The 144,179-nt window shown below is 41.8% G+C and overlaps 6 protein-coding genes, 3 long non-coding RNA genes and 2 pseudogenes across 9 annotated transcripts in view; 5 read left to right on the top strand and 6 right to left on the bottom strand.

Moving 5' to 3' along the window:
* Window positions 1–1,109: 1,109 nt before the first annotated feature.
* On the bottom strand, window positions 1,110–5,722 carry LOC113017951 (E3 ubiquitin-protein ligase TRIM21-like). The gene is made up of 2 exons (XM_026161039.1): window positions 5,161–5,722; window positions 1,110–3,038 (listed from the first exon to the last, which is right to left on the bottom strand). The coding sequence occupies exon 2, from the start codon at window positions 3,027–3,029 to the stop codon at window positions 1,371–1,373; it is 1,659 nt and encodes a 552-aa protein (XP_026016824.1). The 5' UTR covers window positions 3,030–3,038; window positions 5,161–5,722; the 3' UTR covers window positions 1,110–1,370.
* A 10,461-nt stretch (window positions 5,723–16,183) lies between these two features.
* Window positions 16,184–19,460, bottom strand: LOC113017956 (uncharacterized). The gene is made up of 7 exons (XM_026161042.1): window positions 19,430–19,460; window positions 18,104–18,145; window positions 17,758–18,024; window positions 17,420–17,677; window positions 17,167–17,354; window positions 16,478–16,592; window positions 16,184–16,212 (listed from the first exon to the last, which is right to left on the bottom strand). The coding sequence occupies exons 1-7, from the start codon at window positions 19,458–19,460 to the stop codon at window positions 16,208–16,210; spliced, it is 906 nt and encodes a 301-aa protein (XP_026016827.1). The 3' UTR covers window positions 16,184–16,207.
* An 8,555-nt stretch (window positions 19,461–28,015) lies between these two features.
* LOC113017936 (uncharacterized) lies at window positions 28,016–30,661 on the bottom strand. The gene is made up of 5 exons (XM_026161030.1): window positions 30,561–30,661; window positions 28,995–29,036; window positions 28,649–28,915; window positions 28,326–28,565; window positions 28,016–28,236 (listed from the first exon to the last, which is right to left on the bottom strand). Exons 1-5 carry the CDS (start codon window positions 30,589–30,591, stop codon window positions 28,016–28,018), a joined length of 801 nt encoding a protein of 266 aa, XP_026016815.1. The 5' UTR covers window positions 30,592–30,661.
* Window positions 30,662–33,204: 2,543 nt separating this feature from the next.
* LOC113017934 (CST complex subunit CTC1-like) lies at window positions 33,205–35,309 on the top strand. The gene is made up of 7 exons (XM_026161029.1): window positions 33,205–33,358; window positions 33,588–33,656; window positions 33,730–33,892; window positions 34,093–34,148; window positions 34,255–34,411; window positions 35,111–35,231; window positions 35,269–35,309. The coding sequence occupies exons 3-7, from the start codon at window positions 33,761–33,763 to the stop codon at window positions 35,307–35,309; spliced, it is 507 nt and encodes a 168-aa protein (XP_026016814.1). The 5' UTR covers window positions 33,205–33,358; window positions 33,588–33,656; window positions 33,730–33,760.
* Window positions 35,310–39,214: 3,905 nt separating this feature from the next.
* On the bottom strand, window positions 39,215–42,743 carry LOC113017952 (E3 ubiquitin-protein ligase TRIM21-like). Its single transcript, XM_026161040.1, has 2 exons — window positions 42,720–42,743; window positions 39,215–41,143 (listed from the first exon to the last, which is right to left on the bottom strand). The coding sequence occupies exon 2, from the start codon at window positions 41,132–41,134 to the stop codon at window positions 39,476–39,478; it is 1,659 nt and encodes a 552-aa protein (XP_026016825.1). The 5' UTR covers window positions 41,135–41,143; window positions 42,720–42,743; the 3' UTR covers window positions 39,215–39,475.
* An 11,087-nt stretch (window positions 42,744–53,830) lies between these two features.
* Window positions 53,831–87,944, top strand: LOC113017943 (NACHT, LRR and PYD domains-containing protein 12-like; annotated as a pseudogene).
* Window positions 75,936–79,353, top strand: LOC113017959 (uncharacterized). Its single transcript, XR_003271629.1, has 4 exons — window positions 75,936–76,933; window positions 77,834–77,894; window positions 78,006–78,054; window positions 79,317–79,353. It is a non-coding gene; the product is annotated as an uncharacterized LOC113017959 (long non-coding RNA).
* A 16,654-nt stretch (window positions 87,945–104,598) lies between the features above and the next one.
* On the bottom strand, window positions 104,599–123,115 carry LOC113017933 (NLR family CARD domain-containing protein 3-like; annotated as a pseudogene).
* Window positions 123,116–127,508: 4,393 nt separating this feature from the next.
* On the top strand, window positions 127,509–128,408 carry LOC113017985 (uncharacterized). The gene is made up of 2 exons (XR_003271640.1): window positions 127,509–127,661; window positions 127,942–128,408. It is a non-coding gene; the product is annotated as an uncharacterized LOC113017985 (long non-coding RNA).
* Window positions 128,409–139,144: 10,736 nt separating this feature from the next.
* Window positions 139,145–143,787, top strand: LOC113017987 (uncharacterized). The gene is made up of 3 exons (XR_003271642.1): window positions 139,145–140,329; window positions 140,434–140,816; window positions 143,333–143,787. It is a non-coding gene; the product is annotated as an uncharacterized LOC113017987 (long non-coding RNA).
* A 246-nt stretch (window positions 143,788–144,033) lies between these two features.
* LOC113017966 (E3 ubiquitin-protein ligase TRIM21-like) overlaps window positions 144,034–144,179 on the bottom strand; it is a 4,601-nt gene continuing 4,455 nt past the window's right edge. Inside the window, exon 2 of the mRNA XM_026161047.1 lies at window positions 144,034–144,179. This exon is cut by the window's right edge and continues 1,783 nt beyond it. The gene's annotated coding sequence lies outside the window, so the exon portion shown is untranslated.

Here is a 144,179-nt window from a genome sequence, read left to right as displayed (position 1 = left end):
GAGAGTTGGAATTACAAGTTGGTAAGAAGCTTTTTAACAAAGGTTTGATTTAAGCTTTAAGTTCAAAGGTGAAAGAAATTTCACGTTTGATGAAGGAAGATCAAGGCTAACAAGGACATAGGTCAAAGGTCAAAATAAGGTAAGGTGAGAAAATATAATAGATATATATAATCAATCAATAAGGTGAAAATATCAGATAAAAGGGTTTTTTTGGTTATAAGGAATAAAGAGGTCAAAGGTCAAAACAAGAGTACTGTTAAGTTAAAATTAAAGGGTCAAAGGTCAGATTAAACAGGTTACACAGAAAGGATCGGCAAAACTTAAACAAGGATAAAGAAATAATACATTAAACAAGGAAATAAATTAAAAGTCTGAGTTAATGAGAAATTAAACGTTTAAATCAGGTTAAGAGTTAAATTTTAAGCTTTTCTTAGTTAAACTAAATAAAATAATCAGAATAAACGATTGGAGGAAAAAAGCAAAGATGTTGTGATCAAATAGTTTGTACGGCAGAAAGAAAAACATGTTTCAGTAGATTGTATGTTGGAAACCACAGTAGACACAGTAGACTCAAATCATTGTTACTGAGGAATTCTGCCTTAAACAGTAAAGTGTTCTTTAACAGTGTGTGTGTGTGTCTGCAGCTGTTCTTTGTGTTGTTGCTGCATCGTTGCCTCAGGGGGAAAGTTGTGTGTGTGTTATGCAGACTAGCAGAGACTGCAGCTGTCAGCAGCCACACACACTTTCTATTCTTCAAATCAAATCACAGTGAAACATGTTCACTGACAGCTCAGCTTCAGCATCGTCTTCATGCTGTGACTGCAGCCGTTCAACTCTGTTTGTCTTTAACCCAAATCATCACAACATGCAAATATAATCATCAAAATGATGTGACTGGAAGGATGCAGCAGTCTGTGCTCCACCTTTCTCCTCCACACCTGCAGGTGGAGAACATGGATGCATGAATCTCTACAGAGTTCTTTGAATATTATCCGTCTCATCAGTTTTCAGTGAACAAAACTCCTCACAGAGCCAAAATAAGCAGTTTGTATCCAACATAACTCAGCTGGACTCTGATGCTCCGTATAACAGCCACACATGAGTCTGGATTCACTCAAAGCATTGAACAAACTTTATTGGAAATGAAGCTTTTGGACATTTGTTCTCTGATATTTGCTCTTCAGCTCGAGTCTCCATCAGTGGGAACATTTCCTGATTCAACTTTTCTTCTGTTCAAATCAAACTCCATGAGAATCAAAGTGTGAATCAGAGTCCTGATGATCAGATTCTATAGAAACATGGAGACTGTAGAGGATTTACACTCAATATGTTCATTTGTTCCCTTCAAGAAAAATCAATCATTCATCCAATTAAATCAGTCGTTGATCAGTTTGATTGACAGGACAGATGATCAGAGGTGCAGAGTTTTTACCTCCATCATTCATACAGGGATTGAAGAATGGGTGGAGTTTGTGAGTGAAGGAGCAGCCAGTAAAGGAGTAGATCAGAGCTGCAGCACCTACATCATAAAAGGAGACCAGACCCTCCTCATAATCCACAAACACCCCCACCTTCTCAGGACCAGGATGAAGACAGAGGGGGACTGGAGGACCAGCAAGAGCTTTGTACTCATTTCCATTTCTCAGCCACACAGTCCAGAAACCATCCTGAGGTCTCAGTGTGATGTGTCCCTTCCTGTTGATCGACTCTGTGGCCACTCCTAAATCCCACTCAGTCTTTCCTTTAACCTGAACCTCAAAGTAAAATCTGCCTGAAGAGAAACTCTGCTCTCCTAAAACATCACCACACTTAGAAAATCTCTCTGGGTTGTCTGGAAGTTTCTTCTCCACATCACGATGATAAACTTGTTTTCCATCATCAGACAGGATGAGGTCAGGATGAGCTGTATCAGGATCCAGAGTCACATCCACCTCATGCTGCTGCACCCTCTGCAGCTCAGCCTCAAACAGCTTCTTCTTCATGGGTTTCCAGACTGTCTCCTCCAGCTGAGCCACAGCTCTCCCCACAGTCTCCTCATATGATGGTGGATGAACTCTGACCTCTGTCCAGTCCTTGCTGGGTGGAGCAGCTTTCAGGGAGGAGAAGCTTTGCAGGAGGTGGAGGTGGTCTTCAGAGCGTGAGAGCTGCTCCACCTCAGAGCTTCTCTCCATCAGCTCAGAGATTTCCTGTTCCAGATCTTTGATGAGACCTTCAGCCTGTTTCTCTGTAGCTTCCTGTTTGTCTTCGATCTCCTTCATGAGCTCCTTCAGGCGTCTCTCAACAGACTCCATCAGAGCCGTGAGGACCTGAACACCTTCTGCTTTCTGTCTGTCTGCAGCATCTTTACTCATCTTCACCGACTCTGTGATCTCCTGAATCTTCAGTCGTCTCTTCTGGATCATCTGCTGAATCTCAGCCTCTGTCTTCTCCAGCTCTGCCTTCTTTCCTTCATATTCTTCTCTCAGAGGAACAAACTCGTGGTTCTTGTGGTCTAAAACAGAGCAGAGCACGCAGACACATGTCTGGTCGGTCTTACAGAACAGCTCCAGGAGTTTATCGTGCTTCGTGCACATCCTGCCTTCCAGGTTCTCCACAGCATCAACCAGCTGATGTTTTTTCAGGCCTTTCAGTATCAGATGAGGCTCCAGGTGAGTCTGACAGTAGGAGGTCTGACACACCAGGCAGGACTTCAGGGCCTTCAGTCTGGTTGCAGTGCAGACGTCACAGGGAACTTCTCCTGGTTTGGCAGCTTGTTGCTCTGAGCTGCTGCTGCTGGCTTTCTGCTGAGCGTCACGTCTGAACTGAGCAACCATCTCAGAGAACAAAGTGTTGATGTCTAGTTCAGGTCGTCTTTTGAACACTCTGTTACACATAGGACACTTCTTTCTGTCATTAGTGTCCCAGTGCTGACTGATGCAGGTTTTGCAGAAGTTGTGTCCACATGGTGTAGAGACTGGATCAGTGAACACATCCAGACAGATGGAGCACAGAAACTGATCTTCAGATCGCAGATTGCTGGCAGCAGACATGTCTGCACTCTGAGGGAGAAAGAAAAGAAACATTTGATTCAAAATTCACTTTAAATTTCATTTTACAAAGAGAGAAACAAGCGTCAGTAGTCTGAGGAGCTTGGAGAGAAAAGCGTCTGGACTTCTTTAAGTTTCTTTTCATCACAGAAGCTTCTTCACCTCATCCTCAACACGGACCAAGGAATGAATACTGCACTTTTGGAAGAACTCCCTCCCCTGCAGCCTCTTATCGTCAAAGGGACCGAGGTGGAGAGGGCAAACAGCCACAGATTCCTGGGACTGCAGGTTACATCAGACCTGAGCTGGACTCTCAACACTACAGCAACTGTGAAAAAAGCCCAGCAAAGGCTTTATTTCATTCGGCTGCTCAGGAAAGCTGGCATGAACCACCACCCTCTCACCCAGGCCTGCAGAGGACTGATAGACAGCATCCTCACCGCAGGCATCACTGTCTGGTATGGAAACACTACACAGACAGAGAGGAAGGCTCTGCAGAGTCATAAAGTCTGCAGAGAGGATTATGGGAACAACACTTGCATCCATGGACCTGCACATACAAAGCTGCACATACAATCTCAGACACAACAGAGCGGACAGCAGCATCACACACAGAACACGATTCTTCAACAGCTTCTTCCCCACAACTGTCAGACTGACGGCAAACAAAAACACACTGAACACTTAAAATAACACAGCACTACTTAACCTCATTTTGAATGTATCATCGGTTCACTGACCATCGGGCAACACACTCACAACAGACTTGTGAAACAGATCTGTGGAACAAATGTGCAACACTGTGAGTGCGATAAGAGGTAGAGAACTACACACTCTCTGTACATTTTCTTCTTTTTCTTTGTATATAGAAAATAGTACGACTACCCTACTCCGGACTTCATTTCTATCCTTCTGCTTTTTCTGTCTTTATATTGTTAAAGTGTGATTTGACTTGGAAAGCTCTGCACAAGTATTCCACTGTGCATGGACTGTTGGTCCTGTGTGCAAATGTCAAAATAAAAATCTTGAACCTTCAGTTGTCAGAGTAACTGGTGGAGACCCAGCAACACACTCAGACACAAACTGGTTCATCTCAAACACAAACTGAACAACGTCGTGTCTGCTGTACAGTGCAGCGTCCAGATGAACAGGATCAACAGGATGAACATCTTTTTAACAGTCGTTACAAAGATGTGAAGTTGTTTGGCTGACACAGACAAACAGTATCCCACATTCTTGATTTTTAGCTCACAAACACGTCTTATAAGGACTTATTGATCCTGAAATGTTGGAGGTTTTAGCTCTTTAAACAGTAAAGTTACAGGAGGATACAGATAATTATCAGGAAAATGTCCTCGGTTTGTTAAAATGATCCCGTCCGATAACACACGAGAACAATAAATGTATAATTTTCTGTTGTAACCCACAAACTGAACGGTCACACTCATCTTTCATGTTGTCACTAAAACATCACTCCTTCCACGTCTAGTTGGTCGTGATGGAGGCGGAGTGCGTTGGGTCCGCTTTCCCTGCCCAGCCGATGTTCCTGACGCAGGGAAACAGATCCTGTTGGGGATCCCTACCTTGGCACAACACCTGCCATGGTCTTTGCACACTCACCACAGTAAATGCATCATGTTGTCAGCTTTACAGTATCATAGTCAGAGAAACCGGTCAGGCCGCTCTCTCTCCACAGAGCTTTTCTTCAAATTCTTTATTTCTCTCTCGCTTTTGCAACTTTGTACTTTTGTGTTACTCGCAGCAACAACTCCACCTCATTGTTAGTCCATTTTAAAACTCGGTGCTTTTCCTCCACCTCTGCTGCGACGTTTCAAACAGCTGGAAAGTGAATAAGCGGCAGACAGAAATGAGACCGGTCGAATCGTCTTGCGTTTCACGCATGCGCAGGACTGGAACGTAAGCGTTTTCAGCCGTCTTAATGTGGACGCACAACTCTGTGAAAACGACTGAAAACACTAGTGTGGACGCGGAGCGCTGTTTTCAAATCTATCCGGGCGAGTGTGGACGTAGCCTAAGTGGCACCATGGAGAAATGAGGTGGCGCTCTAGACCCTGATGAAGTGAACAGAGTGAAGATTTGTGTAGAAGCAGGAAGTGTGATCAGCTGCACTCACCACTGTTGCTGAGAGGAACCTGATGGACTCCAGTGAATCTTCTTTTAGAGACAAACAGGACTCGACTGCAGCTCTGCTGCTGCTCTCTCACACTTTCACTTCTGCAAAATGACGTTGAGCTTCTTGTTTTTCAGGTGTTGCTCCGCCTCTTCCTGCCTCTCCCTTTACAGGAATCAGCCGGTCTGTACTCAGTGACTGTGTGCAGCGGGTGGGAGGAGTGAGGAGTGGTGTGTGGGTTCACACAGTAATGACGGCCTCAGGTGATCAGGAGAAACTCACCTGGATTTCCTTTTTCCACAGCAGACTGAGAGCTTCAGGTGGACCCTGAAGGAGGTCTCAGACACAGGTGGTAAAAGTACACACAGTGTGTACTGAAGTAGAAGTACTACTGTTAAAAATACTCCAAGTACTGTTTCAACTTCTTTACTCAAGTAAAAGTAAAAAGTACTGGCTGTGAAATGAGAGTAAAAAGAGCTGATTGAAGAACATTTCTAACACGTGTTTATACAAAGCTAACTGAACCATGTGCTGCATCAACGTGATAATAAAATAATATTATTCACTTTGTTTCTGTCTAAATTTGAATTCTAATAAATATTTTAGCTTGAAATAAGTGAAAAAAATCTGCCAATGGAACAAGTTAAAACTCTCTATTTTTTCTCTGGTTTCAAGATTCACTGTCTTGAAAAAAGTTCATATCCGGTGGCGGACTCCCTCAGACGTCAGTGCGTTGTTGGTTCTTTGTGTCTGGGGATGGGCGTCCAGCTACACACCGGCTCACTCCTTGGTGGGTGCTTATCGGGGCCTGGAGCCTGGGGCTCGCTCGGGCCTCTCAGCCTGGGGCTCGGTCACTCAGGCACAGCTGGCTGCCGGCGGAGCTCACGGGCGCGTCACTGCAACTCCCCCTGGCTTCTGCTCCGCGGCTGCTGAGTGAGCCCTCATCTGGGACTCTCCTCAGCTCTTTCTTTTTTTTTTTTTTTATCTCCTCCATACCTGCTTCATGCCCTGAAGGACGGGGCTGTGGCCCCCCCCCACACCCTCTAGCAGATCATTACATGAAGGAACCTTTTAAAAACAAGCGCGTCCATGCTCACAGGTGTACACACGGGTGATCACACCCACAAACTACACCCTTTTTGGCTCCTACCTCAAAGCACACTGTGTTCTGTTGATCTTATGTGCTGCACAATAATGTTTAATATTTAGTATTTACTGTTATATTCCCATATATCATTGTGATGTTGTTTATTCTATTGCTCTTGTTCTCTGGATTCAAATATTTGGGATGGAAAATGGTCTATTTTTCCTTTTAATTTTTTTTTAGGTAGAAATTCTCAAATTACACGAACCTGCTCTCAACTCAGGCATTTTAGACTAAACCAACTTCAGAATTCTCAAAAGAACCTCAAACCTATTTTCAGCTCTGGAGACCAGAGTCACTGAATAGGAGACTTGGATTTGCACCCTTTAAAAATGTGTAGCTAGTGTTAGTGTGTTTATTTAGGAATCACAAGCCAAAACACTTTATTTATGACTATTGTTTTTTAATGCATTGGATGATTAAAAAATCGGCGTGTACATGGATCTCTTCCATTCAGAAATCCACATGGCTGCAGCCAACTTCCCAGGAGAGAGTAACCTGTCCTAGCAGTTTTATATCAGGACCAGTTAAAACTGCTGGGGTTGACCTGCTTGTTTTGCAGGCCCTAATTCTTTTGTATTGATACGTCTGCAGGTTTCTAAGTAGTTGTTCAGTAAGTAAAAAACTACGGATTCTACTAATCACAACATTAAACCCAACATTAGCAGGTTCCCATAGCCAGTGCTGGCGAAGGTAGGTTAGGCCCAATCAGCTCTTACTGGCTAAGTAAAACAGAGACATTTAAAAAGCAATCAGAGTTAATGAACCATCAAACCACCGAGATCACTGGATTAAAGTTAGGCGACTTTGGCAATATCAGCTGCTGAGTGAGCGACCTGAAAAATCTGTTTAGTAAACATTACAGTCGTTTGAGTCCCGCTCGTCTAAATCGCCATCAGAAAATTAACAAAGCGTACAGAAAATGAGGAAAATCCGACGTTAATTCTGGAAAACCAACTATCTTCAGTCATTTAGTTAGACTCAGTCAATCTGGTCTGAACAGAGGAAGTGATGATTACAACAGGCAGATAAGGAGAACATGTGGTACATGCAGCTAGGAGCCGTGGTTTCCTGAGTAAAGGCTAATGTTTGATGAAAACAGGTCACTTTCCTCTCTTACAGACACGACATGAAGCTTCAGCTCTGTGAGTCAGTCCAGATTACAGGACAGAGAAACGCAGAGTTAAACTTCTAAATTTTAAAGAGTTTATGGAATTGAAACCGTTTTCTGTCATTTGCTGTATCTTCATACACTCGAGTTAAATATGAGGTGCTTACAGGAAATACACCACTTGATTTGTGTCCAAACACACAAACAAATATCAGATGCAACCAGCCTTAGATAAACAAAAGAAGTAGTGATCACTTCTTCTCACTAAGGAAAACAAAACCAACAGATCTGAACAGATTTCATGTGAGAGAAACTATCAGCGAGAGCTTCCAGCTGCTGAAAATAGGCTCTTTACCTTTGACCTTTAGTGTGTGTTGGAGCTGTGATAAAGAATTGAAGAAGGGAGGGTTTGACTCACCGAGGAGCAGAGCGACAGATGAAGTCCGCATGTTGTCATGTTGGAGACCGACAGCAGAGTGATACCTTCAGCTTCACCACTTCCCTGTTAACATCATCAGCTCGTCACGCTGCTGCTTCTCCACAAGGACGAGCTGTTTCTAATACACTCGTCTTCATCAGAATCAGAGAAACTTTATTGATCTCAGAGGGAAACTGAGTTATCATAGCAGCAAATATACAAGAAACAACATATAAAATCAGTGTAGAAACAGAGATATGATAACAGAACTATTAAGATAAACAGATGAATACAGAGACATGGGACTAAATATAAATATACATATGAACGTGAAAAGACAAGCATAGAGTCCTGAGTGGACATAAATTATATGTGCAGTTTGCTAATACTGCAGTTTATGCAGTCTATGAACAGCTCAATGCTCCTTCTGAGAACAGGAAATAACAAAGAGAATACAACTTTATTTATACAGCACATTTAAAACCAGCAGTACCCCAAAGTGTTTTACAGTAATACGATCATTTATAGGAGGGAAACATTAAAAGCCAATAAATACACCAACAGGTGGAGCGCACTAATTTGCTGCAGTGCAGTGAAAATATGTAAAAGAAAATACAAACACAACTCGACTAGGAGATTATTCAACAATAAAATAAAATAATTAAAAATACATAAAAGAACATTTACAGGATACAGACAATAACTGGGGAAGGCTAGATTGAGTAAATCTTTTTATTAAATTATGACCCCTGTGACTTTACCTGTAAGCTTCTCACTGGGAAGCTGCAGTTTCAGATCGCTATGAAAGTCCCGTGACTGACTGTCACTGCAAGGCTGCTGAGCTTGAACAACTGCCTTTACAAACCCAGTTACACAAGATCTGGGGGCCTTCGTAAAATGTAAATAACAACAGAAAGAACTGTTTCGCAAATCTCAGATTTCATTTTTTATTCACAATAGTATGCAGAAGTCATTTAGAAAAAGACTGAGGTTGTGATCAGGAAGATTTTTCATTTCATGAAGTTTCTGCATCTATAACCAGAAATAGTGGAATTATGTAAAAACATACAGAAAAATGTGTCAGTGCTTCTTTAATTACCTTATTAAGCAGAGAAGACATCAGATCATCTTTTTTTAATGGAGTGTTTGCCCAGGGTGCCAAACAGGCTAGCCTCTGCCTATTACTAAAAACATACAATAAAAACATTTAAGTTTGTGGTTTTAAGGTGAAAAAATGTGTAAATTTTCAAAGGGTATGAAGACTTTTTCAAGCCGTCCTAATCCCACAGATGATCTTCTGTAAGGGAAGTGAGTCTGGAATCAATGAGGCAATTAAACACCTGGTTGGTGGCAGAGCCTGTAGTGTGGATGGGATTCACTTTGAGTTCCTGAAGGCTCTCGATGTTGTAGGGCTCACTTGGTTGACAGGCTTTTGCAACGTTGCATATCTGGGGCCCTTGACTCTCTGACTCAGGTAGTTGTCCCCATATTTAAATATTGGGGAGTGAAGGGTGTGCTCAGACTGTAAGGGGATCACACAACCTCAAAGTACAAATTTTGACCGAATTTTTCTTCCTTTAAGCTGATTGGTTAACGTCATGTCAATCACAATCCAATGAGAGAACAGATAGGTTTGGCTGTTGGAGGGGTGCTTTACTGAGCTTCAGGTCCTGGAGGTAGTTCATTCTTATGGTTCTTATGGGCTAAAATTGTTGGTTCTTCAGCCTAATTATTATTAGGCTGGTAACAATAATAATTATTGTTATTATTAGTTTTCTTTTCTTTCTTTTAAAAACAAACAAACAAAAAAACCCAAATCTTTTTTGCACACACACAAATTTGCATCTATAGATGCACAAACACAAATGTTTTAGATATTTTGGTTTACAAGGTTACAAAACTCAGTTCACAACTAGTCGGTCAGATTTATAAGTACAAAATATTTATGACCACAATTTGAGCCCATAGATGTGTGTGGAGAATCAGTTTGTGTTGAACATGTTTCACCTTCACGAATCCTCACAGTCAAGGGAGGAGGAGACAGGGAGGCATGACCCAATGAGAGACAAGGAGGAAACTGAAAAGAAGAAAATAAAGAAGAGTGAAATAAATGAGACAAGGAGAGAGTAGGCAACGAAGGAGGAGTGAAGGATGAAGGAAACTTTGAGACAAGAAGATAGAGGCAACATAGGAGGAGGCAGGAGATGAAGTGAAAGAAGAGAAGGGTAAAAAGAGTAAAGAAGCGATGAAGGAGACATACATAGAGGAGGAAGGAACAATGAGACTGGAGAAGTAAGAATGTGAGAGTGGGGAAGACATGGTGGAAGGAGGGAGGAGACAAGAAGGGAAGATGAAAGGAGACACATAAAGGGAACAGAAATAAAGAAAGTTAATTTTGGACAATTTATGCCTTTATTTTCAATCATGTGACTCCGACGCCCTCTGCTGGTCAGTGCTAACGTCACACAGCTCACAGAAGAAACATTTCCCTTTGTTTGCACTCAGGTTTACTTCTGCTGCTGATGTCATCACTCATCTCTGTGTGTGATAGAAGAGACAGGTTACTGTTAATGTTTGTCTGACTGACACAATAAAGCCTAAACATTTAATCTTTACTGACTTTAGTCACATTGAATCAATAACCAGGATCCATTTACCTGACTTTACCTGTTTAAACTCATTTGTGCCTTTAATGCTACATGGAATATACAAAGGAGCACGAGGAAGATGAGGAGAGGACTGAACTGCGCTTGCCTTGCCTGAAGATCATTACCTCTCCTCACCAGCAAGTCTGCAGCTCTGACCTCAGTTTCCATCATTCATTTTCCATTTGATCTTCTTCTTTTGTGGTGTCTGTAGGCCCCAAAGACCTGGGCCTTCGCATGATGTGCCCAGTCACGCCACCCAGGTCTCACTGTCATTGTCCACATGAGCTCTAAAGTCTCCAAAGATTCACTGGATGAAGAACCCTTGAGTACCCCACCCAGTTACCCCCAACAGACTGGCTGCTCTCAACTGTTGTTTGGTGCATAAATACAAACCACAGTCAGGATTTGTTCACTTTCTAAAGATGAATTCATTTGTTCATGATTCTCTGGACCTCTGTGGTTAGTCCACATACAGGTACGCCCAGCCTACCTTCGTTCTCACCTGTGTGGCGACGTCAGTGTTGTTGTGTATGAGTGAGTGAAGGACTGAGTTTGAGTTTCTGTCTGTTGAACTGAACTCAGATTATTTGTAATTTTTTTTACTGAGAATGTTTAGAGACAGTCTGAATGTCTGAGAACAAAATGCTTTTGTTCATTTGTCCATTTTTGAAATTGAGGTGCTGCGATAGTCCAAAGCCGAGACCCTAACATTGAAAGAAATGTGTTGGTGGGATTTCAGAGAGCTGTGCATAACGTACATAAACGTCAGTGAGCTGAAGCAGCACTGTGAAGAAGATCACGTTTTTCAGTAGTCTTGAGATCAATGTCTCATGGAGGCTTCACCTGTTCACCTGTAATGACCTACGCCTGTATTCACACCTCTGCTCGTGTGATGACTCACATGATCAATATTCAGTCAATGACCTTCAGGACAGAGGTTAGTGTCACAGTTTCAATGTAGAAACAGACACAGTTACTCTTAATGACCTCTTTGCAGATATAAATATTTAGTTCTCTTCCTCTGGTTCTGTTTTTATCTCACATTTACATCACCTGTCAGAAAACAGGTAAACGTGTACTTGTTAAACAGCTTCTAGTTGGCCGCCTTAGATTGTCTCAGGTGTAATCAGCTAAATCAGCTGCTTCACCCAGAAGAACTGGTGTAGTGTCTGATAGACTTCATACTTCTGTGTTTCTTTCATAGAAGTTGAACCAAAACCAGAACGGCCAGAAAAACCACAGCAGCCATGACTGTGATGATGAAGGAGGAGGAAGAAGAAAGAGCTGGAGGAGGAGAATAGGTGGTGTGAGTGTTTGTTGTTGTAACGGAGGCTGTGGTTGGAGGACCTGCAGGAGACATGATAAAGCTAAGTTCAGTCAGTTTATGATCAGTTCAGCAGATTGTCTTTATACAGGAAGTGATGTCAGTGTTATGACCTTTGACCCTCAGAAAACTCTGAGGAGATGATCCAAATTCATCTGTAGAGACCTTCATCAGACTGCTGCACATTAATCATGATGCTCTGTTTTGGTTAGTTGTCCATTAAAGTAGAAATAAGCAGTGACTATGCCACCAGTTTTGTCTTTGCAGCGTAGAGTGACATCACTTCCTGTCTTTTCAGGAAGTGTCAGGATGTCAGGATCCTTTCTTTATATAAAAATTAAAACAGCGTGCTGTTATTCTGATGATTAAATGAACGTGTCATGAGGGCCAGAACTGAGCAGAACCCTGGAGGAGAAGCAGGGTTTAACAACATTTATTGGTCTAGCACAGGTTAACACTTGGCAGTAGCAGAAAACAGCCACACAGAATGTAACAGTGACTTGGCATGAGAAACCTGGTAACGTGGTTGTGGACCAAAAGCGGAAATTGGGCTGGAAGGGTAACTGGAGCGTGACAGCTTAGGTCTAGCTGTCAGGAGAACGGAGTTAGAAGAAGGGGAAACACTGGAGAGGGTAAGTTTAGCTGTATTTATAGCTCACTGGGAGTTGGAGTGAAAAACGCTTTGAGGGAGGGGCAGTGTGAGTCCAGGTGAGTTGGATGGTGTGAGCTGGCTGATCTACGTTCCACAGGTTTGGATGGAGCGGGATGGCAGGCCGGTGAGGCACGGAGAGATTTCCAGAGTGAAGGTAAGTTGTTCGAGGTCCAAGGGATGAGCTTAAGGTAGAGTAAGAGACGTGGAAAACTAAGGCACACGAGAACAAGGGACATAAAAGCCAGCTCCAACATGGAGTAGCTGACTAACTGGTGGAGAAGGAACGTCAGTGTGAGGCTTAAATATCTCCAGCCTGATTGCCAAAAATCAGCTCCAGGTGAGTGGAGCAGATGAAGAGATTATGGGCCTGCTTGGGGCGGATATGAAAGAGGTTCAAGAACCTGGTGGAAATTTGCAGCCACTCACCTCGATTGTAACGGAATGACACACCAGTAAACTCCACTGATTTGTTGTTTGTTTGAGTTGATGCTCCCCACTCAGGCTCTCAGCAGCTTTGGGTAAGTGGACAGTAAAGGTACTGCAGGCAGGTCTTGCAAAATAAAAAAGCACATTCTTGAAGGTTAGATGTTTATTCCACCTCAGCTGTGGGATGAACAGTGTGAAAAAGCTGTTTCATGGATTCTATTTGCAGGTTTACGTCCTGTTTGAGTCTCACTTTGCTCATATTTGAAGCTCATCATCAGAAAGTAACAAAGCATACAAACTCTGAGAGAAATTAAATTTGACTCAGTTGACATGATGGAAAATTTGTAAACAGAAGAGGAAGTGAAGACTATACAACAAAGGCCGGTCAGACAAACATTTAGTACATGCAGCTAGCAGCTGTGGTTTCCTGAGTGAAAGCTGATATCTGATGATTGTTGGCTGATATCTATACAAACCATCATGTTACAGAAACTGAAAACATCTCTACTTGATTTCCTCTTCACAACATGACAAACAAATATCAAATAAAACCAAAACACAAAAGAAGATGAGTGAACTCTTCCTGTCGCCTAAACAACACATGAAACTGTGGACAGACCTGAACAGATTTGATTTGAGAGTCAGTCAGTGAGAGCTCACACTCTGTTAGTGTGTCTATCTGTGACAGATGAGTGAAGCACTTCAGTGTTTACACTCAGTGTTTGTCCTGGACCATGGTTCACTTCATCAACTCACCTGCAGTGCAGACAGCAGCAGCACACACACACCTGCAACAGGAGGTCAGAGGTCACTGAAGGTCCGAGGTCACTGAAGGTCAAAGGTCATTTAAAGACACTGTTAATTTAATGTTACAGTCACATAGTCTTTGGCTGTTGCCAAATTCAGAGGCCGCATTTGTAGGCCGAATACGTCACAGTGAGGCGATGAAGGTTGTTCATATTTGAAGGCTCCTCCAAATGTGGCCCACAAATGCGTCCTCTGTCTCCCCAGATTTGAAGGATGGGTCTCGCGAATCCTTCATGGACAGCCATAAATGCAGCAGCAAGGCGCATTAAGATCAAATGAATATCGTGGAGGGGAAATCAACAGAGGACAGGAAATCTCTACCTTATCCCACTGGGATTCAGCATTCTGAACAAGCTGAAGATGAGAGAGCAGAGCCTGGCTGATACCAAAATAAAGACTATCACAGTAATCAAGCCTGGATTAAATAAATGCATGAATAACTTTCTAAAGTCAGCCGATTACAAAATGTTCTTATTTTTTGCCCTGAGCTGGAAGAAGTTGGCTTTTACAACAGAATTGATTTGTTTCACAAATGAAAAACTGCCATGAAAGAAATCACTTGCAAATTTTTTAATCAGGAAGTTCTGGAGTTTTCCAAAGGGCTAAGGTCACCCTAAAGATAATAACGGGACTCAAATCGTAAAATCTATGTTCTTTGATCATTTACATGCAAAATATTTAATGTCAACCATGATTTTAAATCATTGGGTTAATCTAGCAAAACTGCACCAGCTGTTTGTGGTCAAACAGCCGCTAAAAAGAGCTTAGTAATAGTAATAACGAGATAATAATAATAGTAAGGACATCTTGGAGATTGAGAGACCAGTGACGGACATCTAGAGCAACTGTAAAATTGGCATGCAGTTTTTGCACTAAAGGAAAATCACTACCATCTCATGCGCCTACCACATTGGCGCCAGCTGTGGCCTCAAGGCTGGAGCTGGACAACAAGACCTTTCTCCATGATAACAGACTGTGTTTAGAATCTTCGTTCCCATCCTTTGCACCCCAAACACCTCTGCATGCTTATCTCCAAGGCCGAGGTCAGGGGGCAGATCTGGGCCCAGCGCATGCTACAGGACCAGATGTGCTGTCTACACCGGCTTACCCCCACCCCTGTTGCTTGTGCTTCTATGGTGTACTAAGATTCGTTGAGCGCTTAGAACAGGTACTGCTGAAGGGATTGGCTGAACAGCTGTCCCAATCCAAGGAATGGGTACGAGTGCAAGGATAGGTTGTGTCTTGGCCACTGTCACCCTACGAGTAGGGACAGGCATGGGAAGTAGTTGGACACCAGCCAGGGTGCAAAGGTGGACTGGGCCTTGGATGTCCTCACGCTGGGAGCAGGTGACAGCTGGACACTAGCTGTTGCTACCTGAGGAACTGATATGGTTGCAGGGACAAGCGGAGCCCTAGCTGCTCTAGGCAACTGGGACTGACTGGACCACAGCGACCACCATTCAGGGAACTGGAAAGGGTGCAGGGGAAGGCAGGGTACAAGCCTCTCTGTGAGCAGGAACAGGCAGAGAGACAGGCTCTAGGATGGTCATGGGAGGGCAGAAACAACCAGAAAGAAAGAAAGCAGGGAAACTATAACTGATATGGGAAAATTCGACTGAACCACACGGCGTTGTTGAGGTGGAACTGCTGAGTGAAACAAAGCTGACCTTGAGGAGACAGGCATTTGAGGAGGGAGTTTGTGGGTCGTCTTCTTCCTTCTACTCATCATCATCATTCGTAGTTAGACGTTCATACTAACCTGAACTGCCTCACACTATGTACCAATCGCATTCTTCCAGTGCAGCGATCTGTTGAAGCTGCAGGATCAGTGCCACGGCTGTCTGACACTGTCACTGTCACATTTTTCAAACAGTGACTCGACCACAGAGACCACAGTAAAGGTTTAGTGGAAACCAGTGACAACGTTAACTGTAAAACAGGAAACTAGCGACAGAGCTGCAGACCTGCTGTGGATCCTGGGTTCCTGTCCCACTTTCAAAACTTTTGATATATTTGAGGTAAAAATATTTTTTCCATGACCACATGTTACGACCTCAAAGTAGTGATGCTGTTTAAAACAAATAAAAACAGAATCTAATGATTTTCAAGTCTCATATTCTCTCAAAGACAGAAAACCAAACACATGTCAGAAGTGTAATTTTGTAATGCTCCTGTACAGCCTCGCCTTTTAACATCATTCTGGAAATGTCTGTGAACTGAGGACAGCAGCTTTTGGACTTTTTGGGAGTGGGATGTTGCTCCATCCGTGTCTGATGGAGGGTTTTAGCCGCCCAGCAGTCCTGGCTCTTCTTTGTCCTGCTTCTGGTTTCATGATGCTCCAGATGTTTTCATTGATGAAAGATCAGGACTGCAGGCAGGCCAGTTCAGCACCTGACTCTCCTACTATGAAGCTGCGCTCCTTGAATAGGTGGTGTGGTGAACTGTGTTCATTGGCAGTCATTTCTGGAAGTGTTCCTCCTCCAGCTGTTGGTCTTTGCTACCACTTGGTTTTCTCTTCTTTTAACCTGGTTTTGGTATTGTATTGTTAATAAAATATAAGATTTACAAATCTTTGTATTCTTTGTTTATTTACACATTTTTTAAATTTAAAATTTTTAGAAAATGGGTTTACATTTAAATTTGTCCAGAACAAGAAACTTTCAGAATAATTTAGAGACACAGGTCAAATACACATGGCAGCATGAAGAGGGGAAAAAAAGTCTCATCTTCTTCAACTCTCAATTTCTCTTGCTTTTATCGCTCATTTATGTCACCTGCTAGAATGTGTACCTGTAGTGTTTATGCTCAGGCTGGAGTAAATCACTTCTGGTTGGATGACTGACATCTTATTGGCTGACTCTCTAATGGTGACCTCGGCATATGTGACATCATTTGTAGAGGCTGGCTGGTGTCTCCCTGCAGAAATGATGTGATGTGAATGAACGTTGGTGATCACTTCACTGCTGTAGGATGTTTAGAAGACTTTCATAGACAGTCTGATGTTACAGGTACAGGATTCAGGAGCAAAGACTCGTTGATTATGGATTAAGCAGAGCCATGATGGCAGCATCAGAGTGATGAGACCACAGAACACTGTTCCTGTATCATACCACCTTAACAAGTGACAGCCAATCGGGAAAAACAACCCAAACTGGTGTTTGTGTCTGTGGGGTTTTAGTCTGAATCTAATTTCTAGGGAGCGATCCTACAATTGAAACCCTGATGGAAGCTGTCTGGACGTGACTTTGAATGAGAGATAAGCCAAGTTTATATCAGTAATACTTTTCATTTTTATGGACACACTTCCAGAACTTTTAAAACTTTTCAATTGGGCCATGGGAACGCATCAGTCTAAAGATGTTGGGATCCAGTGCTCTACAAAATAAATGCAGACAGGAAAGTCCCTCAGATTTTCTCAAGTGAAATTTCAAAATATTTTAATTTGCTGCTTGAACCAAAAGAGCCCAGGTGGGTCAGACAGATATCATACCTGTGTGTTTCTTCCAAAGAAGCTGAACTAGAACCAAAACCAGAACCACAAGGACCAGAGAACCTAAAGTAACTATGACTGGGATGATGAAGGAGGGATTAGGAAGAGGAGGAGGAGAACAGGAGATATGGATGTTTGCTGATGTTTTTGTTGTTGGTGGTGTTGGTGTTGTAGGATCTGCAGGAAAGATATGAAGCTGGGTCATTCAGTTTGTTATCAGCTCAACAGGTTTAAGCTTTAACAGGAAACAGTGATCTGACCTCTGACCCTCAGAAAGCTCTGAGGAGATGATCCAAACTCATCAGTAGAACACCAGTAGAGACCTTCATCAGACTGCTGCACGTTAATGGTGATGTTTTTCTCTGATTTAGGTCCAACAGGACGTCCATTAAAGTAGAAATAAGCTGCGGCTGTGCCACCAATTTTCTTTTTACAGCGTAGAGTGACATCACTTCCTGTCCTCACAGGAAGTGCAGGGATCTCCAGGATCACTTCTTTATCTGAGGAAAAGACCCACAGAGTGAGTTAGAGGTGGTATAACAGTCTGCTGTTAGTCTGATGAAATGAATGACTTCATTACCTGATACAGTGATGTTGACTTCTTCACTCTTCTCTCCAGCTTCACCTTCACACCAGTAAACTCCACTGACTGGGCTGAACTCATCAAAAACACAGGATGGACCATTTATCTTCCCAAAGCCCCGCCCCCCTGCTCCACATGACTCAGTCCCACTTCCTGTGTCCCTCTTCACCGTCCATCCATCAGAGCCCAGCTGACCGTCACATGTCAGAGACACTGAGGCTGCTGTGAAGAACTGCTGAAGGTTTGGACTGACGCTCAGAGAGACTGGAGGACAGACGGACAGTTTCTATCAGTGTTTACACTCAGTGTGTGTCCTGGACCATGGTGCACTTCATCTACTCACCTGCACAAACAGTCAGTGCAGACAGCAGCAGCACACACACACCTGCAACAGGTCAGAGGTCACTGAAGGTCAGAGGGCAGGAACCTGTTTCAATCTGGTCTTGTTCCAAAAACATCACATTAAAGGGGGGAGACCTTTAATTCACTTTTAAGGTTCCTTTTAGGCTTTAAAAGTACATTTAGACTTATAAACATCACACAAAGCGCCAGCTCAGTTTTAACACATGCTGACGAAACTATGTTGGTACACTTGGTCTGAATGAGGTGGGCGTCATATCTGTTTTGACAATCTAACACCCTGCACCTAAACATTTCCCAAACTAAGCAGATTTTGAGGAATTGTTGATTATTGGAAGCAGAAGAGAAACTGCTCCCCACTCAGGCTTCATGAAGACTCAGCAGTTTGGGGTGGATGGGCAATGGGGAATAAAAGAGTAAGGGGTACAGCAGGCAAGAAAAGCATTCTCAGGATTAAACAGTCAGAACTTATAAACCAAAGCCATGGGATAAGGGTTAGTTGTTTATTCAGCATCAGCTGATGAATAAAAACCTGGAGAAGCTGCTTCATTGATCTTTATTCACAGGTTTGAGTCCCAGTTTGCTTCTGTTTGAAGCTCATCATGAGAAAACAAAATACACAAAAGTAAGGTAAATGACAAAAAACAGTCTCCAGTCCTTTCATTAGAGTCCACATAAAGGAAAGTTTGCTCTCTATAGTGGAAGTGAAGACTACATAACAGACCAGAGGAGCATGTGGTACCTGCAGCTAGCAGCTGTGGTTTCCTGAGTGAAAGTTGATCTTCGATAAAAAAAAAGAGGTTGCCTGACTTCTCTACAAGTCAACATGTTACAGACAACAAACTGGATATGAAGGTCCAACTCTCTGAGTCCAGAACACACGATGGATCTGAACTTTGAGATGAAAATAGGTTCTGAGCAGCAAAACATACAAACTGTTGATGAGACAACATCAAGTCACGTACAAACACACTTTCATTGTCCTTCTTTCACCTGTCAGGAACAAATTTCTCTTCATTTGGTGCCTCTGAGTTAAAAGTGTGAACTGCCGTAAAAAACAAACACATTTTACTTGATTTCTGTCAAACTTGACGAACAAATATCAAATAAAACAACAAAAAACGCTAAAGAACGCTAAGAAGAAGAGTGAACTCTTCTTCTCGCATAAACGTAACTTCAGACTTTGGACAGACCTGAAGAGATTTCCTTTTAGAGTCAGTCAGTGAGAGCATCCAGCACACACTCTGTTACTGTGTTATAAGATAAATGAACGCTATGAGTGAGTGAAGGATTTCAGCGTTTGACTCACCGAGGAGCAGAGACACAGACGAAGTCTTCATGTTGTCGGGACGACGACTGGCAGCAGAGTGACACCTTCAGCTTCACCACTTCCCTGTCAAGATCATCACGCTGCTGCTTCTGGACAGCGAGGACGAGGAAGAGCTGGTGATGCGCAGTTAGCTGATTTGGATCAAAGCTGGCTCCTTATTTGGTACAGAGGAGGGAAGTAGAGGGCGGAGGTGGCTGTGAGCTGGGGTTTAAGAAGCTGCTGTACATCCAATCATCCAATCAACACTTAGGAACTCTTTCAAACCAGCAATCAGCAGCATCCACCTGCCTCAACAGTCAACACACACATATCCATACTCACATCTCAGAGAAAGCAGAGAAAGATGCACACCATCCCGTGGGAGGAGCCAAACGTCTAAAAATATTTGACCATGTGATCATGTATCATGAAATTTATCCCCACCCCAAAATCAAACATTTCTCCCCTAAAAGAAATGGACTTGGGGTTCAGAGTGTGTTTGGGGAGTGTGGGTTCATCTTGTCTCCACACTGGGTGAGTGCTGATTATTTGTATATGTGTGTATGAGGGTGGTGTATGTTTGTGTCTGTGTGTGCATGTTTGTCTATGTCTATGTGTCAAGTCAGGTCTCACATACTGGCTCACTCCCGGCGGCTGCTTGCCAGGGCCTGGCATCCGTGACTCCGTCAGGCCCCTTTGGGGGGTGGAGGACCCTCAAACCTCGGGCCGCTCTGGTGCAGCTGGCTGCCGGCCCTCTCTGACTTCTGCACTGTGGCTGCTCGGTGACATCCCATATAGGCATCTCCTCAGCTCTTTCAAGGTGGGTGGAGCATCTGCCCATCTGGTGGTCCTGGGGGGGGCTGAATCTATGGCTCCCCACACCCACTATCAGATTGTTACACGGAAAAACCTTTTGAATATAAGTGCACACAGGTGTGCGTCAAGATGAACCGAATCAACCTTTTGGGACTGCAGGGAGGGCACTGGCTGCCTCGAGAGCGAAATGCCGTGACCTGTTATTGGAGATACAACATCAGGAAATCTTTATATGGTGTTAACCTGCTGTGCCCAGAAAATGGCACAGCTCATGGTGTGTTTGAAAAGCTGGGAAATCTAATATTGGATGCACTTAAGCTGCAACTGGGAACCAGCAAAGTAACACATTCACATTTAATGAAGTTTGGTGTGAGTGAGCAAGTATTTCACTGAGGCAATTCAGTTCAGGGGGATGTGTAGGCTGGGATATCATCCACGTAGGCTTCTAGTTGAACAGCGTTGACCAGCCTCATCAGGAATGTTGCTCGTTCACGTCTGCTAAATTTTTAAATCCAAAACTTCAATTATATTGTACGAAATGGTCAGGTGTGACAAAAGCATGTATGCATGATTACAGTTTTTACTGCCACGAGGACTGGACCGGATTCTGGACCGGAGTTTTCCCATTTTGTGGATAAGCTGTCGGTCCACCGTTTACCTCAGCTGTCAATGCTGGAGCTGAGAAATGTCCACTTTTATTTACTCTCAAACAGGGTGTAAAACTTTGTGCAAGTTAATAAAGCTCACTGCTGACCGAGGACAGCCATGCTGAGGTGAGCTGTCGACGATATGCTAAACTGTTGGTTAGCGTTGGTATTAGCCTCTGTTAGCCTCTGCTAGCTGCAAACAGCAGCTAACAGAGGCTTTTCCACTTTCCTTGAAGTGGATCCTTCATCATTTGTTTGTATTCATGTGTTTTTGGCAGTTCTAGTAAATTGTAAACTCAGTCAAGAAAATCTGGATAAATGACAGATTTGTGTATGAAATGTTTTTAAGTATAGTTTTTAAAGTACTTCATCTGCAAACAGACTGTTTTTCAATGAGGCCTAATACTTTTCTTATGTTGAAAGCTGATAGAGGACAGGGTTTGATGAATATCTGTGAGAGATTAGAGATTCAGAACAGAAACGCTAAGGCTGCTAGTGTTTGTCTTCATACCATTTTTCTTGTATCCACTGATATTAGCTAATAAATGTACGGTCTGTACATTTCTTCTGTGTGTGATGATGATTTATTTGTATAAAGAAAAAACTAGCTCTCACAACACAAATCAGTCAAATGTATGATGTTCTACATATGTATATGTTTTACAGTGCTGCATTTCTGTCCTGACCTTTGACCCCATGCTCAGACTAAAGCTTCACACAGGCTGGTGTGTAAAAACAGCTAACAATGCATTTCTGTGTAAAGCATCATTTGTAGTAAACATTTAATGCCTGTTTCAGTTTTACACAACCTGATGGAAAAGAGAAGGAGAGCAAAGGTCAGTGAAGGGAACGACTGTAGTGCAAATACAGGTGATGTCAGTGAGGATGTGACCCTGCTGCCCTCTCCTAAACAGAGGAGACATTGTTACCCCAATACTGTCAGGCCAACATCAGCAATAAAACAGGGAAGATGTGGGGTTAATGCGCACTAATGTGAAAGAAGATTGTGTCACAGGGTTTTAGAGAAGCATTACATGTTAACTACAGTAGCTCCATAATGAATGAGTAACACGGGAAAAAGCTGTCCTGTAAAATTCAAACAAATCAAACAGTTGGAGCTGTTTAGTAAAGGAGCCGCCGACTAATATCATGTAAAAATGTGTAAGAATTCAAGAAAATTGTTTCACTTTCTTGTACACAAACCAAAGAAACTTCCAGACATTTCACCAGAAAAAGATGAATCTGTTGATCTCACAGTTTTCCATGCTTTCATCTCCTCCAGTCTCCTCACGTAGTGCAGACTTTACTCAGTCAAGAGTCCAGCTCGTTCAAAACTCTGCTGCCACACTTTCAGCATATTTCAAAAACAGCGCTACACTGGCTACCTGTGATTTTACCATATTAATGGCTACTTTTAAAGCGTTCCTTGAGCTTGTTGAGACCCACATTACAAATGATGTTACATCCTCAGATCAGAGCCCCAAATAAATCTTATTGTTATTCATGTTTTTATTATTGGCTCCAATGGAGAGGTTGTTGTTCAGTTCCACCTGCAAACACAGATCCCGTTTGAGTTGCCTCAGGAAGCTCATCTAGTGCAAAACTGCCAAATCAAACATGCTGAGCTACCGGCTCCACCTGTTTATTATTTATTAATAATAAATTATAGAATGTGTTACTGTTTATCTGCAAGACCTCCATTAGGAACCTGGAATTTTTAATCATTATGCTATTATTATCATTTCAAAATGCCAGTCACTGGCTGTCACTACAGGTCTGTGCTGGACTTTCAGTAACAGTCACTTCCATGCAACAACTGCCTGAAACATAGTACACTAAAAACTCATTCTTTACAAATCCCTTTGCAGCCCTGGCAAAAGCCTGCTTTTAGTAAATGGTAGAAGGACTGGTTCTTATGTAGCACTTATATAGCGCTACTCTGACGCCACAGCCAGGGTTCAGTTTATCAGCAAGAGATTTTTATTTAAACAAAGGAATAAACTGAAGGCTTATTTTTGGCCAAGACAAACATCAAAGTTGAAGGCAGCTGGACATTTGGATGCAGAATGTACACTTTTTAAGCAATGGCAAGAAAAACAGATGAGCAGGGCCTTCATACTGAAAAACAGGACAAGCTCTAAATCTTAGCAGGGAGCTGACGGGACTGGCAGAGAGAAAATCCTCTTCTTCCCATCCTCCTTTAAATTTGATCTGGGAAACTCCATCAATAACTCAGCCCTGATGCACAAAAGAACGAGAATGAGTAGATGGTTAAAAGAGAATCCAGGAGATGGAAAGACAAGAAGAATAGAGGAGCAGAGAAATTATCACAAGGACCCACAGTGGACAAAGGGTCATAATCATATTTTGTGAAGCAATAACTTGTTGGATAACAGCTGAATGTGTACCTGCAGTGTCCTCGGACTGGAGAAGACAACATGTGAGTGTGTATCTGTAATTTTATTGGCTGATTGTCTGAAGTTCATATCCTGATAGGTGACTTGACTCAGACTTGATGGCAGCGTCCTTTCTGCAGGAATGAGAAAGACGAGGATTTAAACACAAGACAAATAATAAAAGATTCTAAACCGAAGACGTCTGCCAGCATGGAGCACAAACTGGGTGTCATCAGGACGCTACAACACAGAGCGAACACCATCCCCACAGACACAGCAGCCAGGAGGAACATCACATCAAGAAGGCCCTGAGTAAATGTGGTTATCCCAGCTAGTGATGTGTCGGTCGCGAAGGAAACTCTCAGAGCCGACTCTTTGACGTGAACGACACGAGCCGGCTCCTTATCGCGAGCCGTGGGTTTTTTTTTTTCTCTCTCACCCTCTCTCTCTCGCACTTTTTTCCGCACGCGAGCCGTGTGCTTTGCGCTGAGCAGAGGGGGGAGGGGCGGTAGTTACACTCAGTAGCACAGGAACAGAGCGGGAGGGAGAGAGAAAGAGAGCAGGGACAACAACGTGACATTAGAAAGGTATAGTAATCATCCACAACTATTTTCAGTTGCAGATGATAAAGGATTCAGAAAGTTTATTCATGCAGATCCATATGACAGAGAATATGCATGTTCTTTTTGTTTTCATATTATAATTTATATTTAATTGTGTTATGGTTTGCAGTGTTTTGTGTTGTTTCACTTTAAATTTGTTTAAAAGGAAAAAGCTGAAAATTTAAATAGTTAAAAGTAGAGATGGCACGATACCACTTTTTTATGTCCGATACCGATACCGATATCATAAATTTGGATATCTGCCGATACCGATATGAATCCGATATAGTGTTTTTCAATCAACAAAACTGTTTTTTAAATATCTTGCTGCATTTTGTATAAGTTCATACTCAAGTTTAAAACAACAACTACACTAAAGCTATTTTGTTATACCTGTATGCAAAAAAAATATTTTATAGTTCAGCAATACTGATCAATCTAATAAACTTAGACCTACACCATCCTCCCTATTCTGGTATTTTAAAGAGTACTTAGCGTAAATATTAAGCAACCTAACTAATAGGGTTCCAACTCCCAGCAACAACAAAAATAAATAAATAAAAAATAGGGAACCACCCCTCACGCTCCACCTCATGATGCTTAATCGACGTAATCAACCTTAATTTGATGCAGTGTGAAAAAAAATGCACAGAAATCAATTATTTTTCAAGAAATATTAAATAGATTCAACATCTTTCTTCAACAAAATTGCAGACTGCACAGATGGTACCTTCCCAAAGGAAAAAGTACTATAGCTTACTAGGGTATATATATTAGACTTAATAGTCACTATATACTTCTATTCATTTTACATCAAATTAAAACTTTGGGTGTCAGATAATTATTTATTAAAAGCTCGACATTTTAAATGAGAATAAGAAAGAAAAGTATGTCTTTGTGCCCCCTTTTCCCTGTTAATGCCCTATCGGCCCCCCTGGCTAAACTTTGCTAGATCCGCCCCTGCACAGTTACCAGCCGTCAGCTACGTAGAAAAAGATCCTGGTGTAGAAAGTAATATTAAATAAATTCTAACAACAGCTTATCAAGCTTAAACGTGCTGCTGTTGTTCAGCCGCTGGTTTCCTCTTTCTGGTGCAAAGTGGGCCAAAAACAAACAAGAGAGACGGACTCGCGACAGAAAAGCCGATCAGCTGATCATTAACCAGTTTCATGATTGAAGTAGCAGCAAGAAGAGGAAGTCGCTTGTAAAGCTTAACGCAGGAATGCTTTACAAACATTCAGAGATGGACTTACACACTTGCTTTACTTCTCTCGGGGATAACTTTGTCGGAGATGAAATGCCGGGTTGCTAGCGAAGCTCCACATGCTATCCAGACCACCGAAGGGTCCCGCATGCCACAGCCGCTCTATCACGTGATGCATACTGCTCCAACGTGCTAACGTTCTGAGGTGAGTTACGGCGTGTTGCAAGTTTTGTGAGGTGCTTTCGTGATATTTAATGGATCGGATTACATTTTTTATTTTTCTCCGATATCCGATCCAGTAATTTAGGTCAGTATCGGACCGATACCGATACGTAATATCGGATCGGTCCATCTCTAGTTAAAAGTTGAACTGTGATTAGTTGGTTTTTGTATTATATGATTTATTTATTACATTTTATGTGGAGTGAATAAATAAAAGTATATTTACGGTGGCCCCTACAGACAAAACACGTACAAACTTCAAATCACGTAAAAACTTCAAAACACAACAGAAGTGCTCCAGGATGCTGGGCGCTGTGTTGAGCTTTTGTTACCTAGAGGCTACACAATCCAGCAAGTACCAACAACCGGATTTGGTGTGTGGTAGTAACAGGTAAATGAACATATTTTTTAATATATATTAGAGATGGACCGATCCGATATTACGTATCGGTATCGGTCCGATACTGACCTAAATTACTGGATCAGATATCGGAGAAAAATAAAAAATGTAATCCGATCCATTAAATATCACGAAAGCACCTCACAAAACTTGCAACACGCCGTAACTCACCTCAGAACGTTAGCACGTCGGAGCAGTATGCATCACGTGATAGAGCGGCTGTGGCATGCGGGACCTGTCGGTGGTCTGGATAGCATGTGGAGCTTCGCTAGCAACCCGGCATTTCATCTCCGACAAAGTTATCCCCGAGAGAAGTAAAGCAAGTGTGTAAGTCCATCTCTGAATGTTTGTAAAGCATTCCTGCGTTAAGCTTAACAACTAATATATGGAGCGACTGCCTCTCTCTCTCTCTTGCTGCTACTTCAATCATGAAACTGCTTAACGATCAGCTGATCGGCTTTTCTGTCGCGAGTCCGTGTCTCTAGTTTGTTTTTGGTCCACTTTGCACCAGAAAGAGGAAACCAGTGGCTGAACAACAGCAGCACGTTTAAGCTTGATAAGCTGTTGTTAGAATTTATTTAATATTACTTTCTACACCAGGATCTTTTTCTACGTAGCTGACGCTGGTAACTGTGCAGGGGCGGATCTAGCAAAGTTTAGCCAGGGGGGCCGATAGGGCATTAACAGAGAAAAGGGGGCACAAAGACAGACTTTTCTTTCTTATTCTCTAGCTTTTAATAAATAATTATCTGACAGCCAAAGTTTTAATTTGATGTAAAATGAATAGAAGTCAATTACTGTATATAGTAACTGTTAAGTCTAATATATATACCCTAGTAAGCTATAGTACTTTTTCCTTTGGGAAGGTACCATCTGTGCAGTCTGCAATTTTGTTGAAGAAAGATGTTGAATCTATTTAATATTTCTTGAAAAATAATTGATTTCTGTGCATTTTTTTTTCCACACTGCATCAAATTAAGGTTGATTACGTCGATTAAGCATCATGAGGTGGCGCGTGAGGGGTGGTTCCCTATTTTTTATTTATTTATTTTTGTTGTTGCTGGGAGTTGGAACCCTATTAGTTAGGTTGCTTAATATTTATGATAAGTACTCTTTAAAATACCAGAATAGGGAGGATGGTGTAGGTTTAAGTTTATTAGATTGATCAGTATTGCTGAACTATGAAATATTTTTTTTTGCATACAGGTATAACAGAATAGCTTTAGTGTAGTTGTTGTTTTAAACTTGAGTATGAACTTATACAAAATGCAGCAAGATATTTAAAAAACAGTTTTGTTGATTGAAAAACACTATATCGGATTCATATCGGTATCGGCAGATATCCAAATTTATGATATCGGTATCGGTATCGGACATAAAAAAGTGGTATCGTGCCATCTCTAAAATATATGAGTGCTTGTGTATAAATACACAAACAATACACACATGCTTTCATGCTTTCAATTGTGTAATTTAAGTGATCTGCTCTGCTTTGAAGTTCAGTTAAAGCTAGAAATGTGTTTTGGAGTTTGCACGTGCTTTGTGTCGTGGTCCTCGTGCCTCGCTGGCTCACTCTGTGTTTGGCAACATGTTTTGTTTGTTTTGTTTCCTTTGCGCTCTCTCTCCTCTGCTGGGGCGGTGCTCATTACGGGCCCCGCCCCTGGCCCACGCACCTGTGCTCACCGTCACACCTGCAGCCGATCCCAGCTGATTTGGAGCACTATTTATGACGGCGGACCTGAACCTGTATCTGTGAGTTTGAGACGATCCCTAACCTGGACGTCTTTCTCTGTGTGTATATAGATCTGCCCTGGACCCGAGAGAGTGTGTGTGTGTTTGGAACCCACTGAGAGCATGTATGGGATTAATCCCTGCTTCCCCCCGGACCCTGGAGCCCCGGACCGTTTTTAATTAAAGCAACAAAACAACCTGAAGAGCCGCTTGGGAGCCGAAAGAGCCGGTTCTCTAAAAAGAGCCGGAAATCCCATCACTAATTCCAGCTGGACTTTTGTCAAAACCTGTAGTGATACTGTTGTGACAGGAGTATCGGAGCAGTTGAGATGCATTTTTTCTAAACACTGGGTCTCTGTGGAATTTAAACCCCAAAACACGCTGCGCCAAAAATTGTTCCACCCCAAGGATCGGGTCTTATACTTTATCAATAAAAGTGTCTCTATATTTTTCATGTAAGATAAGTTCTCTGCTAAACAATGTGAATGGGGACAGTTTATAATTGAATTATAGTATATAATCACATAATTATTAAGGAAAATTTATTTTTCCATGTAAAATGTTTAATCTAATGAGCTCTGGGGGGTTTGACACACTTTATACCTATTTTTTTGTTCCAAAACAGCAAAGCTGCAACCAGAATAAGATCTAGAAGACCCAGAGAACCCAGAGCAGCTACAGGTGAGATGATGGAGGAGGACGATGTAGAAGGAGGGGAATTGAGATTGGTAGTTGTTGTTGGTGGTGGTTTGGTGGCACTTGGTGAAATGGTGGTGGTGTCATAGACATCTGCAGGAGAGATGATAAAACTGGGTCATTGAATTTATTATAAGCTCAGCAGGTTAGCTTTAAACAGGAAGTGATGTCAGTGTTCTGACCTCTGACCCTCAGAAAGCTCTGAGGAGATGATCCAAACTCATCAGTAGAACACCAGTAGAGACCTTCATCAGACTGCTGCACGTTAATGGTGATGTTTTTCTCTAATTTAGGTCCAACAGGACGTCCATTACAGTAGAAATAAGCTGCAGCTGTGCCACCAGTTTTCTTCTTACAGCGTAGTGTGACATCACTTCCTGTCCTCACAGGAAGTGCAGGGATCTGCAGGATCACATGTTTATCTGAGGAAAAGACCCACAGAGTGATGTAGAGGTGGTATAACAGTCTGCTGTTAGTCTGATGATGAAATGAATGACTTCATTACCTGATACAGTGATGTTGACTTCTTCACTCTTCTCTCCAGCTTCACCTTCACACCAGTAAACTCCACTGATTGGCTTGAACTCATCAAAAACACAGGATGAACCATTGAACCTCCAGAAGCCCCATCCACCTGCTCCACATGACTCAGTCCCACTTCCTGTGTCCCTCTTCACCGTCCATCCATCAGAGCCCAGCTGACCGTCACATGTCAGAGACACTGAGGCTGCTGTGAAGAACTGCTGAAGGTTTGGACTGACGCTCAGAGAGACTGGAGGACAGACGGACAGTTTCTATCAGTGTTTACACTCAGTGTTTGTCCTGGACCATGGTGCACTTCATCTACTCACCTGCACAAACAGCCAGTGCAGACAGCAGCAGCACACACAAACCTGCAACAGGAGGTCAGAGGTCACTGAAGGTCAGAGGTCATTTAAAGAAAGACTGAGGCTGCACAGTTTTTTTTTTTTTGTTGTTTTTTTTCTCTCAGGAAACTTTTTAATCTCCTGAAGTATCTGCCACAACCTAAGGAGCTTGGAAAGAAAAGCGTCTGGATTTCTTTAAGTTGCTTGAAGACGTTTCACCTCTCATCTGAGAAGCTTCTTCAGTTCTAGGATCAAACGTTGAAGAGACCCACATTTAAGCTCTGTGGGAGTTTCCCACTGAGAGGGACAATGGACCCCCTGATGATCCTCTACCTAATCACATGAGCCAAGGTGTGATAATGGGTGTGGGTCACAATCAGCCAGGGTTTTACTGCTACTACTTTGTACTTTGAGTACTTCCTAGTCTGTACTTTTTTTTTCTTTTACTTGAGTTAATAAGTTGAATCAGTACTTCATCTTTTACTGGAGTATTTTTGAACAGTAGTATTTGTACTTCTACTTAATTATGGAAGGTCTGTATTTTTGCCAGATCTGTGAGCCACGCAGATTAAACTACACAAACACCACCGTGCACTGTAACAGGAACAGGAAGTTATAAAATACCACCGAGACAGGAACGCAGGTTAGCCTGTCTTTTCCTGTTTTCTATACATTTTTTGATCAGATGGCAATCAACGGTAAACATCACAGTGCACAGCATTGTAAACAGTGGAGAAGGAACTGTGCATGGATGAGCTTTCATTCATGTGCAGAGAAGAAAGTGTGGGACTAAGAAGCCACCCTTCAAAAGCACAGTTTTCATTTTCAGATTTGCGGCCTGTTTCAGTCCCACACTGCTGCTGTTTAAAGGTCATCATGTCAACGGGAATGGGAACTTTAACAGTCAAAACCGTCTGTGGTTGTTTGAATACACTCAGTCCTCTTAATGGAAAATTGGCTGTGAATGGAGGAAGTGAAGACTAGATAAAAGAGGGGACGCAGTCAGAGGACCCTGTGCTTCATGCAGTCAGAGGCTGTGGTTTCCTGACTGAAGAGATGTTTGATGAAAAGAGGTCAAGTCTCTTTTGTTCTTTTGGTCTTCATGTTACTGACACTTAGCTGGGCAGAAAGTTTAATCGCTGACTTAGTCCAGACTATATGGTGACTTTCCTGCAGGACTCCAGGTTAAACTGCTGAGAGTCTGAACCTCTGAGAGGTTTGCAGTGATGATAAGATCGATTTCATCATGCATGTTTGAAACCATTTTCTATCACTCTTCATACATTTCAGTTAAAACTGTGAGCTCCATTATTCAACATTAACATCACTTCTTGGTTCCTGCCCAACTTCACAGCCACCAATCAAATGAAACCAGAAAGACATAAGAAGGAGAATGAACGGTTCCTCTCGCCTTGACGAAACTTTTCAGAATTTTTACATGAACTTTAAAGTCAGTAGCTGCAAGCTTGTAACTGCTGAAAGGTTGTTTTCCTGCCATATTGTTTGTTGGAGCTGTGATAAATAAATTGATGATTTTAGTGTTTGACTCACCGAGGAGCAGAGAGACCGGTGCAGTCTTCATGTTGTCTGGATGACGACTGAACGTCAGTCTGAGCAGCAGAGAGACGCCTTCAGCTTCAGCACTTCCCCGTTAACAGTCTTCAGTACATCACGCTGCTGCTCCATCACAAAGAGGCAGAGCAGCTTCTCCAGCAAATATATGTATATATGTATGTATATATATATATATATATATATGTATATATATATATATATATATATATATATATATGTACTACATATATATGTATTGCTTTTAGTCTCTTGGAAAGAGACCCTGAAATAATCTGTTTGTTTGTTTATAACAGCAACCAAGAAAAGGGCAGAGCACAAAAAGACAGGTGGTGGTCCTGCACCCCCTCGTCACACCCCGGCAGAGGAGCTGGCCCTAGGGTTGAATGCCACCAGACCCATTGTTGAGGGCATCCCTGGGGGAAGCTCTTCCTTAGACCAGCAGCCGGGGTGCAGTAGCAGCAGCAACTTCATAACTGGTAAATGAGCTCATAATGCTATTTGTACAATGTAAAATATTTGGTTGTTGCCTTAATTAAAATGCTTTTTGTACTTTGACATTTATTGACATTGTGGGTTTTTTGTGTGTAGTTTTACATGACACTCCATCACTTTTACCTGTTCCCATGCAAGGGGTGACTGAAGCATGCACAGTAAGTTGGGATATATATATATATATATATATATATATTTATATATATATATATATATATATATATATTTTTTTTTTTTTTTTTTTAAATTATTTAGACCAATAGGCTGTACCACATCCCTTTGTAACACCATTTTGTTTCCATTGCACAGGACAGTGAAGCAACCCTGTCAGATGACTGTGGTTTGGAGGAAGTCCCTGTAAGTGCATGCATAATTTGGCCTGAATTTGTATCTACTTGTGTACTTCTATGTGTTTCTGACTGGTGGGCAGTCTTGTGATTAATTTTACTTCCTATATGACATGTATTGCCCGTTAAATGTTGTCTCTACAATTGAAACAGGGTGACATTCGTTTGCTCTATAAGAGAAGTCTCCAGCAAAAAATGGAGTATACTGAGCTAAAGAAACAAAAGTTTCTAGGTGAAATCGAACTTCAAGCTCTAATGAGGCAAAAAGTTCAACTAGAAATCGAGTTGCTTCAAAAGGAACTTCAGAGTAAGTAAAAATACACTTTCATACAGAGCACTATTGATGACCTTGCGTGATACAGTATATATGATTTTTTTTCCAGGCAAATGATGACTGGCTTTTTTTTGATGAGACAGACAAAGATGCTCCAATAAATTTCAATGAAAAATATGTTTTGTCATGTTTTTAATATTCGAAATTGTGTTGCACAATTCTGTCCCGTGCAGCTCTGCCACTAGGTTGGTCCAAGTGCACTGGCTGGAGGTCATCATCAGGCTGCACCTCCACCACAGGAGTCCTCTCCTTTCTGATGGTGGCAATGTTGTGCAGTACGGCACATGCAACAGTAATGTCACATGCGCTGTCAGGTGCAACCCTCAGACTTTTCAGACACTGAAATCTTCCCTTTATTTGCCCAAAGGTCATTTCCATGCGTGCCTTGATCACAATGTGTGTGCAGGCTATGGTACCAATCACATTAGGGAAGCCTGCGGACAATCGAGCTCTAGTTACAGACATGGGTCATGATTGCATCACATTCATTATCGAATTTAATGTACCTGCAATAGAAAAAAAGCCCTGTTTGACAACCTGTGGTCTTAAGTGGCTTGGAAAAACCACAAACGCACCCAGGAAATGCTTGAGTGCCAGGTATACTTTGCGAATGGAACGGCAGACAGCACTTTTGCCAATGTTCTCTGCGTCTCCAACAGCGTACAGAAACGTGCCACTCGCAAAGAAACGCAAGGCAATGCACACAGTTTGTGCAGTTGTTAATGCCCGACTACGGTGAGTGGAACTCTTAACATAAGGATCCAGCAAGTTGGTTAAGTAAATAATACCCTCACGGGAAAATTGATATCTCTCTATGAGCACACTGTCACGCTGAGCTAAAGGATCCTGTCTATCCCGCAATATACGCTGAATTCTGAGGACTCTCCTTATCAATCTTGCACCTTCCGCAATGGGTGGCTCGCGTATACGGACAGGACATGGCTGCGACAGACTTCCCAAATCCACCTTCGCTTTTATAGCCGTGGTCTCTCATCTTGATTACATGAAGTAATTTACAATTACTACTCTGAAATATGAATTACATCTGTAATAATCACATACATGTAATAGAATGATTAATGGTACATTTCCCTTTTTTTAGGGAATGACCTGTATGTATCTGTGTGACATCAATAAAAGGATCAAGTGCTGCATTATCTTTAGTTACATTGATAATATTTATTTATGGTAAAACAGTGGTAAAATATCGCTGTTGCTTTCGTATAAATGAAGCGGACATACCTGAGTGGCCGCGATCTAATCCTGTTTACATAAAGTAAACCTGCTCCCAAGTAGGTTTACGCTTACGGATCTGTTGCTATGACAGCAAGTCCCGGATGAGCTTCGGAGAACCGAACGATCCAAGATCACGCGAAATCGTCAACAATCAAATCCAGCTAACTTACTTAGCGAGGTACGAAGAACGGACCCCTGGTCTGACTGTTAGCTGAATGTGTGTGTGCAGGTGTGCGTCTCACTCTTTGTGACCAAGCTGGGAGGAGTCTGCAGGTGTACCTGGACTTAAGCCACACCCCCTACCCACCTGGCCTGTTGCCGGGTAACACTCTGCTGTTGTCTGGTTTCCAGAGGAGGCTGTCCAGGTGAGACACACATAGACAGGCTTATAAAAGTTTGGACTCTTTATTTGGACTCATTTCCAACAATGTCAGCCCCAATAAAGTTCTGGATCATCAGCAAAATAGTTGTTTAATCATCTGGAAATGTACCCAGATTTATTTATTTAGACAGAGATCTTGACCCCCCAATGTTCAATACAAAGTCACGCCGATGGTTACGTACCTGTGCGGTTTACCTGTGTGTGTGTTTCAGGACAGGAAGTGTGTACTGCACGTACTTACCTGTCAGCTCCATAACTGTGGTCTCCCTGGGAGACACCAGGTAAGTTTACAGGTAAAGTCTGGTTCACGTGTTTGTCGTGCTGTTGTTTATTTGTTTGTTTGGTTTCTATCAGCTCGGCCCAGCCTCCTCCTCCTGCTCCCATCATGCACCTGGGTGAGTGGGCTCTGAGCAGCAAGCAGAGGTGCGCTGTGGGACAGGTCAAAGGTCACGTGGTGTGTTTCCTGTTCCTGCAACTGCAGTGGAGCTGCTCGCTGTGTGGCAGCGTGTACACACAGGTACTGCATAAAATACACACAGTGTGTACAGGATGTGCTTAGTTGCAGTTTCCCGGGTGCAGTGAAAGTACTCAGAGTGCTTCATGTGTTGTTAGCGTGTTGGTGGCGTGTTAGTGTTGGTGCAGTAAGTAAAGTGTCGTTTTGGAGGAAACTGCTCACGATTTCAGGTGTGTGTGTTTACCTGTTGCTCTCTCTCTCAGGGCTGCAGCAGCTCTCAGTGTCACTCGACCTCGTCAGTGTTTCAGTCCAAAGCAAAGTAAGAGCAGCTTCCTGTTGAGCTCACCTGCTGATACGTGTTAATCACCTGGATGAGTCAGGTGACAGTCACATGATCAAACCATGTGGCTCTGCTCTTCGATCAGGCTGGTGATCGATGACGGGACAGGTGAGGCTCACGTCTGCTTCTCAGCTGCTCTGGTTCCTGCTCTGCTGGGATTGGCTGATGCTCAGTGGGAGGGGCTTCAGAGAGCACTCAGGGTCAGAGGTCACATCAGAGTCTTCCCTCGTGGGCAGAGCCAGGTCAGTAGCACCTGTCAGGTGTGTATGTTTACCTGCCACAGGTGAGTCACGTGCTCATCGTCGTCTTTAAACTTTATTTTATCTTTAAAAATTTAAGATCGGGTCATGTTTTTATTCCTGAGGCTTTAACTGTGAAAGGGCACATCCTGTTTACATCCTGGTAACAGCTCCGTCTGCTCACACTTTACTGCCGAACTGGTTTGGGGGCGTGGCGTCAAACTGAGGGTTTTCTTCATATTTACAGTCGGTGTGAAAACGTCAGAAGGTTTGAGTGAAAAGAGAGAAAAAGATGTTTGTGAGGATTCACGTTGTGGATATCTGAGGTTATCAGAGTGTCAGGAAGGGAAACCTGAAGAAAGTCAAAGAGCCGCCCAGCACAGAACAAGCCTGTCAGAGCAAAGACTTCAAAGACTCTACAGGCTGCACAGGGACGCACTGTGAGCTCACAGAGCTCCACGTCTGCAGACACCTTCAGCCACACTGCTGAGGACGAAGACCTGCAGACTGAAACGTCCTGTGGTCAGAGGAGGTGAAACGAGAAGAAGATGCAGCTACAACCCAAAGAACAGCGTCCACACAGTGAAGCACGGTGGGGACGCTGTGGGGGGGCCACCACAGAGAGAAACAGGCGTCCTGCAGGACGTTTCCACAGGGCCGAGCCGTGAGTCTGCAGAGACATAACCTCTGTGTCTGTCTCAGGTGTGTGACGGGGACGCTGACGACTTCCTCCTCCACTTCCTGTTGTGTCTGTGCAGCAGCGATGTCATGATTCGGCTGCTCAGCCTCACCTGCAGGAAACACACCAACCAGAGACCAGAAGGTAACCCCACCCTCACCACCCTGACTGCAACCTTCAGAGTCGTGTGTGTGTGTTTCAGAGGTGAGGAGGTTCACTTGAGGAGACAGAGAGTTCCTGACCAGACTGGCTCCTCCCCTTCAGCTCACCTGTCTGCACCTCCACCCTGACTGAGCTCCACCTGCTTCGTTCTGACTTCATCTGTTCTACGTGTTCGTACAAATAAAACTTTATTGTTCCTCCTGTCACACGGTATCTCACATTCACTGACCCTAACGCTGGTGATCAGGGTCAGAGGTCACACGAAGCTCTCTGGGTTTAACCTCACACGAAAGGGGCGTCGCTGTCATCATCACAAAGGGGCCTATACCAGGTCATGTGACCCTTCTACAGGAAGTGATCCCTGTGGGTGGCGCCCACATCAGAGACGTTCTCAGATGGTGATTCATCAAACCTGCACCAGTAAAATCTGACAGTAGAAGGATGATGAGTGAAACTGGTTAATCTGGTGTTTGTGGCACAGAAGGTTTGACCTCCACTGTGTGACACGGGTCAGACTCCAGCTGGGCCTGCCGCTCTCAGCCTCACTCTGAGGAAGCCTACAGTCTGTCACAGTGGAAACTACACCGGGGGACCCCATCCTTGGGGTGGACCCATTTTTGTTTTAGCGTGTTTTGGGGTTTAAAAGCCACAGAGACGCAGTGCTTCGGAAAAATGCATTTCAGCTGTGCTGATGCTCCTGACACGTATAAGACTGGGGAAACCTGCATTCAGCTGGACCTGAAAAACACTATGTCCAGATAAACACAATCAACTTTTGGAGAAAAATAAAAGATTCTTCATCAGACTAACAACTAAAAACATGACACTTACCTTAACAGTATGGGCTACATCAAATATATTCAAGACCGACAACAACACTTCTCACTGCTGCTAATTTTAACAAAACTAAACAAAAAGTAGAAAAAGGCAATTCACCAAGTCTTGAAAAGTAAAACTGAAAAATAGAAACACAGAATAAAGTAAAACATCCATCCAGATCTTTACCACCAATAACATAAAATCTATCTTGATTAAATGGCCTAATTCTCCAATAAATGAGCAATAATAAAGTAAGAAAAAATAAGACATTCAATTTATGGACGCTCAAATTAACAGAGCGACATTAAACGCACCTCATTGCCTGCCGTAGCGTTCTTCGCAGCTGCACTTCACCTCAAAGGTCGGTTAATACATCGGATTGAACTTAACCAAAGTCCAATTAAAGGAAAATAAATGTTTCTAACAAATACAATGAAGAAGATTAAAATAATTCACTGTCAGTTACTGTCGCTGTGAGTTTGACCAGGTCAGCTGCTTCATTTGGTTCTGCCTAAAGTTCTCTCAGTGATCCAGTGTTTATATGATAAGATACGTGTTTAATGCAGAGAGTTGGAATTACAAGTTGGTAAGAAGCTTTTTAACAAAGGTTTGATTTAAGCTTTAAGTTCAAAGGTGAAAGAAATTTCACGTTTGATGAAGGAAGATCAAGGCTAACAAGGACATAGGTCAAAGGTCAAAATAAGGTAAGGTGAGAAAATATAATATGTTGTGAATTTTAGCACTACGGTTAGCATTTACAGGATATTGTTTTGTAGTGATATTATACAGGAAAACTGTTACTCAATAAGGCCCATTTACTAAATGTTTTTCTATGTGACCCAAGAATTAATGTGTAAGAATCACAGGCTGGTACTTGAAGGTTGAACATACCACAGAGATCACCTCCTTATTCCCATCCTCCCTTCTTTATCTCTTAGAAAAAGAGCTTGTTAAAGGCCAGGTGGTTCGTTTCAGAATTCACTAATGAAAGAACTCTGTATTCTATGTCTAGGAGTGTATTTTTGCTGGGATGACCATAAATTGTAGCTGAACTGATAATCTACACAAAGGATACTTCTTTGCTCAGAGGGCAGGAGGACGTTTCCTTATTTGGTCTGTACCGGTTTGAACTGAGAACCTCTTTTTTAACTGGTGTATGATGATATTAGACTGAAGATTCTGTGACTTAACAAGGCTCTTTATGTTAACCGTTATTTTCTCTTGCCTTGTCAACTCAAGATTTATGGTGTGAAAGTAGATGCTAAGGTTGGAGGGAAAACACCAACAAATCACTCTTTTACCTATCACTCCCTTGCAGAAGATGTTTATGTAAAGACCATCTGGTTTTTGTGTCTGAACAAAGGATTCCAACTGTTAGAAGGACGCCACCCCACCCAGTGGGCAGGGTCTGAACTGAAACTTGTTGTCTGCCTATAAAAAACTGCTGCACAGAGAATAAACTTTGAGTTGATTTTGGGAAAGCAACCTGAACAGTCTCTGTATCATTTTGTTCTCCTAACTGCTCCCGACGTCGTAACTAACCCCGCTGAACGGCATACCTGAGTGTTACTTTGAATAATTTTGAATCTTATACAGAACTCTGCTTATCGGTGCCCACGCCTCAGGAGGAAACCCGATCCACGGATGATCCGGGACGGAGATTTCTTTCATAATAGATATATATAATCAATCAATAAGGTGAAAATATCAGATAAAAGGGTTTTTTTGGTTATAAGGAATAAAGAGGTCAAAGGTCAAAACAAGAGTACTGTTAAGTTAAAATTAAAAGGTCAAAGGTCAGATTAATAAGGTTACACAGAAAGGATCGGCAAAACTTAAACAAGGATAAAGAAATAATACATTAAACAAGGAAATAAATTAAAAGTCTGAGTTAATGAGAAATTAAACGTTTAAATCAGGTTAAGAGTTAATTTTTTTTTTTTTTTTTTTGCCTGTCCCGTTTGGCTCTTTTGCATCAGAATTGTTGTCTAAAGGCAAAGAAAGATGCCCGACGGATTTACTTTACCAAACTGACCATCCCAGCCTTGCCATAATGGTCCATTTGATTCAACTTTTATTGTTTATTTTATTTTCACTTGCTGAATACGGGACAGACTTGACTGGAGAAAGAAGGAGAGAAAGAAAGAGGGAAAGAGAAACAGCTGAGAAGAGGGACGGGGGAGAAGGGCAAAAAAAAAAAACCAACAGAACGGGCAGGAAAAAAAAAAAAAAAAAAAGAAAAAAAAATGCATCTATCAATCACCTGGATCACCTGTTGAGAAAGAAAAAAGAAAACAAGCAGAAGCGAACAAGAGTAACAGAATAAACAACATCACAATGATATATGGGAATATGACAGTAAATACTAAATGTTAAACATTATTGTGCAGCACATAAGATCAACAGAACACAGTGTGCTTTGAGGTAGGAGCCAAAAAGGGTGTAGTTTGTGGGTGTGATCACCCGTGTGTACACCTGTGAGCATGGACGCGCTTGTTTTTTTAAAAGGTTCCTTCATGTAGATGTTGTGATCAAATAGTTTGTACGGCAGAAAGAAAAACATGTTTCAGTATGTTGAGCTAAAACCACAGTAAACACTGGTAGAGACCTCAAATCATTGTTACTGAGGAATTCTGCCTTAAACAGTAAAGTGTTCTTTAACTGTGTGTGTGTGTCTGCAGCTGTTCTTTGTGTTGTTGCTGCATCGTTGCCTCAGGGGGAAAGTTGTGTGTGTGTTATGCAGACTAGCAGAGACTGCAGCTGTCAGCAGCCACACACACTTTCTATTCTTCAAATCAAATCACAGTGAAACATGTTCACTGACAGCTCAGCTTCAGCATCGTCTTCATGCTGTGACTGCAGCCGTTCAACTCTGTTTGTCTTTAACCCAAATCATCACAACATGCAAATATAATCATCAAAATGATGTGACTGGAAGGATGCAGCAGTCTGTGCTCCACCTTTCTCCTCCACACCTGCAGGTGGAGAACATGGATGCATGAATCTCTACAGAGTTCTTTGAATATTATCCGTCTCATCAGTTTTCAGTGAACAAAACTCCTCACAGAGCCAAAATAAGCAGTTTGTATCCAACATAACTCAGCTGGACTCTGATGCTCCGTATAACAGCCACACATGAGTCTGGATTCACTCAAAGCATTGAACAAACTTTATTGGAAATGAAGCTTTTGGACATTTGTTCTCTGATATTTGCTCTTCAGCTCGAGTCTCCATCAGTGGGAACATTTCCTGATTCAACTTTTCTTCTGTTCAAATCAAACTCCATGAGAATCAAAGTGTGAATCAGAGTCCTGATGATCAGATTCTATAGAAACATGGAGACTGTAGAGGATTTACACTCAATATGTTCATTTGTTCCCTTCAAGAAAAATCAATCATTCATCCAATTAAATCAGTCGTTGATCAGTTTGATTGACAGGACAGATGATCAGAGGTGCAGAGTTTTTACCTCCATCATTGAAACAGGGTTCGAAGAATGGGTGGAGTTTGTGAGTGAAGGAGCAGCCAGTAAAGGAGTAGATCAGAGCTGCAGCACCTACATCATAAAAGGAGACCAGACCCTCCTCATAATCCACAAACACCCCCACCTTCTCAGGACCAGGATTGAGACAGAGGGGGACGAGAGGGGAAGCAGCAGCTTCGTACTCATTTCCATTTACCAGTCCTACAGTCCAGAAACCATCCTGAGGACTCAGTGTGATTCCTCCCTTCCTGTTGATTGACTCTGTGGCCACTCCTAAAGTCCACTCAGTCTTTCCTTTAACCTGAACCTCAAAGTAAAATCTGCCTGAAGAGAAACTCTGCTCTCCTAAAACATTAGCACACTGAGAAAATCTCTCTGGGTTGTCTGGAAGATTCTTCCTCACATCACTATGATAAACTTGTTTTCCATCATCAGACAGGATGAGTTTAGGATGAGCTGTATCAGGATCCAGAGTCACATCCACCTCATGCTGCTGCACCCTCTGCAGCTCAGCCTCTAACAGCTTCTTCTTCATGAGTTTCCTGATTGTCTCCTCCAGCTGAGCCACAGCTCTCCCCACAGTCCCCTCATATGATGGTGGATGAACTCTGACCTCTGTCCAGTCCTTGCTGGGTGGAGCAGCTTTCAGAGAGGAGAAGCTTTGGAGGAGGTGGAGGTGGTCTTCAGAGCGTGAGAGCTGCTCCACCTCAGAGCTTCTCTCCATCAGCTCAGAGATTTCCTGTTCCAGATCTTTGATGAGACCTTCAGCCTGTTTCTCTGTAGCTTCCTGTTTGTCTTCGATCTCCTTCATGAGCTCCTTCAGGCGTCTCTCAACAGACTCCATCAGAGCCGTGAGGACCTGAACACCTTCTGCTTTCTGTCTGTCTGCAGCATCTTTACTCATCTTCACCGACTCTGTGATCTCCTGAATCTTCAGTCGTCTCTTCTGGATCATCTGCTGAATCTCAGCCTCTGTCTTCTCCAGCTCTGCCTTCTTTCCTTCATATTCTTCTCTCAGAGGAACAAACTCGTGGTTCTTGTGGTCTAAAACAGAGCAGAGCATGCAGACACATGTCTGGTCGGTCTTACAGAACAGCTCCAGGAGTTTATCGTGCTTCGTGCACATCCTGCCTTCCAGGTTCTCCACAGCATCAACCAGCTGATGTCTTTTCAGACCTTTCAGTGTCAGATGAGGCTCCAGGTGAGTCTGACAGTAGGAGGTCTGACACACCAGGCAGGACTTCAGGGCCTTCAGTCTGGTTCCAGTGCAGACGTCACAGGGAACTTCTCCTGGTTTGGCAGCTTGTTGCTCTGAGCTGCTGCTGCTGGCTTTCTGCTGAGCTTCACGTCTGAACTGAGCAACCATCTCAGAGATGAAGGTGTTGACCCTCAGCTGAGGTCGAGTGTAGAAAGTCTCTTTACACATGGGACACTGACAGCTCTGACTCATGTCCCAGTGCTGACTGATGCAGGTTTTGCAGAAGTTGTGTCCACATGGTGTAGAGACTGGATCAGTGAACACATCCAGACAGATGGAGCACAGAAACTGATCTTCAGATCGCAGATTGCTGGCAGCAGACATGTCTGCACTCTGAGGGAGAAAGAAGAGAAACATTTGATTCAAGATTCACTTTAAATTTCATTTTACAAAGAGAGAAACAAGCGTCAGTAGTCTGAGGAGCTTGGAGAGAAAAGCGTCTGGACTTCTTTGAGTTTCTTGAAGACGTTTCATCAGAGAAGCTTCTTCAGTTCTCAGAGTAACTGGTGGAGACCCAGCAACACACTCAGACACAAACTGGTTCATCCAAACACAAACCTAACATCGTAGTGTCTGCTGTACAGTGCAGCGTCCAGATGGACAGGATCAACGTTTGGGGATGAAGATAAATACAGTCATTACAAAGATGTGAAATTGTTTCTCTGTTTTACAGAAGGTCCAAGATTCATCCAGATCATTTGTATACTTGAATAAATCAGTTTGTTGGATATTTTCCATCAATCACTGTGAAGTAAACTTCGACCTTGTTGGTGACTGAATACTTCTTATTGTACGTCCAGATCAACGAGCCATTAATATTAAACAGTGACTGTTCCAGTAGAGCTGACAGTGAGGAGGACGATGAATCACAAACCTCAGAAATGTGTTATTAACTGTTGATCCACTATTTTAATGGCATTGATGAGAACATGTTTATTCAGAGGTGTCTGTATATTTGGTCCATTTGTGCGTCAGTAAAAACTGTCCTGTTTTCTCTCACAGATACTGGAACATCACAGCTCCTCACAAACTCAGGATGTGGAAGAAGATGAACTTTCCCAGTCACTCGCTGGGATACATCATTCATGTTATTCTGGATCCTCAGAAAACATTGATTTATTTTTGTGTTTCACATATTTGTTTGTCCAAATCAAAGATTGATGTTAGTAGAGAAGAAGCCACCATGATAAAGCCTGTGTGTGAAAATGAGATCAGTGGATTTGATCAAAATCCCATTTAAGGAGGAATTCTGTCCTCCAGTTTGTTTAAATAAGCTTTGGGATTAAACAGCATCATCTATGTTTGTGTCTGATGACATGTTTGATCCAGGTCAGCTTGAATATCACAGCTGATGTGTGGAACGCTGACATGTTTAAAGCCTGATTATCAGGATGATTCAAACACATCTGTCTAAATAATGAGATTCATGTTTCCACACAAAGTTATAAAGTGCAGCATCGACTGTTTTCTGAATGATTGAGGATCATCTGTGACTCTTACAGGATACACTAAGTCAGATAATCTTTGTAAAATGTGTGAATGACTTTTTGAAGTACTGACCAAAATCTACTGGTTTACAGTATCAAAGGCTTTATATCAATAAAGAATAAATAGGTGTTTTCACGTCTGTAATCCTTATGATCAATCAGATCCAGAATCAATCTAATAGGAACAGGAAGTGATGAATAACCAGGAAGTGTGGAGTCAGTCTGAAGTCCAGAGCACAGACTGAGTCCACAGTCCTGAGCAGAGCCACAGTGAGACTGAAGCAGCAGCTCGATGCTCCTACAGTGGATCTGTGGTTACATGAGCAGATTTCTATGGATCCAGTGTGACTGTGATGAGTCCTGATGAAGTGAACAGAGTGAAGATTTGTGTAGAAGCAGGAAGTGTGATCAGCTGCACTCACCACTGTTGCTGAGACAAACCTGATGGACTCCAGTGAATCTTCTTTTAGAGACAAACAGGACTCGACTGCAGCTCTGCTGCTGCTCTCTCACACTGTCACTTCTGCAAAATGACGTTGAGCTTCTTGTGCTCCGTCTCTTCCTGCCTCTCCCTTTACAGGAATCAGCCGGTCTGTACTCAGTGACTGTGTGCAGCGGGTGGGAGGAGTGAGGAGTGGTGTGTGGGTTCACACAGTAATGACGGCCTCAGGTGATCAGGAGAAACTCACCTGGATTTCCTTTTTCCACAGCAGACTGAGAGCTTCAGGTGGACCCTGAAGGAAGTCTCAGACACAGGTGGTAAAAGTACACACAGTGTGTACTGAAGTAGAAGTACTACTGTTAAAAATACTCCAAGTACTAATTCAACTTCTTTACTCAAGTAAAAGTAAAAAGTACTGGCTGTGAAATGAGAGTAAAAAGAGCTGATTGAAGAACATTTCTAACACGTGTTTATACAAAGCTAACTGAACCATGTGCTGCATCAACGTGATAATAAATTAATATTATTCACTTTGTTTCTAATAAATATTCCCAGCTTGAATCAGACAAGTTGAACATGAGCAGAGAAAAAGAAGCAAATCCAAATATTCCTGTGTTCAGTTTTCTCCATTTACAGGCCGACTGTGCCTCTAAACAGGAACATGAGCAGGAAGAGGCTGAAGTGGATTCAGCAGGTGGAGGATGCCTAACATCAGCTGGAAAGATTTACTGTGACGTTTGTTTGCTGTTTTCGCCTCGTGCACGAGAACATCACCAAATAAACTCGAGACAGTTTTTAATATTTCACTGTTCAAGAGCAAAAAGACTGACGGACTGTGTTTAAGGCCACCTCACAAATGTCACACATGAAATATTCAGTGTTTATTTGCTGGTTTGTTGGCAGCAGCTCCTTAAAGTCTGTCACACATCTGTTTGACCGTCTCCAGTTAATCTGAGACACCAGTTAATCTGCAACAGCAGCATCAGGCGGCTCAGCTGATCTCTGGTGTGTAGCTGCTGTGCTGCGCTCCCATTCCTCAGTGAAAGCAACAGCAGAACAAAAACTCTCTTGATCCACATGTTTGAAAAGAAAGCTTTTAAACAGATGAACACACTCAGTAAAGGACAAAGAAAGAAGTAAGAAAAAATTAGAGTAAAGAGTAAAAGCAGGAGCAACTGAAACAGGCTGCATGCTAGCTGTCGCATGCTAGCTGACGCATGCTAGCTGTCGCATGCTAGCTGTCGCATGAGCACTAGAACTGTTCAACTTCATTGTTATGACTTTAGCACCGAGTTACATGAAATCCTGCATCAAAAAGAACAACACAGCGATCACAGACATGTTTCTGCCAACAAACCAACACTAACCCAGAAAAGCCTCTAAAACAACCTGCTGTGGTTTGGAGTAGAGATTCCTGAATTTACCAGGTGCACCTGAAGGCAGCACAATTTAAACCGTAAATAATGATGTAGGTGCGCAAATCCTTTTCAAGCTTCACAGCGTCAAATGAGCCGGCTTACGTTTGTTGCACTTCTACACCAAGTTTTACGCTCGCGTTTCTTCGTTGCTGATTTTTGTTCCACAAACCAAAAGAAAAAAGAATCAACCTTTAATATATTTTCACGTGTGTTTCAAGCACTATGACATATCACACACACACATGCTGAGTGTGTCACTGATAAAGCTGTGACACAGCAGCTCACTCAGTCCAGTCCAGGTAACAGACTCACCTGTTAGCAGCAGCTCTGCCCTCACAGAGCTCAGCTGCTTATTTTAGTCAGTAGGAAACATTAATATTATGGACTACAGCCGTCTGTCAGGGCCGTTCAAGGACACAACGTCACACACAGGTTTAAACTGTTAGACTCATGAATACTGATAGGTTTGTAGCTTGAACCCATCCGCTGGAACGTTGAAGACAATATAATTACACTGCTAAGCAAGACACAAATAGGCAAAGTTCTTCATGTTACTCGTGCACGGGAGAGACCGGACAGAGTGCCGTTCCTTCACTTGACCCCAGTTGCTCTCGTCCGTTCTCCCATACACTGTCCTTTTATTGAGGTTACATGAATATGCATAGGTTCATTAACATATAACGTCTACATACACAAAGAGTACCTTGTGTGTGTGTGTGTGTGTGTGTGTGTGTGTGTGTGTGTGTGTGTGTGTGTGTGTGTGTGGACTGCTGATCAAAGGGTCAAACATCCTTGGTCAGGAAGAGGGTAGCCTCCCCCTCCCCCTAGATGGTTCATCCTAGATAACACGGTGAGGAAGTCCTGCAGTTCATCTAAACAAAGAGCACTTAGACTAGAACAGACGCAACTACGTTAATCCTACCATAAAATAATAAGACACGGTATGACCTCTCATGCTCCCAAAGTGCTGTCTAATACACACAAAGTTTGCAGACTATCAAGGATCAAAACCTCTACCAATCTACAACTAATTACAAAACTCTAAGCATATATAAGTAAATATTTCTAAGCATAAATGACAATCAACAATACAAATCTAACAAATACCCACAACGTTCGATGCACATTTATCTTTAACAGGAGCAAACGGCCTGATCAGATAATATAAGAACTCATAAAAGCTCATTTATGTAAATCTCTGCTTGGACCAGTGAAACAGTCTCACACTGATTAAACACCATCACTACTTCAGTAATGACAGAGGGGCGTAGGCGTGCTCGTGGGACAGCTTCCTCCAGCTGTGGAAACCAGATGTGGAAGCAGACTCCCTGATGTTGCAGTCCAACACCAGTGTGAGCAGAGAGGACTCAGCTGCTGGGCGGAGCTTATCTTCCTGTCCTGTTAAAATCCAGCATGAAACTCTTCTTATGTTCCCTCTTCAGTCTGATCCTGTCTAACAAACATCACTGTTCACCTCCTCCTCCCTCTGTGACTCCTTCATGTCCACTTTACTCCTCAGTAAGTCTCCACAGCTCCAAGCCAGCTCTGCATTCAGAGTTAGTCCACGTTCTCACCTCCATCTTCAACCTTTCCTCAGCCAGAGTGTTGTGTCTGTGCTTCCACAGGCCCCGCTGGTTTACAAACTTGTTCCTGTTAACGGAAACAAGACGAACAGCTTTTACTTGCTAGCAAGGGAGGACCGCTCGGTGTGTCAGGAAAGCACTGAATCCACCCACAGACGACCTTTTACTGAACACAGTTACAGTACACACAAGCACCACCCATTGTAAAACCCCCCTATGGTCAACAAACATATGGCACCATGTGTGTGTGTGTGTTTGGGGTGCGTTTGTGTGACCTCCTGCCCACAAAGGATGATAAAGCAGGAAGCTTACTAAGCAGCAAACAGAGCCCTCACATAGATGTGCCTATAACAAAACACTGCAGCCTCCCCACCAACAAACTGGCTGGAGAGGTGGTCAGAGACAAAGGAACGTCTTTGATCAGGCTGCTTGAACCAAGACTTACAAACTTAAGTAACACAATGACAACATTTAACAATTTGACTCCAACACAGATTTGTTGTCCTGTTTTTACACTGAAATGTAGACGAGTAACAGATGAACACAAACACCTCTCATTATCTTGTAGTATATTTCCTTGTTTTATTATAAACAGTAAAATAGATGCACTCTGCCTGATCTGATCATGTGGGTAATAAACCTTTAAATAAGTGACTTATTTCTACAGCAATTCTTAGAACTGCTTCTATCAACAGTTTTCTCAATCTCCCTCCCACCTTTCGTGCTTCAGGTGAAGTCCCGCCTTCTTCCAGGAAGCAGCTCACCTGTGTGTCCGTGTTTAGTGTCCAGGTGTGGAGTGGAGCTTGTTGTTGGTGTGTGAAGAAACTGTAAGTTTGCTTTGTTTCCTCCTTTAACAGTTTGTCTTTAGGAACTTTACTGTTTGTTCAGCTCGTGTTTGATTTCTTCACACAACAAACTGTGTGTGTTTGTATTTCCGGTCTCTCCATTAAAGTCAGTGTGTAATGTTTCCTGGCTAACATCAGCTGTGTGCAGCTTAGTTTCAGCACAAACTGCACAAATCTGCTGCTCCATATTTCACGGAAACGGACTCACAGCTGGACAAACAATCCAAGTATGTCCGCCATTATCTGTGCACACAAATACTATAGAGAAATCGCGTGTCCACCATTTTGTGTGTGTGTGTGTGTCTGTCTGTCTGTCTGTCTGTGTGTGTGGAGACTAAACTCAGAGTCTCAGACTTTATTTTCTCTATTTGCAAAGACAAAGAGGTGGAGAGCCGAGTTTTATGTCTGTGAAGGTTCTCAGAGCGGAGTTTTGTTACTTATTGCGTTTGATTGTAGTTTTAACATGTAAGCGGATTTAAAATACTGCGTCACAAACTGTTGGCTCTGCTCCAACAGGAAGAACAACACTCAGTGCATTTGTTAAGTAGACTGACTGGATTAGACCAACCAAAGGTTACTGTATTAACCCTTGTGTGGTGTTCATATTTTTGTTACTCAGCCAGTGTTCATGGGTCTGGTGGACCCGCTAGAGTTTTGGCTTTCCAAATTAACACTATCAAACAATTTTATGTTAAATTACTCAACAGATGTTTACTTCATCCCAATTACAAGCCATATGAACAGCAAACATGGTTAATTTTTCCCTTTACCTTTGTTAGATCACATTTATGAATTAATGTGCTTCTCGTTTTTTTGGGGTTTTTTTTATAAAATGTTATAAAAAAATAAATCAGTTGTAATCAAGTGGAGTGAGTGGAAAGACACAACACATTTACACGTGAAGCAATATGTTTCACAACTAAATGGCATCAGCTGCTCATCAATGGTGACATTAGGCCCAGGGTTGTAAAACAGGGGGAGGTGGTGCACACACTTATCCCACACTGTCCTGATGGCAGCTAGCTCGTCTCTCTGCCGTCGAGCTGGTCTGTCGTCTCGGTTATCAAAACGGATAATCCTGGAAATTTTGTGGAAATTTTCCAGAGACATTGATGCACGGAAAGGTTCTTGCCAGTTTCTGCATCCCACAGGGATTCTGTGGATTCCCCTTTGGACCTGAAAACTCCAGCAAGGATAAGAAGCCCAAAGTAGGCCTTTGGGGTTCTTAGATGAATTTGTTCCATCTCCTTCCACCTCTCTCCAAAAACACACCTTCCTTCTAGATTACTGCAATCCAGAATAATTTTCTGGATGGAATCTGGGATGAAAAGCTCAAATGAAGACTTGATGTCCTGCACTTGAGTACCTGTCAGCCGTGTTGATCCTGGCTTATCACAGTAACAGCTCTGCAGGGTGGCTCATTTCTTGGGCAAGAAGACCATTCAATTTCACCAGTTATTGACATCCATATTTCTTCACTTGCTGTCTGGTGGGCTTGTTCTGGTCCTGGAGCTGGCTGCAGATGGGGTACTCGTCTTCGTTTTGTTACTAAATGGTGCTCAACCTCATCCTCTTCTTCAAAGTCCCTGTCAGACTCTGAATTTTCAGAAATGTGAAATATTCTGAAACCTCTTTGTCAACATCATCATCCGAAGCCCCTCTCTCTTCCAAAATCAATTGGATGGCCCTCGCAGCAGATAATCTTTTGCCATCTTGATCAGTTGTGATAAAGAACCACACTGGCAAAGTCTTATTTATAGTATTATGCCCCTAATTAGCAGGTGGGACAGAGTATGAGAAAATAAAATTTGGATCCCTCAAGAAAGAGGGTAAAATGTGTGAGATGTCAGAGCAGACGGTGTTGGTAGTTGACTTTTCAACAATGTTGCAACTTTGTGCGGAGCAGGAGGGGAAGAAAACACTATCAGCAGCACCAGAAAGGAGGAAGACAGAGTGTGGGAACACAGGACCTACACTTTCAACACTTTTACTAGACCTGGGTCCAGTGGACCCGAACACCTTGTATGTAATGTAAATGCGAGGGGGGAGGTACAGTATGAGGTCATTGAAAATTAGTTCGGATTTATGTTCTTCACAGAAAATAAGCCAAAGCCAATGAATTTCAGGTTGAAAAAATAATTCATTGTTTAATTTTTCTTTTGAAAAAAACTGAAAACGGGTCTCACAGACCCGAACACCATACAAGGGTTAAACTTGCATCTGTTGCAGCTTGTATTTCAATAGAGGTCATGTTTATTTGAAACATGTTAAAAAGATTATCTATACACATTAAATGTGTATAGATAATTGATTTTTGTATTGTGATAGTCACCAAATAAAATGTATTAAGTATGAACTCTGTTGAGTTTGTAATCAGGCAGCGGAGGCAACGTCTGGGTTCAACACTTTCTTCTTCTCCTCTCTCTCTTACCCAGCCTCATTAGCGGCACCCCTGGTCTGGCAGGGTAACAGCATGTACTAATTTTCTTCCTTTATTATAGAACCTTGTAAACACAACATCTCCCCCTTTTCTCAAATAATACTCTCTCCCTTGTAGCACAACATGAAACATTCGACAGCCTTTTACTTTTGAGGCGATTAGTAACTTCAGAACAGTATTATATATATATCCTGATAAAAGAACTGTAATGGCAAAGTAAACGTGCCCCAGATCAACCCTGAATCAAAAGGAACAACCATGTGCCCTCTTCTCAGCTTATCAGAAGTCACAGCTGGAATTAAAGATAACTAATGAAACTCAAATGCACTTTCCCTTCACAGTAATTTCTCACATCTGCATATTTCTCCTTTCTTTTTACCTCTGAACTATTTCATAGCAAAGTCTTTTGTCCATCTTGGTGGTTGTCTGTCCCTCTGCAGTGTGGGACGTGTAGCAGTCTGTGCTGAGCTGATGTTTTCTGTCTCTGTATCAGCTCTTTGTGTGTGTTTTGAGTTCTCTGGGACAAGTGAGAGATGTGCTGCATTCCATCTTCTCCCATCGCTGAGGATGAAAGAACTCTCACCCGTCTGCTGCTGTACCTCCAGCGGCTTGGTGTATTGTGGCTCTCCTTTTCCCACATGGAATGGCTTTCGTACTCTCACTGAAGCACCCACAGTCACTTTAGTAGGTTTAGCACCTCTCTTTCTGTCTGTATAAAGTGCACTTCTTTTCTGTGTCAATGTCACTTTGGATCTGATGTGGTCATATTGGCCTGCATCCTTTGGTGGTGGCAGGATGTTGAGTTTAGTCCGCATGGCTCTTCCTCTGAGGAGCTGGAAAGGGGACTCACCGGTTGTAGCGTGGGGAGTCGCACGATAATTTTGAAGCAGTTCTGTAACCACAGTTTTCCATGGTCACTGAGTAGCTTGTGCTGTCTGTATGGAGTCCTTCAGTACTCTATTAAAGCGCTCCACACATCCATTTGCTTGAGGATGATAGACACTTGTCCTGATGTGTTTTATGCCCCTTTCAGCGAGAAACTCAGCAAAGGCAGCTGAGGTGAACTGCGGATCATTATCAGTTGTAATTTCATAAGGGTTTCCTTCACGGGCGAAAATAGAAGTCAGGAATGCAATCACTGTCGCAGTTGAGGCGTTTGGTGTGAATACGACTTCAGGCCACTTACTGAAATAGTCAACTAGTGTGATGGCAAACCTGCAGTCATAGGTTCCTTGTTCAAACGGACCAACAATGTCGACAGCAACATGTTGAAACGGACCCTCTGGGAATTTGATGGGTTGTAACGGTGCAGGTGAAACAGCTGCTGTCTTGTCACATGATTGGCAGGTTGTGCATGTGGACAATATTTCGTGGACCAGTTCATCCATGTTTGGCCACCAATATAGATCTCTCAGGCGTTGTTTGGTTCGGACCATGCCTTGATGTCCTTCATGGGGTAGGTGCACTACTTTTCCTCGCAGAGATATGGGAACAATCAGCCGTGTTCCTCTAAATATCAGCGGTGACTCAGTTCATCCCGAAAGAACGATCTGTCTTAGTTTTGTTAATTCAGGACAGTCTTCACATTCTGCTTTGAAGTCAGCCAGTGGAAGCGCTGTTAACTGAGGAGAAATTTCAGCAATCTCTGTGATTAAGTCCTGTTCAGAGTCTTCACTTGTGTTTGTGGTATGCAGGGGAACACGGGACATACAGTCAGCTATAACATTTTGGCTTCCTGGACGGTACTCTAAGTCATACTGGAAACACATCAGTCTGGCTGACCAATGTGCTATCCTCATGCCAGCTCTGTTCATCCCCTTAGTACTTAACAGGGTGGTGAGGGCCTGGTGATCAGTTCTCAGAGTAAATCTGCGTCCCCATATGTACGTCCTCCATCTTTCGACGGCCCATACGCAGGTGAGGGCTTCTTTTTCAATTGTTGAATATTTCCTCTCGGCTGGGGACAGGGTGCGGGTACCAAAAGCAACAACACGTTCCTCATTGTTTGAGTTCATCTGGGTCAGAACAGCTCCAAGACCATAATCTGATGCATCAGTGGTGATGAACGTTGGCAGATTTGGGTTGAAGATTGCCAGTGCTGGGCTTTTTAGTAGCATTTCTTTCAGTTTGTTGAAGCTTTCATTTGCTGTATAAGTCCATTGAAGTTCAGCCGTCTGACTTGTCCGAAGTAACTCACGGAGTGGTTCAACCACAGTTGCATAGTTTGCTAGGAATTTGCTGAACCACGAAGTCAAGGCTTAAAAGGAACGAAGAGCAGCCATGTCCTTCGGTGCAGGGGCTTTGGCAATGGCAGTCAGGTGGTCTGGGCTGGGGCTCAGCCATCCTTGGAAATGACGTGTCCCAAGAACGGAATAGATGTCTGTCCAAATGAACTTTTGTTGAAGTTGATCTGCAGACCGACATCCTTCAGGCGTTGGAGGACAGCCTGTAACCGTTCATCATGCTCTTCTCTGGAATGTCCATACACTATTATGTCATCCAAGTAGTTCTGTACTCCTGTCTGGTCTTTTAGGACTGTTTGCATCATCTTTTGGAAGGCAGAAGGGGCTGAAGCAAGTCCAAATGGGACTCGGGTAAACTGGAAGAGTCCTTCATGGGTTATGAATGCTGTGAGGCTTCGGCTATCAGGGTGAAGAGGCAGTTGGTGATAAGCTGAATTTAAATCAATCTGGCTAAAATGTGTAGCCCCAGCCAGCTGTGCGAACAAATCCTCCATGTGAGGAAGACGGTAACAGTCCATGATCACACTCTTGTTAGGTTCACGCAGATCCACACAAAGCCTTAAGTCTCCCTTACTTTTTCTTCCAACCACTAGAGCACTCACCAATTCAGCTGCATCCACTGGTTCGATGATGCCTGCTTGGAGTAGACGTTTCAATTCAGCTGACACCTCCTCACGTATGCTGAGTGGTAGACGCCGCAGTTTTTGACAAACCGGCCATTTCCAGCAATGATATCAATGTTAAGTGCTTTAATTAAGTCCAACCCCAGCAAAGGTGATCCATCTTTAACTATGAAGAATGATCCTGGCACTTTTCTGTCATTGTTTGCAACCCTCACTGAAACCTGCAGGCAGCCAATGACAGGCAAATCACCTTTTGCATAAGTGACAAGCTTAACTTTCGGTTCAGTCAAAGCACAGGGTGCAAAATGTTCTTTGTAGATGGCTTCTGGAAGGATAGATACTGAAGCTCCTGTATTCACAATTAACTCCAGAACCTGAGAGTTTCCCTGTGGTGTTTCAATGTTCATTTTGCATGTAATCTTATCACATGCTGCAGTCATCAGTTTGTGATCATCAACACATAAAACTGTAAACTCAGGGACAACTACTTCCCTGACCACTGCTACAGCTGATTTACAAACTCTGGCGAAGTGCCCTTTTTTGTTGCATTTATCACATTTTACTGTTGCTGCTGGACAGTTCTTATCATTAGCCAGGTGTTTCTCGGATCCACATCTGAAACAATGACGCTGTTGCTCTTTATCACTTGCCTTTTTGTGCCATTCTTTAGATGTAGGTCCCCGAGCTTGAGCCGGTCGTGCTCCTCTTTTTCCCCGAAGACGTGCGTCCTTCACCTCCACAGCTTGTACTGCAGCCGTGGGCGCAGCAGAGAGGAGTGTAGCATTCTTGACCGCAGCCTCCACCTGACATGCAATAGTAACTGCCTTGTCCAATGTAAGGTCCTCCTCCAGCAGCAATTTATCTTTAACAACACTGAGATTAGCATTAGCAACAAGCTGATCCCGAATCATTTCACCCTCCATTATTCCAAAACCACATGGCACAGCTAACGCTCTGAGGGCGGCAACATACTGGGTCACAGTTTCGTCAGCCCGCTGAACTCGCTGTTTGAATGTGTGCCTGCATGCCACTACATTCACTTTAGGGACAAAGTGGTTTTCAAGCGCAGTCATGGCTTCAGCAAACGTTGTACCTTGATTCGGCAGTGTGTAGAACAGTCGTTGTCCCTCTGGTCCCAAGCAATGTAATAAGACGGCTCGTCGTCTCGCCTCCGTAGCATTTATCACTAGCATGTAGTTCTCAAAGAATTTGCGCCACGTCATAAACGGTATTGGCGGCTCACCCGCATGTTGCAAAAAGGGCGGTGGGCTCGGCACTGAAGCGCTCATCTTCGTCGCCAATTTGTTGAGTTTGTAATCAGGCAGCGGAGGCGACGTCTGGGTTCAACACTTTATTTCAGGCTTTACAGCAGAGCTCCATCTTGTTCTCTCTCTCTCTACTTTCTTCTTCTCCCCTCTCTCTCTTACCCAGCCTCATTAGCGGCACCCCTGGTCTGGCAGGGTAACAGCATGTACTAATTTGCTTCCTTTATTATAGAACCTTGTAAACACAACAAACTCTATAAACAATCCTGGACACTGTTACTGAGTTAGCTTAGCTAGCAGAGCAGCTAGCAGTTAGAGTATGAACTCTGTAAGCAGTCAGCTCGGTCCTGGACATTGTTACCGACATAAAGCTGCTCTCTGAAGCCATGTTTGACCTGTTGCTTTGTAGGACGACAGTAATGGAGGATTTGGAGGCTGAACTCGACTCTGTGACACTTTTTGTAGTGAACTGATGAAAGCTGTGTCTCAGATGGATGTTAGTCCAACACATCAGACATGACCTCTGCAGCTCTCATGTGCACATAAATGATTTGTGTTTCCTCTGCAGGTGAAGGTAGAAAGTGTGTGTGAGCTGATGTGAATTGAGCAGCATGGATCAGTGTGAGGACAGAGAGGAGGGAGTCCCTCCCTCTAAAAGCACTCTGTGTGGGGAACATGAGAGCCAGACCAAAGCTCAGAGGTGAGATGACCATCTCTAACTGTCCATGACTCTTCTCCATGTCACAGCTCAGCACTCTCATTACTGCTCCATCATTATTCACAGGAACCAGCCTGGACCTCCATCTAGCTCTGTGTCCTTACAGAGTGACATGTCTTTTGATCGCCTCATTCATTCTAAAGATCAGCAGGTGTCGCCTGCAGAGAGGTGAGCTGTTAGTATTAAAAGCTTATTTTGTTCTGTCCAGCAGTCTAGGAATCAGAATTATTGTCTAAAGGCCAAGAAATGCCAAAAAGATTCACTTTCCCAGGTGGACCTTTCTGGCCTTTGCTGTAATGGTCCACTTGATAGGCATATTTTAACAGAACTGTATTAGGATTTTTTATGTTGAGTTGTTACATTCACAATAGACAAGACCGGAAGATGAAGAAGAAATAAGTTGGGGAGAAAGTAAAGGGAGAGAAAAATGGAGGAGAAGAAACAGGGAATCTGCTTCAACTACTGAAAAAAAAACGAGATGGGAGTAGGTATGGGTATCGTTTAGGTTTTATCCGATACCAGTACCAAACCGGTACTTTTGAAACGGTGCCGGTGCTTAAACGGTGCTCGAACTGGTGCTTAAAGAATGGAGAACACAAACTCTGTCCAAACACTGTTTAACTGTTTTTTTTGTAAAAAGATAACAATGTTAGCCTTTTCTGCAGTCATGGGGCATATATGGTATCACTCTTGGGTGGAAGCAGTGCTTAAACAATGGAAAAAACACAAACTCTGTCCAAAAACCTCTCATGTTTAGCTGTTTCCCTCTTTTTCTTTGGTCATTTTAGCCTTTTTGGCCAGGGTGAAGGGAGTATCTGCCATCAAACAAGAAGACAGCTGCATGTAACTACGACGGTGTTTGCTAGTTCACCTTACATGTGTTAATGTAATAACGTGGTTAGCCTACTCAATGTAAATTACACACGAACAACATTAAGCTACTCATGCAGAGAAGAATGGCTGCTGCTGCCATCATCATCCGTCATCATTTCTGCTACACTGGCAGGGCTAGGGGCCAGGACTCTACTCTTCGGGTTTTTGGGGGATGTTGCTAACTCCGGGTCCGATAACAGGCACCACACCCGCAGTAGATGTGCTCGGTGTGAGGTCTCGCAGCAAGCTATCAAATACGGTGCATTTCTCGGCTTTTAAAAAAACGCTATGCGTCGCCAGGTGTTTCATCAGATTCGAGGAGTTACCTCCTTTGCACAGTATCAGCTTAAAGCACTTGTTGCAGGCTGCTGAGTTTGCATATTTTGCTGTGAAGTACAGCCAGAATTATGACCGCTTCGCCTTGGGCGTTTTTAATCTGTAGCTCTGCTCTAAAAGAATGTACGTACCTGGGCCCGCCTACTACGCTTGCAAAGGTAAAATGATTGGCTAGAATCCAAAATGTATGACATCTCAGGGAAAAAAATGCACCGAAAACTTTCATTCATTGGGCTTATTTCAATTATTGTGCGAATGTACTGTTTATAAGGTTGGGAACCTGAAGTTCTACGCTCTACACATTCTGAAAACGCCACATCCAGAACAACAGAGGCAATTTTCTGGGATTTAGTTTCTTGACAGGAAGCTGGTCAGCCGTGGTTTTCTTTAACCAACGGAATTCTTTTATTCTATAAAACATGTCCAACATGTAAATGTAAACTCCTGCTGCTCAGAGTAGGACCATCAATAGTCTTACACAGTGTAAATAACTATGTTTACCTCTGGGTGGCGCTCTGTTCTTACACTGCCAATGCTAGTTTGGAGTTTCCTTCTGCTAAAGTTTAGCCTGCGAACATGTTTCTCTTTGAGATGAAAAATGTATTCTAGCTCTTCATAAGCTTCTGTAGCTGCAAATAAAAAACAATTTTTCTTCTCTAACAGGATCGATGGGAGACCTGCTGAACCTGAACCTGTAGCCAGCTGTGTGTCCTTAAAGAGTGATTTGTCCAATAATCGCCTCATTCATTTTAAAGACCAGCAGGTGTCTGCTGCAATGAGGTGAGCTGTTAGTAAGATGCCAGTTTGGTGTCTGATTTAAATGAACTGCTTGAACAGTAACGGCTTTATTTCCTACTTTCATTGTCTGGTTTGTCCTAACTTGTTTCTGCTCAGTCTTATAATGGTGACGGTGACAAAATCACGGGTGAGGAACTCCAGGCCTCAAGGGATGGTGTTCTACAGGTTTTAAATATCACCTTGGGTCAACATACCTGAAGAACTAGAAGGACAACTAGAATGTTGAGAAGGTAATTTAGCCATTTAAATCAGCTGTGTTGGATCAAGGACACATCTAAAACCTTCAGGACTCAAGCCCTCGAGACCTGGAGTTGGACACCCCTGGACTAATTGATATAAAAAACGCTTAATGTTTTATCCTGATTTTGTATACATATATATATGTATGTATATGTGTATTAGAGATGGACCGATCCGATATTACGTATCGGTATCGGTCCGATACTGACCTAAATTACTGGATCGGATATCGGAGAAAAATAAAAAATGTAATCCGATCCATTAAATATCACGAAAGCACCTCACAAAACTTGCAATACGCCGTAACTCACCTCAGAACGTTAGCACGTCGGAGCAGTATGCATCACGTGATAGAGCGGCTGTGGCATGCGGGACCTGTCGGTGGTCTGGATAGCATTTGGAGCTGCGCTACCAACCCGGCATTTCATCTCCGACAAAGCTATCCCCGAGAGAAGTAAAGCAAGTGTGTAAGTCCATCTCTGAATGTTTGTAAAGCATTCCTGCGTTGAGCTTAACAAGCGACTGCCTCTTCTTGCTGCTACTTCAATCATGAAACTGCTTAATGATCAGCTGATCGGCTTTTCTGTCGCGAGTCCGTCTCTCTTCTTTGTTTTTGGCCCACTTTGCACCAGAAAGAGGAAACCAGCGGCTGAACAACAGCAGCACGTTTAAGCTTGATAAGCTGTTGTTAGAATTTATTTAATATTACTTTCTACACCTAGCAAAGTTTAGCCAGGGGGGCCGATAGGGCATGAACAGGGAAAAGGGGGCACAAAGACATACTTTTCTTTCTTATTCTCATTTAAAATGTCTATCTTTTAATAAATAATTATCTGACACCCAAAGTTTTAATTTGATGTAAAATAAATAGAAGTCAATTACTGTATATAGTAACTATTAAGTCTAATATATATACCCTAGTAAGCTATAGTACTTTTTCCTTTGGGAAGGTACCATCTGTGCAGTCTGCAATTTTGTTGAAGAAAAATGTTGAATCTATTTAATATTTCTTGAAAAATAATTGATTTCTGTGCATTTTTTTTTCACAATGCATCAAATTAAGGTTGATTACGTCGATTAAGCATCATGAGGTGGAGCGTGAGGGGTGGTTCCCTATTTTTTATTTATTTATTTTTGTTGTTGCTGGGAGTTGGAACCCTATTAGTTAGGTTGCTTAATATTTACACTAAGTACTCTTTAAAATACCAGAATAGGGAGGATGGAGCAGGTTTAAGTTTATTAGATTGATCAGTATTGCTGAACTATGAAATATTTAATTTTTTGCATACAGGTATAACAGAATAGCTTTAGTGTAGTTGTTGTTTTAAACTTGAGTATGAACTTATACAAAATGAAGCAAGATATTTAAAAAAAACAGTTTTGTTGATTAAAAAACACTATATTGGATTCATATCGGTATCGGCAGATATCCAAATTTATGATATCGGTATCGGTATCGGATATAAAAAAGTGGTATCGTGCCATCTCTAATGTATATATATATATCCATCCATCTTCATCCGCTTTATCCGAGGCCAGGTCGCGGGGGCAGCAGCCTAAGCAAAGATATATATATATATACATATGTGTGTGTGTTTTAAATTTCCCTCAATGTCACCTGCTCTGGCCCCTGGAAGACAATTGACTTTGGTTGGTGGTGTAGTAAGAGCTTCTGTTTAAGACTATGCTTCCTCCTCACCATCACCCAGCCGGCCTCTTTCACCGGCTGCTCAGGACAGTCTGCTGGGGAAAGCTAGCGGGGCCTATGCTACCTTCAGCATCACCAGCTACAGGGGCATGGCTAGCTATGCAGTTTTCAAGGGTGCAAAGCCGAGTCTCCAATTCAGTAATCCTGGCCTCCAGAGCTGCAAATAGGCTACATTTGTTTCAAGTATGATTACTGCTAAATGAGGGCGAGGAGTAACTAAACATCTCACACAATGAGCAAGAAAGTGCAGGAGGGACAGGTGAAGAAGCCATGCTGCTAGTGAGTCGGCTACAAGCTAATGCTAAGCTAGCCAAACCCTAAAGACACTCGCTGTGTCTTTAGGGTTTGGCTATAAATTAGCGAGTGAGTACACAGAGAGTGTGTTTCTGATGAGATACGTGAAGATTATACTATGAAATAAGAAGTTATCTATAGGTTTTCAATTAATTAATTGCTATGCAGATAAGCTACACAAAAACACCACTGGGAAGTGGTACTGTACCGCAGAGAAAGCGAACACCAATTAAAAGTGCTATATTGCATTTTAATAGAGCTGAATTTACAGTAAAGTTTTTTTTCTCATGTCAGACAGCAAACCATCTGTGACATATAGGCTTTAATGCAGGGGTGTCAAACTCAAATGAGCCGCAGGCCACTGCTGGCACAGTCATCTCATTGGGGGGCCACTTTAGTTTTCAAGTAGTACAAAAAACCCCAAAGAAACAAGAAAGCACCCACTGTGGCTACAATGTAGCTTGCCTTCACCAGTGTGTGAATGTGTGTGTGAATGGGTGGATGACTGGTTATGTAAAGCACTTTGGAATCCATAGGGACAAAGTAAAGTGCTGTACAAATACAGGCCATTTCCCACTATTATTTCCTAACATTTAGTGGTTTTTGTTTTGTTTTGTTTTTTTAATTTCAAATATTGTTTAACAAGACAAAACTGCAAATGTGAAAACATTTTTTTTCTCACTCTTAACTAAAGCCTTTCATTGAACTACCAAATAAACACAATGGTGCTCTCTTTCTGGCAGCACCTCTGCTATAATTTTGTTCATATTTAACAAAATAAAAATGCAGACATATGCGTACACATTAGTGTTTGAGTGCTAGTGAAAATTGATTTCTTTCCAAATAAATCTCTCACTGAACTAACACAGCCCCTCAACATGTTTGTCCTGTCGTGTTACCTCAGACAGTTCCGTGGCTCCTAGTAAAGCGACCTCTGGCTAATACACTTTTCAATTCTCCTTTTTATCCCTCCCCCACACTCACACACACGCACAGCGCGAGGCAGTCCCACACATTCTCCCTGCAGCACAGACTACACCGCCCATGAGGCTACATTCTCTAGGACTATGCCTGTAACACTCTGCTCATACTGCCTTCATATAAAATCATGTTTTTGAATAACAACAACAACAACAACAATAGTTAAAAACAATATATTTCTTCACATCAATATGCCGGCCACAAGTAGAGGTGACAGGGGCCGCAAGTGGCCCGCGAGCCACAAGTTTGAGATCCCTGCTTTAGAATAGAATAGAATTCAACTTTATTGTCATTGCACAGGAAACAGTACAGGAAACGAAATGCAGTTTGTATCCATCCAGAAGTGCTTTAGCCATAGTGTAGATGTATTACACAATATATATTAGCAATAATATAGATATATAAATATATTACAGAAATATATTACAAAAATGGGTATATTATGGGTAGACTCAGCCAGACAATCCATCTCCTCCCTCTAGGTGGCCTGATCGTTGTCATTAATGAGGCCAATCACCGTGGTGTCATCTGCAAACTTAATGATGGTGTTGGAACCATCAGCAGGTCTGCAGTCGTGGGTGAAGAGGGAGTAGAGGAAAGGGCTCATCACACAGCCTTGTGGTACACCGGTGTTCATTGTGATTGTAGATGAGCAGCGGTTATCCAGCCGGACATGTTGGGGGCAGTTGGTCAGGAAGTCCAGTAACCATTTGCAGATGAGGGAACTGATGCCCAAGTCTATCTATTGTATTGAATGCTGAACTGAAGTCTATAAACAGCATTCTGGCGTAGGTGTTGTTGTTGTCCAGGTGTGAGAGGACAGAGTGCAATGCGATGGAGACTGCATCCTCTGTGCTCCTGTTCTGGCGGTATGCGAATTGGTGGGGGTCCAGGGTGGGGGGGGAGACAGGATTTGAAGTGTGCTTGGACCAGCTCCCCTAAGCACTTTGTGATGATGGGGGTGAGTGCTACTGGGCGGTAGTCGTTGAGGCTTGATGGGCTGGAGTTTTTGGGTATCGGGACGATGGAGGTGGATTTGAAGCAGGCTGGTACCACAGCATGGGCCAAGGATAGGTTGAATATGTCTGTCAGCACTCCTGCAAGCTCCCCAGAACACGCTCGGAGAACATGCCCGGGGATGTCATCAGGACCTGCAGCCTTGTTGACATTAATCCTGCTCAGCATCGCGCCTACATCGGTGGGGGAGAGAGTCAGTGGTTGGTGGTCCAGAGTAACGTCTGCTTTGGTTGTAGTTGTTGGATTCCCTTGCTCAAAACAAGCATAAAAGTTGTTGAGTTCTTTGGGGAAGGAGATATTTCATGGAACTCAAGATGGCGCCAGTGTTCACGCCAAGCCGTCTCCTCCGCTGTTGTTTGTCGTCCTTCTCTCTACCTGCTGCCCTGATGTCTCCACGTTACTTGCCTATGATCGGCAAACTCTTTTGAATCTCCGGCCATTGGACTACCAGCCACAAGATTTTAAATGGAGATCTGTGAATCCTCCTTTGCTTTCAAAGGACTTTCCTGATTACCTCCGCCACTTACCATCTACCTTCTCTCAAAGGAAACGTTCACGGAGACGGGGTAAACGTGGCGGCATCCGTGTTTGTATCAAGGCCTTTTTAAAGTCCTATGTTGCGACAAATGATCGCTATTCTATAAACATCTTGTCATCTATTCCTGCCTTCTGGGACCATGCTAACTTCAGACTATTCTGTCACCGCTTGATTCGCCCTGTTGTACCTTATGGTTACCTGGACCTCCCAGCTGATCTTCCACCTGCTCGGTGCTGGGTGCGGTCCTCCAGAGGAGGTGCGAATCTTGGCAACCTTCGCCTGGTGCGGCGTTCTCTTACCAGTAACAGTGTGACCACTCTCCGTATGGCCTTGCTAAATACAAGGTGATTGACGAATAAGACTTTTATTTTAAATGATCTTATTCTATCGTCGGGACTGGATTTGTTATTCCTGACGGAAACTTGGCTTTGCCCCGGCGAACTTTTTCCCTTCTCGGAGCTGCTCCCACCTGACTACGCTTTTATTAGCTCACCCCGGACCACTGTAAGAGGGGGAGGGCTAGCTTCAGTTTTTAAAAACAAACTTCGATGTCGGCAGCTGCCACCTGTTCTGTACCCCAGTTTCGAGGTGCAGTTATTAGAAGTGAACTGCGTCCCCTCCATCCTCTGCGCTGTGGTGTATCGCCCCCCCCGAAACTTATCAAGGATTTTCTTCCAGAATTTGCTGATCTACTGGGGAGCTACGTTATGACCATATACTAATTGTTGGTGACTTCAACATTCATGTTTGCCGTGAGGACAGTTCGCTAGCTAAGGATTTTCTCGCTCTTATTAGCACCCTCAATCTCACCCAGTGGGTAAGTGAACCAACTCACACAAAAGGTCATATACTTGATTTGGTCTTATGGTCTGGATATTTGCATCATTGACATAGAGGATTTTGGGATTTCTGATCACTTCCTGGTTTTGTTTAATACTATAGCGAGCGAAGTGGATTTGAACAGTGATGGTCCTGTGTGGCAAACGTGCACGATTAACTCCCAGTCAATCGCCCACTTCATTGATGCTTTCCTTGACTCTCCCCTCTCTGATGCTAACTGTAATGGGGTTTTATCAGCGGATGAGTTTGCTAACCTCTTTTATACTACATGCGCTGACATTCTTAACTCTGTGGCACCTCTGAGGATTAAACGTGCCAAATCCTCATAACCCTGGCTAAATGATACTACTCGTGCCCTCAAGTGTGAATGTCATCGTGCTGAAAGAAAATGGAGGAAAGACAAACTCCACGTCTCTTTGGACATCCTCCATAATTGTTTATCTAAGTATCAAAAGTCTGTTAAAGCTGCCAAATCTGCCTTTTTGTCTAGCAATTTTATGGCTAATAGCCAACACCCGAGCCCTTTTTAATACTTTTAACTCTGAGATAAACCCTTGCACTGTCACTTATAGGGATGCCTCCCCTGCTCTTTGTGATAAATTCTTAAAGTATTTCTCTGATAAAATCTCAGCTCTAAGGGCTTCTCATCCATCTCATTCATCATCAGTTTTAGACCCAGTTCCAGCCTCTGAATGCTTGACTGTCTTTCAACAGTTTGATCCAGGGTCTTATTCTGCTTTAAAAGATATAATTGATCATCTCAAAATCTCTGGTTCCCCACACGATGTTCTTCCTTCTCATTTCTTTAAGGAAGCTTTACATGTTATTGGTCCTTGTATCTTATCTCTGCTGAATGCATCATTGTTATCAGGTTGTGTACCGTGTGTCTTTAAGCATGCTGTTGTGCAACCTATTATGAAAAAGAAAAATCTTGACCCTAATGGTCTCACTAACTACAGGCCACTCTCCAAACTCCCTTTTATTTCCAAAATATTGGAAAAGGTAGGCCTGAAGTTGTTTTAGAACTTAGATAGACGCAAATGGTATTAATGAAAAGTTTCCGTCTGGTTTTAAACCTCGCCACAGCACAGAGACAGCCTTACTTAGAGTTTTTAATGATCTTCTTTTAACCGTTGACTCTGGCTATTCCGTGGTTTTAGTTTTACTTGACTTGACTGCTGCTTTTGACATGGTTAACCACTACATTCTTCTATGAAGATTGGAACATGTTGTTGGTCTCAAAGGTACGGTTTTAACTTGGTTTAAATCCTACCTCTCAGAGAGGTCGTTCTCTTTTGCTATGGGGCAACACTCCTCGGCTTCTGCCCCTATTTATTGTGGTGTGCCTCAAGGGTCTGTGCTCGGTCCTGCTCTTTTCTTTTTGTACATGTTGCCGTTGGGATTAATTTTTTAGAAAATACAACATCTCCTTTCACTGTTATGCTGATGATATCCAGATTTATTCACCTCTGAAATCTGATGTGTCTGCTTCTTTGCAACCTCTGTTCAACTGTTTGCATGAAGTTAAAATTTGGTCATCACATAATTTTCTTACATTGAACGAGAATAAGACCGAAATCATAGTCTTTGGTAGTCACACTCCGCTAGACCAGTTAGCTGATGTCCTAGGCCCTCTCGCTAGCATCTCTCGCTCACTGTAAGGAACCTTGGAGTGTTCCTGGATGGCTCTTTTAAACTTGAGAAACAGGTCTCCACTGTGGTAAAAAACAGCTTTTCCCAGTTCAGTTCAATTCAATTTTATTTATATAGCACCAAATCACAACAAAAGTTGCCTCAAGGCGCTTCATAGATACAGAGAAAAACCCAACAATCATATGACCCCCTATGAGCAAGCACTTTGGCGACAGTGGGAAGGAAAAACTCCCTTTTAACAGGAAGAAACCTCCAGCAGAACCAGGCTCAGGGAGGGGCGGCCATCTGCTGCGACCGGTTGGGGTGAGAGAAGGAAGACAGGATAAAAGACATGCTGTGGAAGAGAGACAGAGATTAATAACAGATATGATTCAATGCAGAGAGGTCTATTAATACATAGTGAGTGAGAAAGGTGACTGGAAAGGAAAAACTCACTGCATCATGGGAATCCCCCGGCAGCCTACGTCTATTGCAGCATAACTAAGGGAGGATTCAGGGTCACCTGGTCCAGCCCTAACTATATGCTTTAGCAAAAAGGAAAGTTTGAAGCCTAATCTTAAAAGTAGAGACAGTTTCTGTCTCCCGAATCCAAACCGGAAGCTGGTTCCACAGAAGAGGGGCCTGGAAACTGAAGGCTCTCCCTCCCATTCTACTTTTAAATACTCTAGGAACAACAAGTAGGCCTGCAGAGCGAGAGCGAAGTGCTCTAATAGGGTGATATGGTACTACAAGGTCATTAAGATAAGATGGGGCCTGATTATTTAAGACCTTGTATGTGAGGAGCAGGATTTTGTATTCAATTCTGGATTCAACAGGAAGCCAATGAAGGGAAGCCAAAACAGGAGAAATATGCTCTCTCTTTCTAGTCCCTGTCAGGACTCTTGCTGCAGCATTTTGGATTAGTTGAAGGCTTTTCAGTGAGTTTTTTGGACATGGTGATAATAATGAATTACAGTAGTCCAGCCTGGAAGTAATAAATGCATGAACTAGTTTTTCAGCGTCACTCTGAGACAGGATATTTCTAATTTTAGAGATGTTGCGCAAATGGAAGAACGCAGTCTTATATATTTGTTTAATATGTGCATTAAAGGACATATCCTTGTCAAAAATGACTCAAAGGTTCCTCACAGCGTTACTGGAGGCCAAGGTAATGCCATCCAGAGTAAGAATCTGGTTAGATACCATATTTCTAAGCTTTTCAGGGCCGAGTACAATAACCTCAGTTTTATCTGAATTAAGAAGCAGAAAGTTAGCGGCCATCCAGGTCTTTATGTCTTTAAGACATTCCTGCAGTTTAACTAATTGGTGTGTGTTATCTGGCTTCATGGACAGATAGAGTTGGGTGTCATCTGCATAGCAGTGTAAATGTATGCTATGTCTTCTAATGATGCTGCTTAAGGGAAGCATGTATAACGTAAACAGAATTGGTCCTAGCACTGAACCCTGTGGAACTCCATAATTAACCTCAGTGTGTGAAGAGGACTCTCCATTTACATGCACAAACTGGAGTCTATTAGATAGATATGATACAAACCACTGCAGTGCAGTACCTGTAATACCTACAGCATGTTCTAATCGCTCTAATAGGATATTATGGTCGACAGTATCGAATGCTGCGCTAAGGTCTAGCAGGACAAGCACAGAGATGAGTCCACTGTCAGAGGCCATAAGAAGATCATTTGTAACCTTCACTAAAGCTGTTTCTGTGCTGTGCTGAGCTCTGAAACCTGACTGAAACTCTTCAAATAAACCATTCCTCTGCAGATGATCTGTTAGCTGTTTGACAACTACTCTTTCAAGGATTTTTGATATGAAAGGAAGGTTGGAGATTGGCCTATAATTAGCTAAGACTGCTGGGTCTAGAGATGGCTTTTTGAGTAAAGGTTTAACTACAGCTAGCTTGAAGGCCTGTGGTACATAGCCGATCATTAGAGATAGGTTGATCATATTTAAGATCGAAGAATTAATTAATGGCAGGACTTCTTTGAGCAGTTTTGTAGGAATGGGGTCTAAAAGACACGTTGATGGTTTGGAGGAAGTAATTATTGAAGTTAACTCAGAAAGATCAATTGGAGAAAAAGAGTCTAACTTAACATCAATGGTACTAAGAGTAGCTGTAGATAATATTAAATCTGTGGGATGATTATTGGTAATTTTTTCTCTAATGATAAAAATTTTATTTGTGAAGAAGTTCATGAAGTCATTACTAGTTAACGTTAAAGGGATGGTTGGCTCAAAAGAGCTCTGACTTTTTGTCAGCCTGGCTACAGTGCTGAAGAGAAACCTGGGGTTGTTCTTATTTTCTTCACTCAGTGATGAATAGTAAGATGTTCTGGCTTTGCGGAGGGCTTTCTTATAAAGCAGCAAACTATTTCTCCAGGCAAAATGATGATCCTCTAAATTTGTGACACGCCATTTCCTCTCCAGTTGCGTCACATATCTAAAGCAAAGCCATTCCTTCCTTTAAAGGACCTTGAAAAGCTTATCCACGCCTTTCAATTCAATTCAATTTTATTTATATAGCACCAAATCACAACAAAAGTTGCCTCAAGGCGCATTTATCACATCCAGATTGGACTACTGTAGCTGCCTCTACTGGGGCTTCTCTTTACCGGCTTCAGTTAATTCAAAATGCAGCTGCCCGTCTTTTAACAGGTACAAGAATCTGTGAACGCATAACTCCAATTTTAGCCAAATTACATTGGCTCCCTGTTAAATATCGCATAGATTTTAAAATTCTTTTGTTCACTTTTAAAATTCTGAATAATTTAGCGCCCAGCTGTCTCTCTGAACTACTCCACTTATACAATCCCAACACAGCACTTAGATCATCCAATCACAGGCTCCTTGCACAACCTAGGTCTCGAATGAAGTCAAGAGCAGACCGGGCCTTTGCAACCGTGGCACCCCAACTCTGGAAGAACCTCCCTGTTCATGTTCCTACTGCTGAGTCGATCCAGTCTTTTAAATCACATCTTAAAACTTATCTTTTTACTTTGGCTTTTGATTCTAACTAGTTGGCTGTTCTAGCTTGTTGTGTTGTTACCTATTGTTTGTCCTGTTTTATTGTTTGTTTTAATTGTCTCATGCTTTTACTGACTGTGAAGCACTGTTGTTGGTCAACACTGTTGTTTTAATATGTGCTATATAAATAAATTTTGATTTGATTTGATATCAGAGGATGCGGGGGAGGGTTTGGTGGTCCTTTAGTCTGAAACATTGAAATCCAAACTTTTGGATTCAGAATGTCTGAAATAAATGTGTAATAAAAACAAAGATTGTGCTGATAATTTGTTTGTATTTAAGAGTAGAGTTATCACTCAGAGACAGTCTATAGCTGAAGCATTGCAGTACATAAAGACAGCTGTGCAGGTTCTGTTGGCTTCTCACTATCACTTATAGATCTCTTTCTCAAAGGAGGAAAACATCAGCTATTTCAGTTTAATTTAAAGCTACAGACACTGAAAGAGACCTTTAGAAACTCCAAACCAGGGACATACTGTACAGCCAGAGTAAAGAAAAAAAAAAACAATCTGTGTGGTATTTTTGTCATAAACTTTAAATGCGCATTATGCGGACACATCAGGAATGTCAGAAAGTAACTGTCACTGTCAAGCTCCAACAGCTCAAACTAGCCATATCCAGTGCCAACAGACCAGGATTTATCTCAACCTATGAAGTTGAGGAAGCTAAAAAGGCACAACTGTATTTCATTAGATTGCGCTGAAATGTCTGGATTTTATTGGTAAAGTTCCAAACCCTAAAATTATATTTATAGATGCAAATTAATCAATGAAACTTACACATAGACATAGTGGCAGAATCAGTGGTACTGTTAATTTGGAGTCACAGTTCCAGTCAAAGATTTAAAGCAGTATTTCCATTGCACAGTAATGTGTCATTAACATGAAAAATAGATCACATCTTTTGTTTGCATTTAGAGTAGAGAGAAAAAAACAGATAACACATTATACTCTTATGTTTTTTTTAGCCATATTTAAACCAGTAAACACTGCTTTTTGTGAAAAGAGGTCTGCACTCCAATCATTTTAACATCAATAATTATTTAACAACTGTAATTGTTATTATTATTATTATTATTATTATTATTATTATTATTATTATTATTAATAGCAACAGTAACTTTAATAATACTCTCCTGGCTGGTTTCATCATGTTCTTGTAGTGATGTCTGTAAAGCATCATGTGTATCCAAGTTACAATGTTCAGCTTTTAACAACTTTTGACCCTAAAGTTCTTCTAGAAATGATGCTCAGAAGAGCACTAAAGCTCAAAGCAAAACACTGAACTGAGCTGTTGATTTTCAGTGGGATCCCTTGGAGTAGTGAACATTTATAACTACAGCGAGTCAAAACCTCATAGATCTTTACTCTGTGCTTAAACTAATTCTACATGATTCCTTTATAGAGTGGAGCAGGAGAGCTCAGAGGTTTCCAGTGGCCAGTCTGCCCAGCAGCATCAAACAAAGCTGGACTCCATATTTATGGTCTGTACATGTACAACAACTACTTTTACATCTATTCTGCTCACAGTCATCTCCATGCTTCTCTTTGTAGACCCATTGATTGTCAGTGTGGATCTGATGTTTGACTCTATGATTTCAGTCTGTTTGGCTCATTCATAAAGTATTCTGTTCCAGCTGCTGGAGGACAACATCATCACTTTTGTGAAGAACGAGCTGAAGAAGATCCAGAAGGTTCTGAGTCCAAATTACCCAGAATGCTTAGAGAGTCAGAGGGAAGATGATGAGCATAGGAGGAGCAGAGAGGCATTTGTGAAGATCACACTAAACTTCCTAAGGAGAATGAATGAGGAGGAGCTGGCTAACCATCTGCAGAGTGGTAAGAGGATTTCTATGAATGATGATTTGAGCTGCTGAAATAAAACTGCCATGTGCACTTCATTAAACGTCAAGTGATATTCTGCATTTTTGCCCTAGAACTTTCTGCTACAGTTTGTCATCAGAAACTTGCATCTAAGCTGAGGAAGAAGTTCCACTGTGTGTTTGAGGGGACTGCTGACACAGGAAACCCAACCCTTCTGAATCAGATCTACACAGAGCTCTACATCACAGAGGGAGGGACTGCAGAGGTCAATGATGAACATGAGGTCAGACAGATTGAAACAGCATCCAGGAAACCAGACAGACCAGAAACAACAATCAGACAAGAAGACATCTTTAAAGCCTCACCTGGAAGAGATGAACCAATCAGAACAGTGCTGACAATGGGAGTGGCTGGCATTGGGAAAACAGTCTTAACACAGAAATACACCCTGGACTGGGCTGAAGGTAAAGCCAACCAGGACATCCAGTTCATATTTCCATTCACTTTCAGAGAGCTGAATGTGCTGAGAGAGGAAAAGTTCAGCTTGGTGGAACTTGTTCACCACTTCTTCACTGAAACCAAAGAAGCAGGAATCTGCAGCTTTGAAGACTTCCAGGTTGTGTTCATCTTTGATGGTCTGGATGAGTGTCGACTTCCTCTGGACTTCCACAAAACTACAATCCTAACTGACCCTAGAGAGTCCACCTCAGTGGATGTGCTGCTGATAAACCTCATCAGGGGGTATCTACTTCCCTCTGCTCACCTCTGGATAACCACACGACCTGCAGCAGCCAATCAGATTACTTCTAAATGGGTTAACATGGTGACAGAGATCAGAGGGTTCACTGACCCACAGAAGGAGGAGTACTTCAGCAAGAGATTCAGAGGTGAGCAGGCCAGCAGGATCATCTCCCACATGAGGACATCATGAAGCCTCAACATCATGTGCCACATCCCAGTCTTCTGCTGGATCACTGCTACAGTTCTGGAGGATGTGCTGAAAACCAGAGAGGGAGGAGAGCTGCCCAAGACCCTGACTGAGATGTACATCCACTTCCTGGTGGTTCAGGCCAAAGTGAAGAAGATCAAATATGATGGAGGAGCTGAGACAGATCCACACTGGAGTCCAGAGAGCAGGAAGATGATTGAGTCTCTGGGAAAACTGGCTTTTGATCAGCTGCAGAAAGGAAACCTGATCTTCTATGAATCAGACCTGACAGAGTGTGGCATCGATATCAGAGCAGCCTCAGTGTACTCAGGAGTGTTCACACAGATCTTTAAAGAGGAGAGAGGACTGTACCAGGACAAGGTGTTCTGCTTCATCCATCTGAGTGTTCAGGAGTTTCTGGCTGCTCTTCATGTCCATCTGACCTTCATCAACTCTGGAAAAAATCGAATGGAAGAACAACAAACAAGAGGCTCTTGGTGGCCTTTCCAGTTTATGCTGTGGTTTAAACCATTTCCAGAGAAAATACATCTTTATCAGAGTGCTGTGAACAAGGCCTTACAGAGTCCAAATGGACACCTGGACTTGTTCCTCCGCTTCCTCCTGGGTCTTTCACTGCAGACCAATCAGACTCTCCTACGATGTCTGCTGACACAGACAGGAAGTATTTCACAGACCGATCAGGAAACAGTCCAGTACATCAAGAAGAAGCTCAGTGAGAATCTGTCTGCAGAGAAAAGCATCAATCTATTCCACTGTCTGAATGAACTGAATGATCGTTCTCTAGTGGTGGAGATCCAACAGTCCCTGAGTTCAGGAAGTCTCTCCACAGATAAACTGTCTCCTGCTCAGTGGTCAGCTCTGGTCTTCATCTTACTGTCATCAGAAGAAGATCTGGATGTGTTTGATCTGAAGAAATACTTTGCTTCAGAGGAGGTTCTCCTGAGAATGCTGCCAGTGGTCAAAGTCTCCAACAAAGCTCTGTGAGTAAATATGTGATTGTTACTTAAAAAGAAAAAGATTAAAATTAATTAAACAATTAGGTTCAAACAATAAAACAAACAAACAAAACAAAACATAATAGGGGTGGCTGTAGCTCAGGTGGCAGAGCAGGTCAGCCACTAATCAGAAGGTCGGTGGTTCGATCCCAGGCTGCCTCCTGGCTGCATGCCAAATATCCGACTACTGTTCTGTCTTTTTTTTTAGATCCTATTCCAGTTCTCAATCACACTTATTTGTCTTCTTAGGTTAACAAATTCTGTGCTTCAGTAAAGTTGTGAGCATGCCTTTTGTATTTTACAATCAGCCTGACTGGTAAGCAGTTTCTATAGTATACCCAGGCTCTGCAACTGATGGTGAACTGAATAATTTTCCCTTTTTTGTGTCTGTGTTCCTGTTATATGATCTAAGAAAAATCTTACTCACTGATCTCCTCCCACTAAGTACACATTGCCTTCAGTCATTTACTGCGGTTGAGTAATTTTATTATAATTTTTCTTGGTGTAGCATTATTATCTCTGTCCTGCCTGATCCTGTACACTCTCCAGTTTAATTCAGATGTCAACATCAAGTACTTCTGGCAGTCCTTTTTATCAAAATTAGAGCATATACAGTGGGGGGAAAAAGTATTTATTCAGCCATCAATTGTGCAAATTCTCACACCTAAAAAGATGAAATGCCTGTAATTTTCATCATAGGTATACCTCAACTTTGAGAGACAAAATAATTTATTTGCAAAGAAGACACTAGAAATGCTGCAGTGCCAGACGTGGCCCCCTGCTTAAGCCAGTACATGTCCAGAACCGTCTGACGTTTGCTGGAGACCGTTTGGATCAACCAGACAAGGACTGGGAGAATGTCACATGTTCAGCTGAAACCAAAATAGAACTTTTTGGTAAAAACTCTACTTGACGTGTTTGGAAGAGAAAGAATGCTGAATTGATCCAAAGAACACCATACTTACCGTGAAGCATGGGGGTGCAAACATCATGCGTTGGGGATGTTTTTCTGCATTTCTGCATTGAAGATGAAATGTGGCTGGGTCTTTAAGCATAACAATGATTCCAAACACATCGTCCGGGTAATAAAGGAGTGGCTTCGTAAGAAGCATTTCGAGGTCCTGGAGTGGCCTAGCCAATCTCCAGATCTCAACCCCATAGAAAATCTTTGGAGGGAGTTGAAAGTCCATCTTGCTGTTATGTATGATACCTGCTGTCAAAGGGAATTTTGAAAAGTAACTATTATCTCTTGCCTACATTCTAGAGGATGGCTTTACCTCCATAACTAATCACTAAAATGAGTATAGTCAAGGATTGAAGTGAGATTGAGCAGGTTGGGGAGCCTAAAGATCTGTGTAGTGGTTCAAAAGAATCACAACTCAAAATCATTTCTAAGGTGATTCAATACGTTTTTAGTGTTCAGGCTGAATTTACACTACTGAATTTAACCAGATGTCAGCAGATGTTTCAAAAGCTATCACGGTTGATGTAAAACCTCTAACCACATTCATGCAAACTAACTATTTAATCCTGCACAAAATTGTCATCTAACATTTGAGTAACACAGTTATTATGGCTTAGTTTATTTTGCAGGGTGTTTCACAAAATGAAAATGCATAATTTATCAAAATGCATTATGTTCAAAACTAATATGTGATTAAAAATGATGGCATTGCATCCAACCTTTAAATATCCAGTTTATTAAGTGTCACTGGGCAGTCCTTAACTCTTAATCTAGTCATATTCGTGCAGTCATATTCGTTGTGTTCCCACTAGTGCTGTTAGCGTTAATCTCATTAAAATTACTTTAACACCATAATGCGGCAAATGTCCGTTAACGAGTTATCGCGGATCGCCCCATGCGTGGGGCTGGACGGGGTCAAAACGTTAACAAGTTAACTGCGCTAACGCACTAGTTCCCACCATTTGAGCATTGCGTGGCACATCTGACATACTGTTTTACTTTTGTCCATGACGCGCTAACCATCAGGGTCTTGCTTCACATGAAAACCAAGATAGTTCCAAACGTCAGATCTAAATGAGGGTGGGGGAGGTTCAATTTCGGGTAGCGTTGAGGCAGTTGCCATGTTGCTTAGCTTCTGTCTTGCTAGCTTGCGCTGCGCTCGGTGGATCTGCACTCGACAGTGCAGCCTAGGCGGAGTAGTCGAACGCAGATCCACTGAGCGCTCGACACAGACAGCATCGTCAGAAGAAAAGTTCATAAAATAAATCAAAAAATTTTGTATTGTTCGATACATATGCGTACCGAACCGAAAGCACTGTATCGAACCGTTCAATATCGATACGAGTATTGTTGCACCCCTACTGACTAGGTGTGGCCAATTAGCACCAGCTGAACACATTGAGATGATTAGAATAATCCTTTAATTGCTGTCTATCTTGCGTGCTGCACAATATCGTTTATTATTTAGTAACTATTGATATCTACTGCTAGCTAGTTTATTGTGATGGTGCTTTTTTTTTCTTATTATGTTGCTCTTTGTTGTTTGCTTTCTCTTCTGTTTTTTTTCTCCATACAGGTGACCCAGGTGTTTTGTTTTTTTTGTTTGTTTGTTTGTTTTTTTCTCTCTTCCCCCCCTTCTCACCATCTCTTCTCCCCTTTGGTTTTCTTTCTTTCTCTCCCTCTCTTTCTTTCATTCTTTCCCCCTGTCCTATCTCACAGTCATGTCTGTCCCGTTTGTAGCAACTGAAAATAAAATAAATTCATAATTATAATAAAGGTCAATCAAATGGACCAATATGGCAAGGCCATGCTGATCCACTTGGTAAAATAAATCCGCTTGGCATCTTTCTTGGCCTTAAGACAACAATTCTGATGGCTAAAGATCCAAACGGGACAAAAAAAAAAAAAAAAAGAACAGGCTCAAGACCCACCTTTTTAATTTAGCTTTTACTTAGCGTTTATTTATTTTATGCTTATTTATTATATCCTGTTATTCTATTTATTAATTAATTAATTAATTAATTAATTTAGGTTTTACCTAATATTTATTGATTTTATTCTTATTCATTTTTTATCTTCTTACTCTATTTATATTTATACTGTATCCCATTCTTATTTATTTTATCATTTTACCCTGTATATATCCTATGGGGTCATTTCTCCAGTGTTTCCTCGGAGGGGGCTCTCTGCACTGGGGCTGTGATCGACCGTGGCTGCTGGGTCTCTGGGGGTCCTCTCAGCCTAGCTGGGGGGCTTCTTTGCCTCCCTCCTGCTGTGTGCCCAGCCTGGAGGCTGCGGTCTGTGACCGGCTCCCGGTGCAGACGGCTCCCTGTGATAGTGTTTCCTCACCTGGCTCATGTGTGCCCAGCCCAATTTTACTCTTTAAGTGTGTGTGTGTGTGTGTGGGGGGGGGGGGTATCCATGATCGTTTATGTTAATGAGAGTGTGGGGAGTGAGTTGGAGGGTGGGGCGGGCTGCTTTTAACCATGTAAAGCACTCTGTGCAACATTTCTGTGTGAAAAGTGCTTTATAAATGAAGATTGATTGATTGATTGAACTGTAACCACAACATACGGACACCTGCAGTATTTCAAGCCCACTTAAAATCCCAACTATAATAGATGATGCAGTTGACCTTAAAGTAACCAGTCTGTTTTTGTTTGTTTGTTTGATGTAAGGATTTAAAGGTACAGCTATTTGTTTAAAAATCTAGGGAGTAAAAGTAAGAAGTTGTTAAAAATAATGTGCAGGTAGCTAAAAGGTCTACTTAAGGAAAGTGTCAAAGTATTCTTATTTAATTACTTCCCACCTCTGCAGCTGGGCCATCACTTGTCAGAAATTGCAGTGGAGCAGTACAAAGCACATTTTGCTCAAAGGCTGTGATTTTATATTCCAGAATCAGGCTGAGAATTATACAAATGGATTTTAGATTTCATTTGCAATCATGAGCCAGAATTTAATTTAAAAGAAAATCAACAGATTATTTTCACATCATTCAAAGGGCAAGAAACTAAAACAGGAAGAAAAAAAATCATAAATATTATAATTAGGAAAGTGACCAAGATGCTTGGTCTAGTGAAGGGGTTGGCAACCCGCGGCTCCGGATCCGCATGCGGCTCTTTAGTCTTTATTTTTCTTAGAAGTCTTTATTCTAAATTAGAAGTATTTAGCTGAAGTGTATTTTATTTGTGTTTAGTTCTTTTTTTAACTTGTAGTTCTAAATTGGAAGATTATTGTGATTTTGAAATATAAAAATAAAATTATATCTTATTATTTTTTCATCGCTCAAAATAAGCGTCACACTCGCGGAAGCCGGTGTACCCGCCGAAACGCCGTGCATTTATCTAGACTTTCAACCCCAGGTAGGCCAATTATGGATCTTCGGATCCACATTATGTCGGCAGCTATTCTCCACCGTGAACTATGTTAAAAACAAACACCGCTCACGCCTCACAGATGACAGCTTATGGTCCTGTGTAAAGATGAAAGCCCCGATTTGCAGACGCTGTGCACAGAGGTTCGGGACCATAAGACTTATTGTAAACATATCACGGCAGACCCGACGATGTTTGCATGAACACGCTTTTCAGCTTCTCTTTATTGACCGCTTTTCACACAGGGTTGCTGTACACACACAGCCGGCTGTAGCTTTGCAGCTCACAGCCCGACAACACAACAGCAGAGAGAGCACAGATGGCGAGGCGTGATTGCGGGTGCCGCTCAGGTGCTTCCGACTCCCCTGCAGTGGCGCTGCAGACCACGCCCCCCCACACACATTAACAAGGAAAAATACATATTTAGGCAGAATTTTGCAAATATCTATTTTTTTTTTTTTAGCAGCATACAGCGTTTTTTTCCAATTATTTTTTTAAAAGTCAGGTCAAGGCTCCAAAAGCCCAAAGGCGATATAAGGATGGCAGATCACAACAGTTTTTGTTTGCTACATGGATCAATTTAGTTCAGCTAGGTGTCTTTCCTTTTCTTATATTTCTTTAAGAGTTCAAAATGTGTTCATTACATAAATAAAATATAATTTTCTCTGTAGCACTTCATGGATTTCATAAGCAACACACCTTAGCTGCTCTGTGGATTCTTTTAAAAAGCAGTTAAAAACTTTTCTGTTCAAACAAGCCTTTTGTTGATCTACGTATTTTAAATTCTTTACATTATTTACATTTGATCTTTTAGATTGTGTATAATGTCTATTGATTGTATTGTTTATTTTAATCTTTGTGTACAGCGCTTTGTGACCGCCTGTCTGTGAAAAGCACTTAATAAATAAACTTTACTTACTTACTTTAGTTGTTCACACAAAGCATAAAGGTAAAAAAAACAATATATACAGTGTTATCTTCATTTTAGATTTCAAAAAGTATTTGCGGCTCCCAGTGTTTTCTTGTGGTTGGAAACCGGGTCCAAGTGGCTCTTTGGGTGTTAAAGGTTGCAGACCCCTGGTCTAGTGTCTCCAAATTTTCCAGCTCCTGGTTGAACAAATTTGGTCACAAATATCACATTTTTAGCACTGTCTGTAAACTTGAAAACTTTTGAGAATTTTTTCCAATTCCTTGCTGGACATCATTTCAGACAACTGTAATCTGCCTTCTTGGTCATTTTTCAGACTAGGTGGCTGTTTCCTGTCGGATAGAAGCTGTAAAGCTCTGCCCTCAGTTCTCAGCTCCCTGTCATCTCATCTGAGAGACCTGGACTTAAGTAACAACAACCTGCAGGATTCAGGAGTGAAGCTTCTTTCTGTTGGAGTGGCTAGTCCAAACTGTAAACTGAAAAGTCTCAGGTCAGTATCCTAAATCTAAAAGTAGAGATAGTGTCTGTCTCCCGAATCCAAACTGGAAGCTGGTTCCACAGAAGAGGGGCCTGAAAACTGAAGGCTCTCCCTCCCATTCTACTTTTAAATACTCTAGGAACAACAAGTAGGCCTGCAGAGCGAGAGCGAAGTGCTCTAATAGGGTGATATGGTACTACAAGGTCATTAAGATAAGATGGGGCCTGATTATTTAAGACCTTGAATGTGAGGAGCAGATTCAGTAAAAGGACTAGATGCCTAATTATGCCCTAATAATGTATTGCTTCAAATGAAGAAAGTCTAGATTATATTTATTCAAATTTGGGACACATCATCAAAGTAGAAGAAGTAATACTTACCTGTTTAATATTTAAGGAGCCTTACTTCTTCAAAGGGATAGAAAAGGTGATAGAGAGAAGTAAGAGAAAAGAGACAAGATTGGAGAGAGCAGAGTAGGAAGGGGGGGAACCTGATCTAGCATCCCACACCGCCCTGCCACATCAGGCTGTAAACTCTACCTCCCCACTGCCTATCAGAAAAGGAAAAAAAGAGCAGAGGGGAGAAGAGCGGAATATTTTCGTTAGCTTTCACTACCATGAGGTTAGCTGCACAGGCCCAGGATGCCCTGAGACAGTTGTATCAGTCAACCAGTAAAATTTCTATTGTTAGGTTTTCTACCCTATTGACTCCCTCTACTGAGGCAGGCCTGCCACAGGTTGATCAATCCTGGGCATAGGTCTCCCAGTTAGCTGACTGCCTTAGCTGCCCAAGTGATGTCAACCCTCTTTAGCCATAGCCAGTGACTGGTCCTCTCAGCAGTGTTAGCTAATTCTCTTATAGCCTGCCATTGTGCCTGTCCTGTCATTCCAGTCTCTTTAAGGAGTTTTGCTCTTGTATTTGCAACAAAACCCCTGCACTCAAAAAAGTCAACTAAGGCAGTTGTTTGATTAATTCAATAGACATTTGTCTATTTAACATGAACATATTGAGTTTAGGTTTTTAAATCATTATCAGTTGTTGGTTTAACATAAAATAACAAAAAGTTTAATGAACAAGATTTGCATTCTTCAGTTCAATTAAATGTAATTATTTTAAATCAACAACTCTAAAACCGATGCCTAGTGCGCATGCTCAAACTTCCCAAAAGTGAAGAGGCGGGAACGCGGAGAAGTTATATGTGTTCAGTGGACTGCCATTTCCCTCTGCGGAATCTTCCACAATACAGGTAAGTAATAAATAACTCAAAATATCGTAGTCAAACGAAGTTGTTTTGTCCATTAATTGTTTAACAATGTTTTTAATTCCAAATGTGTAAGTTGTCATTAGACAACGGGAATGGAGCAAATACAGTGAAAATCTGGTATTAGACGGTGCCAATCGGTACCATCTAATACCTGATTTATAATCCGCTCTGGGTATATTTATACTATTATTAGCATTTCCACTTCATTGTTTTTCTTTTTTTTTTTTACCCGTTTTTGCAGTTAGTCTTATAGTGTTTTTAGCGGTTATTGATATGTTTAATTCAATATTTAACACGTTTGTAATTCACTTTCAAAGTAAATGAAGTTAGCTAAAGCTAGTATGGTTGTCTCATTGAACTTCTACCTAGCTCTGTTAGCATTCACTTTGGTTTTAAATGACGGTTATTGCAAGACATGGTCTTTGTTCACTTTTTTTTATTATCATTTGCATTTTTTCTTCTTTCTTTCTTTCTCTCTCCTTTTATTTTAAGCATTCGGCCTCTCACAGTAATGCAAGTTAAACTAGCATGCGCGATTTGCTAAATATTAGCTGTGTCCAAATTCAGGGGCTGCATCCTTCGAATTGACTTGATTGCTAGTGCATGGGAAAAAGAGCATAAACACGAGGTCAGAGGAAAAGGCAATGGCGGATAGTTATGAAAATTGCCTGTCGGACCTTTACCGCAACTACCAGCATCTTTATTGCATAGTGTGAACACTGCTATTACATTTGGCAACAGATTGGATATTTATCTGTGAATTTTATATTGCAAGAGGTATTTATATGTATTTGTATTTTTTTTATACATTTGCAACAAAGTAAAAAAAAAATCCACTGTGGAATTTTTATAAAATAATTTTTTCTGTTTTCTTTACCATAGTAACACCACAAAGAAAGCTGACCCCTTTTTCTGATTGTTTGTGCCTCCTCTTTAATACATGGTAAGCCTTTTACCATCATATATTTTTTATGATAGTTTTATGATTTAATCAAAGTGAAAAAAAGGTGCCAATAAAACTATCCTTAAAACTGCTTTTCTTTTTTTCTTTCAGTGACTTGTATGTGGCAGTGCAAGCGTTGTTCCATCAGGGAGAGTAGTAGGTACAATTATTGAAACACTGTACAGGGCTCGCAAAATGGCTAGCCCGACGTCCCAGGGCTAGCGATTTTTCCAGTCGGGCTACCAAAATCTATCTCTGCCCTGCCCGTCGGGCTGTCATAAGAAGGAAAAATATATGTCAATGCTTCTGCATTCTTTCGGAAATGTAGCTGGGTAATTATGTCATTGGCATCGGTGAGCCACTGTCAATATGTGACATATTGAAATCGCGTTTGAATTTGCGCTTGTTTTTTGCTTTCACTTTGCAATCGCGCGACCTGTGTATAGAGAGCGACAGCACTGATCTGTGAGTGATGATAATTTGGACAAAAGAATTTCTGTGGCTGCAACATGACGAGCTATATAACCAGGGCTGCACATAAGTATTTGCTGTCAAAATAAAAAACGCGCACAAGATAAGAAGTTGCAACGCGTGTTTGCATACATAAGATTTTCTGGAGCAGGACATATTTGTTTAGAACTCTTAAATATGTCGAAGAAGCTCCTTTAAGCAATTACTTTGGTTTTCCTCCACCTCCAAAGAAATGTCAGAAGGAGTCCGAACCACAAAAGAAGCGCGTATTCTCGCAAAAGTGGTTGCAGGAGGTGAGCTGGCTTCAAACAAATGATGAACACACAGATGTGGTGCAGAATGTGCCGTGAAAATCCCACTCTAGCGGACAAAAACAGTGCCTTTTATATGGATGCAAACGTGCGTTGCAACTTCTTATCTGTTGCGCGTCTTTTATTTTGACAGCGAATGCGCACATGCGGACCACTTATGTGCACCCGTGTAAATAACATAATGTTCTGCCGGGTGTGTTGTTGGTTTTCCCTCGATTTCTGAGTCGACAAGCGCCTTTGTTACTGGGACCAGTCATTTTAAGAAAGGCCCCCATTAGAAATGGATTATTGCTCAGTCTGCAATATCTTTCCCAGAACAAACACCAATTGCAAATAATATACTAAAAATAAACCTGAAAAATCTGTTTAGAACAGCATACTGTGTTGCAAAGAGTGAATTACCACTGGTGCAATTTAGCAGTCTTTGCAAACTTCAAAAAGCAAATGGCCTAGATCTTGGTTCCACTTGCCTCTTACTTGTGACTTTAGTGGAAATTTCAAATTCAGTATCTGACACAGACTGATTCATGTCCTACACAGACAGCACTGATCTTCTAAAAGCAGCTTTAGTCAGCTTAGATGTGAAGTGAGTGAAATATACAGTTGCGTTTTTAATCAATGTATTTGTTCTCTATTGCAGATTGAGAAGGAGTTTCTGCGAATCACCACAAAGCCTCTGCTAGGGCTGCTCAATTAATCGAATTTTAATCACGATTACGATCTGGGCTTTCAACGATCATTAAAAATGACTGAGCCGATTATTAGCCCCTCCCTCATTTATCCGCGACACCTTAAAGGCCGGTCCGTGAAAATATTGTTGGGCATAAACCGTCCGTGGCGCAAAAAAGGTTGGAGACCGCTGATTAAGAGGACCCGAGGGAAGCTCGGAAAGCTAAGCAGAAGTTATTTGGAGAGTGACTGCCGTTGGTTGAAAAGAGAGTTTAAAAAAAAACTTCAGTGGTGTTGCACACTATTTTATATTATTTTTTTAAAGTCATTGTTAACCCTTTAAAGCCGGTCAGAGCAGCACGCTCCGTTTTGCGTAACTATTTTTAAATCCCTGTAGAACCTGAACCGTGTAAGCTAGCGCAATAATTTGTTTTGCATATGAAACCGGAGGAGTTGTACTTACATCTGATGACATCAGCTTGTCCTCGGTCACGGTTTCGTTCCACATATAGCTTTGCAAAAATTGCATAAAAAGCGCTTGCATGAACAAAAACATAATATTCCAGAAACACGCTTTGCCGTTCCTATCAGCTGTTCGTAACACTTCCCACAGTGAAATGATGCACATGCTGTTTTCTTTGCAAATTTGCATCATAGGATTGTTTTTTGTTTTTCCTGCAATATATAAAAATTGCTGTATCTCCAAAATAAAACTATGAAGACACTCAAAATAAATTTCCTGTTGTTGTAAACTATTTTTTGCAACTTTATTGTATTTAAAGTTTTGAGGGATAAACCTCTTAAATTTCTCCAAGTAGAAATATATGTAAACAAAACAAAAGCGATTTTCAATTTTTTTTGTAGTTTATTGCACTTTTTTGCAATTAATGTAATTACTATGGACTTAATGCATACATATTATTAAAATATGGGCTATAACAGTTGTATAGCAACTTGAAATGCTCCCACAAATGGCACTACAGCATGTAAAAAAAACAATATAAGCTCTGGTGGACTTGGTTCTATAGTAGGTCTTAAAGGGTTAAATAAATGTCGTCAAATAATCGTGATCTCAATTTCAGTGAAAATAATCATGATTATCATTTTTGCCATAATCGAGCAGCCCTAGCCTCTGCTATCTACTTTCTTTGCCGAGCTTGACCAATACGCGCCACGCTTAATGGAAATCTTTCTGACCAAAGGAGGGACACGTGGAAAGAAAATAAGAGGTCTCATGCTTGCCATCTCCAAGGTTTGTATTAGGATTGAGTAGACTTTGTCATAGGCAGCAAAAATAACTTTTATTTGGAGATGAAGTTGTCAATTTTGTTTCGGCTTAACAAGTGGTACATGCCAGGTTCTAACCTAAAGAATAATTATGCAAGTTAACTGATTACCCTAGCTTTAAGAAAAACAGACTGGTTTTGGCTCATATTATCTCCTCCTCCTCTCCAGCATGACAACATCCATACCAGACGAGCATGCATCTTGAAGTCTTTGTGCATCCACCTAAACGAAGACTATGAGAAGTTAATAAAGGAGTACTTGGTGAGCCATTGTGACAGCATGTTGTCTGTAACATTCTCATACAAATTGTGACGTTGCCTCAAATGCAAATCATTAAAATTAAAATTTTGAGATTAGCAACAAGACACCTGGTATTGGGGAAAGGATGTCTTGAATACCAAACAGTATTAAGCGTTGCAATAAAGAATTTCTGGAATTTGGTATTGGAAGGAAAGAAATTTATGCCTACTTAAACTTGATACACAAACATACAATGCATTTAACATGCATCAAGACTATATTGCTTTTGAATCTGTACTTGGATTAAAACAAGTCCTGTTGTTTTTTCATTGTTATGGTCATCAGTATTTGTAAATAGAAATGTCTATGAACTTTGAGCTGTTTAGTACTAACACTTCTATACCTGTTTTATTTTAGCAGCTGAGTTAGCCTTTTCTCGAGTCCTGTCCCCCTAAGTTACTCTTGCTACGTCTGACAAACAAATGGTTTCCTCTGCGCACCAATGGGTACCCGAATGTGCGAGCAGACATGCTTCATAATGTTCAGTACATTTACCTGGGAATGGGGCCATACACACTGTTTAATCCATTCACGTTGTTTTTGACTTTGTGAATGGAAAGAACACAACTCCTCCAGACACAATCTCTCGGCGTATCGGTGGGCACACCGCTTCTCCATCTTGCTTGAGGTTAATGTTTGTCAGACACAGTAACGGTTGCTATAATGTGTAATTGGACAATGGCCCTTTCGGGGGAGGGGCCGGTGAGAGGTCAATTATGCCACCTCTTTTGACATGAGAGGTGTATTTTATAATTTATGTATTGGAGTAATTACTAACAACTACTTTAGTGGTGTAATTTTCTGTTTATTACTTTGACTACTTGGATTTTATGAACAGCATAGAAACAGTTGTTTAAGCAATCTCTTAAATTTTACTTTGTTGTCTTATACTTTTTCATGTAGGATACGGACAGCGAGGCAAAAAGCTGCATGGAGCAAACTGTGATGGGGGTGTACGTCATCCAGAAGGAGGGTGCTGAACCTGAAGATGACCCAGAGGACGTTGGTGTCGTGATTGAGGGTGTGGAGGCTAACACTGATTTGGGTAACATTGCACAAGCATGTGCTCTGTTGTTTGGACTCATATACCGTTTGAACCTGAGCTACCCACCAGAACTTAAATGCACCTTTGAAGTCCTCCAGAAGATACTTTTAAATCTTGATGGACAAAAGCTGTCTTCAAAGGTACAGTTTCTGAAAAACAAGCTTATGGGGTGAGAGCACTTGAAAATGACTGATAGGTCTTGAATGGTTCATTGGTGCAATGGTGATTTCCAATATATAATGTTAATATTTGAGTTGTTTATATTTTTTTTCTTTAATTTAAAACATTTTTTTTTTAAGTTTTTGGATTCTCTCTGTTGGGCAATTCACCTTTTATACAGCACTGCAGATGATTTTTGTTTGTCCTTATATAGATGGCTCAAAATGGATCAGAAGTACTGACAGAAGTACTATGTTGTGTTTATGTATCAAGGTCCTGTAAAGTTTAAGACCACTGCCACCTGTTAAGTTCACTGTATTATTGTTTCCATTTTGCTTGCTAGCATGTTTTAAAACACAGCAAAACTATATTGCTAGCTGTGGAGGACTGCAACCAAAATTAAAAAAATAAATACAGAAATATAAAAATTGGTCAAACTAATAATTATTTCAATGAGATACACCAAACAAATATAGATTTTCATCACCTATGGAATTTTTTGTTGTTGTCGTATTGCCCCCAAAATATTTCTAATTATTTTATTTTATTTTTCCAAATTCACACAATTCGATTTTGTCACGTTTTAACTTGCCAAGTGGGAGATGTATTTTTATCTTTTAGTTTAATTTTTTAAAATGCAGTCGATATATTGAGCAAATTTTGCATCTGTTTTTAGTTGTGGAAGCTTTGGTTCCAACATATTACCTATGTAAATAAGTATTCTAACATTTTACCTTTTGAAGTGGCATAATGCTTGCAGGTGTACAAAAATGGTAAGCTTTTATATTGTCCACTAAATCCAGTTAATAAAGATAATGTTATCATAATCTGATTGTGACTTTTTTTGTAAAGTAGTGGGTTTCTAAATGTGTAACAAATGTAAACAAATCTAATTGAAATAATTTGGTTGAAATGAGTGAAATCATTGCCTTGATTAACAAAGTAGTTGTTGAAACAACAAGATTTAATTCTGTTTTCCTAAACTTTTTAAATTGTGTAGAATGAATTAAAACAAATTTCACTCTACATACTTAAATAAATCACTTCAAATCAATGTAAGTATAGTATGTTGATCCAACGTAATCTGATTACATTAAACCACCAAATGCTAAATGTGTTGGTTTGACATGATCCAAAAGGGTTTATTGTACTTGGTTAAATTGTGTGCAAAAAGGGTGCCATGATTAAATTGTGTTCATCCAACAACAGATTTTTTTGAGTGTGCATCCCACTTCCACCGGGGGCACTTTCCAGCCTCTGCCCTCTGCTTCCAAGGTGAAATACCGCAGCTTCTTACGCTCAAATGGTTCCTCAATTGCATCCTCCTATGGTACCGTCAGCTCAATAAAGTAAGCAAGTTTTCGGGAGTTAGGCCAAAGGATGAGTTCTTAGTTGTTTTGATCTTTGTGGGAAAAATTAGCCTCTGATCCAAGTCCACTTGCATTTGCCAATACCTGGTGACTTTCCGTGGGCCCAGGTCCTGAGGTTGAAGGGCTAGTCCTCGCCTTGTCCCCCTCCCGGACAAATGCTGATGGATACCAACACTCCTCTTGGTTTGTGAAAATTTGAGCATTGATAGAATTCAATTCTGGATTTAACAAGGAGCCAATGAAGTAAAGCCAATATAGGAGAAACATGCTCCCTTTCTAGTCCCTGTCCCTGTCTGCAGCGTTTTGAATTAACTGAAGGCTTTTCAGGGAGTTTAAGACATGTATTTAGTGGATGTATTTAGTTAAAAACTGTATCTATTTGTACATATGTTTGCTTGTTTGTTTGTTTGTTTGTTTGTTTGTTTGTTTTTCCTTCTCTTTTTCTATTATACCTGCATGAAGGAATGGTACTTGAAGTGATGGCGACCACTTAGACTACTGTACAAATATGAGTCGTAGAGCAGAGGAAGACATCAAATAATGTGTATTATATTTTATGCATAACTCCAATAAACACTTAAAGTTTTTAAAAAAAAAAAAATACATCCTGATAATAATGAATTACAGTCGTCCAGCCTGGAAGTAATAAATACATGAACTAGTTTTTCAGCTTCACTCTGAGACAGAATATTTCTACTTTTAAAGATGTTGCGCACATGGAAGAAAACAGTCCTACATATTTGTTTAACCCTCTGGGGTCGATGGACATGCCAGCATGCCTAAATAACATGAATAATTTAGAATGACACAGCAACTAGATGCACGCTCAGTCACCATTTCAAATTGTGTTGAAAGTTTGTAATTCAAATTTTTAAATTGTGTTGATGGGACAAGTAAAACCAGAGTCTTCATAAAAAATACACGCAATGTTTTTTTTCATGACCATTTTTTTCTTTTTTACTGCTGATGTGTTTACATGCCACTGTCAATAACTTTTCTCTGCTCTGGCCTATAGTTGACTGTCTGACTTTTGGATTTTCTCTCTGGAAAAATTTAAATTTTACATTCCAGTAAAGTTCACAGATCAATAGTTTTTTGTGTGTCTGCAGTCTGTCAGGCTGTCTGATCACAGGAGAAGGCTGTACTTTCCTGGCCTCAGCTCTAAGCTCCAACCCCTCCCATTTGAGAGAGCTGGACCTGAGCTACAATCATCCAGATGACTCAGGCATGAAAGTGCTGTCAGATGGACAGAATGATCCACGCTGGAGACTGGAGACGCTCAGGTATGGAGAGATTGTCTGATAGAGAAGGAACAGCTGGAAACACTATGTGTCCTTCACTCACCTGCTGTTTGTTTAATGCAGATGTGACAAAATTCAATTTATTCACCAGATTGTTTATATTTAATGCTAGCATAAAGACTAGGAAACAAGGTAAAACTCTTTGCTTAATCAAAAGAGAAAAACATAAATCATATTGAATCTTTTTTTTAAACAACATTGTGGTACATAGCTTTCTCTATGTGGTAAAACCACATAGAGAAATTTTCATTTTGATTCAGTATCAGAATCAGAATACTTTATTGATCTCTAGGGGAAATTATTTTTGGTTACAGTGCTCCACTCCAGTTTGTTATTGAGGTGAACACCCAGGTATTTTTACTCCTCCCCCGTTTCAATGTCCAAACCCTGGATGTTAACTGGTGTAATAGAAGGTGGCTTCTTGCTGAAGTCAATCACCAGCTCCTCTGTCTTGCTGACATTGATGCAAAGATGGTTGTGCTCGCACCAGCTTACAAAGTCGTTGATGACCCCCATGTATTCCAGTTAGTTTCCCTCCAACACCTGACCCACGATGGCGGTGTCGTCTGAGAACTTCTGGAGATGCCACATGTCCGCGTTATAACTGAAGTCTGCAGTGTACAGGGTGAAGAGGAGAGGGGCGAGTACTGTTCCTTGTGGGACCCCATGCTACAGACTACCACCTCAGACACACAGTCCAGCAGCCTCTCATACTGAGGTGTACTGGTGAGCTAGTCAATAATTCATGAGGAAAAACTGATGGTCCACTCCCGCTCCCTGCAGCTTCCCCCTTAGCACTGAGGGTTGGATTCCATTGAAGGCACCGGAGGAATCAAAAAACATGACTCTCACAGTGCACCTGGCTCTCTCCAGATGAGACAAGGCCTGACACAACAGGTAGATGACAGCACCAACCACCCCGATGTTTGGCTGGTAGGCAAACTGCAGCGTGTCTAGGTCTCTCCCGACTAGTGGGAGAAAGGTGGTGTAGTATGATCCTTTCCATGGTCTTCATTAAGTGTGTGGTCAATGGGAGAGGGAAGGGCTTCTGAATCAAACCTGATAAAGAACTGGTTCAATCTATTAGCCCAAACCTAGTCTCTAGACTCTGGACCCTCTCTATTCACTGTGCTCCTTCCAGTGATGGTATTCAGTCCTCTCCAGACAACTTTGGTGTTGCTCTGCTGGAGCTGCTCCTCCAGCATGCTCTACATGTATCCTTGCTATTTGCATGCAATAAGTCTAGTGTTCTGTTTACTCTGGTAAAACAATCCACATTCTGGGTGAAAGTAGGAAGAGCGGAGGACAAGGAAAAGTTATTAAAATCCCCAGAAAGGAAGATAAAGGCTTGGGTGTGTGATGTCTGCAGCTGGGACACTACTGTGTGAATTGTCTCACATGCTGCTGCCGCATCTGCCGCTGGCGGAATGTAAACAGTCATTGTAATGACTTGTGAGAACTCCCGCGGCAGGTAATATGGTCGGATGCTAGCCACTAAGAGCACCACATCTCATGTATAGCGCTGCTCCTTAACACTGATGTGCCCCAATTTACACCATCTCCCATTCATATACATTGCAATCCCCCCACCTTTTCTCTTGCAGTCTCCTTTGGGACCCAATCCCCTCTCAACAGGTGAAATCCCAGTACAGTCACATGAGAGTCTGGGGTGAGGTGTGTTAGCAACAACTCTGGGTAGCACATAATGCTAACCTCCCAGTGCTCCCCCTGAGGTCTGGTTAGCTCAATCATATTAGGGAGAGATCTGACATTCGCCATAATGATCGAGGGTACAGATGGTTTGTACTGTTTCTTCCGCTCCAAACACTTAGCTCCAGCTCTACAGCCCTGACTTCTCTGTTGTAACTCTCTGGTCTTCCCCTAGGGTGTATCAGCTGGTTTCTAAACGCTAACAGCTGGTCCTGGGTGCAAACAATGAAGCCGCTGCTCAATGAAACTCTGCATACTGGGTTAAACCATCTGTATATAATTAAAAAATAAAAAAATAATTTCATAAGTTGCTCCTGGCTAGCATACTTGTGACTGGTCAAAAGAAAGAATGAAAGAAGTAAGAAAAAAACTGACTTAATAGATTTGTTGCTGTGATGACCATCTAAGAACTGCTTTAAAGAACTGAAAGATCCAGGATCCATATCATCAGCAGTTTGATCCACATATGGATTGAAGTGTATTTGTGAAAATGTTGGACTGTTCCTTTATCAGTGTGTAACAGTGTGTGTGAGAGCCATGTAATGTCCATGTGTGCATGCTGACTGTGCTGGTCTGACCCCCCTCCTCCTTTCAGGGTGGAGCCTGCTGGAGTTCAATGGTTGACACCAGGTCTGAGGAAGTGTAAGTGTGTTTTTAATGGGATTCATGAAAACAAAGCAGCACACATTCAACCATCTTCAAACTGTCACATCACTCATTCACATCTCTGATGTCAGGAGTCATCATCAAAGTGTCAATCAATGAACAGATGATGGATCAATAACTGCAGCTGGATTGTGTTTGTTCTCTCCATCAGATTCCTGTCAACTCACAGTCGACACAAACACAGTTCACACAAACCTCAAACTGTCTGACGACTACAGGAAGGTGGGACATGTGAAGGAGGCTCAGTCATATCCTGATCATCCAGACAGATTTGATGCTCCTCAGCTGCTGTGTAGAAATGGTCTGACTGGTCGCTCTTACTGGGAGGTCGAGTGGAGAGGAAGAGTTTATATATCAGTGAGTTACAGAAGAATCAGAAGGAAAGGCAACAGTGATGAATGTGTGTTTGGACAGAATGATCAGTCCTGGAGTCTGGACTGCTCTGATAATGGTCCTCGTTCTGTCAGGCACAATAAAGAAACAACATTCATTTCTTGCTCCTCATCGTCATCCTTCTACTTCTCCTCCTTCTTTTCCTCCCCCTCCAACAGAGTAGCAGTGTATGTGGACTGTCCTGCTGGCACTCTGTCCTTCTACAGTCTCTCCTCTGACACTCTGATCCACCTCCACACCTTCAACACCACATTCACTGAAACTTTTTATCCTGGGTTCTGGGTTAGTCCTGGTTCCTCAGTGACTCTGTGCTGAGTTGAGTGTAAAGAGTGTCTCCTGTTAGAGAAACACTGACTGTTGAACAGAGTTCAGTCTGTACATGTCTGTCTCTTTCACTCAGAAACACGTTTTCAGATTCATGGATTCAATCAGTTGATGTTTTAAACTGTTCTAAATTATTCCTTGTAAAGCTCTTCCTCTTCAGTCCTTTAAAGATGGAAGCTCCCATTATTCCAGGATCCATGTGTTGTTTTCTGTCTTTTTCCACTCAAAACGTCACAGTGAATATCAATATGTTGTGTTTCTCTGAAGCTCAGTTCACAACCAGCTCCTCTGCATTTTCAACAAGTCTGAGCTCATTAAAATGAATCCAAATGTTTGATTTCTCTTTTTTAATGGGATGTTTCCAAACTCTCCACTCTTACTGTTTCACTCATTGTTGGAAGCTCATCATTTGAAAATGTTTCAGCCATATAAGCTGAAAATATTGCCTCAATAGTTTTTAATGCCATTATAACCAGAATATGATTGTATTGAGTGATCATAATGCATGTGGCTTATCTAATAAACAGCAGACGCCGCACTGATAATTTAAAACAAGTCTTGTGTTTTTGATGATGTCATTAATCTGTATCATATTTAGCTGTTTGTATTTCAGCCAGAACTTTTTAAAAATATCAATGTATAGGGGTCTCTAATGCAGCAACAGCAGAACAAAGCCACCAGATCTCCCCACTGAGGCTCTGCTTTTTCCTTTAATTTGTCACAGTGTCAGGGAGGATAAGGCTCGTTTGAAGGACACACTCCCAGATATGACCTTTAGTGAGTCAGTCATAGTTTTGTAGTCCTGATTCATTTTACACTCTGTATGAATTCAAAGCTGTAAATTTGGATTTATTCACCTTCTTTGACAGGTGGCCATACTTATAAATGGAAATCCACCACATTTTGACTGAAACATATGATGACACGATCATCATATTAGTTTGATTGTGCTCATTGTTTTCAACGCTGACACACTGGATTTATCAGGATGAAATAATGAGAGGTTTGCCACAGTTTTCAGGGTTTTCCATTAGGTCCTCATACCTGTGCCTTAACGCCCACTCACACGCTGAGCCATCTGACCTCAGTAAGTCACATGATAGGCTAACCCAAACCTGTTTTCACACCCATGGCTCATGTGACTAGGCAGACAATCAATAATGGGTCAACGACCCTCTTAGGGACACTCCCAGTAGGTCTTAAAATCAGGGACTCTCCACCAATTGTTCTTAGAACTGAAGCTTTTCGGATGAAACACATAAAGAAACACGTTTGAAATTTGATGCCAATGAGACGTTTGAAGTGAGCAGGGAAACTGGAAAAGATTCTGCAGTGTCACAAACAGCTCACAGCCAATGAGCTCTGCGCTTTATATCCTCCTTCAGGCGGCCGTGCCGATCAATAATTGGACGGATGCTTTCAGCTCTGCTCTAACTGCTAGCATTGTTTCTGGATGTGTGTTTAAAGCCAGCTGTCTCTGTCATCAGTGAGCTGTAGGCTGCAGCAGAGTATAGATGTATGATATTCATGAGTGTCTGAAAGAAACTGAGGACAATTATAGATCCTAAGACCCATTCAGAGTCTCCTTAACATCAAATCCAGCTTCATGTTTATATTTCATCAAAACAGGAAGTGCTGAGCTCAGGAAATCCATTTATTATTGTCCTGCTTGAAGTCCCAATGAGGAAAGCAACATTTATTATGATGCTGATGATTCTCAGCAGAAAGGAAGAACCTATCATTCCTCAGAGTCATGTTTATCATCACATTATCAATAAAAGCCCAAAGCATAAAAACATATTTATCAATAAATATTCTGAACATTTGTTTCAAAGAAAAATGAGCAGAATTAAAGAGCTTTTTACACATTTCACTTTTCATCTGCTCTTTCAAATCAAAAAGTTCACAGAGTCAAATTTAGTTTGTCAAACAAAGAAATCCCAAATTTCCATCTTAATGAATGAAATGACTTCAATAAAGTCAGTCAGCTGTTTTCTGCTTTATACTCTTGTTCTATTAAAGGCTGTAACTTCATCTCTCTGTCGGACGCCTCAGTTTCCATGGAGAACCACCAGACCAGGGTCCGCCCAGCATTTACACATACAAATCCTGATTTACAAGTACAAAATATTTATCACCACAATTTGAGCCCATAATGGTCCTACAACAGCTGTGAGGCTAACACAGATCCTAGCCAGATTTCAAAAATAATACTTCAAACTCTCAAACCATCAGTAGACATTGAACATGCTGTCAATGAGGCATACAGTTCCCTGACAGATGATTCTGTTAAGTAAGATAAGATAAGATAAGATAACCTTTATTAGTTCCACACGTGGGAAATTTGTTTTGTCACAGCAGGAAGTGGACAGTGCAAAAGTTATGAGCAAAAATTAGAATACAATAAGAATAAATACAGTACACAACTGTACAGAATAGAATAAAATAAAATACTATATACAGTAGAATAAAATATACAATAAGATAAAAATAGAATACAATAGAATACAAATGGATTTTGGTACACATGAGAAACTACTGGTGTGAAAGGCATAGAAATTTAATTGTGTGCACTGCACAGTATTTTTGTATGGAGCGCCAGGACTGCCATAATGAATTAATTAAATACACCATTAAATAATTAATTAAATGTGGCAATAATTAATTAAAATTGGAATTAATTGATTAAATAAATAGTTATGACACATGTAATTAATTAATTATTGACACATTTAATTAATTATTTATGTATTTCACATTTTAATTAATTATTGACACATTTAATTAATTAATTATTGACACATTTAATTAATTATTTATGTATTTCACATTTTAATTAATTATTGACACATTTAATTAATTATTGACACATTTAATTAATTATTTAATGATATATTTATTTATTTCATTTTGGCAGTCCTGGCGCCTGGCTCTCATCATGAAATAATTTTATCTGTCAGCCTCGCAGCCGCAGGAAGCGGGTTGTCGGACAGTGGAATCCATTGGGCGACAGCCTGAGTTAGTGATGCCACTTCTCCGCTGAGCCTTACTAGCATTTGTCGTCATGACTCCACCCCGGTAGAGCGCAGTGCGCGGGAGGAGAGAGAGATGCAACACAACAGAAACACTTGTAGCCATGCAGAGTAAGCTGAGAAGGCACAGGGTCATGACACCATTGTTAACAGAAAACCATAAGAAGTCCCGTTTGCAGTTTGCCACAAGCCATGTGGAGGACACAGCAAACATGTGGAAGAAGGTGCTCTGGTCAGATGAGACCAAAATGGAACTTTTTGGCCAAAATGCAAAACACTATGTGTGGCAGAAAACTAACACTGCACATCACTCTGAACACACCATCCCCATCCCCACATAAACCCAGGGCAACAATGGAATGGTTTAAAACAAAACAAATCCATGTGTTAGAATGGCCCAGTTAAAGTCCAGATCTAAATCCAATCAAGAATCTTTGGCAAGATCTGAAAACTGCTGCTTACAGGTGTCAAGTCAAAAAGCACCCGGCTAGCTAACGAGTACTAGCTTAGCATGCTAACTAAAAATGCTACTCGTGAATAAAGTTACTACCCATGCATCAAAATGCCTTTAAATTTCAGGATACATGCTAGTACTGCTTACAATCAAAATACATGTTGACAATTACCGCTATAAGAATGTTTTCATTAATACACATACAAAATTGACAACAGTATTGCTCACTAGCACCTACCACCAGCTTGGCAGTTTTTTCCTTTGCTGAGGCGTGCGCTGTGCAGCAATTTGGAACCTTTACAGTTGCAGTTGCTGTGTTTGCCCACCAGGTGGCTCTAACTATTCACAAAGCACATCAATTTTGAGGATATTTTCTAACTCTGTTACACACACAGAGTCAGCTGAGAAGGCACAGGGTCATGACAGCAGTAACACCCCCCCCCCCCCCCCCCCCCCCCAACGGGAGCCTCTCGGGGACCCACCAGACTTACCCGGGTGCCGCCAGTGAAACTCACAGAGCAGACCAGGAGCCAGAACCGCCGACTGGGGCACCCAGGAACGTTCCTCTGGCCCGTAGCCCTCCCAGTCCACCAGGTACTGAACACCCCTTCCCCCGCCGCTGAGAGTCCATAGTGCGGGTGATGTCAAACACTTCCTGCCCATCCACGAGCCGGGCGGGCGGAGGGGGCCTGGAAGGAGGGCACAACAGGCTGGAGAGCACGGGCTTGACCTGGGAGACATGGAAAACATTATGGATACGCATGTTGCGAGGCAGCTTCAGACGGACAGACACCGGGTTGATCAGGGCCTCAATCTCAAACGGGCCGATGAACGCCAGGGACAGTTTCTTTGACTCAGCACGAATGGGAATTAAGTGTGAGGAGAGCCATACCTTTTGCCCAACCGTATAGTCAGGGGCAGGGATCCGGTGGCGGTCGGCGAGCGCCATGTTGCGCTCTGCTGTCCGTAGCAGAGCGGCTTCGGTGGCCCGCCAGGCCCGGTGTCACCTGCAGAAATGATGTTGTACTGAAGGGACGGTATGCTCACCCTCTACGGCTGGGAAAAGGGGTGGTTGGTAGCCCAGTGACGCTTCAAATGGGGACAGTCCAGTGGCCGATGAGGTCAGGCAGTTGTGGGCATACTCAATCCAGGGAAGCTGATCGCTCCAAGTGGTCTGGTTGTGAGAGACGACGCAGCGGAGTGCTGCTTCGAGCTCCTGGTTAGTCCGCTCAGTCTGTCCATTGCTCTGAGGGTGGAAGCCAGAAGAGAGACTAACCTTGGTGCCGATCTGCGTGCAGAATTCCTTACAAGCCCGAGAGGTGAATTGGGGTCCTCGGTCGGAGACGATGTCTTCCGGAATGCCATGAAGCCTGAAGACATGGGTAGTGAGCAGCTGGGCAGTCTCCAAGGCCGTAGGGAGCTTCGAGAGGGCGATGAAATGAGCTGCCTTAGAAAAGCGATCAACGATAGTTAGAATAGTGGTGTTACCTGACGACGGTGGGAGCCCCATAATGAAGTCCAGGGCTATGTGGGACCAGGGCAGCCCTGGCGTGGGGAGCGGTTGAAGAAGCCCGGAGGGTGGTTGGTTGGAACGCTTGTTCCGGGGACATGTGGCACACACCAAAACGTACTTCCTGGCGTCCTTGTCCAAGTACGAGAGCTTCGACCTTCCATGTGACAGCTCCAATAACACAGGCAGCTGGTAGAATCGGTTCAGGATTAGAGTCTCCCTCCGTACTGGTGAACTGACGAGAGAGCGCATCGGGCTTCACGTTGCGGGACCGAGGACTGTAAGTGATAGAGAAATTGACCTTGTGAAGAAGAGGGCCCACCTGGCTTGCCAGGAATTAAGGCGTTTGGCGGACCGGATGTACTCCAGGTTTTTATGGTCGGTCCACACAATGAAATGGTGTTCCGTGCCTTCGAGCCAGTGCCTCCACTCCTCCAGGGCCAGTTTGACCGCTAACAACTCCTGATTGCCAATGCCGTAGTTTTGTTCTGCGGGGGAGAGACGATGACAAAAGAACACACAGGGATGGAGTGTACCTTCGAATCGCTGTGACAGAACAGCTCCCACTCCGGTGTCTGAAGCGTCCACCACGAACGGTTGCCTGAGATTGGGCTGACGGAGGATGGGGGCGGTAGCAAACTTCTCCTTTAGCAGGGAAAAGGCCACCTGAGCAGAGGTCCCACTGAAAAGGAACTTTGGGGGAGGTGAGTTTTGTAAGTGGTGAAGCAATCTTACTGTAGTTCTTTATGAAGCGTCGGTAGAAGTTGGCGAATCCTAGGAACCATTGGAGTTGCTGGCGGTTCGGTGGTTGGGGCCAGTCCACGACGGCCCGGACCTTCTCTGGGTCAGGTTTGAGATCTCCACGAGAGATGACGTAGCCTAGGAAGGCCACCGTGTCAACGTGAAATTCACACTTTTCCCCTTTCACGAATAGCCTGTTCTCCAGGAGCGCTGCAGGACCTGCCTCATGTGTCTCTCGTGCTCAGCCTGGGACTTAGAATGGTACACAAAAGCACATTGATTTATAAAATCCCTCAAAACATTGTTACTAAAGCCTGGAAGACCGCGGGCGCGTTGATTAATCCAAAGGGCATGACGAGATACTCGTAGTGTCCAATATGTGTGTTGAAGGCGGTCTTCCACTCATCTCCTTCTCGAATTCTCACCAGGTGGTATGTGTTTCGCAGGTCTAGTTTGCTGAACACTGTGCCCACTTGGAGTAGTTCGAAAGCGGAATTCAGGAGGGGAAGAGGGTACTTGTTCTTTACAGTGATCTTGTTGAGGCCGCGGTAATCTATACACGGCCGGAGTGTTTTGTCTTTTTGTCAAAAAGAAAAAACCTGCCCCCACCGGGGAAGATAATTCTGGCGCTTTTGAAGGCTTCGCAGGGAGGCGTGAAGGGACAGATGGAGTGGCAGCCCGAAGGCAGTTCATGTGGCAGTCCGTACTCCACCCCATTATTTGCTCTTTCTTCCAGTCAATGGGTTGGGTTCCAGTCAGTGGGTTGCGTTGTGAAAGCCATGGATAACCTAGTACGAGCGGGGTCACTGGTGCCTTAAACACACAGAGACAAATGTTCTCAACGTGGTTACCAGAGAGGGTGAGTGTGACAGGCAAGGTGATGTCCATTATGTCTGACAAACGGTGACCGGACAGGGCAGACACGCGGAGGGGATGAGGCAGTGGCTGGGTGCTAATGCTAAACTTGGAGACTAGAGACACGTCAATGAAATTCTGTTCAGCACCAGAGTCAATTAACACAGAGAGGGAATGTGACGTCGACCGGAGGGTGAGTTTTGCAGACAGCAAGAGACGGGGAAGAGGGTTTTTGCCAGACAGGTCGCCTACCAGTACCCTCTCGATTACTAGCGGGCGCCAGTGACGGGCAGGCAGAGATGAAAAGCCCTCTGTGGCCACAATACAAGCACTCACCCACGGAGAACCGGCGTTGACGCTCCGCCAGAGTGAGTCGCGAACACCCCAGCTGCATGGGTACCTCATCCTCAGTTCCGAAAGCTCTAGCCTCCCGTGTGTCGGGCTGGGCGTCCCGAGAAGCCGGAGGCTCTCGAAACAGCTGTCTTCGTGAGCTCTGGCGCGCCCGCAGGCAATCATCCACCTGAATACAAAGGGACATTAAGGCATTTAGAGAGGCAGGAAGCTCGCACATCATTATCTCATCCTTGAGCTCTTCACGGATATTATTTAACAGGGTGGTCTTCAGAGCCCACTTGGTCTGTGCAGCTAGGGTCCAGAAATCAAAAGAAAAGTCAGCCATGCTTCGCCTACCCTGCTTTAGATTAATCAACCGATAGCCGGCAGCCTCCGCACTAAGCCTTTGTCAAACACCGACTTGAAGCGCGACAGGAAGTCATCGTAAGATATTCCGGGGCAAGCCTGCAGCTGGGCCTGGGCCCAGGCCAGGGCTCGATCTCGTAGTAGCTGGGTGACATAAACAATCTTAACCCCGTCAGTAGCAAACACATGCAGTAATAATTGAAACTGCATGGAACACTGCAACAAAAATCCTGCACACTTTCCCATCTCCCCAGAAAAAGCCTCAGGTGAAGGTAAAAGCTTATCCAGCGACACCGCGGAAGCTACTGAGGCGTGGCTGTGGCTACTGTATTGACGGCAGGAGCATGTGTTACCTGGGGAGGGGCCGCAGGAAGCGGGTTGTCGGACAGTGGAATCCATTGGGCGACAGCCTGAGTTAGTGATGCCACTTCTCCGCTGAGCCTTACTAGCATTTGTCGTCATGACTCCACCCCGGTAGAGCGCAGTGCGCGGGAGGAGAGAGAGACGCAACACAACAGAAACACTTGTAGCCATGCAGAGTAAGCTGAGAAGGCACAGGGTCATGACACCATTGTTAACAGAAAACCATAAGAAGTCCCGTTTGCAGTTTGCCACAAGCCATGTGGGGGACACAGCAAACATGTGGAAGAAGGTGCTCTGGTCAGATGAGACCAAAATGGAACTTTTTGGCCAAAATGCAAAACACTATGTGTGGCAGAAAACTAACACTGCACATCACTCTGAACACACCATCCCCATCCCCACATAAACCCAGGGCAACAATGGAATGGTTTAAAACAAAACATATCCATGTGTTAGAATGGCCCAGTCAAAGTCCAGATCTAAATCCAATCAAGAATCTTTGGCAAGATCTGAAAACTGCTGCTTACAAACGCTGTCCATCTAATCTGACTGAGCTGGAGCTGTTTTGCAAAGAAGAATCAGTGTTGGGTGTAATGCGTTACTAAGTCACGCGTTACTGTAATTAAATTACTTTTCCACTGAAAAAGTAGAGTAACTAATTACTGTTCATTTTTAGGTACTTTAATTACAGTTACTTACTTGCGTTACATTGTAAAATAATTAAACTCGCTGAATATCATTATTTAATTTCAATAATTTGTCTTCTAAACATAAATTGCCTGCATTTGTATAGCGCTTTACTCAGTTCCTAAGGACCCCAAAGTGCTTTACACTACATTCTGTTATCAACCCCATTCACACACACATACACACACTGGCAATGGCAAGCTACATTGTAGCCACAGCCACCCTGGGGCGCACTGACAGAGGCGAGGCTGCCGGACACTGGCGCCACCGGGCCCTCTGACTACCACATACAAGTAAATTAAACTCTGCCGCTTTAACATCGCTGTAGTGCAGGTGGACATCATCTCACACCAGTTTGCTGCATAGTCGTATTCTAAAGCGGAAGATGTTGGACTCGGCTGAAGCGAATGGCCGTTTTATGAAATGGAAATATTACCGTCTCTTCACTTTTCTGAAACAAGCAGACAAGAACATTACAGTAATATGTAAAAACTATCGGCCGTTGTTAATAGCAGGAGTAATCTACTGAAGCGCCTGACACGAGAGCATAGACGAACACTTCTGAGTGATCCTTGTTCATCATCCATGGATAACACCGCGGCAACTCCTGCTAAGCAGGCAAAACTTGATTTTACTTCAGCAGCACAGAAAGCGTCTGAAGGTGAGCTGAAAAAAATGATTGCAGGCTACATTGTGGAAGAGATGCTACCGCTGTGTACTGTAGAGTCTCCGTCTTTAAAAAAAAAAAATTATTTAAAGAGTTTAATTTCTATAGTTTGCCCACTCAAGGTTTATAGGGATTTTAAGAAGTATTTAGTTAAATTACTTATTTAGTAATTAAGTTACTTTTCTGACACAGTAATTAGATAAGTATTTTAAATCCAATATTGACTAAGTAATTAGTAATTAGTAATTAATTACTTTTTCAAAGTAACTTACCCGACATTGAGAAGAATGGGCAAGGATTTCAGTCTGTAGATGTGCAAAGCTGGTAGAGACATACCCAAAAAGACTGGCAGCTGTAATTGCAGCAAAAGGTGGTTCTACACAGCAAATTCAAAAGTGTTAAATTTTTTGGTGTTAATAGTCTCCTTGCAAAAGTAGAGTTAATTTTACTCTAAGCAGAGTCACATTCTTTTAATGTAACTGTGAGGTGTAAAATGATAGTAGTTAAAATCGAGTGTTAAAAATGAGTGTTTCTATTTCAAATCTGGAGGTGTTACAATGGAAACATTAACTCTTGACCTCTTAACTCTGAACTCCTAGAGGGGCTATGACACCAACAGAGTAAATTCACAGACTCCGCCCCCAGCACGGCTCCAATCGAAGCTGAAGTGAAGCCGTTTCAGAACATTTTGCTCTACATATTTGAGTTGTTTGCCATGCTTGGTAAGTCATTTTTTCAAAGATTGTTTCAATTGTTATTAGCTTTTACTTCTGTGGCTCTTTGGAGTTGAGACAAAGCTGTGTGAAAGGCATTAGCCATGTTGCTCGGTGATAGCATAATATTCTGTTTTAGCTAGCTGAAAGGTATTGTTTGCGGGCAAATACCACAGCCTTGAAAAAAGCTTGCATGTGAATTTTCAGTCAAACTTTTGGTCAAATACACCTAAAACAATGTCTAGAATGTGAAATGTTGGTATAATGGTGCTACTTGAAGCCTGAAAACGATCACCCATAAAAAAAACCCAAAAACGAGCAAACAGCAGTAGCAGATGTCCTGACTGGATTCTACGGTAGCATTTAGATCCCTCCAGAGTTTTGTGCACACGGTTTAGGTAAAAATGAAAAAGGTTGAGGTTTTACATTTAGTTCAGTATTACCTGTTGCCTGTGTCCTTGTCTTTTGGGAAAATACTTTACACAAGTAATGGCTCAAAGAGGATTCCTTTTTTTTTTTACTGTGCTGCAATTGTTTACTGGATTATTTGTGCCGTTAATTAGTGTCAACTAATTTTTATTCAATCTCCACACAGGCTATGCTTGTGAAGATGGAATATGGGGGAGAGCAGAAGTGCGTTGAAGTTCCACAAAGGGATGAATGAAGGACATGCATATTGTATTGAAGAAATAAGTGATGAGAATGCTGTTATTTGCATTTACCATGTCAGACCTTTTGATAAACAAAATTCTAATGAAAGTGAGAACATGTATACTGTTACATCTTTCAGAAAATGTTTTGAAATTGTGGTGCACAGTTCAGAATAAATGTTTTTCAAAAACCATTGCGTCTTTTTAGTAAATGTTTATTTCCAAAAGAAATTTCTAGAAGTTCAGAACAGTAAAATTCCCGCTTTTTAGAATGAATTAGAAGATAACTCTTACGTAGTTAAACTAAAATACTCTTTGAGAGTTAATATATAAACTCTTAACACCAAGTGTTAAATTATCAACTCCAGACAGATTTGGTGTTTAACACTAAATCAGAGTTAACGTACCAACTCTCCAAAAAGAGTTAAATTAACACTCTCTGGTGTGGACCCATATAGACACTTTAATAGTGTTGAAATCAAATCCGACAGTGTTAATTTGGACATGCTGGATTTGCTGTGTACAAAGTATTGACTCAGGGGGCTGAACAATTACACACACCCCACTTTTCAGTTATTTATTTGTAAAAAATGTTTTGAATCATGTATGATTTTCGTTCCACTTCTCACATGTACACCACTTTGTGTTGGTCTTTCACGTGGAATTCCAATAAAAATGTGTTTTGGTGTGCAGCCAGCCATATCTCCTCAAAGCAAGTTCAAGTGTGTGCATAAACTCCATACATACATAGAGTTGATTAAGCATGGCCAGAGAAGAGGGGGGGGGGGGGGGGGGGGTAGATTTTGTAAAGGTTTGTTTCCAGGTGAAATAACTTTTATAGAACATGATTTTTTTTTTAAATTAATCTATTTTGTGTCTTTTTATACTTTCTTTTTGGTTTTCACTGTTAAAAGGGAGTTTTTCCCTCCCACTGTCACCAAAGCTCTTCGTCATGGGGGGGGGGGGGGGGGGGGGGGGGGGTCATATGATTATTGGGTTTTCTCTGTATTATTGTATTGAGTCTTTAACTTACAACATAAATCATTCATTGGAGTCAGCACAGAGTGTGGAGACATCTAGTGATTGTGGAGAGAAGTATGATCAGAGCTCTGCTGGTGAATGTTGTGACTGTAAGATCAATGATGGAGCTCTGTGATTGGTGGATTTAAAGCATACATGTCACCACTCCACCCTCCAAACATCAATGGTTTCTCCTGGTGAACAGATGCAGTAATCACCAACAGTGAATTGGAGCCTCTGCAGATGTCAGTAAGCAAAACAAGACTACTAATCTGTGATAAATATTACTGTTCGATATGGTTGCTGCTGACCGCTACAGCTTGTTTTTTTTTTGGAGAAGCCAGTTTCTAAGATTTGTCATGGTGTATTCAGGATGCACTGCAGATCAACAAGGAAGTAAAGACTATGACTATTTTATCTGTAAATGAGATTTGTGTGGTTGGGATAAAAAAAACAATCACATTTATTAAACTGGTGAAAAAACTGCCTGGAAACTAAAACCAACAGTTTACAGTACCTGCCCTCAGACTCGTGCACTGCTGCTACACTGCAGACTGTGTCATATGACCCTGTAAACTACAGTTAATGAGAACACTGACCCTACAATAATTACACCTACAGATGGCTAATTCACATTTTTATGTACATGTAAATACCCTCCATTACTTTCAGTGTTTCTGTTAATTTTGGGTGGGCCACATTAATGTTTAATTATTAATATCTTACACTGACACAGGTTCCCTAAAAGCTTTGATAGGTTCCTTCACTCTCCTCCTTCCCTGATGTATTTTCTCTTCCTGGAACAAAAAAAGATTCTGCCAGCAGAGACGTTCAAACTGAAGGTGTGTTTGAGTGCAGTGACATGTGTTTTGACCTGTCAGCTGTTATCTTTGGATTTAGATTTGGACGGATTAAAGCTTCAGCTAGTTCAGGCTGAAACTGGTGAATGTAGGCAAACTGCCACAGGCTGTTCTGACACAGTTACAGCTGACACTGGGATTTTGTGGGTTTAAGAGTGTTACCAGGAAAACTGGAAATTGATGAAAGCTGAATTTTATTTTTTACAGGCTGAAAGCAGAATAAATGTAACTGTTCAGCTCTGGTCAGTTTAGTTTAGTTTTAAACTAAAGAGCCTTCATCAGGACATTTAATGACCACTTTCTGACACGTCAACAGTTAGCCACTACCAGTGTTGGGTAAGTTACTTTAAATTAGTAACTTAGTTACATTACTAGTTACTTCTATAAAAAGTAACTCAGTTACTTCAAGTTACTCGTTACTTTCAAAGTAACTAGTTACTAGGGAAAGTAACTTTGGTTTTACTCAGAATTCTCTTGTTAATGTGTTGCTTCCATAACTTTGCCAGTCTTCTAGCTTGCTTACTTGCCACAAGTGCACTGTGCCACCTACCAATAGAAAAAAAAATAATGTGCATATTTCCACGAGAGAAATCCCACGCCTGGACCATTGTTGACCGCTGCCATGATTCTAGCCTACGCCACAGCGTCATGTGCGCTTTTTACATCCAACACAAAAACTGCAGTCGTGGTGCTTTCAATTGTACTCAGAACTTGGAAATTCTGCCTTCCGAATAGGAAGATGTGGGTAACACCAGACTGCAGATGAGCTGCATACAGGGCTGGACTGGGACAGAAAATTGGCCCGGGCATTTTGACTACAAACTGGCCCGCCATTATAGGAAAAATCATAAAGCCTTTGAATGAAAACAAACGCTGCTGTGACAGTGATGTGCACTGTTCTGATGGTATATATGCATCAATCTATCAATCATTTGTTGCAAGATTCAGATAATTATGTTTTAAAAGCTAGACATTTTAAATGAGAATAAGAAAGAAAAGTATTTCTTTGTGCCCCCCTCTCCTTGTTAATGCCCCACCGGGCCACCTGGCAACACTTTGCTAGACCCGCCCCTGCACAGTTACCAGCTGTCAGCTACCTAAAAAAGGATCCTGGTGTTATTTGTCTCTCAGAAACAGTTCATAACTTCAACTCATTCATGTCACCTAAAAGGTAAACCTGTTTCTCCATCACCTGTTCAGCTCTGATGATCCAGTAAGAACATCTCCTGGTTTCATCTTCATGTTTCCCTCTCACCACCAGTGTTGGTCAAGTTACTTGAAAAAAGTAATCAGTAACTAATTACTGATTACTTCCCCCAAAAAGTAATCCCGTTACTTTACTGATTACTTATTTTCAAAAGTAATTAATTACTTAGTTACTTAGTTACTTTTTAAAAACACAATTTACAACCTGAAGAGGTGATAAAGCGATAGATCTTTCAGCCCAATTCTACTTTTTCTGCATAATCCATCATACAAAATGTAATCAAATGGAAAAGTCTCTTTTTAAAACTTTTATAGTTTTATCAGTTTTAATCTTTTAACTTTATGCATCAAGCAAAAATTTAATTATATGCAACATTCTCTGACTGGAAGAAATTTGTTTAATATTTAAACCTATTTTCTGCACATTCCAGCACATAAAATAAAATATTTTTTGTGTTTACACTCACTCTTTCAAATAGATGCAAGTAAAACACAGCAGAAAATAAATAAAATCAAAGACTAGTGGTCCTGTTGCTCTATTTTCACCTGTAAAGCAGGAGTTGGGTAGGCGGAGGTATACCCTGGTGCAGGTGTGCCGCAGCGGTCAGTGGAAGGATACGGCAGTTTCTCTGTGAATTTCCCATTACGTGGTAGCTACTCGGAGCTTGCTTGGAAGTTCAGGGTTTTTTTTCGCTGTAAAAAGAAGTTTTCTTCCCACGCACAGCGGACACTAATGTTTTTGTCACTTTTTATGGAATCAAACTCAAAGTAAGGTCAGTACTTCCACGCTTTAAACGCTGCACGCTCATACTCTCTCCCGCACTCGATATGTGATCCATTTTTGATCTGCACACAGCTGTTGTCACGACCGTCGCACTCGCTTACGTCACTGTCATGAGAAATTCTCGCAAAAAAATCACGGTTTTAGTAACGCAGTAACGCAGCGTTCCTACGGGAAAGTAAAGGTAATCTAATTACCGTTTTTGCAATAGTAATCCCTTACTTTACTCGTTACTTGAAAAAAGTATTCGGATTACAGTAACTGCCCATCTCTGCTCACCACATATCCAAACCATATCATGACCAGCAGCTTTTTTGCAGCTGTGGCTCCAGCAAACATCAGCTGATACTAGAAATTAATATTAAATAAATTCTAACAACAGCTGATCAAGCTTAAACGTCCTGCTGTTGTTTAGCGCGACATCCGCTGGTTTCCTCTTTCTGGCAAAGTGGGCGATAAACAAACAAGAGAGCCGATCAGCTGATCATTGATCCGTTTTCATGATTGAAGTAGAAACGGGAGAGGGAGGGGGGAGGATGAGAGAAGAAGAGGCAGCTGTGCAGCAAAGACAGAATAACCCCAGCTTTGCGCGTGATGTTTTCTCTTAATATGAGACGATTCTGTTTTTTACGGGACGGTTGGCAACTCTAATAATTAACCTTATGAACAAAATAAAGTTCAACATCGTTAACTTCATAGCACCCACCCAGCTGTATAGAAACTCCGTCATGCTAGCTAGTACGCAGTACGGAAAAAGTCAGCATAACGAAAATAAACTCCATCCAAACTTGGTTTATATCTGACCCAGAGAGACTGCAGGTCATAACTTCTTACCTGAAGTTCAGTTCACACTCGGACCGGCATCCCCTTTCTCTGATCCACCTGCTGTAACAACTAACGCGTTCCTGATTTTGTCATAATAACTAGTTACCGTGCTCGTTACCACAATAATAACGTAGTTACTTTAAGTGTTACTTAATAATGCGTTAGTCCCAACACTGGCCACTACACATACAGAAACCTGTTTCCCACATAACAGCAACAGGGAAACCTGAAAAACCTCTGAAGGATCCGAGGTGCAACGCCACGAATCTCTGTAAACAGCCACATTATATTCAAACTATCTGTCACCATATGTTTAGGTCTAGTATTATCCACTTATATCACAAGTCGGCGCCACTTGTTGCGTGAGCTCACAGTTTGTGAGATTTAATAATTAGGATTAACATGTAACTTTTGACCATGTCATGGCCTATTGTAATAAGTCAAAACATCAGGTTAATCGAAGTTGGCCCTGCTGACAATGCACCTGGAACTCTCTTTTTCCTACTAAGTAGCTGGCCTTACACCTGTTATTACTTGAACTTCTAAATTCCTTTTGGCCATCCAACTCCAAGATGACCTAATGAAATGATGGATGACAAGGTGTGTGAAGAGTGCCCAGAAAATGATGTAAGACAAGTGCCAAAAACGTGTAAATTCAACATGTTGGTTACAGTAAAACATTGACAAACACATTTAGTCAATAATTGTTATAATACCGACATTTGTAAAATTGGGAAAATACCTATAGTTTAAACTTAAACAACTAAAAGACAAAAAAGTCAAAAGTTAAAAGCTTGCTAGAGGAGGGGTTACGGAATCTTGGAGAAGTAGGGTCAGAAATGTCCCCATCAGCTCTTTCTGTCTGTGCTTAAGGCTCTAGACCCCAGAGTTTGTTTCGCTTGCTTTGACATGTTTTGCTGTTTATATGACTCTGTTTAATAAACGCTGTTTCAAGAATTGTACTCTTTTTCCAGAGGACCTTTGAGCAATTTGATTTTAATTGGATATAAAAGAACAAAAAAAGAAAAAGGTGAATCTCCACATCTTCAGGTGGTTAAGGTTATTTGGCTTGCTGGCTTCAAAATTTTTGACACATAGTAAAAATTTTAAAACACTTCATGGCAACTGTGCTCATCAAACTGACATGCAGTTCATCTGCTCACCAGATGAGGGTCAAAAAAAATAATCATCAATGAAGAGATCAAGGAGTTTCTTAAAAACTGATCAAAAGCAGCTGTTTTTATAGAATGACAGAAACATGAGAGATGCTGAATGCCTTTAATAGTTTATACACTAAGTACTATTGGATGTCCACTTATTCAGCCATGATGGAAAAATCCAATTAAGAAAGAAATCAAACATTTGGATTCATTTCAATGAGCTCAGACTTGTTGAAAATGCAGAGGATCTGGTTGTGACCTGAGCTTCACAGAAACACCACATACTAATATTCACGATGAAGCTTTGAGTGGAAAAAGACAAAAACAACAGGTGGATCCTGGAATAATGTGAGCTTCCATGTTTAAAGGACTGAAGAGGAAGACGTTCACAAGGAATCATTTAAAACTGTTTAAAACATCAACCGATTGAATTCATGAATCTGAAAACATGTTTCTGAGTGAAAGAGACAGACATGTACAGACTGAACTATCTGTTCAACAGTCAGAGTGTTTCTCTAACAGGAGGAGACTCTTTACACTCAACTGAGCACAGGGACACTGAGGAATCATAGCCAAATGCAAATCCAGGATAAAGAGGTTCAGTGAATGTGGTGTTGAAGGTGTGGAGGTGGATCAGAGTGTCAGAGGAGACTCTGTAGAAGGACAGAGTGCCAGCAGGACAGTCCACATACACTGCTGCTCTGTTAGAGACAGAGGAGGATGAGGAGGAGGAGATGGGTGTTTCTCTCTTATTATGACAGACAGAATGAGGACCAAAACCTGAGCACCTCAGACTCCAGGAATGAGCATTGTATCCAAGCACACAGTCAATGCCCTTTCCTTTCCTTATTATTCTTCTGTAACTCACTGATATATGAACGCTTCTGCTCCACTCGACCTCCCAGTAACAGCGACCAGTTAGACCATTTTCACACAGCAGCTGTGGATGCCAATTAAATCTGTCTGGATGATCAGGATATGAAAAAGTGTCCCACACACGTGTCACCTTCGTGTTGTTGTCAGACAGTTTGAGCCATCTGTGTACTGTGTTTGTGTCGATTGTGAGTTGACAGGAATCTGATGAGAGAACAAACACAATCCAGCTGCAGTTATTGATCCATCATCTGTTCATTGATTGACACTTTGATGATGACTCCTGACATCAGAGATGTGTATGAGTGATGTGACAGTTTGAAGATGGTTGAATGTGTGCTGCTTTGTTTTCATGAATCACATTAAAAACACACTTACACTTCCTCAGACCTGGTGTCAACCATTGTTCTCCAGCAGGCTCCAACCTGAAAGGAGGAGGGGGGTCAGACCAGCACAGTCTCTTCCAGCATGCACACATGGACATTATGTCGCTCTCATACACATACTGTTAGACACCGATAAAGGAACAGAACAACATTTTCACAAATACACTTCAATCCATATGTGGATCAAACTGCTGATGATTTTGACTGATCCTGGATCTGTCCGTACACCACTGTATTGAATGAAATATGACTGATTCAAACTGTGACCGTCATTATCTTTATATTCCTTATCTGTTTAGCTGGAAAGGACACCCCCCTGCCTTTGCTGCTAGCTGTTTTTCTCATCTTTGTGTCAGTGTGGTTACTGTACACGACCTCTGAGTGCAGCATTGACTTAAACTAACCACTTGAATGAAAGAAAAAAAAGGGCTTTTAGGTCAGTTTCATGATGAACCCATTTTCACAATGGTCCTGGGTTAGCTCTGAGAACAATTAAAATGTGCATATTAATGATCAAGAAATTGACTTTATAGCCCATTGTTCACCAGTGGTGCTAGTTTCACGCATAAATTTACTATTTATAAGGTTGGGGAGACGAAACCTGCAGTCAGCTGAGACTGAAGAAGTCACTTGGATGAGTGACGAAACGTTTCTCCCACTGAAAACGCTCATCCAGATGAACAGAATCAAATTTTTGGGATTTCCTTATTGGATGATGAGCATGCATCAAGAAAAAAAGTGAGTGAAGGACACAAGAACCATTTCCATCTCTTCCTCCTCTATCAGACATTTTCATCATACCTGAGAGTGTCCAGAGAAGGTAATTCCTGTTTTCCATATGACAGCAGCGTCATTCCAGAGTCTCCTGTATGATTGTAGCTCAGGTCCAGCTCTCTTAGATGGGAGGGGTTGGCGATCAGAGCTGAGATCAGAGAAGTACAGCCTTCCTCTTTTATCAGACAGCCTGACAGACTGCAGACACACAAAACAATCCATCTGTCAACGATTGGATGCCTGATACAACATTATCCATTTCCATCCATGAAATCTAAGCATCAGGATTAAAAACAGGAGTTGAGAAGAAAGAGGAGCTGAGCTGTCAACTGATCGCCACCTGGTAGTCAGTTGGATCAGATGGCGGGGAATAGTGATAGGTCGTTTGTGAACGAAATGGCTCTTAGAGCCGGATCTTTGAAGTGAACGACAGGAGCCGGCTTCTTATTGGGAGCCGTGGGGGTGTTTTTCTTTCTCTTGCCCTCTCGCTAACTTTTTTTCGCTTGACGTGAGCCTCGTGCTACATTTCACTGTGTGTTATACTTGTATAACTATGCATGTGACAAATAAAGAACCTTGAGATAAACTCAATAAATTAGCCCGTGTTTGCGCTGAGCAGAGGGGGGGAGGGGAGCAAACACAGCTATGCGTTTGTGCCCCTCCCCCCTCTGCTCAGCGCTGGGCAGTAGAACAACACGAACAGAGCAGGAGGGAGAGAGAGAAAGAGAGAAAGAGAGCAACAACAAGAGACAACGTCGTCAATTTAGAAAGGTACAGTAAAGAAAATGAGTGAAGCAACCAAGAAAACAAGCAAAATCTGGAACCACTTCAATTTTATTGACAATACAAAGGCAGAGTGTAGAGTCTGCAAGAAAAGAATTTCATATAGAGCTGGCTCCACAAACAATATGCATAGGCACCTGAGAACTGCCCACCCATCAGTGCAATGGGGGAGAAACAAAACAAAACAAAAACACAGTCAGTTGAGGGTGATATAAATGAAGGTGCTAGTGTGTCTACTGCAACTGTTGCTGCTCCTTCTTCTGCTGCAGTCTCTGAAGCGTCATGCAGTATACCACCTAAACCAAGCCAGAGCTCAATGAGACAGTTTCTGCAGAAGTCTGTGACCCCAGCAAGACAGAACACAATTGATGAAGAACTCGCAAAAATGACAGCACTTGATTTCCAACCATTTTCTGTTGTGGACGATAAGGGATTCAAGACTTTTATACATGCACTGAATCCCTGTATGTAATTCAAAGCAGGAAGGCTCTCTCCCCCCCCAAAAAAAATATCATCATCCCAGGCATATATGAAAGAACGTGCATCACTGCAAGAGGGTTAAAAAAAAGCAACAGCAGTGTGTCTAACAACTGACAGCTGGACATCCCAAACCACCACATCCTTCTTGTCAGTTACGTGTCACTTTATTGAAAATTATAAAATGGTATCCTGTCTTCTGGATTATTTTGAGTTCAGCGACAGACACACTTCTGAGAACTTAGCAGAAGAGCTGCTCAAAGTGGCAAAAGAGTGGGATGTGGAAAACAAAGTGGTTTGCTGTGTTACTGACAATGCAGCTAACATAACAAAAGCAATTCAAATCCTGAAATGGACCCACCACCCATGTCTTTCGCACACAATTAACCTTGTTGTGAGAGATGCTTTGAAGGTGATGAAGCCAGCTGTGGACAAAGTGAAGGCCTTCACTGTTGTGATTGGTGTGGGGGTAGGGACAGGCTTAGGGCGTCGGGGGGGTTCCCCGGAGGCATCTTCCTTAGGGGGCTCAACCCGGGGTAGCGGTCATGGCCAATTAGGGGCTCTGTTGGCTCTTATGTGACGGTTTCCTCGTGGCTGCGTGCAGTGGGGCTAGGGGAGGGTCTGTGCTGATGGACGTGGGTTACTGACCTGGTAGCCTGGCTGCCCCAGGGTGGGTCCGGGATGGGCATGAGGTTCTGGGGCACTCCGGCTCTGGGGCCCTGGCCGGTGTGTTGCCAGGGTTGTGGGCGGGTGGGTGTGTGGGGGCCCGGCCCTGGCGCAGGGTGCCGCCGGTGCGTCGAGCCACCTGGGGGGCTTTTCAACTGGTGGGGGAAGTTGTCACATCTTGCAGGAGCTTTCCTCTCTTCAGGCAAGGCAAGGCAAGGCAAGTTTATTTGTATAGCACAATTCAACAACAAGGTGATTCAAAGTGCTTTACAGAGACATTAGAAACAAGAACAAATAAAAAGCATGATTTAAAATTGATTAAAACAAGCAAATAAACTAACTAACTAATTAACAAACAAACAAACAAACAACAGTATATAAAATCAAAACAGATAAAATCAGAACAGTAGATAAAATCAGTAGTTAAATGTAAGTTTTGAAATTTAAGCTTAAAGTGTGGATTTGGTGCTTTATTTAAATGCAGCTGAGAACAGGTGAGTCTTCAACCTGGATTTAAATAAACTGAGTGTTTCAGCTGATCTGAGGCTTTCTGGGAGTTTGTTCCAGATATAAGGAGCATAAAAGCTGAATGCAGCTTCTCCGTGTCTGGTTCTGACTCTGGGAACTGATAAAAGACCGGATCTCAGCCTGGGCGTCTATCGTCTTATGTAGTCTGGAAGATGAGTGGATGATGGGGTGGGTGCAGTTTTCTCTGTGGTGGGGTTGGGTGGACTGTCCCGGTCCGGATGGGCCTAGGCTCCCTTTCCCTGGCGCGTCGCAGAGTATGGGGGTGCCTACTGGGGTCAGCAGGGGAGCTGGCCCCAGGGAGGGGTAACTTGCCCCTCCCTTCCTTCCCTCCCCATCTCCAGCTGTCTCCCTCTTCCCACTCCACCACAACCACCCACACATGCAGGGCCTTGGAGTAGGGGTGTGTGGAGGGAGGTTTGGAGTCTTCTCTCACCCCCGTTGTCTGCGGTCTGCTGGAGCAGGGGGCTAGGAGGAGGAGTTGGCCGTCCAACTGGGGTCTGGAGTGTGGAGCCTTCCTGCTGCTGCGGAGTCGGGGCGGTCTGCCTCCCCCCACCGCAGGGAAAAGGGAAACACCACCTGGGTCTGGGTGCAGTTCCCCCCTCCAGGGGCGGGGGCACCTAGACCCGGTTTGTAGAGTATGCTTGGGGAGTGTGATCGTGTGTACAACGTCTCTTTATGTCTGTCTCCACGTTGGTTGAGTGTGGAGTAAGTGCATATGAGAGCATGAGGGTGGGAATGGATGTTTGTATCTGTGTGTGCCTGTATGTCTGTGTCTATATGTCAGGTTGGGTGTCAGGCGCCACCTCTCTGGGGACATCTCAGGCCCTCCAAGGTTTGGAGGCCTATCTCCCCCTACCACCACTTCCCCTGCCAGTGGCGGACCCCCTCAGACATCGGTGCGTTGGTGGTTCTTTGTGTCCGGGGATGGGCGCCCAGGTACACACCGGCTCACTCCTTGGCGGCCGCTTATCGGGGCCTGGAGCCTGGGGCTCGCTCGGGCCACTTCGGAGGTGGGGTGCCCCTGGCCTCTCGGCCTGGGGCTCGGTCACTCAGGCACATCTGGCTGCCGGCGGAGCTCACGGGCGCGTCACTGCAACCCCCCCAGCTTCTGCTCCGCGGCTGCTGAGTGACCCCTCATCTGGGACTCTCAGTTTATTTTTAAAAGTCTCAACAGGATCTTGAGCTTTATTGTGAAAGGTTTATGTGGAACATAAACAAGCGGACACGCGATGGTGTTACTGTTGTTCTTGCCAGTGACAACTCATAAAAACAGGCGTTTTTTCCGTCCATAGTGTGGTTATATTAAATATAAGAGAAAGAACTTTAAGAAATTAATACAGCCACTACAGTGAGCATCAAAACGGTGAAAAAAAAAAAAATTGCCGTAAACAGGTTTTTTTGCGACACCACGAAACAAACGATAGCATAAAATCAAACTAGACGTTTTTATATCGTCATCCGATATATATCGTTATATCAAACAGCCCTATGTGCAAATGTTATTGCATTATTAGTAGTAGTAAGTTCCATTGCTGGTATGAAAAGTAGATTAGACATGAACATAAATAATTGGGGTGCAACGATATGAGTATCGATATTGAACCGTTCGATTCAGTGCTTTCGGTTCGGTACGTATATGTATCGAACAATACAAAATTTTTAATTTTATCAACTTTCCTTCTGACGATGCTTTCTGTGTTGAGCGCTCAGTGGATCTGCGCTCGACAGTGCAGCCTAGGCGGAGTAGTCGAACGCAGATTCACTGAGCGCAGGGCAAGCTAGCGAGACAAAAGTTAAGCTCTCCTTGCAACATGGCAAATTGAACCTCCCCCACCCTCATTCAGATCTGGCGTTTGGAATTATTTTGGTTTTCATGTGAAGTATGACCCTGAAGGTAAGCGCGTCATGGACTAAAGTAAAACAGTATGTTGGATGTGCCACGCAATGCTCAATTACATGGGTGGGAGCTAGTGTGTTAGCGCAGTTAGCTTGTTAACGTGTTGGCCGTCCAGCCCCATGCACGGGGCGATCCGCGGTAGCTCGTTAACGTCATTTCAACGAGATTAACGCTGACAGCACTAGTGGCCACAACGAATATGACTGCACATTTACGCCGACATCATCCTAGTGCAAAGACAAGTGGAAGCAGACAAAAACAACAAGCACGCATGCTACAAACTTTACCCGAGTCATTTAGACAGCCGTTAGCACATGATTCTCCTTATGGGGACCTGATATGTTTAATATGCTGCTGAGAATATAGCCCAGAAGAAGCGTATAGTATAGCTTTTATTTTGGAAAGAGACATTTCTCTGTAATAAACTCTTTTCCAAAGATGAGTGATTCCTCAATCACATACAGGGCTTGCAAAATCGCTAGCCCGACGTCCCGGGGCTAGCAATTTTTCCAGTCGGGCTACCAACATTTATCTCTGCCCTGCCCGTCGGAAGGAAAAATATATGTCAATGCTTTTGCATTCTTTCGGAAATGTAGCTGGGTAAGTATGTCATTGGCATCGGTGAGCCACTGTCAATATGTGACATATTGAAATCGCGTTTGAATTTGCCCTTGTTTTTTGCTTTCACTTTGCAATCGCACGAACTGTGTATAGAGAGCGACAGCACTGATTGGTGAGTGATGATAATTTGCGCACCAATTCCTCTGACATCGTCTTATTAATCGTTAGCTTACTATGCAAACATGACAAGTGAAATCTCCGGCAGCAAGCTTAAACATGTGAGAGGTTGAGGTCGCGCAGAGAATCGCTGAGCGTTATGTGAGTGCGTGTGTAAAAGCAGCAGGACATATATATTTTAGTTCTGCTGAGCCAAATAAGACAGGTCAGGGTGAAGAAGTGACAGCCAAAGAAAAGCTTACCACAAAACGGAAAAGTTATGACAAATCAGAATATAAGGCAAAAAGAAAGTGCAGCTTTATGGTTTCATGGACAAAAGAATTTCTGTGGCTGCAATATGACGAGCTAAATAACCAGGGCTGCACATAAGTGGTCCGCAGGTGCGCATTCGCTGTCAAAATAAATTAAAAAAAAAACGCGCACAAGATAAGAAGTTGCAACGGTGTTTGCGTACATAAGATTTTCAGGAGGACAGACATTTGTTTAGAACTCTTCAAGATGTTGAAGAAGCTCCTTTAAGCAATTACTGTGATGTTCCTCCACCTCCAAAGAAATGTTAGAAGGAGTCCGAACCACAAAAGAAGCGCGTATTCTCGGAAAAGTGGTTGCAGGAGGTGAGCTGGCTTAAAACAAATGATGAACGCACAGAGATGTGATGCGGAATGTGCCGTGAAAATTTAATAAATGACAAATTTTAAAAAAAGGCATGAACATTTTTTGTATCAAAAAAAATATCAAACCGTGACACCAAACTATCGAACCGAACCGTGAATTTTGTGTATCGTTGTACCCCTACTAATATACTGCTGAATTAAAAAAAAAAAAAAAAAAAAAAAGCATAATTTTGAAACTTGTTATGTACTCTTTTTCAGCCATGTCACAGCCTCCAAAATGTTAATCCTGTGCAAGGGTCTACAGAGAGTGATAGCTGAACACCAAACCAGAGTAACTACAGGAAAAGTGAAAGAGTTGGTGGATGCTCTCTGTGCATCCATAGACAGAAAAAAGAATGGAATATAATGCTGTTCTCTCTGAAACCACCATTCTTGATCCAAGATGCTAGTCTTTAATGACACCAGAGCGGTGGATGAAGCTCTTCAGAGAATAACTGCAGCAGCAAGATCCAGCAAACCAACTCCACTGCCAGGGGACCAAGAGGGAGAAGAGGCAGAAGGGGATGAACAAAAGGAGCAACAAGCATCTGTTGTTTGGAGGTTCTTTGAAGAACGAGCAAGTAGAGACACTACCAGAAGGAATCCCTCAGCAGATGGAATACTGGAAGTGACATCCTACATTGATGAGCCCCTTTGCCAGAGAAGTGCAGATCCACTGAGCTGGTGGGAGACAAAGGCTTATACTTATCCCCGTCTTACCCAGGTGATGACATGGAGATTTTGCATTGTAGCAACATTCGTCCCCTCAGAGAGAATCTTCTCCAAAACAGGACAGATAATGAATGACAGAAGAAACCGGATCAGATCCTCAAAGCTAAGGCACTTGATATTCCTGAATGCCAACCTTTCCCTTAACCCTTTAAGACCTACCATAGAACCAAGTCCGCCAGAGCTTATATTATATTTTTACATGTTGTAGTGCCATTTTTGGGAGCATTTCAAGTTGCTATACATCAATACAACCATTATAGTCCAAGTTTTAATAATATGTCTGCATTAAGTGCATAGTAATTACATAAATTGCAAAAAAAAAGTGCAATAAAGTACAAAAAAAAAATTGTGTTTTTTTAACATATATATTTCTAGTTAGAGAAATTTAAGAGGCTTATCCCTCAAAACTGTAAATACAAAAAAGTTGCACAAAATAGTTTCCTACCACAGGAAATTTATTTTAAGTGTCTTCATAGTTTCATTTTTGAAATACACCAATTCTTATATATTGCAGAAAAAGCGAAAATGAATATTATAGTGCAAATTTGCAAAAAAAACAACAAAAAAAAACCAACAACCCCCACAGCATATGCATCAAAATAAACTATTTCCAGCAGTGCAATATGAGTCCTAAGCATCCCAGAAACGACACAGAAAGTCATAAAGTCAAACATAACTTTTAAAAACACCAGTATAGGCTCATTAGGCCCTGATAGTAAAAGACTACATTTCCGCAAAATGACGTCACTTAGGGTTTCAGGCAGGTCTTGGCGGACGTGCGATAGTTCGTGCTGATGGACCTAGGAAGTGTTACAAACAGCTGATCGGATCGGCAAAGCGTGTTTCTGGAATATTATGTTTTTGTTGCTGCAAGTGCTTTTTATGCAGTTTTTGCAAAGCTTTATGTGGAAGGAAACCGTGACCGAGGACAAGCTGATGGCATAAGATGTAAGTACAACTGCTCCAGTTTCATATGCAAACAAAATTGCGCTAGCTTACGTGGTTGCAGAGCTACCGGGATTTAAAAATAGTTACGCAAAACAGAGCGTGCCCGCTCTGACCGGCTTTAAAGGGTTAATTGGAGATCTGGTTGTTCATTTTTTCTTTTGCATATTTTAATCGATATTTTATTGTGTTGTGATCTGTAGTGTTGTGTGTTCTTTTGTTTTGAATTGGTTTGAAAGGAAAAAAGCTGAAAATTTAAAAGGTAAAAAGATGAATTGTAAATAGTTGGTTTTTGTACTTTATAATATATTTATTTATTTTACATTTTGTGTGCTGTGAATAAATACAAGAATATTTATATGATAAACATTTATAAATAAAAACAAAATTTTTTACATTAGAGGTTCATTGTGTGCATAATTTTATATTATTGTTAATAATAAATTCATTAAAGCAACCTGAAGAGCCGGCTCTTTTTAGTGAGCGGAGCCGTAAGAGCCGGTTCGGATGCCGAAGGATGCTGGACAGGCCTGGCACACCTACACCTATTTCTGGCAAGCCATCAGGCGACTCAGGAGGAAAAAGCGGTGTCCTACCTGCACTGTGTATAGTTTAGGTGGAGCGCTGCTGACTGAGAACATTTGTTGTGTCTTCCGTGGAGGAAGGGCAGTTAACAACTCCATATGGAGGACAACAAGGAGGATATGGTGCTGCATATCCAGCTGTAAGTAGGACACTGGTGCCCCAGGCGGGAATCTAACTTGCGATCCTGGGGGGAGGCGTGTAGTCTAACCACTACGCTATCCAGTCTCCACCCACACACACACACACAGATTTTCTTTACATCTCCCAGTCCTAATTTGTGGATATGTTGGTTGTTTCTGTGGTTTCTCTGCTATGCTGTTTTTTGTTTTATACAGTGGGTATTCAAGCAGATGTTTTTTTTCCTCTTGCTCTCCTTCTGTCAACTTTCTCCCCAACTCATCTTTCTTCTTTTCCATCCCACTTTGTCATTTTGTAATACACACATTACTACATTTATTCAAAAAGGAAAAAAAACCCTTACCTAAAATGGTAACTTAGCTTTTTGCGTAACAATATAAATCAGACTTAAATGTTCATCTGTGGAAAGATTTGAATCCTCACCTGAGAGTTTCAAGGTTACATTGTGGACTCTGTAGTGCAGCAGACAGAAGCTTCACACCCAAATCCTGGAGGTTATTGTTACTCAGGTTTAGCTCTTTCAGACTTGAGGACTGAGAGCTGAGAGCCGAGGACAGAGCTTCACAACTTCCCTCTGACAGGAAACAGCTACTCAGTCTGCAAAATCATTGAGAACACAAACAACACCTTTGTTAAAGTGCAATCGTAGTGCAGTGAGAAGTTACAAAATGATACAAAACATATTTATGACCTTTATCAAATTAGCTGCAATTATTCGTTATTTTTGGCCACTGACGAAAATAAATATAACATTGTTGATCTTACCTGAGTGTTTCCAGTGTACACTGTGAAGTCTTTATTCCTTCAGACAGAATCTTCATTCCTGAATCCTGCAGTTCAGAATTACTAAGGTCCAGCTCTCTGAGACTAGAGGACTGGGAGCTGAGAACTGAGGACAGAGCTTCACAGCTTCCCTTTGAGAACTTACAGCCCATCAGGCTTTAAAAAAAAAGAAAAAAGAAAGAAAGAAAACAAACACTGGTATAAAAGTGTTGTCAGTATAGAGTTGTTGCCAGTATTTAATCCTGTTGTTTTTTTTAAGGAATACCTCCAGAAACCTTACAAGATGCAACAATGAATGGATAAACTTCAAATTCTGAGAAAAACAAAAAACAAAAACCTTGATCTGACCTCAGAGTAATCAGCTTGCAGTTTAGATTCTGTAGTCCAGCAGAAAGAGTTTCAGAGCTCCTCTCTGACAGGTTACTGAGACTCAGTCTGAAAATTATAACATGAACAATAAAACACTCATTTTACTAATCAGTGTGTAGTAGGGCTGGGCCATATTATACCCTTCACGGTAATACCGGTTCAATGCTTGGCAACGATAAGACAATGAAATATAGCGATAGAATATGGGTAAAACGTGCATGCGCAGTACTGAAAAAGAACGACGGTAATGGAGAATGAGAATAGGGAAAGCAGATTGTTGAGTGAAGCGGATGAACCAGAATTGGTTTCTAAAAAAAAAAAAAAAAAAAAAAGGGGTGCAACTTAACTGGTTTGGTGTTTGTCCGTCAGATACACAGAGCAATTTTTTTTTTTGTAGAACATGCAAGCGGGCCATCGTTACTGCCGTATTTGTCGAACTAAGGTGCTCGTGAATCTGGGTCCTAAACTCCGTCCTTTAAGGTCCCGAAGTCAAACGAATATCACTGAGAGTTAAAAACTGTCTAAATTCTTTCATCTTTAATAAAATGATCAGCATTGCTGCTTTACCAGGTGTAACTATGATGTTTAACATCTAGGCATCAACGAAAACAGAATTCATTACATTTAACGGAGTTAGAAGTTAGCAGGAAGTTTAGCGAGCTAACTTCCGCTAGTTTCCTAAACATGGTATAGCATGTTCTGACTGAGAGATTTCTGAAAAAATTCAAACGTACAGCTCTGCTGTCACTTCCAACATAAATGAAGACAGAAAACTACACAGTGACGTTTGTAGGGTTACTGAAGTTGGGCTAGGTGGTATATAATGATGTGCTATGTGATCGCTAGCGACACAGCTATGTTAGCATAACATCAACAGTGAAGCTGGAGGATGAACGCTAACACTTTTCCACTCATTCAAAGTTAACGTGAAGCTTCCTGATGATTAGAGACAAATGCAATCGCATGGCAGGATGCTGTAAACGGACCACACTTCAGTCAGGACAACAACTGAGATAATCCATCCACAATACGAGGTTAGTCATTATACTGCAATAACATAGGAATAGAGCAGAGCTGTGATAGAATACAGCATTAATGAATCAATAGTATGGAAGTGGAGGAAGCAAGAAGAATGAGTTGGAAAAAAGTTTGATTTATCTGACTGCTTTGTTTCGCTTAATGTGCCTTATAATCCCGTGCACCTTATGGTCCGAAAAATACATATTTGACTTTTTTTTATTTGTAATTTGCATTTGCACTGTTTTTTTTTTTTTTGCCTGTCCCGTTTGGCTCTTTTGCCATCAGAATTATTGTCTAAAGGCAAAGAAAGATGCCCAACGGATTTACTTTACCAAATTGACCATCCCAGCCTTGCCGTAATGGTCCATTTGATTCACCTTTTATTGTTTATTTTATTTTCACTTGCTGTATACGGGACAGACTTGACTGGGGGAAAGAAGGGGAGAAAGAAAGAGGGAAAGAGAAACAGCTGAGAAGAGGGACGGGGGAGAAGGGCAAAAGACAAAAACCAACAGAACGGGCAGAGAAAAAAAATGCATATATCAATCACCTGGATCACCTGTTGAGAAAGAAAAAAGAAAACAAGCCGAAGCGAACAAGAGTAATAGAATAAACAACATCACAATGATATATGGGGATATGACAGTAAATACTAAATGTTAAACATTATTGTGCAGCACATAAGATCAACAGAACACAGTGTGCTTTGAGGTAGGAGCCAAAAAGGGTGTAGTTTGTGGGTGTGATCACCCGTGTGTACACCTGTGAGCATGGACGCGCTTGTTTTTTTTAAAAGGTTCCTTCATGTAATGATCTGCTAGAGGGTGTGGGGGGGCCACAGCCCCGTCCTCCAGGGCATGAAGCATTTGCACTGTTAAATTTTTATATAGCTTTAATGAAATAAAAACAGCTGCTTGTTTAAGTGAAAATAAATGGATGGGGGTTTTCTGCGCTAGTAAAGTTTTGTCTCACAGAAATTATATTGTCAGTTATATCGTTATTGCAAATTTTCAAATGTATATCGTGATATATATTTTTGGCCATATCGCCCTGCCCTAGTGTGTAGTAAGAAGCTGCTACATTTAGCACTGTATTTTAAAGAATCCTTATTGCCTGGGATTAAAGAGGTTAGAAATGTGACAGTTTCACTTAGAAATAAGTGTGTATTAGTATTTCTCATTATGACTGATAGGTTTGTAGCTTGTACCTATTCGCTGGAACGTTGAAGACAATATAATTACACAGCAAAGCAAGACACAAGTAGGCAAGGTTCTTCATATTTACTCATGCATGAGGGAGACCTGCCCGGAGCCAAGTGTCGTTCCACCACTTGACCTCCATCAGACTCTCAGCCAGGCTCCCCATAGCACTCCTTTTATTGTGGTTACATGAATATGCATAGGGTCATTAACATATGACGTCTTACATAGGTATACATGTGAACAAAGAATACTGTGTGTGTGTGTGTGTGTGTGTGTGTGTGTGTGTGTGTGTGTGTGTGTGTGTGTGTGTGTTTTAGATCTGTGTGAGGTCAAGATGTGACCCTGTGAAGACTCTGGCGCTAGCTTGTACCAGGACGTCTGGGTCCGTCTAACAAAAGGCTCTTATACTTAGACAGATATACGTGTGCTTACTATATCATAAATCAACAAGAAAAGATAAACTCTCCTAGGGAGTGTGATCTATGCCAGAACACACTCTGTACAGAGGAGTGAACGCACCCCCTCTTCAGCTACACAGAGTTCTTACAGACCTCTTTAGGATGAGACATTCTTTCAATCTTCAATTGATTATACACTTCTAAGCATATATGAGTAAATGTTTCTAAGCATAAATGACAATCAACAATACAAATCTAACAATGACCTACATTTTTAACTGATTAATTTGTCAGCTGAACAAGGGAAATATACAAAAAAAACCCAACTAAAACTGAATATACTGACCTCAGAGTATTCAGTTTACAACTTGTACTCCTCAAGGCTGCGGACAGAAGCTTCACACCTGAATCATCCAAGCTGTTGATACTCAGGTCCAGCTCTCTCAGACTAGAGGACTTTAAGCTGAGTACTGACTTCAGCGCTTCACAGCCTGTCTTTGACAACTCGCAGACACTTAGCCTACAAAATAAAGCAGCATGAAATCTGTGACATTTGTTAAACAAAGACAAGAAAAACACATCTTGCAGGGGCACTACAAGTCATTGTTAACTAAAAATCTCTAAATTTAAGCTGGAAGGAAGGAAGGAAGGAAGGAAGGAAGGAAGGAAGTATGTACTTATTGTCTGTCCGGCACTGCAGCAATCACAATTGTTGTCTGAAGGCAAACAAAAAACCCACAAAACAAAAACAAACATGCCCAGACTTTCCCAATTGAATATTTTGCTATACTCGAGAAGGAGAGGTAGAGAAAAATGGAGGTGAAGAGGGATAGACTGAAAATCTGCTTGACCACCTGTTGAAGAAAAAAAAACAAAAACAACAACAACAACAACAACAACAACTGCAAAAGTAATCGTAAATAATACATTTTACTGAGCCGCACACTGTATACATAATGCATGATATGTTTAGTAGAGGCAGCTTCTGCCAGCACCAAGACCGGGTAAGGGAGATGGGGTGGAAATGTGACATTAAACAAAACAATTGCTAAAAGAATTTAATTTGTAGTTCTAAATGTATTCCAAATGCATTTAGGGTGTTTTTTACTCTTCCGCAATGTTATTTCTAACTCCTAAAACAGGTTACAATTACATAAGCATGACCAATTGCGCAAATTAGGAGATGACGTTATTTAGCAACTTAGCAAGTTTCCTTACTGAGGAGTTGGCAACACCGATACCGTCTGCCGCTTTGGAATTTGTTAATGTTTTGTTAATGGACAAGCACCCATCACAGTTTTTGTTAATTACACAATTGTGCAATTAACAAATTGCAATTGTTGCTAGAATAAATATTAAAAAAACAAAACAAAAGCCTGATCACAAATTTACTTACATGGCTTTGTTGGAGGCTTTGACCACTGGCAGCAGCTCCAGAAGAGCCTCCTCTGAAGCAGAGTATTTCTTCAGGTCAAACACATCCACATCTTCTCCTGATGACAGTAAAATGAAGGCCAGAGCTGACCACTGAGCAGGAGACAGTTCATCTGTGGAGAGACTTCCTGATCTCAGGGACTGTTGGACCTGCTCCACTAGAGAGTGATCATTCAGTTCATTCAGACAGTGGAACAGATTGATGCTTTTCTCTGCAGACAGATTCTCACTGAGCTTCTCCTTGATGTACTCGACTGTTTCCTGATTGGTCTGCGAGCTACCTCCTGTCTGTGTCAGCAGGCCTCGCAGGAGAGCCCGATTGGTCTGCAGTGAAAGACCCAGGAGGAAGCGGAGGAACAAGTCCAGGTGTCCATTTGGACTCCGTAAGGCCATGTTCACAGCACTCTGGTAGAAGTGTTTCTCTGAAGATTCTTTAGTTTCAGACTTCTTTGAGTTCATTTTTTGGTCTTCCAGCAGATTGAGTCCAGAGTTGATGATGGTCTGGACATGAAGAGCAGCCAGAAACTCCTGAACACTCAGATGGATGAAGCAGAACACCTTGTCCTGGTACAGTCCTCTCTCTTCTTTAAAGATCTGTGTGAACACTCCTGAGTACACTGAGGCTGCTCTGATATCGATGCCACACTCTGTCAGGTCTGATTCATAGAAGATCAGGTTTCCTTTCTGCAGATGATCAAAAGCCAGTTTTCCCAGAGACTCAATCATCTTCCTGCTCTCTGGACTCCAGTGTGGATCTGTCTCAGCTCCTCCATCATACTTGACCTTCTTCACTTTGGCCTGAACCACCAGGAAGTGGATGTACATCTCAGTCAGGGTCTTGGGCAGCTGTCCTCCCTCTCTGGTTTCAGCACATCCTCCAGAACTGTAGCAGTGATCCAGCAGAAGACTGGGATGTGGCACATGATGTGGAGGCTTCGTGATGTCTTGATGTGGGAGATGATCCTGCTGGCCTGCTCCTCATCTCTGAATCTCTTCCTGAAGTACTCCTCCTTCTGTGGGTCGGTGAACCCTCTGATCTCTGTCACCGTGCCAACACAGTCAGGTGGGATCTGATTGGCTGCTGCAGGTCGTGTGGTTATCCAGAGGTGAGCAGAGGGAAGCAGTTTCCCCCTGATGAGGTTTATCAGCAGCACATCCACTGAGGTGGACTTTCTAGGGTCAGTCAGGATTGTAGTTTTGTGGAAGTCCAGAGGAAGTCGACACTCATCCAGACCATCAAAGATGAACACAACCTGGAAGTCTTCAAACCTGCAGATTTCTGCTTCTTTGGTTTCAGTAAAGAAGCGATGAACAAGTCCCACCAAGCTGAACTTTTCCTCTTCCAGCACATTCAGCTCTCTGAAAGTGAATGGAAATATGAACTGGATGTCCTGGTTGGCTTTGTCTTCAGCCCAGTCCAGGCTGTATTTCTGTGTTAAGACTGTTTTCCCAATGCCACCCACTCCCTTTGTCAGCACTGTTCTGATTGGTTCGTCTCTGCCAGGTGAGGCTTTAAAGATGTCTTCTTGTCTGATTGTACACTCTAGATTGTCTGGTTTCCTGGATGCTGTTTCAATCTGTCTGACCTCATGTTCATCATTGACCTCTGCAGTCCCTCCCTCTGTGATGTAGAGCTCTGTGTAGATCTGATTCAGGAGGGTTGGGTTTCCTGCTTTAGCGATCCCCTCAAACACACACTGGAACTTCTTCTTCAGATTAGACTTGAATTTAAGATGACGATGACACTTTTGAAGAGCCTCTGAATTAAAAACAGTAAGAAGGATGATTAGTCTATTATGGTTTTTACAGTGTCAACCATTATTTATATAATCATGCATTTCCATCTTAATAACTTTTGTTAAAATCTCAGGAGATATTTGGGTAATTTGAAGACAAATCAAATTGGACCTTTCATTGAACCATCTTCAATTAGCATGAAAATGACATGTCACAAAGGTTAGAAACATACAATTCTAGATATAGAAAATACTTAAATATTTTTATTGAACAAGGTCATTTATTTATATTAACATCCATGAAGATGCTAAAAATGACAGCCTAAACACAGCATTTAATTAGTTAATAGACTGAATTGGCTTCTCTCAGTGTGTAAAAGAACCCACACAGATTTAGTTTTAACATATGGAATAGAAACTGAACATCTAACAGTGTTTACTGAAAACACTCGTCTGATCATTCCCTTAGAACAAAGCCTAATACAATAACGGATTACACAGCAGTGGAGAGTAGATTTCACCTGCACCTTAAAGCGGGATGAAATCTAATAAGCCAGAGATGAAACAGCGTGTCACAAATTTAGAAGATCATAATTTAGCCTGGGTAAATAGTTTGTCGCTTTATAAGAAAGCCCTCCGCAAAGCCAGAACATCTTACTATTCGTCACTGATTGAAGAAAATAAGAACCCCAGGTTTCTCTTCAGCTCTGTAGCCAGGCTGACAAAGGTCAGAGCTCTGTTGAGCCAACCATCCCTTTAACGTTAGCTAGTAATGACTTCATGAACTTCATCACAAAATTTTTATCATTAGAGAAAAAAAAAATTACCCATAATCATCCCACAGATGTAGTATTAGCTACAGCTACTTTTAGTACCATTGATATTCATTTAGACTAAAACAGCCTCAGTTTAATACATATCACAAAATTAATTGTGATAATATTGAATCTGCATACTGCGCAGTCTGACCTTCATTCATCCTCTTTAAAATCGAGCTCGCCACCTCCAGTTCATTGCCCGCATACGTCTGCAGCACCAGTGTAACTGTTTTCAGTCTGTCTGTATTTTCCAGTTGGCGTTTAAAGACTTTGGGGAAGTCATCGCCAGGGTTAGTCTGCAGGTAAAACTGGAAACGTGTCAGCTCCTCATCTCCCAGATTGTTCAACATTTCAAGCAGCTGCACTCCCACTGCCTTCTCTGTCTTTGGCCTGTAAAACACGTGGACATGATTCACTGGATCATTTATAAGGACTGACTTTTCTTTTTTTTCTTTTTACTGTTCGTTTTGTCAAAATACATCTGGATTTTTGTGGTACTTCAATAAATGAATAAGGAGAAAAGTAAGGCTTGTTTGTGTAACAACTTGTTTATTAAATTAGTCACTTTTTTAATCATTTTTAATTTTTATTATAGGAAAAAAATATTTGTTCAAGAAAAACACTTTGCCTCTTAGTAGAATAAGATACAAATATAAATAACAAGGATTCTTCTACAAAACATGATATTAAACAGAATTAGCAGTGACATCTAGTAGGCATGTATATTTCATTGAATGCAACTTTAGCCTTGACACTGCTGTTTATACACAAATTAAAGAAAAATTAAGAACACTGCTGAGCAGATCGAGTCCTAAAGATACTCAGCCTCTTCACTGCAGAAGTACCTACAACATTCATTCTTTACACTCTGACTGCTGTGTTTGTGGAAACACTCCAACCCACACTGCTTTACATATGAACATAGAAATGTGTGTGAACAAGAGGTGAGCTGACATTAAACGTGGAGGATTTATTAACAAACACTGAGACAACAACATTTATTCACAAATTACCTCTCTGCAGGAGGACAGATGTCTTCTTTAAACTCATCACCCATGTCCTTTGACTCGTCACTGGGTGGAGGTCCAAGTTGGTTACTGTGAATAATGATGGAGCAGTGATGTGAGTGTTGAGCTGTGACATGTAGAAGAGTCATGGACAGTTAGAGATGGTCATCTCACCTCTGAGCTTTGGTCTGGCTCTCTCTGGCTCTTTTAGAGGGAGGGACTCCCTCCTCTCTGTCCTCACACTGATCCATGCTGCTGAATTCAAATCCACATCAGCTCACACACACTTTCTACCCTCACCTACAGAGGAAACAAATCATTCATGTGCACATCAACTAGGTGATGCAGAGGTCATGTCTGATGTGTTGGACTAACATCAACTCCATCTGAGACACAGCTTTCATCAGTTCACTACAAAAAGTGCCTCAGAGAGTTGCTTTCAGACTCCAAATCCCCCCAATTACTGTAGTCCTACAAAGCAGCAGGTGAAACATCGCTGTAGAAATTGCAGAGAGCAGCTTTATTTTAGTAACAATGCCCAAGCTGACTGCTCACAGAGAGCTCATACTGTAACTGCTAGCTGCTCTGCTAGCTAAGCTAACCAAGTACTGTATCAGTTAATCTGACAGCAGTTACTGTGGAACAGCGGCCGAGTTTAGGACGCATTCCGTTTTAAGCCCGATTCCTGGACTCACTGGACCACACATACAGAAACAGGAAATGGCGGACACACTCGGCCGAGTTACAACGGGCTGGCTATAATAGCAAGACGACGGTTTTGTAAGTAGGTGTTCTGGGAATCCATCCTACCTGCCAAACCATCCTATCCGTTGCTTCTGCGCATGCGCACAACACGATATTACGTGACGACGCGTCGTACCTTCATGAATATTAGCTAGAAAAATACTCAGCGCCAAACCACCCTACCTTTGTGATTGTGACCTACAAGCATACTTCACTTAGCATACATCATTTTTGTAAAATTAAGTGACAAACCTCCCTGGCTTTATGAATATGAGCTACAAGCATACTCTGATGGGCAAAGTTAAATGGCAAACCATCATACCTACTTAAATTTGTGCTGGAATTACTCTGTAAAAGCAGAAATTTGCATAAAATACTTACGGTACTTTATTGTATGAAAAAAATCAAACATGAGCTGAACAAACAGTAAAGTTCATAAAGACAAACTGTTAAAGCAGGAAACAAAGCAAACTCACAGTTAATTCTCATAAAGACATGAAAAAGAAGGTACACTCCACACCTGGACACTAAAAGCTGGTGTTAGCTCGGTGTCGAAGCTTGATTCGTTTGACCAAAGTCACGTGATCAGTGACGTCCAAAGATTCATTTAGAACTTAACTGCTTCGGTACCTGATTTAATCAAGAGCACCTGGCTGCAGCCACTGGGGAGCGCTATATTGGCTGTATCCCAATTCAGGGTCTGCAGCCTTAAAGTACGGAGCCTCAACGGTCCTCAAGGGCCGCGTACTTAAAGACCGCTAAGGCCGGAAGTGTGAGGCTTGTGAAATGGGGGTCTAGCCGTCGCGCTGGCCAGGTTGCCTAGCAACCATGATAGCTGGAAACGTGTGGTTGACAGAAATGAAGGAGAACATATTTTGTATCTGAGGCTGAGACCACAGGACTGTAAAACATGATTGTTGGGCTTCACTTCTGTACTGAACAGTCATTTAAGATTAGCTAGTAAATAACAAATAGTTAATGTTGTTCATGAGACTAATCAGTGTAAATATGAGCTGGCCAATATTATAGTTATTATATTAATCATTATTAGTTATTACAGCAGTGAGTTTGAACTCTCAAATCAAATCACTTCTATTGTCACATCACATGTGCAGGTACACTGGTACAGCGCGTGTGAGGGAAATTCATGTGAGTGAACTCTTTGTCAAATACTGAGCTTCAGTAAAGATTCAAGTTGCAGCTATTTATATTTCCTATCACCTTAAATCTTCACTCAAAGACACTCAAGTATCTTTGACAGTGTATATATAGATGTGTTATATATAAGAGACAAATGTAAGGACAAGAAAGACATTGTGGACAAAACAGGACCCCCCCCCCCCCCATAATCTTTAGTTACAATATTGTAGTTAGTTAAATGGTCTGATTGTTCAAATCTGTATTTTCTTTGATTGTGGTAAAATAATGTGTGCCCCAGTCTCCAAAAATGACATAGTGCAGGAAGCGTAGTTATTCCTCCGTTACACCACAAGAGGGAGTATCCCCTAAAATGAGCAGCTCTAGCGGGAGTAAATAAGCTCAGCTACTACCCATAAGGCAGTGCGCCTATAAGAGTTGTGTGAGACTGCAAAAGTGTGTAACGTTGTGCTATGTCCATGTATATATTTGCAGGTAAGCAGATACAAGATGGTAAATAACTTAAAATGTATCTACAGATGAGTCCACGGCAGAGGTGGGACCAAGTCATTGTTTTGCAAGTCTCAAGTAAGTCTCAAGTCTTTATCCTCAAGTCTCAAGTCAAGTCTCAAGTAATGTCAGGCAAGTCAGAGTCGAGTCTCAAGTCACTGGTGTAAAAGTCCGAGTCAAGTCACAAGTCTGAAACTTTGAATTTCAAGTCCTTTCGAGTCTTTAAAAAAAACAAAACGAAAAAATAATGTTGCAGTTATGCTAAATGTAAATATTAGACCATGTAATTTTAAAATCTGTGTTTTTCTCAACACATACAAAATAGTGAACTTAGAAAATATACACAAATTGTGAAATTGTACCTCTTTAAAATGCAGCTCAATTAAACCTAGCTCCAAGAATAATTTTCACCGACAGTTCTGAGATAAGCTGCATGTTATTCTTGGATGCGGTTGTAGGACCAGCTTTAAAATCGCATGACAAAAATATCATACACATTAAAAAAAACTGTATCACCAACGTAGCCTGGACAACATTTGCTAGTTAGATGAAGTCAGCTATCTCATTGTAGCATATTTATATGCATATTTATAATTATACGGTTCTTGGAGTGAGTGCATACACTCGTGAAGTTTAGTAACTTCAGGTCACTGCAACAAGCCCAGGTACAGTTTACCGACGGATGGGTACAGGACCTTGAAATGCACCGTGTAGAACGAAAGACCATCGTACGTATCATAAGTTTACCAGTCTCACAAATCGTCTTCATAAATACACATTCGTTAACCGTTTATTAATAGGACATTTGAGCTCAACGGTAATTAATTAGTAGTGGAAATAATTTCTGGTAGCATCACAGAAATGTAGCAGTGACAACAATACTGTATGCTGTAATCGTACTGGGCAATTAGTGATACAAAAAACCTGTTTTATCCTGTGAATAAAAGTATATGTTTTTGTCAGTGTACCATAATAACAGAAGCGAAACGCAATATTGTGTCAGGACAATTCACTATTTATGCACAATAAATAAAGGAGCATAGCGCGACAATTTCTGTTCAGCGCCAGACTTGCTTGTAACCTATATCACCAATTATGTTAAGAAAAATGACGCATTAACTACAACAGCAGACTGACCTTTGTGTAAATGCTTGGAGCAGACTAACCTGTGAGCTGGAGTGTTCTGGGACGTTATATTTGATCTTTGAATGGCTGCAATCCAGTCGCGTCTTTGTTACTTCGGAAACATGGCTCGAACAATTTCTCTTCAACGACGTAATCCGATAACAACCGATCTCTTTACCCGTCGGCTTCCCGTGGCTGTCATGCGACCGGCTATTGCAGTTAATAAAACAACGGCTTCTTGACATTTTTGTGTTTCTTTTTATCGCTGTGTGACTGATTTTAATTGAAAGCCTGCGTGCGCTAGTACCGCTTGCCACGAGTTCCCAGAATCCTTTGCGGTTCTACCCGTGAATGACGTCACATTTTCAATCTCCATATAATATGCATGTTAAATTTTATATTTGGGGTAAAATATCAAGTCTTTTCAAGTAAACCGGTTCAAGTCCAATTCAAGTCCCAAGTCATTGGTGTAAAAGTCCAAGTCAAGTCACAAGTCTTAGAACATTTTTTCAAGTCAAGTCTAAAGTCATAAAATTAATGACTCGAGTCTGACTCGAGTCCAAGTCATGTGACTCGAGTCCACACCTCTGGTCCACGGGGTTGCAGAGAATGTGGGAAAGTTGGCCGTTAATCCCCACTATGTGTCATTAGTATATAAGTTATTGGTAGCGATGTGAATTAGCCGTGATGCTAACTAGTGATGGGCAGATGAAGCCTCATGAAGCACTGAAGCTTTTCATCCAATTGGTTCACCCCAACGCGAAGCTTCTTGAAGCTTCATTTGCTCTAGCAGGACACCTACTGGACGTAAAAATATTAGTTGGCATGAATTTGAAGAGTGTGGCCTTTTGCATACAGCCTGTAAATGTCAACAACACAAGGAGTGTGTAAAACATGTATATTGTAGTGATGCAGTATGTAACAGAGTTAGAAAATAGCTTAATGAATTTCCTCAAAATTGATGTGCTTTGTGAATAGTTGGAGCCACCTGGTGGACAAACACAGCAACTGCAACTGTTAAGGTTCCAAATTGCTGCACAGCGCATGCCTCAGCAAAGGAAAAAAACTCCCAAGCTGGTGGTAGGTGCTAGTGAGTGATACTGTTGTCAATTTTGTAATTGTATTAATGAAAACACCCTCATAGTGGTAATTGTCAACATGTATTTTGATTGTAAGCAGTACTAGCATGTATCCCGAAAGTTACAGGCATTTTGATGCATGGGTAGTAACTTTATTCACGAGTAGCATTTTTAGTTAGCATGCTAAGCTAATACTCGTTAGCTAGTCGGGTGCTTTTTGACTTGCACTCAGCTCTAATGCTTCTCTATGAGATTGTGATTGTTCTAATTCTTTTTAACAGAACTGAATGTTGCAGTTGCTTTGCAGATTGTTAATGAAGACTGTGTGCTGTTTTCTTTGTACCAGGTAGGCGCTGTTAAGTATAAGTTTTAATTGATGCTGTTGTATAGGAAAAAAAAATGATGAACAATGATGATTGTTTTATAATAGAAAAGCTGTTTTTATATGTTATTGTTGTTGTTGGTTAGGAAAAAGGAGAAAAATAAATAAATAATATTGCTACTATACGATCACAAGTTTGGTTTCAGCTAGAACTTTTAAAATAAAGATTTTGTTGATGTTGTGTTGTATAAATATATCTTAGTCATTTGTTAAGTGTTATGTTTGGAAAAGGAAAAAGGAAAAAAACTCCCAAGCTGGTGAACTGAATGTTGCAGTTGCTTTGCAGATTGTTAATGAAGACTGTGTGCTGTTTTCTTTGTACCAGTTGCCAGAATAAAGAGGGAGCCCAGAGTAAGGGCAAGTCCAGCGTTGCAGTGCCGTCCTTTCTACATGGGCATATCACACCAATTGCACAATAGACTCTCAGAACAGCAACAGCTACATATACATATACATATACTGTGTATATTTATGCTGGCAGTATGGAAAATGATTATTTGGAAATGCCTAAAATGGAAATGATCATATACTGTGAGGTGAGGTGTGGACAGTGGTTGTGCTTTTGTAACATTGAGGCAAGGACAGTGATTAGTGTTTAGGGGACACATCATTGGTTTTTATTCAAAAACAACAGTTTCTCCACTGTGGCAGGTCGTAGGCGATTTCTTTTTTTTCCAAACTGTCTCTAACTCTCTCCAAACTGTCTGTAACTCTCACTAACCGCAACTCTCCATCAAACATCCACATTTTGAATGGGGTCTGAGGGGTTTATATCGCTGTCATAGCTTGCGGCAAAGTTCGAACCGCTTCCTGAACCAGACACGTGGTACAGCCGGACAGCAAGGCTTCGGACGTCATCATTTTCAGCTCCTCCCATAAATGAAGCAAGCCTCGATACGCGCTTCGCGGAAACGCCCCCTCCATTACTCTACACACGCTTCGAAGCCTCGATACAGAACGTCACATCACTAATGCTAACGATTAGCAGCTAGATCTAATTCATTAGATTGTGTGGAAACCTCGTGGCACTTTTGTGGATTTATACCTGTACCGGGCTGTAATCACAGCAGATATAGACTGGTGGATCACACTATCTTTTGTTTATGTTTATTTCATTGTTACACTGTAAGAAATATTAGTGATTTGAGTTTAAAGACTACCCATAAGACAGTGCGCCTATAAGAGTTGTGTGAGACTGCAAAAGTGTGTAACTTGTGCTATGTCCATGTATATATTTGCAGATGCAGTAAAGGCGAACTCACAAAGCCACACTGGTTTCAATTCATTTTAATCCAAGTGTGCAACAAAATTTGGTGGCAGCGGTGGGATCAGCGGTGCTACTGAGAAGCAGTGTGAGATTACAGAATCGTCACACACAGTATGGAGTTGGAGCAACTGCAAGACCAGCTAAGTGAGAGCTTGCTACAGTTAAGGTCAGACCAACTACAAGAAGTGTGTTTACAAGCTAAAATCTCAATATGTTGGCATTACTAAATTTGGCTCAATGCTTACATATATGTGTAAAAACAAAATGTAGGAGCTGTGATAACTGTGTCTGATAGAATGAAGAGTAGACTGATATATGAAATATTCCTTTATTGGGTGAGAAAATCAGACCATGTCATAACTGCTGTAAGTCACACAGAATAGATATCAGAGCCTTAAACAGGCTGACGTCTGCTAAATGGGTCAAACTGGGCAGAAAGTCTACAAACACATAACATCCTTATAGAATATGATGTAACACTATAGATCAACTTACCTCAGAATATATAAAGCATATAAACAATTACAGCAATATGATGCAACAAACACAGCAGCTACTGATCCAAAATACTCAAAGCTTCATAGAACTGCAACTAGCAGTCCTATTCTAGCAGTCCTTCACAAACAGGGAACAGTCTGTCTATTCTCTCCATCTGTCAGCTGCTGCTGGCTCTTCCTCCTCCTCTTCCTCACACACTGCTGAGTTTGTCCTGGTGGATCATCAGGGCTGCAAAGCCTCATAGATGATGTGCAGCAGTGGGTCCCTCAGTCTGTCCTCACTCTGGACACTTGCAGTCGTCACACATGGAAATCAAATGTGTGATAAGCTGCAGGATTCAGACACAAGTGTAACTTATAAACACATGTTCATACTTTTATTCCACAATCAGAAAGAAACAGAGAGAGAGTGCAGGACAGACAGACAGGTGACAGTCTCAGGTGTACACACTGCTACAAACAGGAGGATTTAGTGTTTGTGTTATTACGAGTGTAAACAAGAAGAGTTCCAGATGGTGCAGTGGACACATGTGTGACTGCTGTGATTAAAGCATCTTTCTTTCAGCTTAACGAGTGAACCGTCAGCTCGTTCAAACACACGTTAAAGTCCGTTTGGCTCGACACCACCGAACAGAGGCAGCAATATAACATAGCTAACATTAACAGTGCAGTGAATCCTGCTGGTGCCGTGATATTCAGGACTGCAAACCGAGCAGCATCACTGACTTTCAGCTTGTTGTGTTTGTGGATATATGACTGACTTTAATTATCCACAAAATCATCACATTCTCTGTAAGATTAAGGTCGACTATTGAACGGCGTATATTTTAAAGGCTTTAAAATCAAGTAAACACTGAAAGTACAAACATCGCTAATGTCACATAACTTTGCCGACATGTGGCCAACAGTAATGTTTTAATGTTCTTCATTATTAAACATTTGCACATAAATAAGTGACATAATATTAAGTACTTACTCTTAAAGTTTACTCTTTGTGTCTTACAAACCTGTTACAAACCTCATATTTTATTTAGCATTATTAACTCAGTTCTTAATCTGCCTACCGCCACTCCCCATGTACTGTAGCATCGAGAGCAGCATGTGAAAACATTTTAAATTCTTCATTCTTCATTCATTCTTCATTGGGGCGATCGTGGCTCAAGAGTTGGGAGTTCGCTTGTAATCGGAAGGTTGTTCCATCTCGTTTACTGAAAGATGTTTTTGACACTGTTGGTATGTGTTTGCTTTCTATTATCAGTGACAGTCTTCAGGCTGGGTGTGTCCCTGGTGACATTAAACATGCTGTGGTGGAACCTAGTCTTAAAAAGTAGAACTTGGATCCAACAGTTTTATCCAACTACAGACCAATTTTTATTGTCTTTTCTTTCTAAAGTCCTGGAGAAAGTTTTCCTTCTTCAGCTCCAGACCTTTTCTACATAACATGCAGAAACGTGTGTGTGCTTCACAGGGAGACTTGGTCGTTTGTAACCATAGCAACATCTCATTAGATCCACCTTAGTTACTATTGAAAATCAAAGAGTCAGAGGACATTATTATCTATGATGAGTGTTACAGGACAGAGTCAGAGGTCAGGACTATAAAATACTCAGTTGTGCTTCAGTTACCATCTGTGTGACTGTTGCTGCTTATTTTCCTCTCAGACCTGCAGGTGGAGGTGAAGGTGGAGGAAGGCTCAGACTCCATCATACTGCCCTGCAAAACAACACCTGACCTGCCTGAGGACACCACAGTGGAGTGGACTTACTCTGACCTGGAGCAGATAGTGTGTATCCAAACAGAAGTGACCACCTTAATCACCAGGATGGTTTTTACAGAAACCGAACAAAGATGAACAAAGACCTGCTGAGAACTGGAGACCTCAGTCTGACCCTGAAATACCCCACAGAGAGAGACGGTGGAGGATACATCTGCACCATCTACAGGGACAAAGACATCCTGAGACAGAAAGTAGTGCTGCAGGTCAAAGGTCAGACATGTAGAAAAACACCAGGTGTCAGTGCAGGAGATTGAGGTCAGTGTTCAGCAGTCATGTTGATATTGTTTTATGTTTCTCCACAGAACCATTTCCATCCTGGGCCAAAGCTCTTCTGGTTCTCCTGGTTCTTCTTGTGGTTTCTGGAGGTCTATTACTTCATTTCCGGCACTATTTCATGTCAGGTGAGTGTCTCCTCCTACACTACCCATAATGCCGATGGTTAGCGGGTGTCCTCTGTTGGCTCCTCGACTGTGGCTCACACAAACTTGTTCCAGAAGCTGAAAGAGTTGAGAGTTACAAACAGCTGATACAGAGAGCTGAAGAGAAACTTCCAGGTTTGTTCCAGAAGTCAGAAAACCTCCTTCAGACTCAGTCATTGATCAGTGAAACAGCTCCACAACATGACTTTACTAAACAGTGTGTGTGCTTCACTGCATTGATCTGACACAGAGGGCAGCAGAAGTTAAAAAAAATTACATGGAGAAACCTTTGGAATGCAAGCATGCTGATCCACACAGGTATGCACACAGGTGTACACATGGGTATTCACAGACGTGGACTACAGCTTTCTTGGCTGCTGCCTCAAAGCACACTGTGCGCTGTTTATCTTGCGTGCTGAACAATATCGTTTATTATTTAGTAACTATTGATATCTATGGCTAGCTAGTTTATTGTGATGGTGCTTTTTTTTTATTATGTTGCTCTTTGTTGTTTGCTTTCTCTTCTGGTTTTTTTTCTCCATACAGGTGACCCAGGAGTTTTTTTTTTGTTTTTCTATCTTCCCCCCCTTCTCACCGTCTCTTCTCCCCTTTGGTTTTCTTTCTCTCCCTCTCTTTCATTCTTTCTCCCTGTCCTATCCCACAGTTATGTCTGTCCCGTTTGTAGCAACTGAAAATAAAATAAATTCATAATTATAATAAAGGTCAATCAAATGGACCAATATGGCAAGGCCATGATGATCCACTTGGTAAAATAAATCCCCTTGGCATCTTTCTTGGCCTCAAGACAACAATTCTGATGGCTAAAGATCCAAACGGGACATAAAAAGAAAAAGAAAAAAAAAAGAAGAAGTTAAAAACAGAAGATTGGTTCATACACCAAGGTCCATGTGTATGAGAACGGCTCTGACCAGCCTGAAGAACAGCACAAGGATTACAAAGGCCTAACAAAGATGAAGAGAAACTTTCTGGAACCTGGAGACCTCAGTCTGACCCTGAAACACCCCACAGATACGAACACCTACACCTGTACCATCTACAGCAGGGAGGGAAACATCCTGATGATGAAAGAAGTGCTGCTCACCGTCAGAGGTCAGTGCTGTAAATACAGGTCCAAGGTCAGAGGTCAGACTCATAATGGTGGTTCAGTCTCAGCTCTCAGCTCCATCCAATAATGTTACAGTGTTAGCATGTCTGATGTTTGTGGCTGTTTTGGTTTTTATTTGATTTCCAGCCAAATGTAAAAGCTTCAGCAGATGAACTGTAGGAGCAAAGTTCATGTGTAAGACTTCATCTGAAAGGTAACATCTTCTAGTTTCTGAACATGTGTTTGTTTAGCATGTGGCTGAAACACAGGCTAAGCTAAGTCAGCTCAAATCTCAGTAACAACCTTCTTTGGTCCTCATCTATAATCAGTCATATCTGAGTCACAATAACTAGAAGATGATTTCTAGCAGAAGTGTGAACATCTCCACATCCTTTCTCCATGTTATCATCCAAAGCTGTGTGAAGTTTCAGAGCTCTGCAGCTAACAGAGACTTTCAGTTTGCTGCTCTCTTCCTCTGACAGCTCCATTCTTAGCGAGCGTTAGTTCTGTTTCACTTTATTCCACTTATTCAGTCTGATGTTCTCTGATCTGTTTCTCTTGTTTAGTGTCTTAAATGCTGCCAGTGCCTCTCTTTGCTGTAACCAACCTTTCTCTTTATTTCTGAGCTTTTTAAGGACTTTAACTGATGCATCAACCTTTGAAAATGGAAAGAAATCAGTCAGATTCATGGCTGCATCACAGTGTCACATGTAGTTCTCCACATCAGCTGGATTATATCTATAGCAGCAAACAGCAGCTGATGCACAAATCTTTGTCTGTGTGAATAAAGTTGGATCAGTTCAAACAGTTTGTTGCTCTGCTTGAAAGCAGCAGTTTTTCTAATGCACCACCTTCATGTTTCCTTCATATTTGAATCCCCCTGTAGATGCTGACAGGTAACCATGTCACACAGAGCTCAAGCCTTTGAATCCAGCTGTGACTGTTGATTTTCTATTGAATGGACTTTTTCAAATCCAGCTGTAGGCCTGTGTTTGTGAGCTCATTAACAGCTGTTTGTTTAGAGAGACGTGGTCCTCACAGGACAGCCACTACAAACATATGATTTTATAGAATATGATGCATTACTGCAGATTCAGTGTGACAGAAACATGAGAACTGCTCTGACCAGCCTGAAGAACAGCACCAGCGTTACAGAGACCGAACGAAGATGAATGAAGACCTGCTGAAAACTGGAGACCTCAGTCTGACCCTGAAACAGCCCACAGATGGAGACAACTCCACCTATACCTGGGCCCTATTTCAGGAAGCCGGTTTAGAAAACTCAGAGTGAAAAACGACACTCAGGGTTGAGTAACCCCGAACTGTCCAACTCGGAATATTCGGTTTCAGAAAGGCTGATAACAATTAGTTCAATCAACGCGGAGTTGCTTTAACCCCAAGTTAAGCGCGCGCACGAGGATACATAAAGCCCTGATTAGTGGAGCACAGATTAAGCGAGTCACCATGGAGACGGAGGGAAAGAAGGCGCGGTCAATGTATTTTACAGCGCTTGAGGCCGAAATTCTGATGGCAGCATATGCCGATAACATGCAAATTTTGCAGAAAAAAAGTAACACAGCCTCAGCTGCAAAAGAAAGGGAGCATGCATGGCAAAACAAAGCCGACAGAGTCAATGCGTGAGTGTTAATTTAAACATTGATCTAGGGATTTCCACCCATTTAACACGTTATTTTATTTTATTTTATCCAGATAGGTGTACGTTTGCATGGGATTAATGAAGACGCCGTCAATTTTAGAAACTCCCACCATGCTGTCAGAGAAGAGCTGATGTTGATGCTTTTAAAGCATTCATGTCGTTGGATGTTTGAGCTGATAAATGGTAGGTCTGAGATCTCTAGATTATTGCAGAGTGCTTGTTCTACATCTAGCCAAGGTTCATCTAAGAGGGTGTGTTTTAGCCATCCTGAGATAAACTGAAGCCTGTTGGCTAAGAAGTAGTGCTGAAAGTTAGGCAGTTCTAGTCCTCCTCTATCCTTGGTCTTTTGTAGTGTTTTTAAGCTTATACGTGGGGGTTTATTTTTCCAAAGGAATTTGGACATACATGAATCTAGAGATCTGAACCAATCTTGTGGCGGTTTAGTTGGGATCATTGAGAATAAATAATTTATTTTTGGTAATACCATCATTTTTATAGCGGCAACCCTTCCCATGAGTGATATGGGTAGACATTTCCATCTAGCCAGATCATCTTCTACCTTCTTTAAAAGTTCAACATTATGCACTCCACACTGTATATAAATGCCACTTGTTTTGCACATATTCAACTCTGTATATTTTATATATTTTATTATTATTATTATTATTATTATTATTATTATTTTATTTTTTTACTATTTAATTTGTAAAAATGTGTATACACACACACACACACACACGTAGGAAAATATTTAGTATACACATCCAGAAATGCATACACTATTATATATTGTACATATATTTATTAGTTTCAGGTTGGCCATTCTTGTATTTTGCTCGTTTGTGTTGTTGTGTTTGCACATCTCTGTTGCTTGTGGGGCTCGCACACAAGAATTTCACTCGCATGTGCTGTGCCAGTGTGCCTGCACATGTGATGTGACAATAAAAAAGTGATTTGATTTGATTTGAAGTGGGATAGGGTTTAATTTAGTTAGATCTGCAAGCTTGGGAGAAACATTAATACCTAAATATTTTATATTTCCCGATTGCAGTGGTGTAGAAGAGGAATTATGGAAGGAGCAATTAATCGGTAGGACTGTAGATTTTGACCAGTTAATTGAGTAATCTGATATTCTTGCAAAAGAGTTTATCAATTCAATCACCCCAGAGATATTGGTTTGTGAATTTTGGAGAAAGAGTAACACATCATCCGCATAAAGGCTGATTTTATGTTCCATGTTCTTGCATTTTATGCCCTTAATTACTGAATTCTGTCTAATTGCTGCTGCTAGTGGTTCAATAAAAATTGCAAATAGTGAAGGGGAGAGTGGGCATCCCTGCCTAGTGCCCCTCAAGAGACAGAAGCTGGAGGATGTCTGGTCATTTGTTCTAACACAAGCTGTTGGGGAATTATATAATATTTTTAACCAGTTTATGAAAGAGGATCCAAAACCAAATTTGTGTAAAGTTGCAAATAGAAATTTCCAGTTAACTCTGTCAAATGCGTCTAAAGAGAATATTGTAGTTTCTAGGTTTTTACTGTATGAGTAGTCTATCAAATTAAGTAATCTACGTGTATTTGTTGATGAGTGCCTACCTTTTATGAAACCAGTTTGGTCAGGATGAATTAAGAGGGGGGTTATTTTCTCCAGTCTCTTTGAGAGAGCTTTGCAGATTATTTTAAGGTCTACATTTATAAGGGATATTGGACGATAGCTTGAGGGATATACAGGGTCTTTGCCTGGTTTTAGCAGGAGATTAATGTTTGCAGAATTCATATTTGATGGAAGTCTGCCCTTTTCTTTAATTTCCAACAACGTTCTGTAGAAAACTGGTGCTAGAATCGACCAGAATTCTTTGTAGAATTCTGCAGGAAAGCCGTCTGGACCTGGAGCCTTATTATTGTGCATACTTATCAGGGCTTCCTGGAGTTCACCTGGTGTCAGTGGTGAATCCAGTGCCATTGCTTGAGTGTCCAATAATTTTGGAAGAGTTATGTTGTCCAAAAACTGATCAATTTCTTTTTTAGATGGGTTTATTTGTGGTGAATACAATATATATATAGCCAACAGAAAAAAAGCGGAGGCCCGAAAAACAGGTGGGGGTCCTCCACCACCACCACTCACAGAGCCTGGCCACTTGGCTTCCACATTTGTGATAATGTTGGCAGCATCACATATGATCTTCACAGTGCAGAGAACACAAATTAGCATCCATTACTATAATGAAATAATTTGTTAGTCTGAAATGCTACAGGGAACTATGTACCTGTACATTAACGCTGTGGAAAGACTTCCTGTTCACATAGTCTCCTTCATTTACTGAAGGAGCAATGATTGGAATGTGAGTGCCATCTGTACAGCCAATCACGCCTGGGAACCGTGAGAATAAATGTAAAATTTAAGTAGTAGTTCAAGTATCACCACATCATGAATTAAGTTTCGTTCATCCTGATACCTGCAATTTTGTGGAATTTTGTGGAATGTCCGCGATGTGTCACATGAGCAATATTAGGCCTGAGGATGTTATTCAAATAAATTATAGATTGTGCTGAAAAACGGTGACGTTCACACAGAAAATCATCAGGAAATGATAAAATGTCCAAACGCGCTCTAATCACTCTCCCGGCGGAGAGCTCTGCGGAGAATTTGGGCTTCAACATCTACTGGCTCTTCAAGGCAGGGGCACGCCATGTCTGACACTTCCTACAGTCAGGTTTCCGACACAGAGGCGGAGAACGTCAGGGTTAGTTGAAGTAAACCTGCTAGGGGGCAGGTTAGCTTCACGGAGTGTGTCGTCATAGTGACTCACTCAGAATTAATCTAAACTCGCTTTGTGAAACCGAAAACCCAGAGTTTTCGTTAACTCAGGGTGTACTTACTCAGAGTTTGCACTAAACCGGCTTCCTGAAATAGGGCCCTGGACCATGGTGCACTTCATCTACTCACCTGCACAAACAGTCAGTGCAGACAGCAGCAGCACACACACACCTGCAACAGGAGGTCAGAGGTCACTGAAAGTCAGAGGTCAATGAAGGTCATAGGATATTAAAGGTGAGAGGTCACTGAAAGAGAGTGGACATTATGACCAGAAGGCAGTAATAGGCCTGGGAGAGCATCTTCTATGTTACCATGTTCACCCTTCTCCCTGCTATGATGGCACTTGTTTAGCCATTTGTCACATAGACTCTGGATGTTATATTTCAAAGCTGCACACTGGTTATCTGTGTAGGTCACAGTTAGGTGTTGTGAGAAAGTTGGTGACACCCAGTTGGTGGGGAGGTCCTGGTGGTGAAGTCTTCTGTTCTCCTGTGTCAAGGGTGCAGACAACAGCTGTTGAAACACCTTCTCTTTTAACGTCTATTCAACTAATTGCTGTGCTATTCATCTTTAGTACCTGCCCCCCCCCCCTCTCTCTCTCTCGTGCTCATAAGAATAGAAATGAATAAAAAGTTGTTGATTACTTCTACTCATGTGACAAAGTGCAGGAAGACCACGCCCGGGTGCATATTTTTGGTAATAGCCCGTCACCAGTAGTAACCATCTATTACCTATGACGAGCCACCTGGGAAGGCGAGACAAACTTTGGAGCAGACACAAGACACTTTGTCGAGAGACACTTCTGCATCGATGACGGGCTGATTTCAGTTCCCACAGAGTCTGCAGCCATCGATCGGCTTAAGCACACATGTGCAGCCGAGTCCAACCTCAAACTCCACAAAATTGCCTCAAATAGTTTCTTAGTCATGCAAGCCTACACCCGGTGTGGAGTTCTCTCCGTATGTAATAGTATCTTCAACCTCTTGTATACTCCGAGTGGAAAACAGTTAAAGAAAAAAAAAAAACATAAACATGTTTAATCAATACCTTTCATAACTTGAAATGCAAATAGAAATTATACATTTTTAAAAATGATGCAAACAACAAAGTAAAATGTTGCTATTTACTTTGGTGGCATCTGTCATTTTTTACAGTGTTGTATGTTGGTACCTCAGGTCCCACATCTCCAGATTCACTAACAGCTTCTTCCACCTGGGCCATTCGGACATTTAACAAACACCATGTCCCCTCTGTTCTAACTCTGCTGTGATCCCAACAACCGACATGTAAAGGTCGCCCAAACTAATAAAATTGTCAGGGATTATAGTGGAGAGAGAAAACAGGCGGCTCCCACACTCTTATCTGAACATCAGTTTTGAGTGGCTATACAGTATATCTGCAGAGATACGGGCAGTACAGGTACAGCAGTTAGGTATTAAGAAATAAAAAAGAAAAGAAAAACATAAAATGAATTCATATTCAATTCCCACATTTACTAAAAGCAAACAATGTAATGATATTAAAGTAACTCCCTGATGATGAGCAATGAATAGCTTCACTGATTTTATTAGGTTCTATTTGAGTCTCAATCTGCTGCTGTTTGAAGCTCATCACCAGAAAAACAACAAAACATACAAACTCTGAGGGAAATGACCAAAACAGTCTCCAGTCTTTTGTTAGACTCTGTGTTTATAGTGGAAAACTTGCTCTTATTAAAGGAAGTGAAGGCTACATAATAGGCAGATAAGACAAACGTGTGGTGAGTGCAACTAGCAGCTGTGGTTTCCTCAATGAACGTCGATGTTCGAAGAAACGAGGTTACTACACCGGGGGACCCCATCCTTGGGGTGGAGCCATTTTTGTTTTAGCGTGTTTTGGGGTTTAAAAGCCACAGAGACGCGGTGCTTAGGAAAAATGCATTTCAGCTGTGCTGATGCTCCTGACACGTATAAGACTGGGGAAACCTGCATTCAGCTGGACCTGAAAAACACTATGTCCAGATAAACACAATCAACTTTTGGAGAAAAATAAAAGATTCTTCATCAGACTAACAACTAAAAACATGACACTTACCTTAACAGTATGGGCTACATCAAATATATTCAAGACCGACAACAACACTTCTCACTGCTGCTAATTTTAACAAAACTAAACAAAAAGTAGAAAAAGGCAATTCACCAAGTCTTGAAAAGTAAAACTGAAAAATAGAAACACAGAATAAAGTAAAATATCCATCCAGATCTTTACCACCAACAACATAAAATCTGTCTTAATTAAATGGCCAAATTCTCCAATAAATTAGCAATAATAAAGTAAGAAAAAATAAGACATTCAATTTATGGACGCTCAAATTAACAGAGCGACATTAAACGCACCTCATTGCCTGCCGTAGCGTTCTTCGCAGCTGCACTTCACCTCAAAGGTCGGTTAATACATCGGATTGAACTTAACCAAAGTCCAATTAAAGGAAAATAAATGTTTCTAACAAATACAGTGAAGAAGATTAAAATAATTCACTGTCAGTTACTGTCGCTGTGAGTTTGACGAGGTCAGCTGCTTCATTTGGTTCTGCCTAAAGTTCTCTCAGTGATCCAGTGTTTATATGATAAGATACGTGTTTAATGCAGAGAGTTGGAATTACAAGTTGGTAAGAAGCTTTTTAACAAAGGTTTGATTTAAGCTTTAAGTTCAAAGGTGAAAGAAATTTCACGTTTGATGAAGGAAGATCAAGGCTAACAAGGACATAGGTCAAAGGTCAAAATAAGGTGAGAAAATATAATAGATATATATAATCAATCAATAAGGTGAAAATATCAGATAAAAGGGTTTTTTGGTTATGAGGAATAAAGAGGTCAAAGGTCAAAATAAGGTGAGAAAATATAATAGATATATATAATCAATCAATAAGGTGAAAATATCAGATAAAAGGGTTTATTTGGTTATGAGGAATAAAGAGGTCAAAGGTCAAAATAAGGTGAGAAAATATAATAGATATATATAATCAATCAATAAGGTGAAAATATCAGATAAAAGGGTTTATTTGGTTATGAGGAATAAAGAGGTCAAAGGTCAAAACAAGAGTACTGTAAAGTTAAAATTAAAGGGTCAAAGGTCAGATTAAACACGTTACACAGAAAGGATCGGCAAAACTTAAACAAGGATAAAGAAATAATACATTAAACAAGGAAATAAATTAAAAGTCTGAGTTAATGAGAAATTAAACGTTTAAATCAGGTGTCGCGAAATCAGTTTTACCCCGGTTCTTTTTATTCCTCGAGCATCCAGAGATGGCACCGGACTCAGTAGTCATTTTCACAAAATCTTTATTCATCTTTATTCATCTTTAAGCATGCACTTCTAGAAGGGAAGATGAGGCCGGTGTCCCTCTGCAAAAATCTTCACTCCTTTGTTCGTTACAGTCAGCTTTATAGAAGCGACCCCATCATAAAACCAGCAGGGGAAGAAGGTGACCTGTAGCGTCACTGCTTCCCAGTTGGAGACAATTTCCCACTCCCACTTCCACACTTTATTTTCTTTGTTTTCATCATTTTCTTTTCTCTCTTTTTTTTTCACCCCACATTAACCTGTTAACTCACTCCTTCAACCTCATTTCCTTTCAGCCCAACAGCTCTCATACAGTCAGCAATCAAATTCTCCATTCATCCTTGAGTACTTAATCACCTTTAAATGTCACTATTAATTTTATCAATTTATTTATCATTAGTCTAACACTGATCCACTCTTTAATTTGCTTTATTTACTTTAGGTCATTTTCTCCTCTTTGATCACTACGATTTCTTAATTATTAACTCTTATTATTTCATAGAAAATCAACTAATCTACTTTGTCTCCCTCTTTGTCATCAAGGAATTCACACACACTCACAGGCTGGTCACTCGCCCCCACCTTTTCTTTCTCTCTCACACACACTCACACTTTACTCTTCGTTCGTCCCACCTGTGAACCCGCCCCCTCGAGGCTGGCTCACACACACTTCATGCTTCTCGCAGTTCCATTCAAACTTTCTGCGAGACACTTCTGCTGATTCAGGACAACGCCCCAAGTGGCACACAAAGCGGGTACCGTCCGCTTGTGCGCCTCACGAATTGTTCAAAACTTGCGCCACGGACTTGATACCGCAGTTTCTCTTCCCCTAAAAAATATAAAACCAAATTAAACTCCCCAATTGACTTCACAGCTTGCAACAATTCGCGACACGGCCTCCTGCCGCGATTTCTGCACACCACAAACACACACTTTTAGACACGAATTCTTTTTGTTACTTTAATCGACTCCCGTACTTCAGACGAGACGCCGACTCTAACGGCGCTTTCACACACACTACACCGTCCTCCTTCTGCATCAGGCACTGGTTCAACTCAGCTCGGAATCTAACTGGCGAAAGCAACCAATCCTGCTTTTATGCATACTTCAGACTGTGACAGGGACCTCTCCCCGACTTAGTTATTTAAGGAGCCACGAATCCCCAGGTCACCACCCTGGATCTCCTGCCTTCAGGTCCTAGCCCCGCGTCCGAGACTAGGTGGGGTAACCAAACCCGTGACACGCGCAGCCCGTAGCTGGCGACGAGGCCTCTCAGCCCCGCTTTCTAACTAATAATAACACACGTTTCCTGCTTTAACGCACGGGGACGGATCACACACCGCCGCTTTTTTTCCTAATGACTAGGACGGATGAAACACCGATTCTATTAATCCGTAACAAACGTCTCCTGCTTTAACGCACCGAGATATCCTTACGGGGCGCTAAACATCAACTTGGAGTTCTTAAAAAAGTCTCTTGCTTTAGTCGCACTGAGGCGGTCACTAGCCGCCTTTTCTACTGAGAGAATTTACACTGGGATACGTTCAACTTAGCGAACAGATAATTTAGGCTTTAAACAATATGCACGGGCCCGGCCTCGGATAAAGCGGATGAAGATGGATGGATGGATGGACAATATGCACGGTTCGAAAATAAACAGGTCGTGCTTACCTTTTAATCATGTGAGCTAGCTCTCTGTTCGCCTCGTTTCACGATCTCAGCTCTGCCAATTCATCTCTGGGCCTCGAGCGAATCCCGCGGGTTCGGCACCAAAACTGTTGAGAATTCAGTTTTACCCCGGTTCTTTTTATTCCTCGAGCATCCAGAGATGGCACCGGACTCAGTAGTCGTTTTCACAAAATCTTTATTCATCTTTACTCTTCTTCATTTAAGCATGCACTTCTAGAAGGGAAGATGAGGCCGGTGTCCCTCTGCAAAAATCTTCACCCCTTTGTTAGTTACAGCCAGCTTTATAGAAGTGACCCCATCATAAAACCCCCCTACGGTGTGCTGCAAACTCTGTCTGTGTCTATGTGCACGAGCACGTGAATGCCTACATGTGCACGTTCCCACGTGTCTATGTGAGTGCTCGTGAGTGAGTGTGTGCGCATACCTGTGTGTATGTGTGAGTGCACATGAGTGAGTGTGCGTGTGGATGTGTGTGTGTAACAGTTAAAACACTGTGGGTGTAGATGACTCCCTAGGGGTCATAAAACTCCCCCCACAGTTACAAATGTTAACACCCCCACCTTAAGACATCCTCTGGGGAATTTCCACTCAGTGGGGGAGAAGCCTTCTAAAATCTACTCCTAACTTCACAAGAGAGTGAGGCCTTTATTACTTTACAAACAGTGTCCCTACAATAATTCTACATTCTATGATAACATATTTCTAAACTCTAAAATAAGCTAAACATTCCTACACAGGTTAAGAGTTAAATTTTAAGCTTTTCTTAGTTAAACTAAATAAAATAATCAGAATAAACGATTGGAGGAAAAAAGCAAAGATGTTGTGATCAAATAGTTTGTACGGCAGAAAGAAAAACATGTTTCAGTAGATTGTATGTTGGAAACCACAGTAGACACAGTAGACTCAAATCATTGTTACTGAGGAATTCTGCCTTAAACAGTAAAGTGTTCTTTAACAGTGTGTGTGTCTGCAGCTGTTCTTTGTGTTGTTGCTGCATCGTTGCCTCAGGGGGAAAGTTGTGTGTGTGTTATGCAGACTAGCAGAGACTGCAGCTGTCAGCAGCCACACACACTTTCTATTCTTCAAATCAAATCACAGTGAAACATGTTCACTGACAGCTCAGCTTCAGCATCGTCTTCATGCTGTGACTGCAGCCGTTCAACTCTGTTTGTCTTTAACCCAAATCATCACAACATGCAAATATAATCATCAAAATGATGTGACTGGAAGGATGCAGCAGTCTGTGCTCCACCTTTCTCCTCCACACCTGCAGGTGGAGGACATGGATGCATGAATCTCTACAGAGTTCTTTGAATATTATCCGTCTCATCAGTTTTCAGTGAACAAAACTCCTCACAGAGCCAAAATAAGCAGTTTGTATCCAACATAACTCAGCTGGACTCTGATGCTCCGTATAACAGCCACACATGAGTCTGGATTCACTCAAAGCATTGAACAAACTTTATTGGAAATGAAGCTTTTGGACATTTGTTCTCTGATATTTGCTCTTCAGCTCGAGTCTCCATCAGTGGGAACATTTCCTGATTCAACTTTTCTTCTGGTCAAATCAAACTCCATGAGAAT

This window comes from Astatotilapia calliptera, unplaced genomic scaffold, assembly GCF_900246225.1.
Source record: "Astatotilapia calliptera unplaced genomic scaffold, fAstCal1.2 U_scaffold_3, whole genome shotgun sequence".
Taxonomy (NCBI): Eukaryota; Metazoa; Chordata; class Actinopteri; order Cichliformes; family Cichlidae; genus Astatotilapia; species Astatotilapia calliptera.
Note: the sequence above shows the minus strand (reverse complement) of the source record. Positions and strands in the feature narration are given on the sequence as shown.

What these genes read in the sequence shown, in the direction of transcription:
- LOC113017936 (XM_026161030.1), bottom strand. Translation starts at nt 30,591, where the DNA reads ATGAAGACTGCACCGGTCTCTCTGCTCCTCG. An exon ending in AGTCAACATCACTGTATCAG is followed by an intron (nt 28,566 to 28,648) that starts GTAATGAAGTCA and finishes TCTTTTCCTCAG; the next exon opens with ATAAACATGTGATCCTGCAG. An exon ending in GAGCTTTCTGAGGGTCAGAG is followed by an intron (nt 28,237 to 28,325) that starts GTCAGAACACTG and finishes TCTCTCCTGCAG; the next exon opens with ATGTCTATGACACCACCACC.
- LOC113017956 (XM_026161042.1), bottom strand. Translation starts at nt 19,460, where the DNA reads ATGAAGACTTCGTCTGTGTCTCTGCTCCTCG. An exon ending in GTCTGTGTCTCTGCTCCTCG is followed by an intron (nt 18,146 to 19,429) that starts GTGAGTCAAACG and finishes GACCTGTTGCAG; the next exon opens with GTGTGTGTGTGCTGCTGCTG. An exon ending in AACACACAGGTATGATATCT is followed by an intron (nt 16,593 to 17,166) that starts GTCTGACCCACC and finishes GGGAGACACCAG; the next exon opens with CCAGCCTCTACAAATGATGT.
- LOC113017934 (XM_026161029.1), top strand. Translation starts at nt 33,761, where the DNA reads ATGCACCTGGGTGAGTGGGCTCTGAGCAGCAAGCAGAGGTGCGCTGTG. An exon ending in GTGGCAGCGTGTACACACAG is followed by an intron (nt 33,893 to 34,092) that starts GTACTGCATAAA and finishes TCTCTCTCTCAG; the next exon opens with GGCTGCAGCAGCTCTCAGTG. An exon ending in GTGTTTCAGTCCAAAGCAAA is followed by an intron (nt 34,149 to 34,254) that starts GTAAGAGCAGCT and finishes CTCTTCGATCAG; the next exon opens with GCTGGTGATCGATGACGGGA.
- LOC113017952 (XM_026161040.1), bottom strand. Translation starts at nt 41,134, where the DNA reads ATGTCTGCTGCCAGCAATCTGCGATCTGAAGATCAGTTTCTGTGCTCC.
- LOC113017951 (XM_026161039.1), bottom strand. Translation starts at nt 3,029, where the DNA reads ATGTCTGCTGCCAGCAATCTGCGATCTGAAGATCAGTTTCTGTGCTCC.